Genomic DNA, 131,628 nt, shown 5'->3' with positions numbered 1-131,628 from the left:
AGATAAGGAAACACAGTATGGGGAGATAAGGCAATGCATCACTAGGGACTGTTAGATTACCACCAGTCCATGCAGAGAAAAATAGAATTGCCTTCACTCACTTGCAGTATCTCAGTATCAACCAAACTTAAAACTCAAAGCTGACAAAGAAATATACGATTCATTCAAGGGACCCTGAGTGGTATGTCAGGTTCCCCTAGAAACAGTCTTTGCAACTGTAAGATTTGTGTATAGAGGATTTATTAAGGAGAGATCCTGGGAACAACTATTGTGATGTGTGAAGCAAAGAGAATTAGTCAGAAGGAAAAGATGAACAGCCATGCCTTTGCAACAGGCTCCAACAGTAACTATGGGGTGCACCTGAATGGCCTCTCAGCATTTTTCTGCCTTGATGCAAAGGGGATGGACTTGCCCTCCCATGCACCAGTCACTGAATATAGGTTATCTCCAGGGAGGAGGTACACTGTTGGGTGAGGTGCCTTTCTTCAGCTAAGGGCAATTCCTAGAGAGAGACTCAGTAGTGTGTCATCAGTCATCAATATTCAAGGTAGCTGGGAGAATGAGTGTGTCCTCTGGGGGGAATCTGGGTGGCACCCTACAGCATCCACCCAAGGCCTGGGAATTAAAGAGAGTGAGATCAATCTGGTCAAAAATGATAAACACTCAGTGAAAGAGAACTGCTAGAGGAACTAGACGTCACCTTAAGTGATAGAGTTATAACCATAAATGTAAGAGAGGTTAAAATAATTGTAAGAGGATACTAAATGTAACTATGGCAACATATTTGAGAAGTCAGAAGTGGATAATATCCTGGCAAAGTAAGCATTACCAAAATTGACTTAAGAAAGAGGGAAAATTTGAATAGGCCAAAGAACAGAGATGAGAAAAGTGAGGAAATTTCAACCATTGGAAAGTTATTACATGCAGCTCAGAGAATTTCATCTTTAAAATTTTTTTAAAGATTTATTTATTTATTTATTGGAGGGGGAAGGGGCAAAGGGAGAGAGAAAACCTTAAGCAGACTTTCCACTGGGAGTGGAGGGAGCCGGGGGGCTCAATGTGGGTCTTGATCCCAGGACCCTGAGTTCATGACCTTAGAGCATCAAGAGCTGCACATTCAACCAAGTGAGCCACCCAGATGCTGCAACAGCTCAGAGAATTTTAATGTTAATGTTCATAGGAAACCACTGAGGATCTAGTTAGTGTCAAATGTGGTTACTAATAAAGTAGATACAATGTTATGCCTGCTACTATAAATTTCCAACAAGCTTCCTGTGATAATAATACCACTGGTCCATAGCCCACTCTTTGAGTAGCAAGGATTTAAATTGATGAAGTCATAGCAAATGGTGGAAGTTTATTTGGTTCATATGACAATGATAATATAAAAAGAAGGAAGGAAAGAAGGGAGAGAGGGAAAAATACAAGGAAGGAAGGAGAAATAAAGCTATAAAACAATGTCACTTAATTGAAAATAAGCTCCAGCAACATATCTAAACATATCTAAATAACCAAGGGATGAGTGTGGTTTAAGATTAGGAAATCTAGCAACCTAATCCATTAAAATAACAAATTAGAGTGAGAAAAAAAATTAGAGGGAAAAATTTGTATGATTATAACAACTTGTAATAAAAATGCATTTGATAAAATTCAGTCATTATATTTAATAAAACCTCAAAGTAAAATTTTAATACAAGGAAACTACTTAAATGTAATAAAAATTATATCCAAAACTAAATTCAATTATTATCTTAAACGATCTTAAAATTGTCTTATTAAAATCTTATTATCCTACATGGTTAAAAGCCTTAAAATCATTTTATTAAAATTGTTTAGGTGGGGCACCTGGTAGCTCAGTGGTTTAAGCCTCTGCCTTCAGCTCAGGTCATGATCTCAGGGTCCTGGAATCGAGCCCCACATCGGGTTCTCTGCTCAACGGGAAGCCTGCTTTCCCCACCCCCTCTATACATGCCTCTTTGCCTACTTGCAATCTCTGTCTGTCAAATAAATAAATAAAATCTGTTTAAAAATTTGTTTTGGTAGTTTTCATGAAATCAAGATAAGGAAATAAACAAAAGTTAGATAACTAACATAGACATCAGAAGAAATAAGCTAGCGGTTTAATAATATTCCTAAAAACACCTAAGACTGGCTAAAACAAAAACAATATTCTGGAATTAATAAGGTAATTTACCAAGATGGCCAAATGGAAGAAAATACACAAAAATCAATACCTTATTACCTATATTACCTACATAAGTACCTACACAGGATGTAGAAAAAGATATTCTATTCACAATAGGAGCAATAACCATAAAATAGAAAATGTGTAGGAATAGATGTAATAAGAGAAGAACAGAAAGAAAACAAATTATTGGGGAAAAAATGCCATGTTCTTAGATGGGGAGATTCGATAACATAAACATAATGTCACAAAATTAACATAGTGTTTTAATACAATTCCAGTTAGAATCCCAGTAGTGGATTGAGGGTAAGGGGTGGTGACTAAAATATCTTTAGAGGAATGAATGCCTGAAAAGAGCCAAGAAAATTATGAAAAAGGATAATAAGGAAACACTCGTTTATTAAATACCAGAACACACCATAAATCTTCTGTAAATGGAACAGAAAGTTAAATTTGACTACTTCTGTGTCTGAAAGATTTAAAACGATAGGTTCTAAACCTATTTATGTAGGACAGCATAAGAGATCATTGAACAGGTTTTACAACCCATTGTCCACCTGTCTTCTTGCAAGAGGAGGTGAAGAAATTGATCAAGATGCAGGTAGCAAAGATTTTGTTTTAAACAAATTCCAACATGCTGTGTATTTATCATCCCTTTCCTCTCTAAGGGGAAGGTATTTTCTCCATCCCCCGTATGTGAGTAAAAACCCTGGGATTTCAGAGGACTCCTGATTTAACATGGATCTCCTGGAATTTAAGGTATGTAAAGATTACCTCTTTATACCTGAAAAAAATGTAAAAGAGAATAGTTGGCTGATATCAGGCTTAATGGCAGGGCAAAGAAAGGGGAAGAGTTCAGTTGAGGTGAGCTGCAATTCTGCAATAGCTTGGCAAAGGTTACTGTTTCTCAGAGCATGATGTGGTCCTCACAAAAAGGAGCTATATATAATAAGAAATCCACCCAAGAAATCTATCTGGAGGGATGAAAGTCTACATGCAGAGTGTACCACCAGAATCCGCCAACTGGGAAGTTACAAGTGACAGTCAGAGGAGTGATACATCAGGGACCTATAAGGGGATGATATTTAGTGATGTGTGTGTCAGGGGTGGTCATGAAAGATCCCTGCAAGAGAGTTAGCCTTTGGACAACTACCAAGACTGAGTCTATTTGACAGCCAAGAGAGAACTAAAGATGGCACGAATGACATAAGCCCTTCTGTATCCCTGAAGATTCTGATGCTTTTATTCTGCCACCCAAGAGAAACAGGAAGTAGGAAGTGAAAGGGAAACAACTGCACGATCCAGAGGAATGATAATAAAGACTGACCCTGCCGCTCCCTACCTTCTCAGTTCCAGGCCCAAGTGAGGCATAGGCTTGGGATAAGCAGAGGTTTTATATTAGATGAATGGTTGAAGCTTTAATATTTATTAATATTTGAATGAAAGTGGCAAAATAATCTGGTCTTACTGTATCTGACTGAGACATCATGGAGGTGGAGCTGAGTGGCATGAAAATCTTTTGACAAAAGAAAACAGGTTTAAAAGTACAGAGATGAGGCGAGTCTGGGTGGCTCCGTTGGTTCAGTGGCTGACTCTTGATTTCAATCAAGTCATGATCTCAGGATCATGAGATCAAGCCCTGCACCGGGCTCTGCTCCCTTAGCACCGAGTCTGCTTGAAATTCTCTCCCTCTGCTCTCTCTGTCCCTTCCCCTGCTTGTGCTCTCTCTCATTCTCTCCAAAATAAATAAATAAAATATCTTAAAAATTTTTTAAAAAATGCAGAGATGAGAATAAAGTTGTTCATTCAGTTAACCTCTTGCATGATTGTATCAATACAGTATGAGGATAGGAATAAAAGAGCAATGAACAAAAGTGAGAGTAAAAAATTAGATCCACGGTAAAATGAGGGATCAATTAGTAAGTTTTGCTGGAGTGTAATCTAGGACGTTACAAGGACAGGCTTGGAGTTGGAGTTGGAGAGCTCTCCACCCCTAGCCTTGAAACTCAGAAACAAAAAGCATATTTGATTTTAAAAATAAAAGATGTTTGTAGGACAAAATTACCCCAAGAGGTAAAAACGAATTTGGAAATACTATTGACAGAGGCTTAGTGACCTGTATGTAATCTACAAAGAGGTCTTACAAATTTATATTTTTAAGGCAAAAAAAAATCCTTCTCTCTAAAAAAATCTGGAAAAAGATAAGATAACCATTTACAAGTCAGAAAAACAAATCCAAAAGATGAATAAGTATATGAAAAGATATTCAAATTCACTAATGGTCAGGAAATTTAGAGTTACTGTGACAACAAATATCATTTTATACTTATCAAGCTGTCAAAAAAATAACAAGAGATAACTGCTGAGAATATTGACTACTTATTCTTTAGACACGACTCTATATGATTCATGTGAAATGGCTCATATAATCCAAAGTACAACCCTTTGATGAAGGTACTAGTATTATCCTTATGAATAAGACAATCTAAGCACAGAAAATTGAAGAAAGTTGACATTGCTTACCCAGGTAGTAAATAGCAAAGATTCACACTCTAGCAGTTACCCGCAGTATGAACCCTGCTTCCCACTATACTAGTTATCTTCCTCAAGTGTGGGAAAGGGCACCCCTCACATTACTGATGATATGATGACAGCCTTTTTGGAAAACCATTTGACCACATCTGTTGAAAACATGTAAATACGTATATAGCCCTTGAATCCATAGTTCCATACCTGGGAATCTAACCCATATAAATAAAACAACCAGCACATAAAGATAAATGTATAATGATGTTTATGAGGTATAATGGATTAGGTGATATATCCAGATAATGGAATACTATGACCACAACAAAAAAGAATGAATCAGAGCTGCAACAATTGACTGAAATTTTCTTTAAAGTATTACTGAATGAGAAAAGCAAGATGAAAATAATTATATATAATATAATCCTCAGAGCTGCAACAATTGACTGAAAATTTCTTTAAAGTATTACTGAATGAGAAAAGCAAGATGAAAATAATTATATATAATATAATCCCATACTTACAAAATTGACCAACAAATCTTCATATGTGGGCGCCTGGGTGGCTCAGTGGGTTAAGCCGCTGCCTTCGGCTCAGGTCATGATGTCAGGGTCCTGGGATCGAGTCCCACATCGGGCTCTCTGCTCAGCAGGGAGCCTGCTTCCTCCTCTCTCTCTCCTGCCTCTCTGCCTACTTGTGATCTCTCTCTGTCAAATAAATAAATAAAATCTTAAAAAAAAAAATCTTCATATGTATGTGTGTATATGATACAATCATAGAGGCCTGAAGAAAAATACAGAGCCAAAAAAAGCCATAAACCATCATTATAAAATAATAGTTAGGAGCTTCAGTTTAGAGTCAAATTTTATAGGTTCAAACATGAGATGTACCACTAAGCTGACTGTTAACTTTAGTTACTTATCCTCTTTGTTCTTAGTTTCTTTATCTATGAAATGGACTTGATTCCATAAGAAAAAACATGGAGGACATGGGGAGATGGAGAGGAGAAGGGAGTTGGGGGAATTTGAAGGGAGGAGATGAATCATGAGAGACTATGGACTCTGAAAAACAATCTGAGGGTTTTGAAGGGGCAGGGGGTGGGAGGTTGGGTGAGCCCGGTGGTGGGTATTACGGAGGACACATATTGCATGGAGCACTGGGTGTGGTGCATAAACAATGAATTCTGGTATACTGAAAAGAAATTTTAAAAAATATAAAATTATAAATAAAAAAAATGGACGTGATTCCAGTATAGACATCATGCAGTTTTTTAGGATGATTAAGTGAGTTAATGGACATACCTGGAAAAAATATTTTATGAATAAAATTATGTCCACATATGTATACATATTTTAATAGACTTTGTTTTTTAGAGAAGTTTTAGGTTTATAGCAAAACCTATAAGATACAGAGATACAAAGACTTTCATGTACCTCCACCCTCACTCCTGCATAGCCTCATCTATTATCAACAATCTCACCAGAATGTTCCATTTTTATATTTGATGAACCTGCATTGACACATCATAATCAACCAAAGCTCTTAGTTTACATTAGGGTTCACTCTTGGTGTTGTACATACTCCTGGTTTGGACAAATGTATAATGATGTATTCATTATAGTTTCATAGAGTAATTTTATTTCCCTAAAGATCCTCTGTGCTTTACATATTCATCCATCGCTCACCCTGTCAACCACTGATATTATTACTATCTCATAGCTTTTGCCTTTCCAGGATGTTATATAGTTGGACTCACACAGTATGTAGTCTTTCCTGATTGATTTCTTTCCCCTAATAATATGCATTTTAGGTTTCTGTCGTGTCTTTTTATGGCTTCATGACTCATTTCCTTTTAGTACTGAATAACACTGCATTATCAAGATGTATCAAAGCTTATCGATTCACACTTACTGAGGGACATCATGGTTGCTTCCAGGTTTTGGTATTATTACTAAAGCTGCTATAAACACTCATGTACAGATTTTTATGTGGACATAAGATTACAACTCCTTTGGATAAATACCAAGGGGAGTAATTGCAGTATTGTATGGTAAGACTATATTTGTTTTTGTAAGAAATCGCAAACTGTCTTCCAAAGTGAATGTGCCATTTTACATTCCCACAAGCAATGTACTTGTGATTTCTCTCTGTCAAATAAATAAATAAATAAAATCTTAAAAAAAAATTGCTCCAAATTCTTATCAGCATTTGGTGTTGTCAATGTTCTGGATTTTGGCCATTATATAGTGGTATCTCATTGTTGTTTTAGTTTGCATTTTCCTAGTAACATATGGTATGCTTATTTTCCATCTGTATATCTCCTTTGGTGAAATGTTTGTTGAGGTCTTTGACCTATTTCTTAATTAGGTTATTTGTTTTCTTGTTTTGAGTTTTAAGAGTTCTTTGTATATTTTAGGGGCACCTGGGTCGCTGAGTCAGTTAAGCATCCACCGTAGGCTCAGGTCATGATCCCAGCATGCTGAAATCAAGCCTCATATTGGTCTCCCTGCTCAGCGGGGAATCTGCTTCCCCCTCTTTCTCTACTCCTCCCTCTGTTCATGCTCTCTCATTCTCAAATCAATCAATCAATCAACATTTGGGGGAAAAAGGTTCTTTGTATATTTTGGATAATAGTCCTTCATCAGATGTGACTTTTGCAAATATTTTCTCTCAGTCTGTGGCTTGTCTTCTCATTGACATTGTCCTTCACAGAAGAAAAGTTTTGAATTTCTGTAAAACCTATTTTATCACTTTTTTTTTCATAGATCATGCCTTTAGTGTAGTATATAAAAGTCATTGCCATGCCCAACATCATCTAAATTTTCTCTTATGTTTTCATCTAGGAGTTTTAAGTTTTTGTGTTTTATGTTTAGGTTTATGATTTATTTTGAGTTAGTTTTTGTAAAGAGTGTAAGATCTATACCTAGACTCATTTTTTTTTTTTTGACATGTGGATATTGGGTTGCTTCAGCACTATTTGTTGAAAAGATTGTCTTTGCTCCATTGCATTGTCTTTGCTCTTTTGTCAAAGGTCAGTTGGCTACATTGATGAGGGTCTATTTATGGGCTTTCTATTCTCTTCCATTTGATCTATTTGTTTATTATTTTGTCAGTACCACACTGTCTTGATTATTGGACCATTGTAATAAGTCTTGAGGTTGGCAGTGTCAGACCTCCTACTTTGCTCTTCTCCTTTCATGATATGTTATATATTCCGGGTCTTTTCCCTCTCTATGAACAATTCATCCATATCCACAAAATAACTTGCTGAAGGTTACTTAGATTGGGACTGTATTAAATCTATAGATCAAATTGAAAGGAATCTATATCTTAACAACATTGAGTCTTTCTATCCATTAACATGGAATATATCTCCATTTATCTCATTCATCTTTGATATCTTTCATCAGAGTTTTACAGTTTTCCTTATATAGATCTTTCACATAATTTGTTAAATTTTACCTAAGTATTTCATTTTGGGGAATATAAGATAGTATTTTCAACTTAATGTGATTTCAATTAGCATAATTTCAATTTAATGTAAAATTTTCAATTTAAAATTTCATTTGTTCATTACTGGTATGTAAGAAAGTCATTAACGTTTATATGTGAACATACATTTTAATAATTTGATGATTTTTTTCTAGGACCATGTCATCCTTATATCTATTTCTTAAAAATTTCTTTATCAAATTAAAAAAATTAGAGTATATCAAACTTTGAGTTTCATGTAAATTCCAAATGTCCATCAATTTCAAGTCTAAAGAAAAAGTCACAGTAGAGGTGGACTGCAGTTAGAAGGCAAGTTCATTTAAAATAATTAGGATGCCTGGGTGGTGGTTCCGTGACTGACTCCTGGTTTTGGCTCAAGTGGTGATCTCAGAGTCCTGGAATCGAGCCCCACACTGAGCTCCACAACAGGCTCAGAGCTCTGCATGGAGTCTGCTTGGGATTCTCTTTCTTTCTCCCTCCTCCCCTCCCTCTAGTAGTTTCTCTCTCTGTCTCTGTCTCCATAATAAAAAATAAATAAATAAATAAATAAATAAATAAATAAATAAATAAATAGTTCGATTTTTCATCCTTGCTATCTCTGGTCCATGAACCTCAATGGGGGAAAAAAAAAAAAAGGATAAGTTTCTCTTTCTTGAAACTTGCTAGCATGAAAACAAATGGGGAATTTCATATTTTCAATGGAATAATTTAGCCCATTGCAGAACATATTGTTCTTGCTAAATCAATGAGTTGAAATGAGTAGTTAATTCATTAAAAAAAAAAAAAAACTGTGTGTTATCAACCTGGAAAAAGATGGTGCTGGTATTCTACTGAAATAGATATAGTTTTTAAAAATAATGACAACAATAATAATAGTTTTTAAAGCCTATCCACTTGTATAGTATTTTCAATTTCTAAAAATATTCTCTTACACAATGTTATATAATCCTAACACTTATCTTTTTAAAAAGATTTTATTTATTTATTTGACAGAGAGAGATGACAAGTAGGCAGAGAGGCAGGCAGAGTGAGAGGGAGTAAGTCCACTCGTTGCTGAGCAGGGAGCTCAATGTGGGGCTCGATCCCAGGACTCTGGGATCATGACCTGAGCCAAAGGTAGAGGCTTTAACCCACTGAGCCACCTAGGCGCCCCAATCCCAACACTTATCTTTTGAGGTTGGTATTATCATGATCCCATTATATAGATGGGATAGCTAAAATTCAGAGTGTTTATAAAACCTGCTTGAATTTATACAACCAATATGTAAATAGACGTGCCTACACTCAAGCTTGGGTTTTCTCATTCTAAATTCTAATGTTTACCCAAACCTGATTACCTACTACCTGTAAAGATATATACCACATCATCTTTTTCTGTTCATCAGTGAATGGGCTCTTGAGCTATTTGCATTATTTGGCTAATACAGATAAGGTTCCTATATATACCAGATTTATCTATAAAAATTATAGAAAAATAAAAAGGCTGAAAAAGAAAAACATTCTAACCTGATATATAGTTGGAAAGTTGATATTTCCATCTTTTTTCTACCTTAGATGAAAACACCAGAAGAGAACGAATGGGAGGAAGGAGCACATGAGCAATGACTTAAAATATGTCTATAAATTTTATACCCTTGTCCTCAAGAGTTAGCACCTAATTCTCATGTCCTTGAGTGTGGGCTAGATTTAATAACTCTCCTCTAATGAATAGAATGATGTGGTATAACTTCAGAAACTAAGTCAGAAGAGTATTAAGTCTTCCTACATGCACTTCCTCTTGGATCTGCCACACTGGCAGAAACAAGCTACCACATTATGAGAATACTTTGGAATTCCAGGTAGAAGTCCACATGGTAAGGGACTTAAGTCCACAACCAATAACTAATACCAATTTTCCAGCATCTTGGAAAGAGATCCTCCAGCCCGGTCAAGCCTTCAGATGACTGCAGCCCTAGCCAACATCTGACGACTATGACATGAAAAACCTTGACCCAGAATGTCTTGGCTAAGCTGCTCCTCAATTCCTCACCCACTTAGTTTAAACCCCTAAGTTCAGGGACAGTTGATTACACAACAATATATAACTAATATAAGAACTTTGGCATAAAAAATATATAAGTGTAAACCAGGAGACCGAAGAATATTTAGAAAATCAGAGGGACCAGGTTAGAGTCTAGAGACTGTGTGTTATACTCATCCCTTAGTGTTTATCTCCTACTTGTTTGTACTAGAAGTTAGTAGGGAATTACAAATATTGAAAATCACATGTGAGTCAATTTCATTGGTCACTGGAATTGCTGTTCACCTCATTCCTTTTGAGGTATATATTGCGTGATTGCCCAACAGAAGGTGACCTCTCTTCACTCTGGAATTGAGCTACAGAGCAATACTTACCTTTTACTTTCTCATTTTCTCCAGTCAGTCATCAGTAGTTGGCATAAGACCTTTGACCTGTTTCCATCTTATTCGAAAGTGTACTAGAAATAAAGGGCCACACTTTCAAAAAAGTGTCAGATCGTTGGACTAAACTGAAGGAATGGCAAGACTTCCAGAGGTCCTTTGAAGTTATCTAGCCTAATTCATCAGGGGATTAGAATATAAAAAGGAATGATTGCTAATGGGTACAGGGTTTCTTTTTGGGGTGATGAAATATTCTAAAATTGATTTTGCTAATGGTAGCACATTTTTGTAAATATACTAAAAACATTGAATTGTACACTTCAGATGTGTGAACTGTATGGTATTTAAATTATATCTCAATAAAGGTGTTATTTTAAAAAGAAGGGTGGGAAAAAAATAAAAAGAAGGATGGGACAGAGTTAAGAAGATACAACCTTGACTTCCAAGTGATCAAAACCCAACTCTGTCTTCACAGTAACATCAGTGTTGATCCTTCTTCAGTTATTAGGAGTCATGGTTTTGAAAATATAACCTTAATTACTACAAAATAATGATCCAGAAAAATTAATTTATAACTCTTAGAAACAAATGCTTAGATATCTGAATCTTTATGCACTGTTTGAGCAAAGAAAGAAATTAACATTCATTCAGTGTCTGCTACTTGTCAGGCACTTTGACATATATTATTCATTTAATTTTTGTACAATTCTGTAAGATGGGTAATACTATTCTTGCTTTAAAACTAACAAAGCAAGTGATAGAGTCTAGATTTAAACTGAAGTTGTCCTTGGCGCACCTGGGTGGCTCAGTAGTTAAGTGTCTGTCTTTGGCTCAGGTCTTGATCCTGGGGTCCTGGGATCAAGCCCTGCATTGGGCTCCCTGCTCAGTGGGGAGCTTGCTTCTCCCTCTCCCTCTGCTCCTTCTGCTTATGTTCTCTCACTTTCTCTGTCAAATAAATAAATAAAGTCTTAAAAAAAAACAACCTAAGCTGTCCAATTAAAGGTTTAATGTCCCTTCCATACTATCACAAAGGTACCGTACAAATTGTTTATCTGTCATATTTGGGTACCTTAAACAATCTTGTTAATTGTCTTTTTACTGTATATATTATCTCTCCTTCAGTGATTTTAGGCATCTTATTGGCAGAAATCGTTTTTTTTTAAACAACTTTCATATCACTTTTTATTCCAAACAACTGGTCTGGTGCTAAGATCATGTAAATGCTTATGAGGATCAAAATGCTAAACCTGGGATGATAAGAGTAATTTGGAGGTGATAATTAATTCAAGATATTTGGGTTGATACTATAAACTTACATATCATATATTCCACGACAACCCTTACAATCTGCAATGTTATGCAATAAAAATAACAGCATTGGATTGAGGAAGACCACTCAAAATCTATGCAATTCTATGGCCAAAATGCTATCAAGAAAATAATTGGTACTTCAGAAGAAACTTTGGACAGCCTAGTCAGGCAGCTCAATATGTCTAGAAGCTACTTTAGGAAATAGTAAATATGCCAAAAAGCAGTAGAATAAAAATACTGGTGTGACGACAGCGTGAGTGAAGAATTGCTTTGAACTAATAGGGTTGCTCTTTCTCCAAGATGGAGAAAGATCCCCTGAAGAGGAAACTTTGAAGGGCATATCAGTGGCTTTAAAAATGACCCTTACCTTCAGTTGATCATTAGTATCAGAATTAGGGGTGGCAGTTGGCTATCCACTGAGTCAAAACTAGAATTTATTCCATAAGGTGTTGTCTTTGTTTACCAAATATTATCTAAGTTTGCAATAACTTCACCACATTCCTCCTTCCTCCCAGCACTGACAAACTCTTTCCCCTCAAAAACCTACTAGTTGAGGTCACATGACTTGGGTTGTTGATGAATTGATTCTTGGTCAGGATATGGAATTTCATTGTTAGCTCAAGGGAACTCAAACTAATACTTGATTATTAGGCTGATGTCTTTTTTTTGGGGGGGGGGGCTGATGTCCTTTTTAAATAAAAGTTCCATGTGTCACCTTAATGGAACTTACACATACACATCTTTCATGCCCATTTTAGTTTTTTGCAAAATAGGGTTTTTTTTCAAATATTAAAATAATTAACGTTTACTGAGTAATTGTGTTCAAGGCACTGTTCTAAGTATTTCACATATATTCACTCTTTAATCTTCATCATGACCACTGAGATGGAAACTATTATAACTCTAATTTTATAGATAAGGAAATTGAGGCATGGAAAGATCAAATAACTTGCCTAAAGTAACTTACCTTGAGCCAAAGCAGACTGGCTCCTGGGTTCCTATTTATAACCAGTAAATCACCTACTATCTGAGACGATGCCATGTGATCATCTGGATCTGATCTGATACAAATATTGACTACTTTGTAAGTCATTAGAATCTTATTTATAATTCACTGAACAGGGTCATCTAAGGTACTTCTAAAGGGTTTATCTATCAAAAAATGAAGGATCAACTTTTTAGTTAATTCTTACATTTAGGATAGTTAATTATTTTATTATTATGGAACACTTTGTTGAATCCTCTTTAAAGTGCTTATTATATATGACCACTGGTGGCAATCAATTGCTGGATGCACCTTCTGCTTGGCTATCCTCTCTTAACAAAGGGATTGATTAGCCCATTCAGTTCTGGCTCAGTACCTATTTTTTTTCTGGAAGCATTTGGCTCACTTAGAGTTCTCTCTATATATATCTTGCTTATACAGATAGAAAAAAAAAGTACCGGTCTATATATTACAGACACATTCTTATGGAATTAACAAAATGCACCAGTGTATTAATGTCCCCAATTTATATTGACATCACTAAAACTTATATATCTATTATAGTCATTCTTTCATATTAAAAATACTGTTTGCACATAGTATGTTAACCTTTCTTTTCTCAATATCATTACCAAGTTCATGGGCTTTTTATTCTCAACTTGTTTTAGTTAGCAAAATCATAATAATAAAGATTCTGATGCTCAAATTGTTACAACTTGGTGGCTGGAAATCCCTTTACAGTGGCTCTTTGTCTTTAAATACTGCTCCTGGAATTCTTAAAATTATTTTTATTGTCTAATAATAATAGATAAATAAAAATAGATTTTAAAACATTTTTAAAATATTCTCTACAGAACCTTACTGTTTTTTTCCTAGAATAACTTTAGGGACAAAAATCTGGGCTGCTAGGATTGCACATGACTTTGGGTGGTAGGCAAAAGTGCTGCTGCTACTATTGGCGTTTGATCACTTTTAGCACAGAGATGGAGAATTATATTTCTTTATAAGTTTATGAGTTCATATTGATTTTTTTCCAACTCAAAATTATATGGCTTTGCATAGGACTTTTCTGATTTTATAAAGTTTCAACAACCACTGAGGCTTTCAACTATGCCTTCATGATCTGTAAACCTCAGCTACCTTGTTCGTAAAATTGGTGTAAATTCAAAGGATTGTTGGAATGAAACAACACATGTGAAGTGCCTAAAATGTTTGGTACACATCCATTGTTGGCTGTAGCTACAGATACAAAATTCGGGACAATTTTCTCTTTCTTGGTAACATCCCTTCCTTCCCCTGATCCACAGGGTGTACTGCAAGCCACCATATCAGTAGAGCTCAGCCTTAATCCTGAACTACAGTTGTTTGATCTGGGACTGGTATTCTGAGGAACTCTAGATGAAATTCCTGTTTATAAGCCTTAATTATTATTTTCTTTTCTCCTGGAAAATAATTGGAATTAGTAGATTATGAATATTCTTTTTTCATCAAAGTCAGTCATTTTAAGATATGTGTGCGCCCTCTCCTAAGGATAACAGATGCATGTATCTGCCTTGGCTTTTACGAGGTATCGTTATCTAGTTCAATCAGTCATGACAGAGCGTTGAGACAGAAACTTGGAGGATTAAAAACTACCTTTTTTGTGAATTGGGGAAGCAAAGACAATTTTTTGAAGAGAAGGGTCATTGTGTGACAGCAGGCAACCCCAAAGTGTGTAATGCTAACTTACAAAAGGAATTTCAAAAGTCTCTGAGAGAAATTACTGATATTCTAGAGCAGTATAGTCTAGTAAAACTTTCTGTGAGGGTACAACTTCCTTTTATCTGTACTGTTCGATATAGTAGCCTCTAGCCATAAATTGCTTTTCAGTACTTGGAATGTCACTAGTGCAACTGAAGAAACAGAGGAAGTAAAGTTAATTTTATATAATTATAACATACAATATATATAATATATGTAGCTAGTGCATATTATATTGGACAACAGAATTTTAGAAATGTCAGTGAAACCATGTATCATACTTATTTAAAGCTTCAGAATTTGGAATCAATCCTGGGTACAAATTTGGTCTGTGCTATTGATCATCTGAGTGAATTTAAGAACATTATTTTACTTATCTAAGCCTCAGCTTGTTTTCAAAAGAAAAGTAGATATAATAACCCCTATTTTATATAGAATAGTGCTACTCAAAAAGTGTGGCCTGCATATTGGTGCCAATCAGTGAACTATTTGTTACAGGTCAGAAGTGAAGAGTGAGCCATGGAAACTTCTATAAAAAATTGACAGTAATTTTATGTCTTTTGGCTCTAATAAAATTTCATATGACACATCAGACTTTCATTTTTCTAGGTATTTGTTTTTGTTGTATTTTACAAAAGTATCAGGGTGCAACAGATTACAAATAAAAGAAAGATGACCCTTTACCACAGATAATTTGAGAAGTACTATCAGAGATTCACTGGAAAGACGAAGCTAAAAGGTATAGAATGATGTCTGTTTTGTTACATGTAATTGATGAATGGCTATTATGACTGTTGGTCTTATAATTTCTCAGTCTCTAAGGTAATAGAAACAATTCCTCCTTTGGACTGCTCAGAATATAATGCATAAGGCACAATAAATTAGAGGCAGTACGAGTTAATAGCAATATACTTCACTCAAATGACTATACTTTTGACTAAAGAATGTGTTGTTAGTAACGTATGTAGGCAATGAGGTTTGTTAGTCCAAGTGAATAATGAACAGTATGTATTTTAGTAAGAAAAATAGATTATTATAAGTAAAGTAGAGCAGAGAGGATTTTTAAGGCAATGAAAACAAATTGTCTGATACTATAATGATGGTTGAATGTCATAGATTTGTCTAAACCCATAAAATGTACAATACTAAGAATGAGCCCTAATGTAAACTATGGATTTGGGGTGAGTATAATGTATTAATGCAGCTTCATTAATTGTAATAAATGTACCACTCTGGTGGAGGATGTTGACAATGGGGGAGGCTGTACATGTGTGAGGCAGGAGGTATATGGGAAGTCTCTGTATCTTCCTCTTAATTTTGTGGTGAACCTAAAACTTTTCTAAAAAAAAATATATATATATATAAAAAGAAAAATAAATGATAGAAAATTTCTGCCTTAATGTAGAAAACGAAGATTGTTAGCCTTTGCTGCATTTGGGACCTATACGGTTATTTGGTGATATGGTTTAAGAAAAAAGTATATATTACATAAGAATATAATTTGTACTCTAAGAAAATAAGACAGGATTTATTACTGGGAACTCCAAAGACCAATCATCATTAATTTTTTTACAGGGTTTTATTAAATAAATGTATGCAGCTATTTTATGTTGAAAAGACTTTGAATATTAAATATCACAGCAAATAATCAATATGTATTTTTTAAAGTTTTTATTTAAATCCAGTTAGTTAATATAGAGTGTAGTATTAGTTTCAGGTATACAATATAGTGAATCATCACTTTCTTACAACATCTGGAGTTCATCAAAAGTGCCCTCCTTGTTGCCTATCACCTATTAACCCATCCACCCATCCACCTCCCTTCTAGTAACAGTTTGTTCTCTATAGTTAAGAATATGTTTATTGGTTTGCCTCTTTCTCTCACTTTATTTTTCTGCTTGCTCATTTGTTTTGCTTCTTACATTCCACATGCAATTGAAATTATATGGCATTTGTCTTTCTCTGATGCATTTTGCTTAGCATAATACTCTCTAGCTCTATCCAAATCCTTGTAAATGGCAAGATTCCATTCTTTTTCATGGCTGAGTAATGTTCCATTATGGGTATGAATATAAATGTTTCATTACATGTATATATGTGTACATCCTACCTCTTCTTTATCCATTCCTCAGTTGATGAGCATTTGGGGTCATTTCATAATTTGGCTATTGTTGGTAATGCTGCTGTAAACATCAGGGTGCATGTACTCCTTTGAATCAGTGTTTTTGTATCCTTTGGGTAAATACCTAGTGGTTCAGTTGCTGGATCCTAGGGTAGTTCTATTTTTAACTGTCTGAGGAAACTCAATGCAGTTTCCAGAGTGGCTCCACCAGTTTGCTTCCTACCGAAAATGCAAGAGTGTTCCTTTTCCTCCACATCCTCGCCAATACCTGTTGTTTTTTTCCTGTGTTGTTAATTTTAGCCATTCTGACTGATGTGAGGTGATATCTCACTGTAGTTTTGACTTGTATCTCCCCGATGATGAGTGATGTTGAACAACTTTTCATGTGTCCATAAGCCATCTGGATGCCTTCTTTGAGAAAATGTCTATTCGTGCCTTCTGCCCATTTTTAAACTGGATTATTTGGTTTTTGGGTATAGAGTTTTATATGTTCTTTCTATATTTTGGATGCCAACCCTTTATCAGATATATCATTTGCAAATATATTCTTCCAGTCCATATGTTGCCTTTTAGTTCTGTTGATGATTTCCTTTGCTGTGCAGAAGCTTTTTATTTTGATGAAGTCAGCAGTTAATTTTTACTTTTGTTTTCCTTGCCTCAGGAGACATCTAGAAAAAAGTTTCCAGCTGATGTCAAAGAGGTTGTTATCTACATAGGATTTTGTTGGTTTCAGGTCTCACAGTTAGGTCTTTCATCCACTTTGAATTTTTTTTTGTATATGGAGGAAGAGGGTGGTCCACTTTCATTCTTTTGCATATTGATGTCCAGTTTTCCCAACACCATTTGCTGAAGAGACTGTTTTTTTTCATTGGATATTCTTTCCTGCTTTGTTGAAGATTAGTTGACCAGATAGTTGTGGGTCCATTTCTGGGTTTTGGATTCTGTTCCATTGATCTATGTGTCTGTTTTTGTGCCAGTACCATACTGTTTTGATCACTGCAGCTTGGTAATACAACTTGAGATCTGGAATTGTGAAGCCTTCAGCTTCGCTATTCTTTCTCAGTGTTGTTTTGACTATTTGGGGCCTTTTGTGGTTCCATACAGATTTTAGGATCGTTTGTTCTAGCTCTGTGAAAAATGCTGTTGGTATTTTGATAGGCATTGCATTAAATGTGTAGATGGCTTTGGGTGGTATAGAGATTTTAACAATATATGTTCTTCCCATCCATGAAGATGGAATGTCTTTCTGTTTCTTTGTGTCATCTTCAATTTCTTTCCTCAGTATATTATAGTTTTTAGAGTAGAGGTTTTTTACCTCTTTGGTTGGGTTTATTCCTAGCTGTCTTGTGGCTTTCAATGCAATTGTAAATGGGATTGATTGGTTCCTTGATTTCTCTTTCTGCTGCTTCATTATTGGTGTATAGAAATGCAGCAGTTTTCTGCATTGAGTTTGTATCCTGAGACTTTACTTAAAGCCTGTATCAGTTCTAGCAGTTTTTGGGTGGAGTCTTTTGAGTTTTCTATGTAGAGTATCAGTCTTCTGCCAATACGGAAAATTTGACTTCTTCCTTGCTGATTTTGGATGCCTTTTATTCCTTTTTGTGGTCTGATTGCTGAGGTGAAGGCTTCCAGTACTATGTTAAATAACTGGTGAAATTGGACATCCCTGACTTGTTCTTGACGGTGGAGGGAAAGCTCTCAGTTTTCCCCCATTAAAAATATTAACTATGGTTTTTTTATATATGATCTTTATAGTTTTTATTAATATGGATTTGTTATCTCTAAACCCACTTTATTGAGGGTTTTTATCATGAATGGATGTTATATTTTGTCGAATGATTTTTCTGCATCTATTGAGAGGATCATATGGTTCTTATCCTTTCTTTATTAATCTGGTGTATCACATTGATTGAATCATTGTTGCAACCCAGGAGTAAATCCCACTTGATCATAGTGAATGATGTTTTTAATGTATTTTTGGATTCAGGTTGCTAGTATTGTACTGAGAATTTTTGCATCCATGTTCATCAGGGGTATTGACCTGTAGTTCTCTTTTTTTAGTGAAGTCTTTATCTAGTTTTGGCATCAGAGTAATGCTAGCTGCATTGAATGAATTTAGAATTTTTCCCTCCATTTCTATTTCTTGGAGTAATTTGAAAAGAATAGGTATATATTTAATTTATTGCCCACATTCGGATGCTGTGCATATGGAATATTAATTTTTAATAAGCAAATGTGTTATGATACCAATAAAAAGATTATTGTAATTATGTGACAAAATGAAGCTGTGAATATATCATAATATGTTTTGATAAAAATTAATCTGAATGTGTTTCTTCTTTCCTTCTGCTTCTCATTCTCCTCTCCCTCCCCTTCCTTTTTAAATTATCCATGGTTATTTAAGAACTAATTAGAAAGGCTTTAAGAACTAAGAGAATTGTTCTGTATTTTACATGCATGTATGCACATGGGCACCCATGCTCATGCAAAAAGGTTATTTAAAAAGTTTAACAAACATTTTTAAAAAGATGTTATCTATCTATCTATCTATCTATGTATGAAGGCAAAGGGGAAGAATGATTTTCAGGTAGACTCTGCACTGAGCTTGGAGCCCAACAGGGGGTTTGATCTTATGACCCTGAGATCATGACCTGAGCTGAAATCCAATCATCCAGATGATTGACCAACTGAACCACCAAGATGACCCTAACAAATATTTCAATTGGTAAATCACATTTGTTAGTAATTTTCCTAATTTCCTACTTCCTGAGATGAAATATTAAAACTATTTTGCTTTTTATTTACATGTTATCAGTATATACATGCAACAGTGAAAAGTCTCCCCAAAACATAAAAATAAGGGAAATAGTTATTTGAATTAAAATTAGAAATGATCACAGCATAATGTATAGACTTGTTGAATCACTTTGTTTTATACTGAAACTAGTGTAACATTGTGTGTCATCTGTATTTTAATAAAAATAAGCAAATAAATAATATGTTATTAAAAGATATAATGAAATATAATTATATAAAGTTAGAAAACATTGAAAAATTCACATAACATATATGAGTAGAGGTGTGCAAAGTCATCTAAAGAAATACAGTGGCTTCCTGAATCAGACTTGTTAGTAATCACAGGGAATATTTGTTTGTTTGTGTGTATGTTTCTCTATTGAAGTATAGTTGACACACAATGTTATATTAGTTTCAGGTGTACAATATAGTGATTTGACAGCTCTAAACTTTATGCTATGCTACAGATGTAGCTGCCCTCTATTACTGTACAAGGCTATTACAATACCGTTGACTCTATTCCCTGCTATACCTTTCATCCTGGTGATTTATTCATCCCATAATTAGAAGCCTGTGTCTCCCTCTCCCCTTCACACATTTTGCATATACTCTTTTCCCATCCCTTCTCACAACCACTAGTTTGTTCTCTGGTATTAGTGGGTCTGTTTCTGTCTTTTTGTTTGCTCATTTGTTTTGTTTTTTTTTTAGGTTCCGCATATAAATGAAATCATACAGTATTTGTCTTTATCTTATTGCACTTAATACCCTCTCAGTTCATTCATGTTGTTGCAAATGGCAAGATCTCACTCTTTTATGGCTGAATAATATCCGTGTGTGTGTGTGTGTGTGTGTGTGTGTGTGACATCTTTATCCATTCATTTATTGATGGGCACATGTTACTTCTATATCTTAACTATTACAAACAATACTGTAATAAATGTAGGGGTACACATATATTTTTGAATTAATGTTTTTAAATAAAGAGTAGTAGAATCACTGGATTGTAGATATTTCCTTTTTTAATTTTTTGAAGGATCTCCATCCTATTTTCTACATGGCTACACCTATTTACATTCCCACCAATATAACACATGGATTTCTTTTTTTCCACATCCTCACCAAAGCTTGTTATTTCTTATCTTTTTGATACTAGCCATCCTGACAGTGTAAGATAGTATCTCATTAGGGCTTTGATTTACATTTTCCTGATGATTAGTTATGTTTAGCATGTTTTCATGTCCCTGTTGGCCATCTGTATATCTTCTTTGGAAATATGTCTAATTTGGTTCTCTGCCCAATTTTTAAATCAGATTTTTTGCTTGTTTTGAGTTGTATAAATTCTTATATGTTTTGGACATTAACACCTTATTGGCTATGTCATTTGCAAATATCTTCTCCCATTCAGTAGGCTGCCTTTTGTTTTGTCAATGTTTTCCTTCACTGTACAAAAGCTCTTTATTTTGGTGTAGCCCCAATAGTTTAATTTTGTTTTTACTTTCCTTGCCTTAGGAGATATATCTAGAAATATGTTGCTAAGGCCATGTCAAAGATATTACTCCCTGCATTTTCTTCTAAAAGTTTTATGGTTTGAGCTCCCATGGAATCTTTTAATATATCTGCAGCTTTTTTTTTTTTTTTTTTTTTTTAAGCAACAAGTAGATGCACATGAGATTGGGGGATGAAAGTGTTAGTCATTCAGGAATGCAAAGAAAAATGAGTCACAGAAGCACAAGTTGGCCCTGACCATCCAAGCGTGGTGTGCTGGTGAGGAATGGATTATTATTCCTCTGGTCTTGTGAGTCTCCATCTGCCTCACAGACAGAATTTCGTTCTTGTGGAAGAACGCACATCAGGCTATCAAAATGCAATGCCATTAAACATTAGAATCAAATACTTGACTCCTCTTATTCTGATTCCATGCTCACCAAGCAACCTTCTGCCTATTTGGCTTTGTATGCAGTTTGTCTACAGGGGGGTGTGCTGATGGATACTTCTAGTACACTCAATCATTAATTTTAGATTGAAATGCTATGTTAGTCTTTTATTCTTGGCTATTTCAAGCCCATCCCTGGAAAATGGACTCTCTCTCAGGGAGCTGACAAAATTAGATTTCTTTACTTGCCACACTAACGACAAGCTTACAGACTACGGTGAAACCATCATCATAAGTGCCGCTAAAGAAAGCTCTTGACTGTCAGCCAACATTCTACACACAATAGTTCTTTGCATTCCCTGGGGCAAATGTTCCTAATAGTCAAGGAATGATAGTTGGCTTAGATTTTAGCAATAGGGGTCCTCAATAATTATATGATTGCCTGACTTATTTTTATACTCTTGAAACGTGGTGTCTAGAGTCAGTACATAGAAGTACCTAACCCAGATATAGGTTTTTGGAAGCTGCAAAGATAGAATGTGAGGATAAGAGTTCCCTGAGTGCTGGAATTAGAAAGTTTGAGAAATGGAAATAGAGAGGGTACAGTTGAAGTAAAGATGGTATCCGTATGATACCATACTTACAATACCAATTTCACATACTGTTTTACTCTGATCAACATGTTTTAAACTCAACTCTTCACACCGGTATCTCTCTTTCCTTCTGTTGATGAGGAGGAGGACATGCTAAGGAGGAAAGCTTCTAAGAAGCATCTTAAAATCAGGCAAATTTCCTTCTGTTCCTTGGAGGAAGAGTGTTGTAAAATTAATAATGGTACCTAGAATACTGATAAACAGGAGAGGAAAAGTTCAAGGACGCAAACCCAAGGAAGTAAAAGGAAGTTTTATTCTTTTATTAAGGTAGAAATGTATTGATGTTTACATACAGGATTTGGAGCTGTTAGTAAATCACAGTCTTTAGTTAGGAGCGCATGGACTTTAAGGAAAATGAAGGAAAAGAACAGACTGAGAAGAAAATACAGGTAACAATGAAATTTTAATTAGATTCCATAAATGCAAGTGTTAAGTATCAATGCATCATACCTACCATATAATGTAATAATGCTATATTTATTAAGTTTGAATTTATAGATATACAAAGCAACTTTTAGAAACTTAACATGTAAAGCTAAGTGTCGTTTGTACAAGCCAAGGAATACTTGCTATGTGTTTATTCTAAACAACAAAAGCAAGACCCAGTTTAAGTGACAGGTGATGTTGAAACCAAACTTTGCAATAGGAATGACAGAAAAGAACTTCATTCCAGGTAATGATTTCTAATGTACACACTATGAGGTGGTAAGATTTATGATTTCAGCTAGATACTGATTATAAAATAGGGTTCATGTTAGAAGTAAAATTATTAAATACCTCAAGAATGTTAAATAAACCAGCTCATCATTCATTAGCTAATCAATTCCTATAGCAAATATTTATTGAGGAACCATTGGTGCCAGGCACTGGGTGAGGGCTGGAGTTGTTATTATGAATACAACATAGTCTCTATACTTTTAGATTTGTATTCTAATGGGAGATGCAGACAAGTCAGTCAGCAGTTACACTTGGTAAAGATAAATGTAAGTAATAGTAAAAGTGTTGAATTTCCTGACAGTACATAGGAAAACTATATAACCCAGATATAGATAAGGTGCCAGTGAAGTACTGACAACTAATTTGAGGTTTAAGGACAAGAGGGAAGAGTATGGGCAATCTTTTGAGGAAAAATTTTCAGGACAGACTGTTGTGTACAACCTGGAAGTGCCAAGGTTAGAGAGGTAAACAGAATAAATGAACCCATGATGGTGCTTATAACCCATGTTCAATTCTTTGGACTTTATCTAGAGGGCTATTAAAGATTTTAAAAATATTTATTATAAATATTTGATGCACACACAAAACGAAGTAATATAAAAAACCTGTATAAACACCAATGAGCTTAAGAAATGAAAGATAAAAAGGAGGAAAAAACCTAAAAGCAAAAATTCAAAATGTGTGCTTAATACAAAAATAGCTATAACAGAATTCTCTTATGGATACTTAACTGAAGGCACTTTTTTACTTCATGCTTCAAAGAAGCCACTATACCAAATTTGGTGTTATTATTCTGATTCTTTTGGATTTGTACTTTATTACATAATTAACTCTAAATAACACAAACAAATGAGCGGTAAGTTTGCCAGATAAAATACAAGACAACCAGTTAAATTTGAGTTTCAGATAAAAATAATCTTTTAGTATAAGTATGTTTCACATATTGAAATTTGCAATATCTGTAATATTGTCCCACACAATATTTTGGACATACTTATAACAAATATTGTTTAACTGAAATTCAAATTTAACTGGATGTCCTGTAATTTTAATTATAAATCTGGCAATCCATGGATTGAATGGATGCGGGTTTCTGCATATGCAGTCATGAGTGGGAAATGAGAGCCAGAAACACAGGAGTTTGGAGGCAATTTTAAGTGATGGTGGCCTAACTAGGATGGTGACTGTAAAATTGAGAGAAATTGTTCAGTTTTAGAGCTATTAGAAGGGTCAAGATTTAGTAACTGGTTGAACGTGGGGCTGAGGGAGAGGGAGGAATTAAGTGTAATAGAATTGATATACAGGTTTGGCCAGTGGAACTGCTGATGGAAATAAGCTCTATATTGGACATGTTGAGTTGGATGTTCTCTTGAGGAATATTTAGGCTAATTGATACAGTATGTAGTTGGCTGTATTCTAGGCAGTAAAATAGAACCAGGAAGCCATGGACACAAATACTGATCCATAACCATCTATTGCATTTAATCGCTTTACATATTTATTTACTTTATGTTAACCTCTTTCACTGAAAAACCCACTCCTATCCCTGTTCTGTCTCTTGTTCCAAGCCTTTGTTGGTGATCTAAAAATAATTTCACTTATAAATGTTGCAATATATCTTTTCATCTTCATCTCATTATGAGTTGTTTTCTCATTCTGCTCTTGGCATCTTTCCTCCTTCTCCCCTGCAATAGTCTGTGTGTTTAATCTGTCTCAGAGGAATTCCTTCCTCCCTTCTGGAACTTCACAGCTATTGGCTCTGGTTTCCTTGGCAACCTCTGCATCTCTGATTTTTTTTCTGATTATTTAAGGGAAATCTGACAAAATCACTAATAGTTGCTGATCAGAAAGAGTAGGAAAAAAAGAAAAGTTCCCAACATTGCCTCGGAGAAAGGAAGTGGGAAGATTTAGAGGAAACAGGAAAATATTGAGACCTAGGGAGATGGATGTAAAATGTGTGAAGAAGATATTGCTCTACATGGCTTGTTATTTTCATTTTCAGTGCACTGTTAGGAATGTTGTAGGGGGATGCTCAAGATGATGACCTCATTAGCCAGGCAGCTGTATCATCTATCCAACCAAAATTCTCCTGGACCTAGCTCAACCAATATGGAGTGTAAGAAATCATATTTTAGATTATCGTGAAAATATGAAATACAAGCCTTCAAAGAAGGAGAGGAAAAAAAAAGATGTAGACCAAACTTGCTTCAATGTTTACATTAGAAATATATTGGTATACAAAGTAGGGAGGACTGAGTAAGATTAGTGAACTACCAATCTTAGTTGTAGGTCTGCTGATGCATTTATAAAATATAACCAGTGAGATTTTATTATTGCGTACAGGGCTTCTGTATTTCATACTTTGATGTGATTGCTTTTATTAAATGAAGACACCATGATGGGGATTAGGTGCCCTTTGTCTAAAGCTAACAGAGATACATAGATACATATATTTCTGCTAAAATTCAGAAATATTCATTCTGGGAATCAGGCTTAATCCTCTAGACATTGTTGGGTGTCAGTGAATCGACCACTATTTGGATTCTTAGCCACACCAGGAGGGAAATGAAAAAGAGGTAGTCTGTAAGACCAGAGTATTATCTAGTAAACTGGATAGTTGAGTTACAAATTCAAATTGTTGAGATTGAATTCTATCTTGGAACATTTGAATAAAAAATAAATTTGTTGTTGAAGTTATTCACTCATTACCTGTTGATATTATTGATCACCACAATGTATTTCATCGTATTTAGTCCAAGACACTGTGACAAGAATCAAGTTGTTTTTTTGTTTTTCCTCCAAGTAAAAACCTCCCATTAAGTTTGAATATAGTACTTTTGCTGATTGCTCACCTTTGTCTCCTTATCATCTTTCCCACCTATTTCCCATTATGAAATAGTTTCTGCAGTTTGGGAGTGTTTATCCCCAACTTGCTGGATTCAGAGATGAGTGCTGATTGGGCAAAACTAATCAAGGTTTAGGGATTTGTTTAGGGAACCCAGGCCTGAGCCAATCATCATTTTCCTGGATACTTGGATAGGATTCTTTTATGAATGTCAAGGGCCAGACATGTGTGGTTGTGGGCCCTCCCTCCAGACCTGAAGGAGGGAGTACATGGCTCCTGTGACTGTGGGCAGGCATCTTGTTCTTTGAGAGAGGCTGGCCTTTGGAGGACAATCCAAACAGGAAGAGACACACTGGAAACTGAAACTGACAGGTGGTTTAGACCAGACCACTCTTGAAACTGTCACCTAGAAACTGACAGGTGGTTTAGACCAGGCCACGCTTGAAGACATATCTCTGCCCCTTTCTGTTATGTAAGTCAATAAATGCATTTAATTTAAGCCAGTTTCAATTGAATTTACTGTTATTTGTAAATGGAAAAAAAAAAAACCACACAACCCCAAATGAAATATTTACTCTTGGGTTTCATGTAAGAATCCAAGAGAATAGTAGTCAACTTCAGTGTTGTCAGGTTGGGATTATTTATTTATTTAGCAGCTCATCACTTAGTGTACAATTGTCTTGGTACATTGTAGATACTTTGGGGTTTTATATTCTAATGGATTGATTAATTCAACAGCTGTTTATTATTAATATTAAACATTCACTATTTAATGATCTGAAAGGTACTGTGCATACAACCGTTTTAGTACTCGAGTTTTAGTACTTAGACAGCTCAGAGGACTGGCTGAGGAAGCAAACCAGATATACCAGAGAGGCATGCAAAAATTAAAATGGAAAATCAGAAAGAAGGCAAAGGAGGGACTCCTCATCCAGAATATTGGGGTGTTGTAAGGAAAGAAGGAGGGGGAAGGTGTCATTAAAGACTCCTAAGAAGGATTTACTTAAAAAAAATTTTTTTTTATGATTGAAGTGTAGATAATGTGCAATGTTATGTTAACTTCAGGTGTACAGCCTAGTGATTCAATAGTTCTATACATTACTGAGTGCTCACCATAATAAGTGTAGTAACCCTTTGTCATATGTTATTGTAAATGTTTTTGACTATATTCCCATTCTGTACTTTCCATCTCTGAAAGTACTTATATATTTTGTAACTAGAAGTTTGTACTAACTTTTCTTTTCATGCTGTGGACCTCTTTGTCAGTATGGTGAAGCGTAGGTGTAAATGATATTTTGAGATGTTGGTAGCAATTGTAATGTGACACAGAAATATCTGTGCTTTCTTGTGATTGCAAAGGCACAAATACTGCTAATATTTTCATGGTTTGTGACCTACATTCATAATAGAAAGACATGCTAAATTTTATTTTGAACTAAAGTTCGATGTAATTTTCTGGACCCCTGGATTCTATGCCAAGTTTAAAATACAACAACGACGACAACAAAAATCCCTGTGCTAAGGAGAATTTTGAAAAGCTTTTGAAAGGCTGAAGGAGGTATCTAGATGAATGAAATCACAATGGGTTTGGGACATATGGAACATTGTGTGCACAGGCATGGAAACATGAGAGAGGATGAGGGACTGTCAGCAGATTGTTTTGGTTAGAATGAGGAATGAGTTTGGCAACGTGGTAGGAGGCAAAGCTGGAAAGTTTGGCAGTCTCCTATCTTTGGAATGTGGGTTGATTATACATTATGGTGATTAAATGTGATCCTGTCTTTACTGTGTTTGAAATCCTTTACAGATTCTCCACTGCCCAGCATATATAGTCATATAGTCCGAATGTCTTATAGTTGCTCTTTGTAATCCAGCCCCAGGTTTCCTTTCTAGTCTTATTTGCCACCACTTTTCCTGTCACATACTATGCTCCAGTGTTTGTCAAATATAATGCTGTGTTTATACATACTATTCTCTTTTTTGAAGATTTTATTTATTTATTTGACAGAAAGAGATCACAAGTAGGTAGAGAGAGAGAGAGGAGGAAGCAGGCTCCCTGCTGAACAGAGAACCCCATGTGGGACTCCATCCCGGGACCCTGAGATCATGACATGAGCCGAAGGCAGAGGCTTAACCCACTGAGCCACCCAGGTGCCCCGTACATACTATTCTTTTTACCTCCACTCATAGCTGGACGATCACTTCCTAGTGCCTCTGTTGCCTCATCTGTAAAATGGGGACAGTAAGTACCCCATAGAGTTGTTGTGAGAAATGTGCTTGAAACAATGCCTAACACATCATAAGCTCTGAGTAAATGATAGTTTTATTATTATTGTAATTATTATTACTACCTTTTCCCCACTGTGTCCAATCAGCCAACTTCAAACATTCTTTCAATTCAGACAATTACTGCCTTCAGAAAGATTTCCTGATCAACTGACTTTATTTCCTCCAGAGAAAATTAATAATTTCCTCTTTTGTATCATGTCAGGATCTTATATAATTTTAATTCTTGTATTTTTCACAATGTATTGTAATCTTATATTTCTATATCATGTTTTACTGATTATACTGTTAAACTCTTAAAAATAAGAGTCAAATAACATTGACGTCTGTAATGTTTGATTTTACAGGGAAACACTTAGGAGTTTTCCATCTATCCGTAGTTGGCAACCACTAATGAGGTACTTTTAAATTCTGGATGCAGTGATAAGATACTTCTCAGATATAATGGTTGACTATTTGGTGCAGGTTTTAATACTAACGGTACTGAACACCAGTCTTTTTATACATATCCTTTATATGTTAGTGCTTTATTCTAGGCTGGACATGAATTTCTCACACTGCACATTCTTTCTTGGGAAACTCAAAGACTTCTGTGGTATCAATTACTGTGTAATGATAACTCCTAAATTTTAATTCTGATCCCTGCCTCCTAGGGTCATTTCAAAATATTCAAAATGTATACCATCTAACTTCTTCTGGGTGAACAACAAGAAACTTCAATTCAATATGCCAAAATTGAACTAGTTTTTTTTTAAGTCTTACCTCCTCTAACATCACTCTTATTAACTTGGTTCATGTTCTCCTAATTTTTCATCATCTGAATTACTGCATACTTCTTTAAAAATTAATTTTTTTCTGATTCGTAAAAACAAATATTCAAGGAATGTAAGAAATATGTGATTTAGCAATCTCATCTTCCAAAGATAACTAGTGTTCACTCTGTGCAATGTATATATTCTGTCAGACTTTTACATGCATATACTAACACACTTATTTTTTTTATTTATGCAGTAGTCTGTCTCTAAAAGAGCACCTAGGTACTTTATTCTTGACATATACTTTTTTTTTTTTTTAAAGATTTTATTCATTTATTTGACAGACAGAGATCACAAGTAGGCAGAGAGGCAGGCAGAGAGAGAGAGAGAGGAGGAAGCAGGCTCCCTGCTGAGCAGAGAGCCGATGTGGGGCTCAATCCCAGGACCCTGTGGTCATGACCTGAGCGGAAGGCAGAAGCTTTAACCTACTGAGCCACCCAGGAACCCCCATATACTTTTCTAAAGTATGGGAGAGTGAGTGACTTTTCCAAAAGATGAATCTCATCATGCTATTTCCTTATTCAACATCCCCCATTTCTTGTGGGATAAAGTCTAAACTTTTAACATGATCTGGCCCTTTCCTATCTCTCTAGCTCTAGAATAATAAGGCTGGATTGTGCTACATTCCAGCTTTGAAGCATTAGGGTGGTTTTTCAACTGTCAAGTGAAGATTAAAAATAATATCACCTGCAGATAACAGCATATAAAATGCCAAGCATACTACTTGCCTAAATATTGGCTATGGTGGAACAAAATAATGTTTTTGTATGCATGTGTTCAGTCTCTTGGTTTCTGAGTAGGATTCTTTGAGGTTCTGGTTATGCAATGCTTGATCATAATTGGAACAACCTTCACTCCCCACAAAAGGAGAAGGAAAAGAAGGAGAAGGAAGAGGAGGAAGAGGAGAGGGAGGAGGGGGAGGAGGGGGAGAAGGGGGAGGAGGAGAGAGAGGAGGGGGAGGAGGAGGAGAAGGAGAAGGAGGAGGAGGAGGAGAAGGAGGAGGAGAAGGAGAGAAGGAGAAGAAGAAGAAGAAGAAAGGGCGGAAACAGTTCGATTTGAATAGATTTGAAAAAGATGGGAAATGAAAACCTGAGTGGTGAGGAAGGATGAAGAGAGGACAGTTCCCACAAGTTATTTGTTTATTTGCAGGGGAATGGAGTTGACAATAAAGTTTAAGAAGCGATTTGAGAGAAGCTACTGTTAGTGTAAATGGGACTTTGGAGAGATAAGTGGGTGAAGGCAGACCTCTAGGATGCTTCGCTAACCCTCCTCCCTTCTAGCTCCCCACAGCTTTAGTTATTTGGTCGAAATTTTAGGGATTTTAGATTTAGGCTTCTTAAGAATTTGACAATGGGTGGAATTTGGCCAGGAACTAGCCCAGTGACATCCCAGTCACACAGTTATTATATGCCATTCTTTAGCGTCCATTCCCTTACCTGAAACTCTGACACCCGCTTGAAATTCATTTCTCTAAAATTTGAGTGACCTCCCGTCTTTCCGTTTGCTGAATAGCCTGTTTTCCAAGGTTAGCTCCTAATCTACGGATCTACGGTGACTTTTAGGACTAAAATTTGTCTTTTTTTTTTTTTTTTTTTTTTTTGGTGCAATCCAGTTCCCCATATATTCGTCGCGCGGTGAACTACTGTACCCAACTGTTTTGTCTTTCCTCCTCTGCTGAGCTCTTTGGAGCCAGGAGTGGCGTTTTAAAAATTTTACTAGCTCGGTATACGGCACAAAGTAGATGCTTAGTAAATGTTTACTGAACGAGTGTCTTGTGCATGATCTCACTGACATCATATCCTGTGTGCCGTGGCGTCAGTTTGCATTACTCTTCGGGAGGCCCAGATGTCCGAGGGTTTAAGTCATCGTTTATAACGTGCATCGAATATCTCAAACACAGGTTAAAGGTCTCAGACTGCACCGAAGAAGCGCGGCCCCCGCGGGCTGTCGGATTCTCAGCTTGGGGCGGAAACACGCTGCCTGGGAGGCGCCAGCGCAGGGCTCTTCTCCGCGAGGGGAAGGTGCAAGGGAGGGAGCAGGTACCTCACTTATCGCGGTGTTTCCGCCCTCCTCCCGAGGGAGCTCTCGCGAGAGAAGTCAGGGTAAGATGGCCGTGCCCTGTTTTTCGGTGTGAGGCAGGCGGCTGCGGCAGCAGGGACAGGGATCCTGGTGTCGTGGGCACCTGAGCTCTAGCTCCCCCCAGCGAGCGCGCGTCCCTTAGTGCCTAGGCGAGAGCCGGCTCTTCCGCCAGGAGATGCGTTTGTCCCAGGCTCGGGGGAGCGCTGAGAGTACATGCTGCGCTGGAGGCGCCTGGCCACCGCTCTAATAGCCTTGCGCCGCCGCAGCGCTACCTCTGTCGCGGGCGGTGAGCCTCCCGGATACCCTCCCTGCCCCTGGCGGCGATGACCGGGGAGAAGATCCGCTCACTGCGGAGAGATCACAAGCCCAGCAAAGAAGAGGGGGACCTGCTGGAGCCCGGGGATGAGGAAGCGGCGGCTACCCTCGGCGGCACCTTCACGGGAGGCAGGCTTGGGACAGGCGGCAGGGGCAAGGGCAGCAAAGCCTGTCATAAGATCTTCAGTAACCATCACCACCGGCTGCAGCTGAAGACAGCTCCGGCCTCCTCCAATCCCCCTGGCGTCCCGGCCCTGCCGCTGCACAGTTCCTCCGTGACTGCCACCACCCAGTCCCCGGCTCTTCTAGCGGGCACCAACCCCATTGCTGTCGTCGCAGATGGAGGCAGTTGCCCCGCACACTACCCGGTACACGAGTGCGTCTTCAAGGGGGATGTGAGGAGACTGTCGTCTCTCATCCGCACGCACAATATCGGACAGAAAGATAATCACGGTGAGGAGTGCTCGTCCCTCTCCACCTTTCCCTTCCCGAACCCAGGGTGTGCCTCCCCAGGCCAATGGAATTCTAGGCTTCTCTCCAACGATCTTTCTTTCCTCTCCTTTGCCCATCACCCGGGCCAAATGCCTGTAAATCATGACCGTTTCAGTAATAGCATGCCAGTGGTCAGGGGATTGGTTCTTGGGGGTGCAAAGGAATGTTTCCTCTTTGCCCACTTCAGAGTTTCCTTTCAGAAGCTGTTTTATCTTTGAGTCAGGCCTTCAATGTATTGGTTTTTGACAAATTTTAAATAGTCTCTTATCCAACCTGCCCTTCTTCCTTTGTTTGTGCAACTGTTTCTTTTCTTTCTCTCCTCGTCTCCCACCTTGGGATTTCGAATTTTGAACGTGTAAATGGCCCACCTCCCTTCATTACTCAGGTACAGATCCAACTTGACTGCAACTGGTTGTTGTGATTTCTACCTGCCATCAGGTTCTGTGTTTCTGTTTCTCTGCTTTCATGAAACTTAGTTTGATACAAAGTGTCTACACTTTGCATTTAAGATAGAATGTAGAATGCCTTGGTTTCTGAAAGCCCCACAGTAGAAATTTGTTGGCATTTGATACCTAGAGCAAGTAAAAAGTGACTAGAGCAGCCAAAATTTTGTTGGAGTAGAGTTTTGAGAGTTTTGTTTGTTTTATGTAATTGCTAACAATAATGTTTTATCTTGACTGTGACTAAAAATAGTACTATGATTTTTCATAGTAACTTCATCATAGCCTATATGACAAAATAGAGTATCATTTATTATTCAAGGACTGTATTTCTACTTTCTACCTTAACTCATTAGCTGATTTTTTGGTTTCTTTTGTTTTAAAAACATTATATGATTGAGTTGATTTATAAGCAACAGTACATTTATTAATGAAAATGAAACACTGATATTTTCAACATTTAATAAGTTATTTTAAATTGGGTAGTTGACAAATATTGTTGCTAGCTCTGCTTTTAACTGAACATGACTGTTGTATACATTCAATTAAAACACACTCAACTCTGCTCAAAATAATATAACACATTAATGAAATGCTTGCCTGAGGAATAAACTCCCTTAATTTCATTGGACTCCAGGCTTCTTATCTAAAATTAGGGCAAAAATGGAGATTAAAAAAAAAGAATAAGATTTTTCTTAGTGGTTTTATAATTTTCTAACAACTGCACTTGTATCTGAATTTAAAATATTGTAATATTACTGTCATTTATCATAATTCAAATCCACAAAAAAGTACCTAAAAGCTGCACCCAGTTTTTCATTCCTACACTTATTTAATCATTTTACTGTTGTTACAACAAGCGTAATCATTGTTTGTTGATGAAAATTATATTCTGACACTTTGGGAAATATATTGTATTAGAAGGTGTGTTGTAGTTTCAGGCTATTCATCATTTATTAGGGAGTTTGAAGAATTGACCTTCATAGTAGGTGTATATTTATGTGTGTGTGTGTGTATATATATATATATTTTTTCCATGGGCCCTTGAAATATTTGTGAAAATAGATGAAAGTTTCTTTTTGAGAGTTAATTTCCTTTGAAAGAAGAGCTAGTTGTATATGATTGACAAGTACGATAGGATAGTATTTTACAATTGATCCTCCTGGTTAATCACAGAAGGTACTGAATTACAGGATTATTGAGCTTCCATATTCTGTAATTCAACGTTAAGTAGTTGGTCTGTTAAAATACAAATTCTGTTCATAGTAACTAGAATCCTAAATCTCTTAAACTCTTGTCCTTCATCCCCTCAACTTCACTTTTTAAATTGCCTTGATATACCAAATATTTGTATGGTACTTGTATTTTTGGTGTTTCTGATGATTGTAACCAGTGGTTCACATACTTCTGGAAAGTGTAATTGTTTTTTCCCCTGATATATATATTTTCATCTCTTGCTGTGAAGTCTCCTAGGAAGAGTAGCTTATATTTAATATGCTACTTCTTTAGTCCCTTTTCTTGGTAGCTGCATAATTTCCCCATTACATTACTTTTATTCCTGGTATTTTAACTAACCTGGATACTTTATTTAGGTTTTAAGGATATTTTTTCCTTCACATTACAGAAGATAAATGTCTTTAAAAGATAAATTTTAAGTCACCAAACAAATATAAGCTATATATTTTATTTGGATTGTTACGTGATCAGTGCATAGCATATTCATACACTCATATAGGTACATAGCAAAACCATACAGTCATACTGCATCATACCACAAGGTTAGTTTTATATTCACCAAAGAGATTCCTTCTATAATGTGTTGATGATGATTATCATCATCATAAACACAATTTACTGAGAATGTCAGCACTATGTGGAATGTTATCTACATTATCACATTTTATTCTTACAATAGCCTTGCAAAGCAAATTGTTTTATCCTTATTTTAAAGGTGAGAAAAGTGAAACCTAGAGATGCAGGGAAACTTTGTTAAAGTTGCGTATTTGGTATAAATTGCAAAGCTGGGAACTGAACTAATAGCTGGAACTCAAGTACGTGGTCAACCTCTGCAAATATGTCTATTAATTAGGACACACTGTCCTGCACAGAAGTAAATTCTAATGTGTAATATGGTAATTTACAACAAAGTTCTGTAATATATATTTTCTCATTTAGTCTTTATAGTATCCTTTTTTTTTTAAGATTGAATTTTTTTATTTACAAGCAGGGGGAGCCGCAGACAGAGAGAGGATGGAGCAGGGAGCCTGATGTGGGGCTCTATCCCAGGACACTGGAATCATGTCCTGAACCAAAGGCAGACTTTTAACAGACTAAGCCACCCAGGTGCCCCTTTATAATAGCCTTATGGAGGGACGCCTAGGTGGCTTAGTCATTGGACATCTGCCTCGGCTCAGGTCATGATCCCAGGGTTCTGGGATCGAGCCCCACGTCTGGCACTGTTCAGCAGGACCTGCTTCTCCCTCTCCCTGCCGCTCTCCCTGCTTGTACTCTCTCTCTCTCTGTGTCAAATAAATAAAATATTTTTTTTAAAAAAATAGCCTTATGGAGAGTGTTTTGCCATTGGACAACTTTCAGAGTTTTTCTGTAGAGCCCAAATCTCACACTTCTTTGTTTTGTTTCTTTTTTATGTAATGGCACAAATAAATGGGCTCCCTCATCCACATGATAGCCCTTTAGATATCTGACAAAAGTTGTCTTTTTTTTTTTTTTTAAAGATTTTATTTATTTGTCAGAGAGAGAACACAAGCAGGCAAAGTGGCAGGTAGAAGCAGAGAGAGAAGCAGGCTCCCCTCTGAGCCAGGAGCCCGATGTCAGATGCAATCCCAGGACTCTGGGATCAAGACCTGAGCCGAAGGCAGCGGCTTAACCGAATGAGCCACCCAGGCATCCCAGCTATCACATTCTTACCTTTTGGTTAAACATTCCTGACTTCTCTGTCCATTCCTATTAACAGCATGGTTTTTAAAGTCCTTACATGGTCCCTGAAATAGTGAATACTATATAATCATGTTAAGTAAGTAAATGAAAATCCTATTCATCTTCTTTTTAACAAAACTCAGTTTATCAGTTCTTCCCTTTGAGGATTGTGCTCTAGACTAACCTTACAAGTAAAGACAAAAAAGTAGACCCTATTGCTCTAAGCAATATATGTTTAGTAATGTGTACTACTAAAAAGCACACATTAAATAATACAGTGCAAGAGTATGTTAATTTTTTAATACTGCGTTTTCTCAAGTGATTATCTATCTCTCCATTCTATCTCTTCTTGAAGGTTTTTTTTTTTTAGCCTAAAACAGGTCTTTATGTTTATTAAATTTTATCTTGTTAGTTTTGATCCTTTATTCTCTCTAGCTGGAAAACTTATTGAACCTTAATTTGGTCACTTTTTAGCTCACTATTCATTAGCTCTTTGAGTTTCCAGTGATCTCTGATTTGATAAACGTTTTTTGGAGTGCGTATATAATGTGTACTTACAAATTACTGACTTGAATAGGAGCAAGGATCCAGCTTTTTCTTTTGTGGTAAAATGTTGGTTGAGTATGAATTGCCTTTTCTGAATCATCAGTTATTTTGAGGAATATTGTATTTGGATCCAAACATATCTTTGAAATATAAGTTAAATACAGTAATAGGTGTAACATCATGAATATACTGTTTTCAGATATGCCAAGTGATTATGACTCATTGTATATTTCGTAAAAGCATTTTTGGGGTGGGAGAAAAGATATATTACATTAAATGTACACAAATTTGTTAAATTTTATATTTTTAGTGTATTTGAGTTAATATACATTTTTCTTTAGTATAGACTTAAAGTTTAAGTCTAAGCCCTTTTTCACATTGTAAAAATTTTTCTGAATCACTTCTTGCCATTAGTAGTAAAAGTATCATGATGATACGCTTTTTTAAAAAATAAATAATGGTAATGAGTTTTACTTCTTTAGCACCTTTAGAATTGAGAATGCTTATGAAGCATACAGAACACTTTCTTGATTTTTGACTGTACTTCCTTTTTATTAAACTTAAAAATTTTTTTTTCCCTTGAGTTAAATATTCTTTGGGCATTTGTCAGAAAGTTTTAGGTACCAGAGTGATAAAAGTCCTTGATATGTGAATTGCTTAAACCAGCCTTTCCTAGATGTGAGAAATTTGTGATGTGAGATGTATTCTGACAGATTTGGCTGTTTCTACTGCCTTTAATGATATTGCATGGGATGTGACAAGCCATCTTCTCCATACAGTTAATTTTCATTTTTACTGAGAATTTGTGTAGCTATTTCACACAGTAATTAGAAATTTCAATTGTGAGTTTAATTTCAATTGAGGATATTGCTGCCAATGTTGGTAACTCAAGGGAATGATAATGAAATGGTTAATATGTGTAGTCTCTCTGCCTGGTGGTGGTAGATTTCTTCAGAGAGGGATTTTAAAACATCTTAATTTCAGAATGATTAAAAAGGTATGTTTGAGAGTTGAGGCAATAGGATAATCTGTTTGGTGCCTATGTGGTAGGTTTATTTTGGTTTATTCTATATACATTTTTAAATTTACTTCTGATATTTTATTCTTTGTGTTTTGACCCTAAAATCTTTATGATGGGTGATTTAAGAAAATAATGCACCTTACGTCTGTTTGAGAAGTGACTATGAAGTTACAGTTTGCATGCCCCCAAAAAAATCTTGAATTAAGCCTTAGGTGAACAGTTTTAGCTAAGAAAGTTAAAATAATGGTACATCTTTAAAAGAACAGTTATAGTTTTATATTTTTTCCCTCATGTTATGTGGTCTTCTCTGGACTTTGTTTTTGAAAGGTAGACCTCAGTTTGTCTTAGAAAAAAAGTGAAGTAGTTTTTGGGGTGTAAGATAATCCATTAAAGTGTCCTGCACTCTCACTTGGAATGAGGGTGGTTTGGCAGTGAAATCTGTCACTTTATTGATCTATCAGGGTTGATTCAGTTAATCTCTATGACAACGTGAATATGACCTTCCTCTCACCTCTTCTTCCATGTGCATCTCCTAGCATGTGCATGTACTTGGGTTAAGTGGACATGTTTCTTTCTTTCTTTTTTTTTTTTTTTAAATATTTTATTTATTTATTTGACAGAGAGAAATCACAAGTAGGCAGAGAGGCAGGCAGAGAGAGAGAGACAGAGGAAAGCAGGCTCTCTGCTCAGCAGAGAGCCCCATGCGGGACTCGATCCCAGGACCCTGGGATCATGACCTGAGCCGAAGGCAGCGGCTTAATCCACTGAGCCACCCAGGCGCCCCAGTGGACATGTTTCTTGATGGCATCATATAAGTATTAGAATGTGACTTCACACTTAGAATTGGGATGTGAACACATCTGCAGAGCTACCTCTTAAGAAGGTGGGGGGAATCCTCTTTCCTGCACTGGGGAATCTCTCCTTTCCTTTACTGAGCTGTAATAGAAGCAGTAATTCTGACCTTTCAACTTTGGCAAAAAAAGAAAGCCGACGTGAGCAGTTATTGATCATGTTGTGTTCTTTGCAGCCTCAATAAGGCAGGAGAATTCTGGAGGACTCCTGGAAAAACAGAATTCTAGGCAGTCTTTCCCTAGTTAAGGTCATTCTTGAGTCATAGAAATCTAATGCAGAGTATAGTGTAATAGGTTGCTTTGGGTTCTAGAAAATGAGCATAGTTCCTTAAAAATTGACCGGGAGCTGGGCAGACAAATATGTTCCTGTTCACGTTCTATTTATTTCACTGGGGGATAGATGGAAGATCAGTTTTAGAGTACTACTGAGGCGTGTAAAATGGGGTAGGAAAAAGAGAAAAGGTCTTTTTCCTGTCTGAAAATTATGAATGGTGTTTGTTACCAGGATATATGAGGTTTAACTTTGTGGCTTAGTTGAACTTCATCTGTTTTTGTGCCTGTTACTCTTGTTGAAATCCCAGAGATAATCTGCAAAACTGAAAAGCTGTCTCTGTATTTGGAATTAGATCTAGCTTTGAGACTATGCTTCTCTACGAACTAGTTTTTATGAAATTATACTATTTACTTAAGCACTGAAGTAGGTAGATATAATAATATCTTCCTTGTGGGGCATTATAGTCTCAAGTGGGAGACTGCACTTAAAACTATTTTCAAAGACTAATATGATAGTAATATCCATTGATACCAATAATTTACTCTCACTTGTGGTGTTAAGTGCTTTTTGGCAGAAGACATTTTTGTTCTGGAGGTTTAGATAGTACTTTAGGTAAAGTTTTATCTGGTACTTGAATGTATACTGCCTATCAGAGTACTGAAGAATTAGGTTTATTTGACTCTCTTACAAGTCATCTTTAATCTGCTGGTATAACTTGGTTTAGTATATTTGGATTCTTGGCTGTAGATATTTATCAGGCATGTTAACACACGTGTTCTCTTACTCAGTACTGTACTGAATTCTATAAAACCACCTATGCTGTGTTGAATATCCTCTTAAGCGTATATATCCTTTGGTTGACTTTCATAAAGAATCATGTGGAGACCTGCATTGTTCTGGGATGGAATGCTTTTTGGAGAGCAAAAACAGATTTTAACACTACTCTAATGGTTCTTTATATATTTTTTTCTTTTCCTTTTTCACCCATTCCTTCATTTAACAGATACATACTGAACTCCTAATATGTGACAGTGTTTTAGGTGTTGGGATTATAGCAGTGAACAAAGTGGCCAAAGTCCCTGCTCTCATGGAGCTTGCATTCTAATGGGGGAAGATAAATAATAAGCTAATAAGTATTTGATATGACTGATAATGATAAATATCTTGGAGTGAAATAAAGCAGGGTAAGGAGAGAGGGAGTGCTGGTGTACAGGGGAGGGGAAGTGCTAAGTATTTCAGTGAGTCAGGGTCAGGGAAGACATCAGGAATAGGAGAAGTTTAGTTACTTAAAGAAAATTAAGGAGCAGATACTGGCAGAACAGAGTTTCAGACAGGGAAAAACAAATGTAAATGTACCATGTTCAAGGGTCAGAGGGAAGGTCATGTTTGGTTCAAGGGGAAGAGTGGTAGGAGATAGGAGATTTGAGAGGTAGCTGTAGGTATAAGCATGTCTAACTTTTGTAGACCATTTTTAAGGATTTTGGCTTTTACTCTGAGGAAAATAGAAAGCGAGGATTTTGAGCAGAGGAGTAATATGATCTGATTTTAGAAGACTCAATCTGGCTACTGTATGAAGCAGAAACTTGGATGGGCAAATGTCAGTTTAACATGCTGTAAAAGTGGGGGTAGCTTTGAAAATAATGAGAAGGTAGAGCTGGTTAGGAGTTTATGATGGATATAATATGTGTTTATGTGGGTTTTAATAGTATAATACTGTTTATGAGAGAAAATACAAAAATTCTCCTTTTTTACCGCTTGGATGGGACTTGAAGGTGTCTGTAGAAGCTGGAGCTATGTTGGTTCTAGTACTTAGAATGTCCTGTTTTCTCCCTAGCTAAGGGGTAGGTGAAATCAAAACTATTTTTGTGATAATATAAAGTCATTGCTTGCCTTTTTCACTATGCTGACATTTTTGCTGGTGGTACAAAACCAGTGGTGAGTAAAATTGTTGCAACCTGAGTACAAGTCTCCCAAACGACTAGTATTACTTGCTTATTTACTGCCACATACTTGTAGTAAAAGGAAAAAGCCAGTTTCACATAATGTCTTTGATGAAATTGTAGAAATGATTAATTTTATTAAGTCTTAATCTCAATTACTTACCTTTTTGATATTCTTTATGACATAATGTATATTTTGCATGATCTTCTTTTGCCTACTAAAGGGAAACAAGGGAAAACATTTGTATAGTTGTTTGAGTTGTAAGCCACAGTAGCAGCTTTTGTCATGGAACACCATTTTTACTTGAAAGAACAGCTTACAGGCAAACTATGGTTATTCCAATTTGGATACTTGGCAGGAATTTTCTGGAAAAAGAATGAAGAAGCCTGTGACTTCACAGAAAATAATTGGTAGTATTTATTACCAATTAAAAAATTCAAGCTTTGAATCAAAAATTAACATTTGGGAAATTTGTCGTTGTCACACTAATGTTGACAGCTTCTCTTACTAAGTTTGACAGCTTCCCAATATTTAAAGACTTCTCTGGTCAGATTGGTGATATTACCAAATGTGTGGTTTTTGTTTTTTTGGTATAGTGAAATGGGTTGACATTTGGAAGATCGGTATAACTCAGTCAGCTTATATTTTTCAAATGATCAGTACATGGTATTTTAAAATCATGCATCAGTAAAAGATCCATTTAAAGTTCAAGAGAAACCAGTACATTTCAGTGTAACTCAATAGAAAAAGTTTATTGATAGGATTTTAGATTTCACATTGCTGCTAACCTTTAAGAAATCACCACTTACTGGGGTTCCTGGATGGCTCAGTGGGTTAAAGCCTCTGCCTTTGGCTTGGGTCATGATCTGCGGGTCCTGGGATGGACGTAGGGCTTTCTGCTCAGCGGGGAGCCTGCTTCCCCACCCGCACCCTCCCACCCCTCTGCCTACTTGTGATCTGTCAAATAAATAAATAAAATCTTAAAAAAAAAATCACCACTTACTGAGTTCTGGTGTAGTAGCAAAGAATATAATTATTTAAGAAGTCTATTAAAATACTCTCTTTCTTTTCTTTTTTTTTAAGATTTTATCTATTTATTTGACAGAGTTCACAAGTAGGCAGAGGCAGGCAGAGAGGAGTTTGGTGGGTGGGTGGGGGAGCAGGCTTCCTGCTGAGCAGAGAGCCAGATGGAGGGCTTGATCCCAGGACTCTGGAACCAGGACTCTGGAACCAGGACCTGAACTGAAGGCAGAGGCTTTAACCCACTGAGCCACCCAGGCACCCCACTCTTCTTTTTTTCAACTGCGTCTCTTCTGTATCTAGATTTTCTTCATATACTTCAAACCAAAGCAAAATTCCCACAATTCAGTGCAGAAATAATTATAAAAATCTGGCTATTTATTTATTTTAATTTTTATTTATTTTAGTTTTTTAAGAGTTTAAAATAGCATACTCGTCATTTATTTTCATTTTAGAAAACAATTATTTTTTCATAAATTTATATTGATATGTAATGGAGTGATTGTAAATGTAAATTTAAAGTTTTATAACATTTAATTTTAATTACTAATATAAATATCAATAGATTTGTCCATATAAATAATCCATATAAAAGTTGTTTAATAATTATTAAGAGTATAAAACGGGTCTTGAGACCAAAATGTTTGAAAACAATTGGTCTGGTAAAAAGCATATAGATTTTAGAGTCATGACTCACACATTTCTAGATATATAGTTTTAGGAAATTACCTAACTAGTGTTAACTTTATTTTTCTTACCCGTGAAGTAGGAGTAATATTTGTCTCACTGTATTGGGCTAAGATAAGGTTTATAAAGTATATTGCATAGTGCTGGGCACATATAATGGATGCCCTTTTAATGGCTAGCCTTTTGTTTGGCAATTTGCATACTTTAGCACTGCAGTGCTCTTAATGTTACTGGAATGTTTTTTATTCATTTGGCAGAACAGAATTCAGTTTATTTACCAAATTAGAACCAAGGCATCTGATTTCAGATTTAACAGCTACATTGTGGAAAGTTGGCAGAAGGTTATTTTAAGTTTTTAGTATCTTTTATGTAACAAGTTAGCTGAAGCAGCAGGTTAAGGAAAGCTTTAGAAAGCTGAGGTTTAACTGGGACATTTGAGCCCTTAGTTTCATGGTATATTTGGCTAGTGAAGTAACTCCAGTGTTGGCTAGAGGAGGAAGAGGATGAGGATGAAGAAAATGATGATTTGCATTTAAAATATTGAAATCAAAGCATGATTTTTGGTATCCTTAATTATATGTGTATTTCTGATTATGTATTTACCTGTAAAGTGAGAGGGATTGGATGATTGAGTACAAAGTCATTTCTAGTTCATAAATCTTTTGAAAATGTGATTAATTTTGACGTGTTACAGTAATTTTAGTTTGTTACTTCAGTGGGTACTGATGATTTACCCCCCCCCCCCTTTTTTTTCTTTCCAAATTTTAGTTTTTAGAAGGGGGTAGCGACAGAGGGAGAGGGAGAGAGAGAGAATCTAAAGCAGACTCCACACTGAGCACAGAGCCTAACTTGGGGCTCGATCTTACAACCCTGAGATAATGACATGAGCTGAAATCAAGAGGCAGACCCTTAACTGACTGAACCACCCAGGCACCCCACCCTTTCATCTATATATTCCTTGATGGTTTAAGAAAACAGTAATAATTTAGGTATATAAAGGCCCACTTTATACTTAGTTAACCTAGATACTGTATCTAGACTTTGGTGGATTCTCCTTAATTTGTGTAATTTTTTCAAAAGTTACTACATTTAAATGCTACAAAATTATAAAAAGACATAAACAATACATTATAAAAATAGTTTCCTTCCTGGTGCTCCTGGGTGGCTCATTGGTTAAGCTTCCAACTGTTGATCTTAGCTCAGATCTTATCTTAGGATCCTGAGTTCTGGTCCCCCTTTAAAAAAAGTTTACTCTCACTCATCTTTACCCACTCAGTTATCCTTCTTGACAGCAACTGATGTTACCAGTTCCTTGTTTTCTTGTCACCATTGTGACCATTTAGAACATGGTCTTTTTTCCTTTTCTCCTGGAAGATAGAGAAATGAAGAAGGGTAACTATTACTACCTTTTCTAGTATTAAGGGAAAAAATGGGTATTCACAAATTTATATGTTTGGTTTTAAATGTCAGATTTATATCTCAATCTGGACTTCTCCCTGGAGTTCCCAGATTTTATAATCATCTCCACTTGGGAATCTCAGATATTTCAAAATTTGCTTGTTTAAAATGTTGTTATTTTCTACCTTATCCTCTCCCATCTGGCCACCTAGTCATTTATTAAATCATATCATTAATTATCTGTTTGCTCAAGCCTCAGTCATTGGGATCATTTGTCTTACCTCCTTCTCCTAACCATACATATCTAACTAACAGGTTATTTTGAACACCCTACTTTCTGTCTCCACTGATTGGTCTCCACCGCCGCTTTGAGACCAGTTTTTATTATCTTTTCCCTGGAATACTGCACCAACTCATATCTAATTTCTGTGTGCCCCTCCATTCCATTCTGTATATGGTGATAAGGGTGATCTTGAAATGTAATTTGTATGATGTCATGTCCCTGTTTAGATGCTTTCTCCACTTAACAGTAAGCTCATATTTCTTTATTTTTTATTTTTTTAAGATTTTATTTACTTATCAGAGAGAGAGGGGGGAGAGAGCAAGCACAGGCAGACAGAATGGCAGGCAGAGGCAGAGGGAGAAGCAGGCTCCCTGCCGATCAAGGAGCCCGATATGGGACTCGATCCCAGGACGCCGGGATCATGACCTGAGCCGAAGGCAGCTGCTTAACCAACTGAGCCACCCAGGCGTCCCATATTTCTTTATTTTTAAAATATTTTATTTATATGACAGAGAGAGTATGTACAAGCAGGGAGGCCTGTAGGCAGAGGGAGAAGCAGACTTCCCGCTGAGCAAGAATTCCCAGGACCCTGGGACCATGACCTAAGCCAAAGACAGATACTTAACTGAGCCACCCAGGTGTCCCTAAGTTCATATTGCTTACCATAATTATGGAGACCTGCATGATCTGACCCTTGCCTGATTCTCTGATATAATCTTATACAAATCTTTTTTTTCTATGTTCTGGTCATACTTGTTTTCTTTCAGTTCCTTGAATCTGTCAAGTTATTTCTGTTCTCTGTGATGCCTTTCTTCTCATTCTTTGATTTCTTAGTTCTTATTCCTCTTTGAGAGCTCATTTTAAAAATTACCTCATAGAGGGATTTTCCTGCCTGAAGAATTAGGTTATGTCTTTCATTATTATTTTTGGTCTTAGCTTTTTGTTATTTTTCTGAATACCTGTCAGTCTATTTTGTTGCATTTTGTTTTTTTCTCTTTTGTGACTATAAGCTCTGTGAGAACAAGAATTATTTCTAGCTTCTTAATGGTTGAATCTTTAATATCTAGCACTATGCCTAGAACATAGAATGCTCAGTAAATATTTATTAAGTGAGAGTGAATGGGTTTTACCTCCAGGTAAAATTTTGGAAAAATAACAGAACGTTTGAACTTCTTTTTCAATTTTATATTAAAACACAATAATAACTCTAGAATCAAGTAAACTAGATTATGAGAGAAGATTTTAATAACAGTAATATGTGGTTAAATATAGAAATTATATTGACTGACAGGTGTTCTCTCCTGGAAGCAATGCAGTATGACATGAAACCCTTACTGATTACAGCATGGGTCTATGAACACAATAAAAGAGCAAGATAGTTACAGTTATTGAATCACTATGTTATGCACCTGAAGCTAATGTAACATTGTGTGTCAATTATACTTCAATAAAATTTTTGTTTTTAAAAAAGGGCAAGATAGTAAGTATAGGCTAAGCTTGCAGGTTGTACCATCTGTTGCATGAAAGCAGCCATCAGCCATGGATAAAAAATCAGCAAGTGGTTACATTTTGTTAAACCTTATTTATGTCACATCCCTGAATTGGAGGATGAGAATGTGCCTAATATGGGAAACAGAAGGGTGCCTGGGTGGTTCAGTGTTTGGGTGTCAGACTCTTAGTTTCAGCTTGGGTCATGATCTCAGGGTGATGGGTTCAAGCCTCACATCAGGCTCTGTACTGGGCATGGAACCTGCTTGGGATTCTCTCTCCCTCTGGCCTCCCCATCCCTTTCACCCTCTCTCTCTCTCTAAAAGATATATGGGAAACAGATGGTAGGAGCAAGTTTGTGCCCTGCAGCAAGCCTACCCCTTCCTTTTGCCTTTGTTTATTGTTGTCCTTAGGATTATAGCAGTAGGGAAAAAAATTACGCTATTTCTAGTACTTTATTGAATAGAAAAATTCATACCAAACAAGCAAGTGGGCAAGAAAGCCTTTTTAGTACACAGCTAGACTAACCTGGGTGATGATTTTTTAAAATTAAAAAAAATTTTTTTAGTAATCTCTGTACCCAGTGTGAGGCTTGAACTCACATCTTTGTGATCAAGAGTCAGATGCTCTTCTGATTGAGAGACCCAGATGCCACTACCTGGGTGATGATTATTAAGGCAAAATAAGATGTCCGGTACAAAGGCTTTTTTTAAGGAAGAAATCATTAGGAACATGAATAAATATTTGCAATTCTAGCAACTTTACTTATCCCCCACTTATCTTCCATTTATTTATTTTAAATGACTTTATTGTGTATAATTCACATACCATACATTTGATTCTTTTAAACTGTACAGTTAAATGACTTTTGGTGTATTCAAAGTTGTGTAACCATCACCACAATTTAAACAGAAATCCTGTACCCTTTACCTTTCACTTCCAACCCCTCCCACCATTTCCCTTAGCCCTAGATAGCCACTAATCTACTTTCTCTATAGATCTGATTATTCTAGACATTTCATGTAAGTGAGATAAAACAATATGTGGTCTTTATGCCTGGCTTCTTTCACTTAGCACATTGTTTTCAAGGTTCATCCCTGTTGTAACATATATCAAAATTTCACTCCTTTCTATTGCCAAATAATATTCCATTGCATGAAAGTACCACATTTTATTTATATATTCACCAATTAATGGACATTTGAGTTGTTTCTACTTTTTGGTATTATGAATAATGCTGTTATGAACATTTGTATGTAAGTTTTTGTGTGGACATGTTTTATTTTGGGGGGTATATACCTTCTGTTGGATTGTGTGGCAACTCTGTGTTTACCATTTTGAGGAACTGCCACACTCTTTTCCAAAGTGGCTACAGTATTTTACTTTATATGAGGTTATTTCCCTTCTCTTCTTTGCCAACACTTGTGTTCTTTTTTATTATAGCTATCCTAGTGAATATGAAGTGGTATCTAATTGTGGTTTTGACTTGTATTTCCTAATGGCTAATGATTTTGAGCATCTTTTCATGTACTTATTGGCCATTTGTTTATCTTTTTTAGAGAAGAAGCTATTCAGATCCTTTCCTATTTTAAAATTGGGACTTTTAATATTATTTTGTTGTGAGAGCTCTTTATATATTCTGGATATTATTACACATATAATTTGCAAAATATTTTCCCCTCTGAGTTGTCTTTTCACTTTCCTTAAATGCAGCACATTTTAATTTTGATGAAGGTCAGTTTATTTTTGCTTTCATGCTTCTGTGCTGTGTTTTTGGTGTATCTGAGAAATTGTTACCTAATCTGAGGTCACAAAGATTTCCTCATTTTTCCCCCCCCAAGAGTTTTATAGTTTTAGCTCAGACATTTAGGTCCATGGTTTATATTGAATTAATTTTTGTGTGTAAAATGATTGATCCATTAATATATAGATCTGTCTTTATAGAAGACAGATCTGTCTTTATAAAGATCTGTCTCTATACTGTGTTGATTACTATGGTTTTGGACTAAGTTTTGAAATTGGGTGGTGTAAATCTTTCCACTCTGATGTTCTCTTTCAATTTAGATTGGGTACTTTGAATTTTTATATGAATTTTAGGCTCAACTTGTTATTGTCTTCAAAAAAGCCAGGTGGGATTTTTTGAAGGAGACCATTTTGAAATTATAGAGCATTAGGTCATCTTACCAATGTTGAATCCATGAACTCAGATGTCTTTCTGTTTATTCAGGTATTATTTAATTTCTTTCAATGCTGTTTTGTAGTTTTAGGAGTATGTCTTGCACCATTTTCCTTCTCTTTGATTTCCATGCAGCAGCTGTCTCTCAACTCTTTGATTCGCTTTGTTTTATCTAGGGTATTAGAATAGAGTCTCAGAGGAAAATGCTTAAATATCAGCTTATTCTTTCAGCTTCAGAGTTTAGAAGGGGTTTCTGCTGTTCATTTTTTGAACAAATTGAGAGGAAAGTGGGGGCTGATTGTCCTTTCCCATACTAGAGTTGAATAAATCTTCATTTCAGGATGGATGAGCAGAAAAAAAGTCATTTGATGGTCTTTGAAAAATAATTCATTATAAAAGATGTATCATTATAAATATCCTGAAGATACTGTTAAATAAAGTCTTGACAATATAGAAAATTGGATGAAAGATATAAAAATCAATTTGAAAGCAAAGATTAGAGGAAAAGGAGAAAAATGTAAAGAATGAGGGATAAATAGTAGATTTCACGTTATGAGTAGTATGTATTTCCAGAGAATAAAATAGAATAAATAAATCAGAAGCAGTACTCAAAGCTGTAAGTAGGGAAGAAAACATTTTTGATCTAAAATTGGTTCAGACTCCAAAGTCAGAGCTCATACTGTGTTCCAGGGAGAGTCAATGAAAAGAGATTCTTCATATTTTGGTGATATTTTGAAATTTAATGTAGAATTCTACACATATACAAGTAAAGAGCATAGATTGCTATTGAACAAATGAATATTAATTTGCCTCAGACCTCTCCAATATTAGAACATGCTTGCTATTAATATCTTCCAACTGTAGAATTCTTTCTAGGCAGGTATTCATTTGTGGAAACAACAATGTTCTAGAAAATAGAGTAACTACCATGCTGTCATTCCTGAAAAGTATTATTCAAAGAAGTATCCCAGCTCATAAGAGATGAATTTACATGATTAATACAATAAAAGAGAAGTTATATCAGAAAAGGGTTGATAATGAACATTGAAACCAGTTAAATATACCATACATGAAATCTAATAATCATAGCAAATATGATTACAATCTTGAGAGTTAATTTCCAAAAAAAATCTTTCGATTCAAAATTTAGAAGACATGTACATATTCTATAAAGGGTAAGAAAAAGGTTTATAACTACTCATTAAATTAATGAAACAAAAATGGAGATGAGAAATAAAAGTGTGGACTTTCTCATTTTTTGTTAAAGGGAATTGGGGTGCCTGGGTGGCTCAGTTGGTTAAGCATCTGACTCATGATTTCAGCTCAAACCGTGATCTCAGGGTCATTAGATCGAGCCCCACATTGGGTTCCATGCTCAGAGTGGAGTCTGCTGGAGATTTTCTTTCTCTTGCTCTCCCTCTACCCCTCCCCCCGCTCATGTGCTCTTTCTCAAATAAAATCTTATTCTTTTCTTTTCTTTTTTTTTTTTTTAAGATTTCATTCACTCATTTTACAGACAGAGAAGCAGGCAGTGAGAAGGGAGGAAGTAGGCTCCCTGCTGAGCAGAGAGCCCGATGATGCGGGGCTCGATTCCAGGACCCTGGGATCAGGACCTGAGCTGAACGCAGAGGCTTTAACCACTGAGCCACCCAGGCACCTGTCAAATAAAATCTTAAAAAAAAAAAAAAAAGAAAGAAAGAAAAAGGAAATCAAATGTGTGGTTTATTTCTTTACTTTGTTAGATAAATGTAAGTTTAAAAACATTTTTTTAAAAAGATATTAATTTTGCTACAAATAGAATTTAAAATATATGTCTATATTCTGTGTTACTGCAGAAGATAAGTTACATTTTAAAATTCTAAATAAATAAGAATAGATAAGAAAAACAAAAGCACTTACAAAATAGGAGTCTCCCAAAGTCTGTTTATGATAAATAAGACTTTCTCTTTCTGTATCACATTAGTAATGTTCTTGCCATTGTAAGTGAAACTCATTGCAAACTAGCTTATGCCCAAAGGTATTTATTGATTCATATAACTGAAAATGGTAGGGTAGGAGCTAGTATTGGACATGTATGTATCTACAGTTCTTGCAGGTCAGGACTCTTTTTTGGTTGTTGCTTTGTTTTTTAAATAATCTCTTAGCTTTGCTGTTAGAGCTTCCTCCTTTTCTCTTGCAACTGAGCTTTATTTATTTCAGCTTTCAACCTCTGTACTTAACATTTTGTGCTGGAGAATTCTTTGTGGGAGGAAACTGTCCTATGCATTTTAAGGTATTTAGCAGTATCCTTGGCCTCTACTCTCTAGCTGGCATTAGCACCCCCACTCCTCAGTTTTTATAACCAAAAATGTGCTAGGCATTGCTAGCTGTTCTCTTGGTGTAAAATTGTCCTTGATTGAGAACCACTAAACTATGTTGTAGAGAATATTTGGTCCCATACTCATCTTAAAGCACTGTAGTTCTAGCGGTAAAAGACGGTCTTCCCTATGAGTTCTAAGAAAAAAGGAAAGAAAGAAAAGAAAAAACTTTTGGAAAAGAACCTTGACCCAGGTGGTTGTTGTGCCATTTCCTGAAACATTTTCTAGTTGGATATCAAACTGGTTAGGTTTGAGTCATGTGTTCTCCCTGGTTCATGTACTTAGTGTATAAGGTTTGTCATTGAGGGGAAGGAGTAGGGAAAAAATTTCCAAAAATAGTAACCGTGACATCTGTTAGAAGAAAAGGACTTTTAGGAGACACATCTAAAGGAGATGGGAAAAAATGGAAAATTTATTCTTGAGTTAATGATAAAAAAATATGAATGGCAAGATTAATTACTGATAAAATTGAACTTCAGGTAAAAATGACTTAAAAGCACCGAGAAAGTAATTGTGATAGAAGTTATAATCATTAGTGCTAATAAAATTATCTCATCTTTATGCATTAACAGTACCAAAGAATGGAAGGCACAGAATTACAGATTCGGAGAAAAGTTAGCAAGTAAAATAGAAGTAGAATTTCTGCCTATAGTAATAATAGACTAGATGATTAGGACTAGTCTTCCTTTGAAGCAAATAAGAATAAAATATTCAATTTAAGGGTATTGGAGATCTAATGAGGTAGAAGAGAATTACTGGGTCAAGATCTGGCAGAAGATGGAAATCCAAAGATTTGAGCCTTACATTTTAGGTTATTTTGCCTCAGTAGTTTTTGCAAAGCCAAAAGAAGTAGTTAAGAGGCTGAGCAGCACTTTTTATAGCCTCTCTGGGCTAAGAGGACAAAAGATAGAGGTCAGGGCCTACCAAATGTGGGGTATCTCTTAAACACTGCTGTTTGGGCTGTTAACTGAGGAATACGAATGACCAAAAGGTAAATCAGTTCTGATGGAGGCTAGAGCACAGCTTTGAGTCATTTGTGAGGGCCAGAAAAAAAATGTCAGTCCGTGGGTTAATGAAGTGTAGTACCCCCAGCCAACATGCCAAAAGCAAGTGGAAGTATCTGGAGGATTTGTTGCTTAGGCTTCCAAGTTTTTATATAGAGAGCTCATTAAATGCTATATCCAGTATATAATTAAAGATGACCAGCACTTTAAGGAAACTGAACAACATGAGTGAGAACTGGTGGGGAGGGTACCCATCAGAGCTTCATTTTTTGTAATTATTATTAGAGGATTTAAATATAATAGTATTTTTTATATTCTTGGGAGATAAGAGACAAGTTGAATATTATTTAGTTTGAATATTTTATTTTTCAATAAAAATTGAAATCATGTATTTGAAAATGAACTAAATAGAAATTCTCAAATGGAAAATACAAGCTGAAATTCAAAGCTAAATAAATAGGCTTACTAACAGGTTTAGATCCTGAAGAAGACAGAATTCATGATCTTGGAAATAGGTTTGAAGAACATATCTATAATGAAAATGGAAAGGGAAAGAAATTTAAAAAACATAGAAAAGGTGACAAGTTCTACTATAATTGAACCCCCAAAGAGAAGAGAAGAAATGGAACTAAGGCAGTATTTGGAGAGATACTTGCTGAGAGTTTTACAGAACTGTTGAAAGACACTGACTTGGAGATTCAAGAAGTCTGACCCAAGCAGAATTAAAAAAGGACTCCACATTGAAGTGAAATGGCTGATGATATATAGCCAGGAATGTCAACATTAATTTTAGAGGAGGGGTAGAAAGTTCTATGGCTAGGTTTTCATCAAAAAAGGAGACCATAAGACCAATATAGTGCAGGGGAAAAATAACAGCCAGTCAATAATTAGATACTCGGTACAGTGTTCTTCAAGATTAGAAGTTGAACACACATTTACAAATAAGAACCTGAGGGAGATCACTTATCAAACCTCCACAAAGGGTAATCTTGAAGGATATGTTTTGGATAGACGAAAAATGATTGTGATGGAAGGTTAGAATTAAAGGAAGTAATTAATGTAGAGCACAAAAATGGTAAGTAAATCTAAATGAATGTTGACTCTTTAAGAGAAAAATACAAACTTGTAGAACTAGATAACGGTCTGAAGGAAGATACCTAGCTCCCTAAAAAAGTCTGAGCTATTTGGAAAATTGAAGTTTGTCTTTTTGGAAAATGGTCTTATACCGATAGCTTGGTACCTAATGAAGTTTACTTAAGTAGTATTGTGAGCAAAACCTCTTTTCTGGGGACATGCTTCAATGTATGATTATTAACAAAGTTTGCATATCTCAACTGGAATTCGTTTTGAGATGTGAAAACTGCCTAGAAGCTAAGGGAAATTTTATTTTGGAAAATCATAATGTGAATTATGTCCCCAAATCTTCTTATTGTTTTTGTTGTTCTAATATTAAGATGAAGAAATTGATTGTAGCTCAGGTTTTTGTTTTGTGAAATTATTTACAGAGAAAATATAAGTTTAATGAATTTATTAAACTCCTAAATTTTGCACAAAAATTGTATTTACAGCCAACAATTCATATTCCATTGTGCTTGTATTGAGCAAAAGATTTTGTGTGTGTGTGTTTACCATTTTGGTAGTTTTGTCAAGCTAAGAGATTGGTGTAGATCATATATAAGGTTTTTAAATCATAGTCATATCTTGTTTTATCCTGTATTTGATTTTTTGGTAAGTGTGCAGCTTTTATTGACAAAAATTGTTCATGTGGTACCTTCTGTAAAAATGCTAATATCTGAAAATTAGTATACATAAATTTATTCAGTAACTTTATTTTAAAATACTACTGTTGGGGCGCCTGTGTGGCTCAATGGGTTAAGCCTCTGCCTTTGGCTCAGGTCATGATCCTGGGTCCTGGGATCGAGCCCCACATTGGGCTCTCTGCTCAGCATAGAGCCTGCTTCTCCCTCTCCTGCCTGCTGCTTCACCTACTTGTACTCTCTATCTCTGTGTCAAATAAATAAAACCTTTAAAAAAATTATCTTCTGTTATTTAAAAAAAATTACTGTAGGTTTGCTTTCTTTTATAATCAAGATGTTTTTAGGCTAATGAGGTGGCTTAGGATGTCATTTTGAAATTAAATTAATCATTATATAGCAACTAATAGGCTATAGTCCAAACTTCATAGCATAGCTTCTAATCATCATTATCTTTTGCTCATCTTTCCAATTTCATTATTTACTATTCTCTTTACTGCCACTAGTATAAAATAAAAATTTGCTTCCTAAATATAAACTATTATTGCATTTGAATTTAATTTGGGGGTATTGTTTTTGACATGGAATACTAGTCATTGTTGCTTTGTTTGCCTTTAAATTTCTAATCCATTTTTCAAGACTCATTCCAATCTATCCCTCTTCAATAGTTAATTGTATTTGTACAGGCAAAATTAGGAGCTATATTTTGTGTTCCATTATCATGCTATACTCTCTTCTGATAAATAAGAATAGCAGTTATTTATTTTCATATAAGACTTCTGAACAAATTGAGGACTGCGATTAGGTCTTTTTTGGTATCTGTCCCCAAAGATGAGTATATAGTAGGTATTTAAATTGCTGAATGAACAAAGAATGATATGATAAAGAAATTAGAAACAAAGGAGTCTATGAAATCTATTGGGAGAAGAAACCTCAAAAGCAAACTGAGTATCCTTTTTAGGTGAGCGTTGAAGAGCGAGGAATAAAATACGTTGTGGTTAGAAACCATGGCATGTTCTCTTTCTTTGAATTTGCCTATAAGGAAGATCATTTTGCAGTCACATTATTTTTGTTTCAAATCTGTCAGTGAAATTTCTGAAGGAAATAAAACCACCTTTAAATAAAATTTCCAATGTTTTTATACTAATATAATTTTTCTTTAATTTTAGGAAACACTCCTTTACATCTTGCTGTGATGTTAGGAAATAAAGGTTAGTAAATATTTCCTTTCTTATGTTTAACTTCACTCATGTAATTTCAGATTTAGTTAAAATTTTTAAATTTTGTTTTTTGAGTTTTTCAAAATCTACCTGATTATTTTATTGGCTAATTGAGTTAGGACTCAGTATATTAAAATTAATATTTTCTCATTTTCCGTAGTTTAACTTAAGAGTTAGTGGAAATCCTGTACTAATTTTATGCTTTTTGAAACTATGTTTTTTTCTTATTTTATTATTTTATCAAGTAAGTATTTATAATTTCCAACTATTAAGATTTATTAACTATTGTAATCCTTTTAATATTCAAAGAGTTTATAAGATTTTTAATAAGGATTATTTTATATATCTAAACTCAGAAGACTAACCTTTTTTATGTAAGATGGAACTTGTATATTCTTTAATTTAAAAAAACCTTCATCGACAGATGATTTAGAAGATTTACTTAAAAAGAAAAGATTTTATTTATTTATTTGAGAGAGAGAGAGGGAGAGCATGAGTGGTGAGGGGGCAGAGGCAAAGGGAGAGGGAGAAGTAGACCCACTGAGCCGGGAGCCCAGATGCAAGCCTGATCCCAGGATCCTGAGATCATGACCTGAGCATAAGGCAGGTGGCTAACTTACTGAACCACCAAGGTGCCCCTAAAAGATTTACTTTTTATGGCTATCCCTAGAAGTAATAAAATCTTCCCAGTGATCCTGGAAAGGGAGGATTTCAGGTAGTGGATCGGCAACATTTTGATGCTGGATTTTTAAATTTTAGATGTGTTTGATAAAAATTTTTAAAAACATATAGTCTTAAATTTTTAAAAAGGGTATTGAAGTTTTGTTAACACTTTTCTTTCTGTTGATCTAGAAGTATCATTATGGAACATCTGTTATTGTTACATGGTATAACACTTTTGGTGTAAACATTTGACCTGAATGTATGCAGATCCCAGGAGTGTAACCAGAACTTGCTTTGTTGAGAAACAAAATTCTTTTGTTAGTTTTTTTTTTTTCCATTAGTTTGGTTTTTAAGTTTATATGCTTAAGCATGTGATCTACAGACTGATTTAATTTTGATTTTAATTCTATATAAATTGGTGACTCAAATTTTTTTAGTTCTTTTTTAAAATTTAGTTATACTTTTTTTTTTAATTTTTAATTTTTTATAAACATGTATTTTTATCCCCAGGGGTACAAGTCTGTGAATCAGCACTCACCAAAGCACATACCCTCCCCAGTGTCCATAACCCCACCCCCCCTTCTTTCAACCCCCCTCCCCCTAGCAACCCTCAGTTTGTTTTGTAAGATTAAGAGTCACTTATGGTTTGTCTAGTTATACTTTTTTTTATACCTTCTTGCAAGGAACACTCACTGAGTAACTTCTAAGTAAACAGAGATTTATTAAGTGGCTACATATTATAGAAACTCAAGAAATGAGGACTGATTATATCTCAGGAAGAGAAATGACCAGGACTATATGAGAAATCAGGCTTCCCGCCCCTGCCACATCTCTCTCTATGTACCTGCTTACCTACTATATGTCTATCTCCTATGGTGTGTCTGCTTTTTTTTATATATGTGTAAATTACATTTATTATATATAATGCTAAGAGGAAGACAAAGCAAATGTGATAAAATGTTAACAACTGTTGAAACTCAGTATGGAGTATTTGAGTGTTTATTGTGATCATCTTTCTATTTTTCTTTTTATTTGAAATTTTTTATAATAGAGTATTGAAAGAAAAACAGAAATGGCATTGTTGGGGCGCCTGGGTGGTTTAGTGAGTTAAGCCTCTGCTTTTGGCTTGGGTCATGATTTCAGGGTCCTGGGATCGAGCCCCGCATTGGGCTTTCTGCTCAGCAGGAAGCCTGCTTCCCCCCCTCTCTCTGCCTGCCTCTCTGCCTACTTGTGATCTCTGTCAAATAAATAAATAAAACCTTAAAAAAAAAAAGAAATGGCATTGTTATGTTTTATCATAGGTTTACTTTAGCCTGTCTAAATCATATTTCATAGAACATTAGTTTTATGGCATACTGATAAATATTTAGAGGAAAATAGTAATTTCAGGTCAAATCAATTTGGAAAATAGTGGGTTAATATGTATTAAGCAGTTTTTTTATTGTGGACTTTCTTAGAACTTTAATATGCTAATATGCATTGTGACCTTCTAAGATGGGACAGGTGGTGGATACATAGTCGTTGTTCCCCAAAGTTATTTGATTTTTTTTTTCCACATGTATCTTGAGAGACTAGAATTCTGTGGAATGTATTTTTGCAGAACACTTAGTTAGATGATTCAGGGTCTGAAAATAATATTCACTTTTTCTGAGTCCTTTTCATCTAGAGTAGGTACTATAGATAATATGCTGATCCATTTACATTTTCTTTAGTTGCATATACTCTTTTGTTTTTTTCTTTATGGCGTTTAATATTTTTGAGATTTGCTTAAACAGGAGCAATACTGAAATGTGCAGTGGAAGATAAAACATCTACTTTATTAATTCTATAAATTAATTTTGCATTGTACCACTCTTCAGTCTATGGCAATCCATTCTCTTTTATCTTCTTCCTTAGAGATAAATATGCTATACCTTTACTGATATCATTGTTGAAGAAAAACTTGCTATTTGTATGCTTGTTTGTAAACACAGGAAAAGGACAAATAGTATTTGTTGATTGACTTAAAGAGGGATATCCTACGACTTTTGCAGTATTACCTATTTTTTCAACATTAAAGTCTGATTTTTTTCCTGAAATTCTGGGTCTGTTGACCATGTTGGCCTTCTAGTCTGGGAAGTTGTTGAATTATGGATTTGAATTGAAGTGGAAAGAGAATTATACCTAAAGAAGATTTCAGGAATCTTTAGAAGATGAAATAGAAAAGTAATCTTTATTTCTTTATTTCTTACCCTTTTGGTTGGACATCAAAGAAAGGTTCATCAAACCAGTTGCTGCACCTTTTAGTATTTGTGCTGCCGAAGCGAGCACAGTGCTGCACCTTTTAATTCATTCTTCTGGATCTGCAGTTTTTAACTTTTTTTCCCTAAGATAACTCTAGAGTTAATATGATTTCTTACTCTCATTAGAGTCTTTCTCTGGATGTTCTTCTTTCTTTGCATTGTCCTATTTATCCTATTCTCTCTCTTTATATTTTATTATCTTTATAGCTCTTGCTTCTTTGTATGTGATTTCTGTTCTTCATAACTTCATTTTATTCAGTTTCCTCAGGTCCTAACTTCTTTGTGGCTCATTTATGCATTTTTTAAGCCTTAGTGCCTTGTTGTTAACTATCTTGTTTTTTTATTACTCACTGTTAAAATTACTGGGCAAGGGATTTGATTGATCCTGCCTTTTCTTTTTTTAATGTATCAGAATATGTCATAGGTGACTGGAATATTTATGATTATCTGACTTTTTTAAGTTACTCATTTCTACATTGGTTGAATTGTGATGGGTAGCCATTCAGGCTTTATGGCGTATTAGAAAACATAGCTGACATGTCTAGCATATGTATAAGTCATACCTTATGCCTTAGTTTATATAACTGGAATATTGCTTTAAATTGTCCATCTTTTTAATAATTTTAAATTAAAAATTTTAAATGATTTTAGGCTATTAATATATACATACCAAAACAATAGAAATAAAACAGCACAAAGATATAGAAAAGTATCATCTCTTCTACTTTTTTCCCTGATGTAATTAACATTAATAGCCTAGTGGTATCCTTGTACCCCTTTCTCCTTACTTATATCACATAGGGGCTTAGTTTGTTTTTACTGAAGTTGAATCACCATACACAGTACTTTGCGATATTTTTTTTTCATGCAGAAGTTTATCATGAAATAGTTCTGTAAGTCTGTAGATACCTATCCACGTTTATGTTGCCCTAACTTCGTTATATGTACACACATCTATAGCTACTCACATAAAACCCCGTGATCCTAGGTTTCTTGGAGAATCCATTTTATTTATTTAAAAATATTCTTTTTAGCTGGGCTGTCATCCTTTTTCCTTGTTAACCTCCTTTTTCTTTTTCAAAAATTCCAATTAGTTAACATACAGTGTAATACTAGCTTTAGTTGTAGAATTTAGCGATATGATCACTTACATACAATACCCAGTACTCATTGCAAGTGTCCTCCTTAATACCCACCACCATTTAAACCATCCCATTGCCCACTTCCCTTCCAGTAACCATCAGTTTGTTCTCTGTAGTTGAGAGTCTATTACCTGCTTTGCCTCACTGTCCCACCCCACCCCCCAAGTTCATCTGTTTCCTTCTTAAATTCCACATAAGTGAAGTCATATGGTACTTGTCTTTCTCTGACTTATTTCACTGAGCATAATATGCTCTAGCTCCATCTACATCATTGCAAAATGGCAAGATTTCATTCTTTCTGATGACTGAGTAATATTCCTCTGTGTGTGTGTCTGTGTGTGTGTAGCACACCTCTACTTTATCCATTTATTGCCCAGTGCGCGTTTGGGGTCTTTCCATAATTTGGCGCATGTACTCCTTCAGGGTGCATATACTCCTTCAAATTAGTGTTTTTGTTTCCTTTGGGTAAATACCTAATGGTTCAATTACTGGATCATAGGGTAATACTGTTTTTAACTGTCTGAGGAAACTCCATACAGTTTCCTATTGTTTTTTTCCTGTGTTGTTAATTTTAGCCACTCTGACAGGTCCGAGATGACATCTTATTATAGTTTTGAGTTGTATCTCCCTGATGTTGAGTGATATTGAGCATCTTTTCCTCTGTCTGTTGGCCATCTGGATGTCTTCTTTGAGAAAATGTCCATTCATGTCTTCTGCCATTTTTTAACTGTATTATTTTTTTGGTTGTCAAAGTTTTATATGTTTTTTATATACTTTGGATACCAACCCTTTATCAGAAACGTCATTTGCAAATATATTCTCCCAGTCCATATAGGTTATCTTTTAGTTCTGTTGGTGGTTTCCTTTGCTTTGCAGAAGCTTTTCATTTTGATCAAGTTAGCAGTTCATTTTTACTTTTGTTTTCCTTGCCTCAGGAGACATATCTAGAAAGAAGTCACCAGCTGATGTCCAGCGGATTGCTACCTGTGTAGGATTTTGTTGGTTTCAGGTCTCACAGTTAGGTCTTTCATGCATTTTGAATTTTCTTTTTTTTTAATATGGTGGAAGAAGTTGGTCCAATTTCATTGTATATTGCTGTCCAGTTTTCCCAACGCCATTTGTTGAAGAGACTTTTTTCATTGGATATTCTTTACTGCTTTGTTGAAGATTAGTTGACCATATAGTTGTGGTTCTATTTCTGGGTTTTGGATTCTGTTTCATTGATCTATGTGTCTGTTTTTGTGCCAGTACCATACTGTTTTGATCACTGCAGCTTGGTAATATAACTTGAGGTCTGGAATTGTGAAGCCTTCAGCTTCGCTATTCTTTCTCAGTGTTGTTTTGACTATTTGGGGCCCTTTGTGGTTCCATACAGATTTTAGGATCGTTTGTTCTAGCTCTGTGAAAAATGCTGTTGGTATTTTGATAGGCATTGCATTAAATGTGTAGATGGCTTTGGGTGGTATAGACATTTTAACAATATATGTTCTTCCTATCCATGAAGATGGAATGTTTTTCTGTTTCTTTGTGTCATCTTCAATTTCTTTCCTCAGTGTATTATAGTTTTTAAAGTAGAGGTCTTTGACCTCTTTGGTTGGATTTATTCCTAGCTGTTTTTCAGTGCAATTGTAAATGGGATTGATTGGTTCCTTGATTTCTCTTTCTGCTGCTTCATTATTGGTGTATAGAAATGCAGCAGTTTTCTGTACATTGAGTTTGTATCCTGAGACTACTTAAAGCCTGTATGAGTTCTAGCAATTTTTGGGTGGAGTCTTTTGAGTTTTCTATGTAGAGTATCATGTCTGCTGCCAATATGGAAAGTTTGACTTCTTTCTTGCTGATTTTGGATGCCTTTTATTCTTTTTTGTGGTCTGATTGCTGAGGTGAAGGCTTCCAGTACTATGTTAAATAACTGGTGAAATTGGACATCCCTGACTTGTTCTTGACGGTGGAGGGAAAGCTCTCAGTTTTTTCCCATTGAGAATATTAACTATGGTTTTTTCATATATGATCTTTATAGTTTTTATTATTATGGACTTGTTATCTCTAAACCCACTTTATTGAGGGTTTTTATCATGAATGGATGTTATACTTTGTCGAATGATTTTTCTGCATCTATTGAGAGGATCATATGGTTCTTATCCTTTCTTTATTAATCTGCTGTATCACATTGATTGAGTCATTGTTGCAAACCATGAGTAAATCCCACTTAATTATGGTGAATGATTTTTTTAATGTATTTTTGAATTCAGTTTGCTAGTATTATACTGAGAATTTTTGCATCCATGTTCATCAGGGATATTGACCTGTAGTTCTCTTTTTTAAATGAAGTCTTTATCTGGTTTTAGAATTGGGATTATGCTGGACTCATAGAATAAGTTTGAAAGTTTTCCTTCTGTTTCTATTTTTTGGAATAGATTGAGAAGAATTGGTATTAACTCTTCTTCGAATGTTCAGTAGAACTCCCCTGGGAAGCCATCTGGTCCTGGACTTTGTTGGGAGACTTTTGATTACTGATTCAATTTCTTCACTGGTTAATGGTCCATTCAAATTTTCTGTTTCTTATTGCTTGAATTTTAGTAGTTCATATGTTTCTAGGAATTTATTTCTTCCAGAATGATTTTTTTGACATATAATTTTTCATAGTATTCTGTTATAATTGCTTGTATTTCTGTGGCATTGGTTGTTATTTCTCACTTCTTATTTTCTTATTTCTTATTGCTTATAAATTTATTTATTTGGGTCCTTTCTCTTTTCTTTTTAATATGGCTGGCTAGGTGTTTATCAATTTTATTAATTTTTTCAGAGAACCAGGTCCTGGATTCATTGATCTGGTCTACTTTTTTTTGTTTGTTTGTTTTTAGTTTCTGTATCATTTTCCCACTCAAATCTTTATTATTTCCCTTCCTCTGCTGGCTCTAGGCTTTGCTTTGTTTGTTGTTCTTTTTCTAGCTCTCTGAGGTCTAAAGTTAGGTTGTTTATTTGAGATTTTTCTTGCCTCTTGAGTTAGGCCTGTATTGCTATATACTTTCCTCTTATGGCTGCTTTTGCTTTTACCCAAATGTTTTGGATCATTGTGCTTTCATTTTTATTTGTTCCCTTGTATTTTTTTTTTTAATTTCTCCTTTAATTTTCTGGTTGACCCATTCAGTCTGTAGTAGCACTTTCCATGTATTTGTGGACTTCCCAAGTTTTTACTTGTGGTTGACTTGAAGTTTGATAGTGTTTTGGCCAGAAAAGATGCATAGTATGATCTCAACCTTTTCTTTTTTCTTTTTTTTATTTTTAATAATTTAAAAAATTTTTAATAAACATATAATGTATTATTAGCCCCAGGGGTACAGGTCTGTGCATCGCCAGGTTACAGCACTCACCATAGCACATACCCTCCCCAATGTCCATAACCTCACCACCCTCTCCCTACACTCCTCCCTCTGGCCACAGTTTGTTTTGGGACATTAAGAGTCTCTTATGGTTTGTCTACCTCCCGAACCCATCTTGTTTCATTTATTCTTTTCCTACCCCCAACAAACCCCCCATGTTGCATCTCCACTTCCTTATATCAGGGAGATCATATGATAGTTGCCTTTCTCCAATTGACTTATTTTGCTAAGCATAATACCCTCTAGTTTCATCCACGTTGTCACAAATGGCAAGATTTCATTTTTTGATGGCTGCATAGTATTCCATTGTATATATACACCACATCTTCTTTATCCATTCAAAGAGTCCCCTTTAGTATTTTTTGCAGGGCAAAAAAGTCCTTTAGCTTTTCACAAAGTCCTCTAGCTTTTATTCATCTGGAGAACTCTTCATTTCTCCTATTCTGAATGGCTGTGACCTTTTCTTGTTTTTTCTTTTGGGATGAATTCCTCCATCTTGGCATTTTGTATAGGTCTCTGTCTTCTCTGTGTTAGAAAATCCTGTTATGCTTCCTGTTCCTGTGAGTAATGGCTTTATGAAGAAGAGGTCATATAATGTCCAGGGTCTGGCACTTGAGGAAGTGCCTCTGGTGTGTGCTGCCTGTACTCTGCTGCTTGTTTTCACTGCCCTTTCCCTCAGGTCAGTCCTCTACAGAGGCTCTCTTTGCCTCCAGTGGACAGTGTCTAGACTTTGGCCAGAGTGGGATGAGTTTTAACTAGGTGTGCTCTGGTCTGATTGTTAAATAAGACCTGATGCTATTTCCACTAGAGTTGAAGCTTTGCAGAACTCTATGGTCAATAAATGTGGTGTGTGTGGGAGTTTGTGCTGGTCTTCCTGGGAGAGGGGTCTGCTCGCTGGTCATTGGGCACACTTGCTTGAGAAAAGCAGCACCAGCAGAGCAGATGGGGCAGGAGCTGGTGTAAACATATTAGGTAGGCAGTGTTGGTGCTGTGCTGTTTTCTGAAGTTGGTTTCTGCTGAGGGACCTGGGAGGGAAATGGCTCCAGCCAACTCCTTTGTCCCGGGAGAGGGGAGTCCATGCCTGCTGCTCTCAGGTAATCTTCCCAGAAACGCAAAATATTTCCGCTCATATTTCCTAGCCATTTTTGCGATCCCTGTTTTCATATTACCTGTGTCCAGTTTGCTTGTCTGCCTAGAGCAGCACTATTCAGTTTGGGCTCTATCACAGTCAAGCCTGCTTACTTTTAAGATTTTAAGAGAGCATGCTGACATGAGTGGGGAGAGGGGCAGAAGGGGAGGGAGAGGTAGAGAATCTCAAGCCAAGTTCTCACTGAGTGCAAACCTGATTTAGGCTCAATCCCAGGATCTGGAGATCATAACCTGAGTTGAAGCCAGGAGTTGGATGAGCCATCCAGGTGCTCCCAGGTCTGCTTACTTTTAAAACTTAAGACTTTAGGGACCTTGTTGCTGCCCTGGGCCCGACGCAGATTTGACCCAGAAGGGCGGTGGTGCCAGTGTTAGAGGTGTGGTATTTGGAGCAAAGCATGCTAAACAGCTAGTTTCCAGTGTCTGGATTAGCCTCTGCACTTACACTGAGGGACAGGGGAATGAAATAGTGCCCATGGGCTCTTGTCCACAGAGAGACACTGCCATCACAGATGCACTCCAGGAAGAGTAAACGGTCTCCCTCCATGTATCGTAGGTGATCCTCAGATTGTGCTATCTTCCCAGGGGTGGCATGCCTGCCTTCTCTCCAGCAGTAGGGCAGTACCCTCAGGTCTTTATGCCAGCGAAGGCCAGGACTTCTAAAACTCCAGTCTTTGAGTCCTGCTGGTTGCAAAACCTCATGAGAATCAGCCCCTCTCATTTTCCCAGCCAATGGCTTTGGGGAAGTGTTCTTCTTGTGCTTATCCCTGTGTGCTCCACTCTCTCACATTTCTCCATAACCAGGGCTATTTCCCCTCCCCAGCACCCACAATCCTTTTCTCTCTCAAACCACTTCTCTGCACTTCCCACCTTCCTTTAGCGCTCAAAGCGAGAATCATCCCAGTAGACCAACGAGCCGCCCCACTTCCCACCTTCCTTGTTGTGGCCTTTTCTCTCCATTTAGTTGTGCAGTTTGTTCTATCAATCCTCAGGTCGAGTTCTTGGGTATTCAGAATGATTTCATGATCACAATGAACATTCTAATACTCTACCTAGGTTCAGTAGTTATTAACATTTTATCATATTTGCTTTGTTTTTCTCTTAGTGTTACATATATTATTTTCACTGTATCATTTGAAAGTTAGATGTAGACATCATGACATTTTACCACCAAGTACCTTAGCATGCATCTCTAAGAATAAGGACATTCTCTTTCATAACCACAGTATCATTATCATACTTTAAAAAAAAAAAGATTTTACTTATTTATTTGACAGAGAGAGCACAAGCAGGGGGAGAGGAAGGCAGAGGGAGAGGGAGAAACAGGCTTGGTGCTAAGCAGGAGCCCAACATGGGCTCCATCTAGGACCCTGGACCCTGACCTGAACTGAAGGCAGATGCTTAGCCACCTGAGCTATCCAGGCACCTCTATCATTATCACACTTACGAAAATTAATAATATTGTTATAATCCCTAATATTGAATCCATATTTTAATTTTTCCAGTTGTTCCAAAAATTTCTTTTATATGTACTTTATATTGAATCAATATACTCATTTGCATTTGGTTGTTATGTCACTTTATTTTAATCTAGAAAAGTTTACCTGCTTTTTCTTTTTCCTTTGTACTTCACTTTTTGAATAGAATTTATAGAATATTTCCCATCTCAGATTTGCCTAATTATTTTCTCATAATGTAATTTAACTTGTTCCTTATCTTGTATCTTTTCTGCAAATTCAAAATTAGTAAGACTTGATTTGATTCAAGTTAAATATTTCTGGAAAGAGTACTGCGTAGGTGATATTAGGAACTTGATATTATGTCACATTAGAAGCACATAATGTCAAGTTATGCCACCATTAATGCCGTTATGTTTGGTCACTTATTTAAGCTGATGATCTCCAGATGTCTTCACTGGAAAGGAACATTTTTCTCTTTGTAATTAATAGGTGATCTTGGGATAATATTTTGATATCATGTGAATATCCTCTTTTCCGGCACCATAGCATTTTACATAATGGCTTTAGCATTCATTGGGGACATTTGCCAAAGTCAGTTATTACTTTGGTGATATAATATACTAATTTTCAAATTCTGCCATTTCTTCTACATTTATTAGCTGGCATTTTTCTGAAATTGATTGTCTTTAGTTTAATGTGTTATAACTAATCATTACTCTTTTTGATGCTCTGTTTCCCAAATTTGGCCAGTAGCTGACTATTTGGCCTTGTTCCTTTGTCCTTTTTTTTTTTTTTTTTTAAATATTTTATTTATTTATTTGTCAGAGAGAGAGGGAGAGAGAGCGAGCACAGGCGGACAGAAGGGCAGACAGAGGCAGAGGGAGAAGCAGGCTCCCTGCCAAGCAAGGAGCCCGATGTGGGACTCGATCCCAGGACGCTGGGATCATGACCTGAGCCGAAGGCAGCGGCTTAACCCACTGAGCCACCCAGGCGTCCCCCTTTGTCCTTTTGATATGACACTATTCTTTTTTTTTTTTTTTTTAGATTTTTATTTATTTGTTTATTTGACACAGAGAGAGAGAGATCACAAGTAGGCAGAGAGGCAGGCAGAGAGAGAGGTGGAAGTAGACTCCGTGCTGAGCAGAGAGCCCGATGTGGGGCTCGATCCCAGGACCCTGGGATCATGACCTGAGCCAAAGGCAGAGGCTTTAACCAAACACCGAGCTACCCAGGCTCCCCAATATGACACTATTCTTAAAAAATGGCTGTATATTACTCCATTGGTATAGATGCATCCTGTTAGTCAGTCATTCCCCCATGGTGGATATTCATTTAGTTTCCCATATATTTGCGATTATAAACTGCTACAATATATATTTTTGTACATATATTCTCTCCTCTTTTTGGAGGGAGGGAGAGGGAGTAAAGGGAGGGGGAGGGGCAGAGGTAGAGGGAATCTTAAACAGACAACACCAGCACAGAGCCTGATTATGGGGCTTAATCTCGGGAAATCAAGAGTCAGACGATTACTGACAGAGCCACCCAGGAACCTCTCTTATACCTATATTCTTATATACTGCTGTAGACTTTCTTAAGCACATTTGTGAAATTTCTATGTTTATATTACTTTGTTCTAATAAAACTTAGTATAGTTCTTCCTAGTTCTGTGTGCTGGTATAGTTAGTTACTAACTAACTATAGTTAGTTACTAACTAACTTAGTTAGAACTAAGAATCACATTCTTCTTCCACCTGTGTTCAACTACATGATACTGTCATAAGACCCTTATTTCCTTCAAAACACTTATCATTATCTGACTTTTTTTTTTTAACTTACTAGTTTGCTTATTTTCTTCTAACAAAGGATGTAAGCTCTCTGATAGCAAGACCTTATCTTCTCACTGCTTATATGGAGGACTTTAAATGGCATGAAATAGGCACTTGGTAAATATTTGCTGAATGATTAATTGAATGAATGAACGAACCATTCCTTTAGGAAATTTGGAATGGATAGCCATCCTAAATTTCCCATGAGTCTCGGTTTTGAACGTTTTGCTTATTAATATACTTTTTATTTCTAATTTTTAAGAAGGGTATCCGCACCCTATAGGAGGGTCTATACCTTAGACTTCTTTTGGTTACTAGACTGTCCAGGTTTGTCCTTGGAATCATAAACAGATTTTTTCCTCTTTTGGGTGTTTTCCTGAAGTAAAAGAATTGTAACATTTGAAAATTAAGGGTTTATGGAGGCATTACCTTTTTGAAAGCACTTTTTTTCTTTTTCAATTTTTTCTTTTTAAAGATTTTATTTATTTATTTGACAGAGAGAGACACAGCGAGAGAGGGAATGCAAGCAGAGGGAGTGGGAGAGGGAGAAGTAGGCTTTTTGCCGAGCAGGGAGCCGGATGTGGGGCTCCATCCCAGGACCCTGGGATCATGACCTGAGCCAAAGGCAGATGCTTAACTACGGAGCCACCCAGGCTCCCCACTTTTTTTTTTTTCTGAAATAAATTAGGAACTTTCCACTTAACATTACATATATACAAATCCTCTTTTGAGTTTTATTAGTAGAATTTTGATGTAAATTACTCTTGGGGATCCTGGGTTATCTTTTAGACTATGGAAATATTCTCAAAATAGTACTTCTTTGGAGAGATACAATCTATTTTTAAGTAATGGAATGGATACTTCTTGAATCTGAAGATCTGAAATAACCTTGTTTAGATATATAGGACTTTTAAAAATTATTTTATTATTTTTATCTCTATACTATAGATCTATTTGTATTACATTGGTTTCTTAAATTTCTAAATGATTTTTGTATTTAGGGATTCTAAAAATAACACGATGTTTGATATTATTACCACTTCATGTTTCAGAATGTGCCCATTTACTTTTGGCTCACAATGCTCCAGTAAAGGTGAAAAATGCTCAGGGATGGAGCCCTCTGGCGGAAGCCATCAGCTATGGAGATAGACAGATGAGTAAGCAATACAAATTACTTGTTTTTGCTATAAAAATATATTTTGCTATCTAAAAATATGAAGTGATGCATTTGATATAATTTTCATTTAGTGTAACTTTCCATAGTATGAAATGTTTGTAGTTATTTATAAACTTATATGTGAATTATTCATGATTTAGGAACTTGGATATTAGATAGTACATACATAAAAAGAATTGAGGAGTCATGTTTGAAAGTATATTATTTATAAATTTTTTCTTTTACACTATTCTACTCACTGATAGGCTTCCACTGTTTTATTTATTCAATATGAAGTATTTTTAAAAGCACTGAACTCTGATTGTCCTTTCTGGCAGCTAATTATATGCAACATTAATTGGAACTGAAAATAATCAGTGTGTTATAACAGTTATCTTTTTACTTTAATTGGTGGGAATAGGCTTGGCTGAAAGTGAGAAGAAAGTCTCTTTGTTTTGGTCTTTGAGAATTTAAAAAAAAGTCACATGTTTTTTCACAGTATACAAAGTGTTCAGTTACTCTACCTTCCCTCCTCCTATTCCATATTTTTTTTTTCAACTTCATATACAGGTTTTATTTTTGTTAAGCACATCTCAAATAGTTTTTTATAAAAATGAATTTATTTTCATAAAAATAAATCTGGATGAATAAGAATATTATATTTCTGGAAATATCTTTTTATACTTTGAGGTTGAAAATAATGAAATCTCGACTTGTGGAAGGAACAATAAAATTTTGGGCAGTTTTGTTAAATAAGTGCATTAAGATTGAACGTTCTTAGGATGTTATGTGGATTTAGTTCTATTTGATACTTCATTTTGGGCTCTTATGTCTTAACTTCATATGTAATCCACATACTACATCTTTGTGGGGCTTCTTTGGCAGCTTTTAATGGTGACATTACATTTGGGCTTAGGATTTAACGAGATAAAATTGTGATGATTTAACAATTATATGAATATATATATATATGTATATATATATATTTGTTGTTATTCATTGACAGTTGTCCTTTTTGGACAAAATCAAGAGACTCTTTTGAGAGTAAGAAACCATAGTAATCCTAGAATTATGTCAGGGAAAGGACAAAAACATGTACAGATAAAACAAACTGAGAATAAACTAGAAGTTACAGCAACCAGTCTGAAGGAACTTTCTTTGATATTTCTAACCCATTAGTAGAATGGAGAGGAAACCAGATGGACTCCTGGGTTTCTGACTTAAATTGAGACTTATGTGGCTTTCACATAACTTTTATTTAGAGTCAGTGAATATTTTTTGAATTCTTAATACAAAGCATGTATATATAGTAAGATGTAGAAAATGAAGACATGGTCTCTGCTCTTTAGGAGCTTAATCTATTGGGAAGGTCAAGAAACTGTTTTCTTGAAAAATCAGTTACTAGATTTTAATATAAAATATTGAGGCCCATAGTAGTTAAGATCTGCTTTTAAAGTGATTTTTTTTTACTATAGAGTGATGTCTTAGATATATATTCTGAATAGTATTCCTTTGCCAGTCACTGTATCATTATATATCCATAATTAGTCAGTGCTTTTTAAGTTATATCCCATCATATGAAATGGAAATATTTAACAGCTAACTTAAAGAATAGGAAATTTAACAATTTTTAAGCTACATATTTAGAAATATATGGATGTATTTATAATGGTATTAAATGGGTCTATACTTTGAAATTGTTTTAAAAATTATGTCTTAAATTTTTGATTATTTAGCTTGTGTTACATTAAAATTTTCTAGGCATAGAAAATTACATTATTTTTTAAAAATTAGAGATAATCTTAATATAATTTTTACTGAATTATTATCTAATTAGCAAAATATAATCTGATACTGTAAATTATTAGCAAGCACTGTGACCTATTTCTTTTTTGGTCTGATTTCTGCTGATGTTTTTGTGCTGTAGAATGAAATCATACTGTATTTTTTGGAGACTATTTAAAATTATTTCACTTAGGGAGGACACCTGGTTGGCTTAATCAGAAACACAGGTAACTCTTGATCTCAGGGTCGTGAGTTTGATTGCCCCAAGTTGTCTGTAGAGCTTACTAAAAAATGAACTTTAAAAAAATAGAATTATTTCACTTTAGAGTTAATAAAATTTCAAAATTATGTTGCTTTTCTGCCTTATGATGCGTGGTGAACAGTAATCAGCATAGATCAGTATTGGAGAGCTATCAGTCTTGGATTTAATTAATTTGATGTTAGATTTGTTGAGTTTGAGTTATCTATGATATGTCCACAGAATTGTCTAAATAAGAAGTGGGAAACAATTATTCTGGAGCATAGAAGGAAGTGGAGAGCAGAAAATACAGATTTAAGTAATTTTTGGAGCAGGAGGGCATAGTTCCAAAGGTTTTAGGCACACCCAACTGAGTATTTTAAAAGTACTTTGTGTGGGAAAAGAAAGAGAAAGTTAATTAAGTTGTGGTTTATTGGAGTTCTTTATTTGAGTCTTTGTATGAATTCTAATACCATCCAAATCCTCTAAAGCTAATTTTATCTTTATTATCAGTCATCGTCAATGTGATTCTTACAATATGGAAGTACAAATCCTGATCCCACAAAAACATACTGCTAATTTTGTATAATTGCATTCTGAATGTTTGTTTCCATTTTCATGAGAAGGTTTGAGTTGACGTTATTTTTTAATGTAATGTAAATCTCTTTATCACTATCTTTTTAATAATGTTTGGCCATTTTAATGTAACTTATTTACTACATGTGTTCAGTCAGTTTCAATATATTTACCTGGTGAAAAATATCTAACTTCTGCTTTTTATTAAGATTTCTTTTCTATATAGGAGTTGAATTCTTTCTTTTCCTTACATTCACAGAGGTTTGTTTGAATTTGAAGGCAAATTGCCTTCCTTAAAGGCAAGGAAGATTTATTAAAATACTTGAGTTTATTATAAAATTTTAATTAATTATAAAATTTTAATTAATCATAAAAAGAATTCTACTACATTTGGCTAATAAAGCTTTTATATTAAATTTAAATCAAACAAATATGAGGTTAACCAGATTCATATAAATTTATATCTGGAAGGAACTTTAATGATTATCCTGGTCATTGGTTCTCGGACTATTTGGATTTCACAGGCCAGAAAAAAATTGTATTTGAGGATTGAAGTGGAGTAGGTAACACTTCATTTTAGGGTGTAAAAATTTTTAAAAAAATTTGCTTTCTTGCTGTGATCACCATTTCATTAAAAAAAGACATTTTGAAACCAAAAATAGCAGAAAGAATAATCCTTAAATTGAAAAAAATATTCATTTTAGTGCATATCACTGGGAACTTGAACAGTTGGGCACTGAAATGTAGACTTGTATTTGGAAGCCATTGACCTACATCACAAGGCTAGCTGTAGGACTATATGATGAGATGAGGTCGCGCACCTTGGTTTCTAGGGCTCGTCTCAGCCTCTTCTGTTGTTCCAAAAGACCATGAGTAATTTAAATTTGTCGTTTGATTTTTGACTCTTTAAAATACAGTGGGGTTATGGGTAGAAGTGTGGTTCAAGGTAAGAATAGATTGCACCGTTTTTCAGATTTTTCTCTAGTATTTTTCCTATTTTGGCCATTGTAAACAAAACAAATCTGGTTCAAGCTTTCAGTACTGTCTTCTTCGTTTTTCTTTTTTTTTTTTACCTTTTGCTTCTGTATTCCACATAAGGCTTTAAGTAGTTTATAAGAATGAATATTGTAAAATAGTAAAAATAATAGTATTTTTAAATGTATATGAATATATATATTCAGATATATAGATATATGTGAAAAATATGTCAGGACTAAGAGGAAGTCAGCATGTAGTGATGTACATATTTTCCCCCTGTGCTTATTTTCTATCTTCTTATCTTTTGTTAGGCTTACTTGATTTAAGTCTAATATTTTCCCTTATTTCAGTAAATGTTAGGGACTGATTGATATTTGCTAGTCAATTTTAGACCTTTATTCTAATAGGTAAAAATTATATTTACTTAATTGCAGGCACAGTAGTAAGCAACTTATATTGAGCCTTTACAGAAATTCTGTGTAGATTTCACTTTATTTTTTACTTGGCAAATGAAAGAAAGAAACTGAAATTTAGGGAAATTTAACTTGTCCATTTACATATAGCTAATAATTAGTAAAGCTGGAGTTTGCAGTTAGGCAGTGTGTTTAAATCTCGTCTGAACCATTGAGAAAAGACTATGGAGGGCTTCAGATTTTAAGAGATTCATAAGTTTTTTTCACGGATAAAATAGGATTCGTTTTTGTATTTTTTCTACTATGTGGTGGTCTTTGAGAGTACAACCTCTAGGGAGAAAAGAACAGATACACCCAGTAATAATTACAAATAACTACATTTTTATAAAAGTAATATCCAGTGGGATTTTTGAGATCTGTCTTAGAGATCTTTTAGATCAGTGTTACAACAGGACATTGCATCATCTGACTTAGATTGATATCTTGGCTCACTTAGGTAAATCCTCACTGATAATTAAAAACTAGGAATACTAGTGTGAATATAAGTTCATGTTAAGGTATCTCTTTTCAATTTTCTTGGAGGTTCGTAACAGTTTTATTAAACTTATCGACTTATTTATAATGTCTATATTTATGTCTTTGCATAGTAAGCTAGTGGTGTTTTCTAACATGATAAAAAAGTTTTTTGTATAAATTTTTTTAATTGAGCTGTAATTGACAATCTAGCATGGTGAAATTTATTTTGAATTAAAAAAATTTAATTTGAACTTCAGTTACAGCTCTTTTAAGGAAGCTTAAGCAGCAATCCAGGGAAAGTGTTGAAGAAAAACGACCTCGATTATTAAAAGCCCTAAAAGAGGTAAGTTATATCTCTTTGCCAATCTTGTGCTAAAGAGCAAATTATAAGTGTATTTTTAAGCATTTTTAAAATGCAGTCTAATTTCTGGATTATTACAAGTCAAGAAATGGTAAAAGTCCTGTTTGAACTGAGCAATAATGATAAAACAAAATATCCTGATTATAATGGATAAATTTAATCCTATGGAAGCACCATTTACTTTTAACGAGGAAAGGAGATAAAGAATTACTGTTTTCAATGAATTAGATAAGAGGTCTAAGAAAAAAGGAGGTAGTTCATAAGTAATGGCAATAATTTTCCTTTGTCCTTTGGATTGGATGATCCCCTAAGAACTGAAGCCACTATCTGCTCCAGGAACAGCATTTTCTTTATATAACAAAACTCTTTTTGTCTATCCTACATTCTGATCTTAAGAGCTGGATGTGCTGGCACAGAAAGGAAGAGAGCTTTGTTTTCTCTTATTTTTGTCTACTGTATGTTTGATGTCTGAAAGAACTGTGAGAGTTAGACCTATCGTGTTAACTGTTTCTCCTCTGAAGCATGCTTTTTTGGTTTTATATCTCAAGAGATAAATTTTTTTTTAGAATATTTGACACAGTAGTTTCCTTAACAGTTATAGGCTTTGCTGTCTAGCTTCTAATTTGTGAAATACAAACTTAACATCTCATATGATGTAATTTCATATTTCAGATTTAGTAAATTTGTATTACCACTTTATAGAAAAAGTTTCTATTTCAGAGTGTCATTTGCTTAGTCCATTATGAGAGTGCACAAATAGTCATTTTGGAAGCTTATTTTATAAAACATCTAAAAGTTTGGCTATTTTTATAGTTATAGTTATTATTGTTTTGGTTATGCTGATAAATGGACTATTTATTGATACAAATTTTTTATTAATTATTTTTATTAACATATAATGTATTATTTGCCTCAGGGGTACAGGTCTGTGAATCATCAGTCCTGCACACTTCACAGTACTCACCATATCATATATCCTCCCCAATGTCCTTTACCCGACCACCCTCTCCACACTTAACCTCCCCCCAGCATCCCTCAGTTTGTACTGTAAGATTAAGAGTCTTTTATGGTTTGTCTTTCTCCCAATCCCATCTTGTTTCATTTTTTCCTTCCCTACTCCCCAAAGCCCCCACTCTGCCTTTCAAATTCTTCGTATCAGGGAGATAATATGATAATTGTCTTTCTCTGATTGACTTATTTTGCTCAGCAATTGACTTGTTTCTTTGCATATTTCAAGATTTCATTTCTTTTTTCATTTCTTTTGATGGCTGCAAAGTATTCCATTGTGTGTGTGTGTGTGTGTGTGTGTGTGTGTGTATATCTCAATCACATCTTTATCCATTCATCTGTTGATGGACATCTAGGTTCTTTCCATAGTTTGGCTGTTGTGGACATTGCTGCTATAAACATTCAGGTGCATGTGCCCCTACGGATCACTATGATTGTATCTTTAGGGTAAATACCCAGTAGTGCAATTGCTGGGTCATAGGGTAGCTCTATTTTCAACTTTTTGAGGAAACTCCATGTTATTTTCCAGAGCGGCTGCAGCAGCTTGCATTCCCACCAACAGTGTAGGAGGGTTCCCCTTTCTCCGCATCCTCGCCAGCATCTGTCATTTCCTGACTTGTTAATTTTAGCCATTCTGACTGGTGTGAGGTGTTTTCTCATTGTGGTTTTAGTTTGGATTTTCCTGATGCCGAGTGATGTGGAGCATTTTTTCATGCGTCTGTTGGCCATTTGGATGTCTTCTTTGCAGAAATGTCTGTTCATATCCTCTGCCCATTTCTTGATTAGATTATCTGTTCTTTGGGTGTTGAGTTTGCTAAGCTCTTTATAGATTTTGGATACTAGCCCTTTATCTGATATGTCATTTGTAAATATCTTCTCCCATTCTGTCAGTTGTCTTTTGGTTTTGTTGACTGTTTCCTTTGCTGTACAAAAGCTTTCGATCTTGATGAAATCGCAATTGTTCATTTTGCCCTTGCTTCCCTTGCCTTTGGCGATGTTCCTAGGAAGAAGTTGCTGTGGCTGAGGTTGAAGAGGTTGCTGCCTGTGTTCTTCTCAAGGATTTTGATGGATTCCTGTCTCACATTGAGGTCTTTCATCCATGTGGAGTTATGTTTGTGTGTGCTGTAAGGAAATAGCCCAATTTCATTCTTCTGCATGTGGCTGTCCAATTCTCCCAACACCATTTGTTGAAGAGACTGTCTTTTTTCCATTGGACATTCTTTCCTGCTTTGTCGAAGATTAGTTGACCATAGAGTTGAGGGTCTCTTTCTGGGATCTCTATTCTGTTTCGTTGATCTGAGTGTGTGTTTTTGTGCCAATACCATACTGTCTTGATGATAACAGCTTTGAAATAGAGCTTGAAGTCTGGAATTGTGATGCCACCAGCTTTGGCTTTCTTTTTCAATATTCCTTTGGCTATTTGAGGTCTTTTCTGTTTCCAAATTTTAGGATTATTTGTTCCATTTCTTTGAAAAAAAATGGATGGGATTTTGATAGGAATTGCATTAAATGTGTAGATTGCTTTAGGTAGCATAGACATTTTCACAATATTTGTTCTTCCAATCCATAAGCATGGAACATTTCCCCATTTCTTTGTGTCTTCTTTAGTTTCTTTCATGAGTACTCTAGTTTTTTGAGTTCAGGTTCTTTGCCTCTTTGTTTAGGTTTATTCCTAGGTATCTTATGGTTTTGGGTGCAATTGTAAATGGGATTGACTCCTTAATTTCTCTTTCTTCTATCTTGCTGTTGGAGTAAACAAATGCAACTGATTTCTGTGCATTGATTTTATATCCTGACACTTTACTGAATTCCTGTACAAGTTCTAGCAGATTTAGAGTGGAGTCTTTTGGGTTTTCCACATGAAGTATCATATCATCTGCAAAGAGTGAGAGTTTGACTTCTTTGCTGATTTGGATGCCTTTAATTTCTTTTTGTTGTCTGATTGCTGAGGCTAGGACTTCTAGAACTATGTTGAATAGTGGTGGTGATAATGGACACCCCTGCCGTGTTCCTGACCTTAGCGGAAAAGCTCTCAGTTTTTCTCCATTGAGAACGATATTTGTGGTGGGTTTTTCATAGATGGCTTTGATGATATTGAGGTATGTGCCCTCTATCCCTACACTTTGAAGAGTTTCGATCAGGAAGGGATTCTTTACTTTGTCAAATGCTTTTTCAGCATCTATTGAGAGTATCATATGGTTCTTATTCTTTCTTTTATTAATGTATTGTATCACATTGATTGATTTGCTTATGTTGAGCCAACCTTGCAGCCCTGGAATAAATCCCACTTGGTCGTGGTGAATAATGCTTTTAATGTACTATTGGATCTTACTGGCTAGTATTTTGGTGAGAATTTTCACATCTGTGTTCATCAAGGATATTGGTCTGTAATTCTTCTTTTTGGTGGGGTCTTTTTCTGGTTTTGGGATCAAGGTAATGCTGGCCTCATAAAATGAGTTTGGAAGTTTTCCTTCCATTTCTATTTTTTGGAACAGTTTCAGGAAACAGTTTCTTCTTTAAATGTTTGGTAGAATTCCCCTGGAAAGCCGTCTGGCCCTGGGTTCTTTTTTTGGCAGATTTTTGATGACTGCTTCAATCTCCTTACTGGTTGTGGTTCTGTTCAGGGTTTCCATTTCTTGCTGGTTCAGTTTTGATAATTTACATGTCTCTAGGAGTGCATCCATTTCTTCCAGATTGTCAACTTTGCTGGCATACAGTTGCTCTAATATGTTCTTATAATTGTTTGTATTTCTTTGGTGTTGGTTGTGATCTCTCCTCTTCCATTCATGATTTTATTAATTTGGGTCCTTTCTCTTTTCTTTTTGATAAGTCTGGCCAGGGGTTTATCGGTCTTACTAATTCTTTCAAAGAACCAACTCCTAGTCTCGTTAATCTGTTCTATTGTTTTTCTGGTCTCTGTTTTATTGATTTCTGTTCTGATCTTTATTATTTCTTTTCTCCTGCTGGGCTTAGGCTTTCTTCGCTGTTCTTTTCCAGCCCCTTTAGTTGTAGGGTTAGGTTTTGTACTTGAGACCTTTCTTGTTTCTGAGAAAGGGTTGTATCGCTATATACTTTCCTCTCAAGACCACCTTTGCTGTGCCCCACAGATTTTGAACAGTTGTGTTTTCATTTTCGTTTGTTTCCATGAATTTTGTCAATTTTTCTTTAATTTCCTGGTTGACCCATTCATTCCTTAGTAGGATGCTCTTTAACTTCCATGTATTTGAGTTCATTCCCACTTTTCTCTTGTGATTGAGTTCTAGTTTCAAAGCATTGTGGTCTGAAAGTATGCAGGGAATGATCCCAATCTTTTGGTACCAGTGGAGACCTGATTTGTGACCCAGGATGTAATCTATTCTGGAGAATGTTCCATGTGCACCTGAGAAGAATGTGTATTCTGTTGCTTTGGGATGGAATGTTCTAAATATATCTGTGATATCCATCTGGTCCAGTGTGTCATTTAAAGACTATTCCCTTGTTGATCTTTTGCTTAGAACATCTGTCCATTTCAGTGAGGGAGTGTCAAAGTCCCCTACTATTAATTGTATTACTGTTGATGTGTTTTTTTGATTTTGTTATTAATTGGTTTATATAGTTGACTGCTCCCATGTTTGGGGCATAGATATTTAAAATTGTTAGATCTTCTTGTTGGGTAGATCCTTTAAGTATGATGTAGTGTCCTTCCTCATCTCTTATTATAGTCTTTGGTTTAAAATCTAGTTTATCTGATATTAGGATTGCCACCCTAGCTTTCTTTTGATGTCCATTAGCATGGTAAATTGTTTTTCACCTCCTCACTTTAAATTTGGAGGTTTCTTTGGGTCTCAAATGAGTTTCTTGTAGACAGCATATTGATGTGTTTTTTGTTGTTTTTGTTTTTTATCCATTCTGATACCCTGTGTCTTTTGACAGGCAGGCAGAGAAACAGGCAGGGAGAGAGGGAGAGAGAGAGAGAGAGAGAGAGAGAGAGAGGAAACAGGCTCCCTGCTGAGCAGAGAGCTCGATGCGGGACTCGATCCCAGGACCCTGGGATCATGACCTGAGCTGAAGGCAGAGGCTTTAACCCACTGAGCCACCCAGGCACCCTGTCCTGGAAGCTTTTTATCTCTCCTTCTATTTTCATTGATAGTCTAGCTGGATATAGTATTCTTGGCTGCATATTTTTCTCATTTAGTGCTCTGAATATATCATGCTAGTTCTTTCTGGCCTGCCAGGTCTCTGTGGATAAGTCTGCTGTCAGTCTAATAAACCTACCATCGTATGTTACAGACTTCTTGTCTTGAGCTGCTTTTATGATTTTCTCTTTGTCACTAAGACTTGTATGTTTCACTATTAGATGATGGGGTGTAGACCTATTTTATTGATTTTGAGTAAGGTTTTCTTTGCCTCCTGGATTTTGATGCTTGTTCCCTTTGCTATATTGGGGAAATTCTCTACTATAATTCGCTCCAGTATACCTTTTGCCCTCCTCTCTCTTTCCTCTTCTTCTGGAATCCCAATTATTCTTTTTTTTTTTTTTTTTTTTTTTTTTTTAAAGATTTTATTTATTTATTTGACAGAGAGAAATTACAAGTACACTGAGAGGCAGGCAGAGAGAGAGAGAGAGAGAAGGAAGCAGGCTCCCTGCTGAGCAGAAAGCCCGATGCGGGACTCGATCCCAGGACCCTGAGATCATGACCTGGGCCGAAGGCAGCGGCCCAACCCACTGAGCCACCCAGGCGCCCCTGGAATCCCAATTATTCTAATGTTGTTTCATCTTAACATATCAATTCTCTCTCAGTTTCTCCCCTCATGGTCCAGTAGTTGCTTGTCTCTCTTTTGCTCAGCTTCTTTATTCTCCATTATGTGTTCTTCTATATCACTAATTCTCTGTTCTGCCTCATTTATCCTAGCAGTAAGAGCCTCCATTTTTGATTGCACCTCATTAATAGCTTTTTAAATTTCAATTTGGCTAGATTTTAGTTCTTTTTCTCCAGAAAGGGTTTCTCTGATATCTTCCATAGCTTTTTTGAGCCCAGCTAGCATCTTGAGAAATGTAGTTCTGAACTCTTGTTCTGACCTATTCCCAAGGTCCGTGTTGATTAGGTCCTTAGCCATTGATACTTCCTCTTGTTCTCTTCTTTGTGGTGAGTTTTTCCACTTTGTCATTTTATCCAGATAAGGATATATGAATGAGTTTATAAAATGCCAAAAGGGTGGCAAAGACCACAGAAAAATGTATGCTAACCAAACCAGAAGAGAGTCAAAACTGGGGGGAGAAGAAGGGGGGAAAAAAAGAAATAAAAATTTTAAAAATAAATAATAAAATATTTTATACACACACACACACACACACACATATTATATGTGTGTGTATATATATATTTTAGACTGGTGAATAGAACAGAGCCACTCACTTGATTTTGGGTGTATATTGGTCTCTTAGAAGAACCTATCTCCCAAAATTTTAAAGAAAGAAAAATTTATGTATATATAGACAAAAATAAGGGTAAACATGATGAAAGGGTGGAGTGTGACTGTAAAGATAAAAATTTTAAAAAAGATTCTAAAAAAGGAATTGATAAATTGGTTGGAAAAAAAAAAAAAAAGAGGAGGGAATGTGCATAGTCTGGAGACTAGAACAAAGCCATGTGCTAGATTAGGGTATATTTTGATCTATTTGAAGAAACTGTATACCAAAATTTTTTAGGAACAAAAACCCTGTATTATACAAAAGAAGGTTAAATACAATGAAGGGATAAAATATGACTATAACAATGGAAGTTTAAAAAGATTTTTGTTTTTTTAGAAAGGTATTGTTATGATAAACTTTAAAATAGTTAAAAGAGGAAAGAGGAGGGGCGCCTGGGTAGCTCAGTGTGTTAAGGCCTCTGCCTTCAGCTCGATCGTGGTTCCGGGGTCCTGGGATCGAGCCCTATGTCGACCTCTCTGCTCCGCGGAAAGCCGGCTTTCTCTCCTCTCTCTCTCTGCCTGCCTCTCTGCCTACTTGTGATCTCTGTCTGTCAAATAAATAAATAAAATCTTTAAAAAAAAAAAAAGAGGAAAGAGGAAAAGTTAAAAAAAACAGAATAAGAAAAAATAAAATTAAAAAAATTTAACTTTGCAAGACTAAAGTATCATGGGGAAAAAGCCATGAATTGTATCCATTGCTTTCCCCCAGCTCTGGAGTTCTACTCTTCTCTTTGATTGGTGAGCTTGGTCTTAGCTGGCTGTTTTTGCTGATCTTTTGTGGGAAGGGCCTCTTGCAGTGATTTTCAAATGTCTTTGCCCTAGGCAGAATTGCACCACCCTTGCCAGGGACTAGGCTAAGTAATCTTGGGTTCGCTCTTGGAGCTTTTGTTTCCTGAATGCTTCCCGTACTTGTTTGGAGGATGGGAATGAAAATGGCAGTCTCCCAGTTTCCTGCCCCATAGGAGCTGAGAGCTGGGGGCCTCACTCCACAGCAAGCCCTCAAAGATAAGCAGTCAGTCACTCCTGACTCCCTGGTTTCTGGCTGCTCTCCGAGCTCATCCGGCCTGTGACCAAGTGTTTCTATCTGTTTGGAGATAGAAACTGTCTCCAAACTCTAGCTGGAGACCCCGTTTGGAGTCTCCAAACCTAGCAGATTACTGCTGCACTGCTCTTCCTGGAGGAGGAAGGTGAGTCTCCCCGGATCTGCCGTTTATGGGGTACCTGCTGGAAGAGCAGTGGTCTGACTGTGCCTTGGACCCCGGTTTAAGATAACTCTGATCTGAACGCTCATTCTTCGGCTCTGTCTCTGTAGTAGGCTTCCCCAACCCGATACCCTACAGCTCTGCCACACTTAGACACCCCCAATCTTTCTGTGACCCCACGGGACCTGAGACCACACTGTCCCCGTGAGGGCTTCACCCCTACTTCACCTCTGGAGCGATGTCCCTCAGTGGAGCAGACTTCTGAAAGTTCTAATTTTGTGCACTGCTTTGCCACTTGCCAGGAGCCAGCCCCTCCCTCTGCGGTCTGTTTTCCCGTTGCTTTGGATTCACTTCTTCGCACATCCTGCCTTTCAGAAAGTGGTGGGTTTTCTGTTCCTAGAGTTGCTGCTCTTCTTTTCTTCTATCTCCTGTTAAGTTTGTAGGTATTCAAAATGGTTTGATACCTACCTAGCTTAACTCCTGGGATCTGATGTCATTTCAGTCTGCTTCTTCTCTGCCATCTTGCCTTTCCCAACACTGTTGATACCAATTTAAATGCCTGTGAGTTTCAGATATGTTTCAGTGTGATTAAAATATTCTTGTAAAATGTACAGTTGGTGCATATTTTCCTTTGGAGATAAGTATCATAATGTGTACTGTTGTAATATTTTATTTTGTGATTTAACCATATTTTTTCTTCCAATTCAGAAATTGAAACTACTTTCTGTTCCTGTATAGATCTTTTATGATTATAGATTGAAAAAAATAACAAAATATTCAGTAGATATAAGAGCTGTTAAACTAAGATGCATTCAGTAATTATTTGTATTTTGTTTCTCAGCTAGGTGACTTTTATCTGGAACTTCACTGGGATTTTCAAAGCTGGGGTAAGAGTGCGCTTGTTTCACTGTAAAATATGTGCACATGCAGAAATGCAAGTGCAAAAATAGCTATTCTATAGAAATGTTAGCAGATTTGCCACTTGCCTTAAGGAAAAATAAGTATCTTTCATTACATTCAATGTAATGGTAGTAAAGCCCTATAGTAATACTTAATTATCCCAACCTAAATAATAACTTACAAAAATCTTGGGTATGGTGCATAAACAATGAGTTTTGGAACTCTGAAAGAAAATAAAATTAACTTAAAAAAACTTTCAAAAATCTTATTTTTAATAAGATTGAAAATTGTCTTTTCTTTTAAATAAAATGATGGTTTAAATATTGTAATAAATATAAGGAATTCTCAAAGGGAAGAGAATAATTATAGGATTATTAAATTACTGAATTTAAGGAAATTGAAATATAGTACTTAGATCCCTGAATGAGAAGAATTCAGTTAACATTGCGATTCTGTATATTTTGTCATCTTTCAGTCATTTTTGCCACTTTTATTGTATACTTTATAGCTACTTGTTTAACATACTGTTTGGTTGCTCACTGTTTCAATTATTTATAAGATCTTAATCCCTAGATATTTTGCAGTCATTTAATGATTTATCTTGGCAAGGTAAGTTTCCCTCATCCCCATTTTAAACCTCAGTCCATTTAGGGAGAAAACCTTCATATCTAAATAGGAATTTGATGCTAGTGATCTTTACTAGTTAAGCAACTACTAAATTTGGAGTGTTTTTTGAAGATTTAAAAGCAATGTAATTTGTATGTAGGCTTGGATATAATGATCTTACATATTTTTTTTTTTAAAGATTTTATTTATTTATTTGACAGAGAGAGAGATCACAAGTAGGCAGAGAGGCAGGCAGAGAGAGAGAGAGAGGAGGAAGCAGGCTCCCTGCTGAGCAGAGAGCCCGATGCGGGACTCGATCCCAGGACCCTGAGATTATGACCCGAGCCAAAGGCAGCGGCTTAACCCACCGAGCCACCCAGGCGCCCTTACATATTTTTTTAAAGCATCTCAATTAATTTCTATGATACAAAGGTATTTGAATGCTTAGTGATATTTATCCCCCAAATCATCATCAAACTAATCAGATATTGACAACCATAAAAATCAGTTACCGTTCACGTGAATGCTTTCAAACCTTTTTCAAAATTAATACAGGTGTATGTGTACATGTATATATACACACACAAATGAATACATATTTGTGTATTTATCCTCAGAATTATTTTTTAATGGGATCATTGCCATTATATTGTTATGCCATTTGTCATTTTTACATAATGTATCATAGACATATTTCCACATTGGTTCATGAGGAAGTACTTTATTTTAACAAATACATAATAATGTATAGCATGAATGATTAAAATTTTTATAGTGTGTTTTATCTCTAAATGTAAAGTTTTGATTTCTAACATAATCATTTTTTTCCAACATTGTTACAACTCTAGGTTATTAGGTTAGTTTTGGCTCCATCAAAATCACACATGATTTTTTTACACTATAAATCTACCTTGCCTTTATGCTTTCTATAACATTCAGAGTCCTGGTGTTTTAGAACACTGAGAGAAAAAGGGATTTGTAGTAGCTTTGTAAAATAAAAGAACTTCAAGTCAGATTGGTGTAAAACCTGAATACTATTGTTTTTACCCATTTTTTTTTCCATCTGTAAAAACCCCAGGCCTGCTTGACAATCTTTTCTTTTTTCTTTTTTTAAAATTTTATTTATTTATTTGACAGAAGGAGATCACAAGTAGGCAGAGAAGCAGGCAGAGAGATGAGGAAGCAGGCTCCCTGCTGAGCAGAGAGCCCGATGTGGGGCTCAATCCCTGAACCCTGGGATCATGACCCGGGCTGAAGGCAGAGGCTTTAACCCACTGAGTCACCCAGGCACCCCTGCTTGGCAATCTTCTATTGAAGTAGTTCCTTGAGTATATTGGCTCTTTAACTGATTCTCAAGAAATTGTTAGTAGTTTAAATTCTAAAATAGTTTATCTAAGAAGTTTATCTTTTAAAATGTTTTAAAAATTTTAAAAGTAACATTTCAGTTATGTGAAGAAACAGAAATGGATGTAAGCGCTGCTGAAATTATACATGTATCTGTAGTTATAAACTTTATAAATATTGCATAATCAAATTTATGACATAACAACTGCGGTATTGAAAGTATGGCTTCTTTGGGAACTTGACTTTGATGCAAAAAAGTCAGCACATCTGTTTTATTGTTGATAAAGAATTTTACTGATTTCTGTCAAAACTACTAGAATCTAAGGGCTGGATATCATGTGTAACTCTAAAAACTAAGCTCACTGGCTATATTTAATTTAGAAACTTTGGATTTAAAAAATGCAGGATAATCCCTATTTTTAGCTTTGATTAATCAGCTTTTTTGTAGAATTTAGGCGTGTTTCTTTGCATTGTCAAAACCGCTAATATTGGGGTACCTGGCTGGCTTAGTTGGTAGAACATATAGCTCTTGATCTCAGGGTTGTGAGTTTAAGCCCCATGTTTTGGTCATGGAGCCTACTTAAAAAAAAAAAAAAGAAGAAGAAGAATTTATAAATTCCCTTTGCAAACATAAAATGCTACTTAAATATGACACTTTAAAAAAAACTCTGATATTAAAAAAATAAAAGAGCAACTCAGAAATAAGGGAAAGTTAGGAAATACTGAGATCCAGGATTAGGTTTAATTACAGGTAGTGGAGCATGCCCACCCTTTTTCATACTGTTATATCTAGTGTTTGACTGAAAATTGCTTCAGACTTGATTAATAGCAAGTAAACTAAACTATTCCAGCTTAGGATTTTAGGTATAGAAAAGCTTTAAATCAGACTCAGAAGTGCTGGCTGCTATCTGATGTGGCAAATCACGTAACTATCCCAAGTGTCTTCATTTTTAAATGAGGTTAATAACTACCACAGATACTGCAAACTTTTATTTTGGTGTGGAAGAAATGAAACTATGTTTTTGAAGGAAGCCCTTTTTATACCTACTGCAAAACATTAAATAATTAATAGCATTGTAATAATCATGACTTCAAATTTAGGTCTGTGTATATAGCACAGTTAAAAAGAAAAACTAATGTTTTAGAAGTTTCTTTATTTCATAATCTACAGAGTATCCTTTCTGTATTTGAGACTATTATTTGTATGTTGTAGATATTGTAGATGGAAAATACTAGGTTTAGAAACTATTCTTAAGATCAAGGTATAAATGACAGGAAAACCTTTTTTTTTTTTTTTTAATGTTATGTTAGTCACCATACAGTACCTCATTAGTTTTTGATGTCGTGTTCCATGATTCATTGCGTATAACACCTGGTTCTCCATGCAGTCTTTGCTCTCGTTAATACTCATCGGCACAGCAATCAGACAGCAGAAAGAAATAAAAGGTATTCAGATTGGCAAAGAAGAAGTTAAACTCTTTATTTTCACAGATGATATGATACTTTATGTGGAAAACCCAAACGATTCCATCCCCAAATTACTAGAACTCATAGGGCAATTCAGTAATGTGGCAGGATACAAAATCAATGCGTAGAAATCAATTGCTTTCCTATACACTAACAATGTAACTGTAGAAAGAGAAATTAGAAAATCGATTCCGTATACAGTAGCACCAATAGCACCAAAACCCATAAGGTATCTTGGAATAAACCTAACCAAAGAGTACAAGGATCTAGGAACTACAAAACACTCATGAAGGAAATAGAAGAAGATACAGAAAGATGGAAAAACATTCCATGCTCATGGATTGTAAGAATAGACATTGTTAAAATATCTGTGCCTCCCAGAGCAATCTATACTTTCATTGTCATCCCGATTAAAATACCAAGAGCATTTTTCAAAGTGCTGGAACAAACAATCCTAAAATTTGTATGGAACCAGAAAAGACCCTGAATCAAAAGGAAGTGTTGAAAAGGAAAAACAAATCCAAAATTAAAATGTAGAGACTCTTCTTTTTTCAGTTCAGTGAATTATGCTACCTTTGGAGTGCTATGTTAAACTCTCAGATTATGCTGAGATAGCTTAAGATAAAGAGACCTCAATTGTTCAGTTTATTTGAGGGAGGAGAAAAGTCATCACAGAATTGGGAAAATGCAAATTGCTCCATTTTTGGAATGTATTAAAAGCTAGCAGGAATCTTTTTTTTTTTTTTTTGTCTATGATGTTCCTTTTTCCCTTTTTATTAGCTTTTGCTTCTCAATTCCTCAATTTATTTTGTCTCTGTATTTGTCTGTTCCTGTGTTTCTGATTTTTGATAAATAAGTATTGATACATAATTCTAAATTTTGTTTTGTTACCATAGGTTACCATACTACTTCAAAAGATGCAATAAATTAAGTTAAATTCACAAATTAGGATACTATCTTTAATTATCTTTTTCACGCTTTACTAAACACTTAAGGACAGAAAAACTGGATCTTGATTAAGGAGCATTAAAGAAGAGCTTTGATCATTTATATAAGATAAATGCTATTATTGCTATTCTCAACTTTGTTGTTTCATATGAGGAAATATTTTTATCATAATGGTTACTGAGTCATCAAAAAGAAGGAAACCTTGGCATTTGCAATGACATGAATGGAACTGCTAGAGGGTATTGTGCTAAGCGAAACTAGTCAGTTAGAGAAAGACACATACCATATGATTTCACTCATATATGGAATTTAAGAAACAAAACATAGGGGAAGGGAAGGAAAAATAAGATAATAATTGAGAGGGAGGCAAATCTTAAGAGACACTGAACTCAAGGAAATAAATTGAGGGTTGCTAGAAGGGAGTTGGGTATGGGGAAGGGATAATTGGGTGATGGGTATTAAGGAGGGCACTTGATGTAATAAATGCTAGGTGTTATATGCAACTGATAAATGACTAAATTCTACCTCTGATGGGGCGCCTGGGTGGCTCAGTGGGTTAAGCCGCTGCCTTTGGCTCAGGTCATGATCCCAGGGTCCTGGGATCGAGCCCCGCATCGGGCTCTCTGCTCTGCAGGGAGCCTGCTTCCTCCTCTCTCTCTGCCTGCCTCTCTGCCTGCTTGTCATCTCTCTCTGTCAAATAAATAAATAAATAATCTTAAAAAAAAAATTATACCTCTTAAACTAAAAAAAAAGAAAAGAAAAGAAAAGAAAATGACTTATATTCTCTGACTAGGGTAACTCTTAGTTGATACTCCCTTTGGGCAGTAACTTATTTTTGTATAATGAAATGTCTAGAAAATTATCTTTAATGCTGAAAATCATGAATTATATGACCTCTAAGAATTTAAAAAAGACATTGATATATGTTTTATGTTAATTAGAAAATAATGATGCTTTTTAAAAAGTTAACTAAAAAATTAACCTTTAATTTCTCTGAAAATTTTGTTTCTTTTTAACTGAGGTTGATTTATCATTCATTTTTAAAATGCTGAATTTTGTAAAATATGCATGTAGTATATCTTGTACACACACATTCTTATATACATATGTATATGTGATGTGATCTTGATTTCAAGTATTTTGAACTTCACATTTTGGTTTTTTCTTCTTTTGTATGTGGTAGCTTAGTATAGCCTGTATATAGATTTATTCATCCAAAGAATAACTATTTCCCAAAACGTAGCAGTTAATAAATAATAAAAATATCAGAATATGCTTGTGATATGAATATGAACAATACTGGATGTAGAAATCTGTAGGTAAATGTATGATTCTGTTTTACAGATTTTGAAACTAAGGTGCAGTAAGCTTAAGTAACCAAGATCACATATTTGTAATTCAACCTCAAATTAGACTATTTAGCTCTAAAAATGTCTGTGTTTTAAAATACGCATTGCTTTTCTACTATTTAATGAGGTTGTATTTAAAGGATTAGGAAGGATCCAGGTTCATCAGGTTACCCATTCAGGATGGTTTGGTTGTCACAGGGCACTGTTTCCTCATCTGTAATAATGTCCTTCAATATGAACCCAAGAGTGACACTGTGTTGACTCTGCTATTTGCGTGTTTGTGGGTGGGTAGGTGGGCAGAGTGGTGAACTATATAACAATTCCAATTAAATAGTAGATTTTTGAAGTTGCTCAGAATTGCTTTATATATTATTTTTAAGTGGAAAATACTATTTTAAAGGAAATTATTACAATTTTAGTGAACTAATAAAATGTTTAAGTTACTCTTTTTCTAATTAAGAAATTTGTAATGTCTCAAAACTAGGTAGTTATCTTTTATCTTTTCTTTTTAAAAATACAGTGCCTTTACTTTCCCGTATTCTGCCTTCTGATGCATGTAAAATATACAAACAAGGTATCAATATCAGGTAAGGTGATTTGATATTTTTCTGAGTAACAGAAAATTGAGATTTAGAGAAAGGTTTTCTTTCTATATTAATAGGTTACATTTGGATGTAGTATTTAATAACTTAAACATGCTGTAATATATTCACAGTATATTATCTTATTTGAGACATCATACAGAGAAGAAACCAAAGATAAAATCTTGACTAAATCAACTATTCCTATTCAACTGCAGACTATCTAGGAGGCAAATAGAGTGAGGATCATGAATATCTTAAAATGGGAAGATCTAAGGTGGTTATCTCTCTGATCCTGACTTTATAAGGAATAGGGACACACATAAGGAGCACCCAACTCTTGTTCTTTTTTCACAGTCCCTCTCATACCCCTCCCTCCTCTGCCTATCCATGCACTATTTGATCATCTATCCTTCTAGGGAACACTTTAAGGCTAATTTTAATTTTCTTCTTCTTCTTTTTAAAGTTAAGATTGATTTTTGGTCTGATGGTATTTATTTTACTCTTATCATTACTTGTATCTTAAACTTTATATTAATATAGGTATATTTAGGGGCGCTTGGATGGTTCAGTAGTTAAGCATCTGCCTTTGGCTTGGGTCATGATCCCAGGGTCCTGGGATTGAGCCCCACGTTGGGCTCCCTGCTCAGCAGGAAGCCTGCTTTTCCCTTTACCCCTCCCCTTGCTTGTGTTCCCTCTTTCACTGTGTCTCTGTCAAATAATGAAATAAAATCTTTTAAAAAAATACAGGTCTCTTTATAAATTACATATGTAAGATGTATATAATACTAATGAATATGCCAACTTATATATATATGTGTGTGTATTTATAATAAATATATATATATGTCAGTAATTTTGTAAATCTGTGTCTCTCCATGTCTCCAGAATATTAATTTGGACATGTAAAGGTCTAGAACTGGAAATATCTCGAGACTATCTCATAAAAACTCTTTGTTTTAGTATTATTATTTTTAAGGATTTTATTTATTTATCTGACAGAGAGAGACACAGCAAGAGAGGAAACACAAGCTGGGGGAGTGGGAGAGAGAGAAGGAGTGGAAGGCAGAGCTTAATGCCTGAGTCACCCACGTGCCCCCAAAACTTTTCGTTTTATAGATGAGAAAATTTAGAGAGGTGAAGTGATTTTTATAAGAGCATATTGTGAATTAATGGCTGGGTCAGGACCTTTGACTTCCTATTCGTTATCACCATGTCACAAGGTAGAAATTTTAGAAGGTCAGCTCTGAGATTTATTAAGAGTTATGTTAAATTACAGTGAAGAGATAATCTTTAGTTGAAAGTAAGTTCTACGGTAATTGTCCTCAAGCAGTAGAATTTGATTCAGGTGGATATTTCTGGTTTTTGTTTTTAAAAACAACCTCTTCAGATGTTTCTAATTATGGAAGTACTTAGGTACGTTAAATTCATAGTCCGTATAGAAATCTTGCAAAATACAGAAAAATAGAAGAAAAACTAGGAAAGGATTTGATAATGATGTAGATTTATTTCACAGCCTATTAACATTATATTATGATTTTTATCAAAAATTATTCATCATTTTAACAATGTTTAGGTGCTTGCCAAAGGTAGTAGATAATTTGGGAGAACATTATTATTTTCCATATGCTACTTTTAAAAAGGTTAGTTTTAGTTCTGAGTCTTAAATGTAGGATAAAAGGAGCTTCTTTTAAAAAATTATTTCACATTTATATATGAATTTTATAAGTAAATGATATGCATATTACATAATAAATAAAGACAATGAAATAATAGTGCCAGAGAATATAGAGTAATAAAGATTAAGAGGAAGCTACTATAATTTATCAAGATACTCAGTCCTGGGGCTTACAACCAACTGAGGATGAAGGAGATAAGTGATAGGTTCTAAAGCTCTCATTACCAAGTTTATCAAATTAATGGAGAGGCTGGGTTTTAGCATGTATGACAAAGGGTTTTTTTTGCATAGATGAGAGGAACCTAATAAAAAAAAACCATTAAGATTAAATAACTTTCAAATGTAAACATCATGAGATAGTTTTTTTTTTTTTTAACATCACTTCAAATGAAACTGAATTTTAAACTGTGTTCAAAGAAATCTTTAAAGTTTACTTGTGTTTCATGACAACCATGTGATCATTTAAAATATCTTCTCTGGTGTCAAGGAGAAATGAATACTTTAGTGGAAATAGGAATGTATGAGTAACTTTATTTTTGAGAATATTAGTAAACATTTTCACTGTTAATAATTATGAGGCATTCTGTAACCACTGACTGAAATGATCAGGCCAAACTTTGCCTCTTCTCACGCTTTTCCTGTCTCAAGAGAAGGCTCTATATTCTTTTTCATTGTTACTTGGCATTTTTCAAGCTTTTATCTCAAAAAGAATGTTTTCTGGTTTTTTTTTTTTAACATTTTCTATTCAGATTTTTGCAGTTATATAATTTTTTTTTCATGGCTAATCACATGGCAAAAATTAAAAATATTTAGACTCAAATTTTTAAAGCAAGGAATAGTTAATACATTAAAATGCCATCATGGTAATTATATCCTTATGAGGCATGTGTAATACAGTAGGCCATCTAGTATGTCAGGGATATTCCAGAAAATGTACTGGGCAGTCTCCTTGTAATTGCAAATGATAAAAACACAAATAAAAATTGGCTATGAGTGATTTTAGGTATGGCTAGATCTAAGGTTTCAAATGTCACCATGTCTGTCTGTCTTTGTCTTCCTGTTCCTCTCTGTGCATCTCTTCCTTCACTGTTCTTATCTCTACCCCTTCCTTGTATCTCCATTCCTTCCAACCCACTACTGCTTTCATCCAGTTTAGGCAAGAAGGAAATGGAGGCAGGAGATTGTTCTGTTTCATTCCCTCTTTTATGTGGGGTCTGGAGTTCCCTGGTAGAAGTTTGAAGTCCAAATAGACCACTTATATAAAATGATCTTTTTTTTTTTTTTTTTAAGATTTTATTTATTTATTTGACAGACAGAGATCACAAGTAGGCAGAGAGGCAGGCGGTGGAGGGGGAAGAAGCAGACTTCCCGCTGAGCAGAGAGCCCTATGCGGGCCTCAATCCCAGAACCCTGGGATTATGACCTGACCTGAAGGCAGAGGCTTAACCCACTGAGCCACCCCAGTGCCCCTGATCTTTTCCTTTTTGATATTATCAGTAGCTTACATCTTACAGAGGTAGGGGATGAGCCTCTTTTGCTGTCATTATTTTTTCTTATGCCACATATACAGGTAGTAACAGGGTATATTTAGTAGTACAGGCACTGGTAGTACAATAGCAGGCCCCTGGAGGTGGACCAGGAGCTAGAATTCAGCAATAAAGCAGCAGGCAGGATTCACCCCTTTAGAAGTTTGTGACTTGCTTTTTTTTTTTTAGGGTTTCTTGATTTTATTCTGTGGGGGTGTATACATTTTATATGGTTTAGAAAGGAGAGCCTTGTATATAAGGTAACCATACTTCCCTCTTTGCTTTTGGTTCCTCCCTGTTACCCTATCAAAATTACTATATCATCTTCACTTTTAAAAGGTAGTAGTTTTGTTGATAAACTTATATGTAACCGCAGTTACTCTTTTGAAGCAGCATCTAAGATATTTTCCAGTTCTCAGATTTTTCTGTGTAGGGAAAACAAGAATGCTTATTCCCTTTGCCTGGAATGAGAATTGAATAACTTAAATGAAGTAATGAATTCTTAGAAACTCAGTAGCTACAGTATAATCAGCACCTCTTAACAGCTGTGTCAACCCATTTTTTAGATTAAGTACTGTATTTTAAGTACCCATTTTTTCGATTAAATACTGTGTTTTAGCCGGTAAGAGAGATCCTAATGTGATCTACAAAGCCTAGTGAAAGATTGAAGCACTTTGGGGGACTTGTGAACTTTTCCATTCTAGTATATTCTGGAATTTCAACATACCGTGGTTTGTGGGATTTATGTGAGACCAATCCGTTGGGCCTAGACCATGCCAGGTCTTAGTTACCAAGGAGTGTGATAAATACACAAGTTTGTGAGTCCATGAATCTTCGGCACATAAATGATCCATAAGGTTTTTAGGCTATGGAATGATGGGAAAGAGACTGCTAATCTGAACCTGGGAAGTGAAACAGAAAGGACAAGAATTTGGAATAAGTTAAATGATTTATCTAGTTGAAGAATGAAGCCAGGTTTGGTATTAGATGGCTAGGCCTAAGGCATAGATGTAGATCAAAAGAGCAAGACTGGACACATGGTCCTTAATCTGAGAATGTGGTCCATCTATTGCTGAATGTACCCTTCCTATATACTCTCATGAACTAGCAACATGGTTTTGTTGGGATCAAAGAATGTTAGACAAGTCAGCTTTCCATTAATGCCCTTCACAGTTGAAGTAACTTTTATGGAGTAGCTGCAGCAAGAGCAATGGTAGGGAACAAGGTATAGTTATGGAAATATTTGACCAATGTAGAAACAATCTTTTTCTTGTTTAAGTAATAAAGTATATACTCAGGAAATTAAACATAGGAAAAATTTAATTTATGCATTTACAGATTTATACATTTAAATATTCTTTCTATAGAAATATTCTTTCTATAAAATTTATACATTTAAATATTCTTTCAGTGTTTTTAAATAAAATACTTTAACTTTTTACTATAAGTGTGACTTTGAAATATGGTGTTAGCATCAATTAAACAAGCAACAAAGCTTGTTTAATTATCATAGAGTTTTATCAAAATTTTATTTGTCGGGTTTCTCATCTATCCGTCTTTCACAGGCTTGACACTACTCTCATAGACTTTACTGACATGAAGTGCCAACGAGGGGATTTAAGCTTCATTTTCAATGGGGATGCGGCACCCTCTGAATCTTTTGTAGTATTAGACAATGAACAAAAAGTTTATCAGCGAATACACCATGAGGTGAGCATGTCATCTTGTCAGTATTTCTCTAAATGGTTTTTTAAAAATATGTATGTATGCAACCAAACGTCAATGTAATTGTTTTAAAAGTCATAAAGTATAGGTGAGATGGTTCATTCCCAGTGCTTTCATTTCTTTACTAATATCTTTAAGGTTTTTTTGTTTGTTTGTTTTTTAATATTCAGATCTTCATCCTGACCTTCCATTGAGACCATTTGCTCATAATTCACTGATGATCTTCTAGTTAAATGAACTCCAACTTCTTTTAGTTCTCATTTGTAGCTCTGATTTGTTGCACCTGTGCCAGCCCTTTTACCATTTATTATCTTGCTACCTTAGCTTCTTTTAATCTTCCTGACCATCTCCATCCCCTTAGTAGCAACATCTCTTTTGGCTGTCCGTCTGTACTCTTTTTTTACTCTTTTACTGTCCTTAACTTTTTGGCTGCTTTATCTTCTCCCTCTTAAAATACAAAAATATCTTCCTTCTGTTATGTCGTATCTCCCCATTTGTATTGCCTGTATAGCAGGCAAAATCATATACACGTTTATCTTCATCCTTTTTTCCCTGAATGCCCTGCTATAAACCAAAGAAAAAGTTTTTCCTGTATCTATACATCATAGATAACCTTAAAAATGTTTTTAAATCAACATTTTATTTTACCACTGTTGCTGTTCTTTTCTATTCTTTCTTCTCCTCTCTTCTCTTCTCTTTCCTGGTACCTAACATGGGGCTTGAACTCATGACCCTGAGATTGAGACTGAGCTGAGATCAAGAGTCAGATGCTTAACTGACTGAGCCACCCAGGCACCCTGCTTTTCTTTTGGTTTTGTTTTTCAACATTTCATTTCCCTACATAGTCATTCACCACATCCTGTGGCTTCTTCCTTAATATCTCTTATTTTAGACCCTCCTCCTACTACCATGCCTATTGATGAGACTTTAATTACATTGTATGTATACTACTAAATACTTTCCTGTCAGTGAGCAATGAAGATTTAGATTGGAAGAGGAGAAGAAAAAGATGGTATTCCTTGTGGAGGAAACAGGATGAATAAAGTCAGGGAAGTGGGAATGAGAATGGTATGTTTGACAAACAGAAAAGAGGTCTGACTGTGGTGAAGGTTTCTGTTACTGAGAGTGGGCATGTGGTTTGTGGAAGGCTTTAAAAGCCAGATAAGATAAAAGAATCTGCTGTAGTTGGCAATAGAGAATTATGGCTCCTCAAGTAATTTAAGTGCTTTACAGATTTTTTCATTAAATCTTTAATCTATCAGAGCAAATAATATTATTATCTTCATTTTACAGATTAGAAAATTGAGGCTTATAGATGTTAAATGACATCTTCAAGTTCACACAACTAGTATGTAAGATGGGTTGGGAAAATAGGGAGATTAGAGGTAGGGAATTTATGGAAGTTTTTATTTTTTTACAGTTCTACAGTTGAGAAGTGATAAGGCTCTTGACTAGGATTATACAGTGAACACCTAAAAAAACTAGAATGAAAGATTGTGATTTGGTACTAGTTTGAATGTAGTAAATTAAGAATTAGAAAGATTTAAGGGTAAGTATATTGCTTCTGCCTTGAAGAGTGGAATGATGGTGGTGCCAGAGATAGAACTGGAAGATCTGGAATGTATATGTTTGAGGTTTTAGATGATGTTAGTTTTGAGTCATTTGCTAAAATCAATGTACTTACTTCAATCCTGTCTTTATCAGACTTCTTGGTCTATTATTGGAAACTTAGTTCTTAAAATTATAATTTCCTTACGATTTGACTTTGGTCAAGCGATCTTTTCCCTTCTCTTCTTATTCTTTGTTGCCTGTTCCTTTTTCTCTGCCACCTCTTGAAAATTGGTGTACCCTCAATGTGGTTCTCATTTTGATAAACCGTCAGAATAATCTCGTCTATTCCTACATCTTGAGCCACCTACCACGGGTTGATGATAGATCTCTCAGTGGAGATCTATCTACGTAAGTTCCTAATGGATATCAGGTACCTCAAAATTCAGCTCATCTAAAACTTAATTCTCTTTTTTCCCCTCTAAACTCCAAACCTGCCCTCTCTCCCATTGTCCTTCGTTTGATGAATGACATCATTCTCTATTCAGTCAGGAGACTGTGAGTTATTTTTGAAATATTTCTTGTATTCCATGTTTCCTAGAACAAGTGTGGTCCTTTCTGTCTCCCTAATGTCTTATAATTACCTCTTTTTAATCATACCATTACTGCCACAATTCAGATATTCATTATCTCTCAACCGGACCGTTACAAAATGGTCATCAAAAACATGACTATTGGGCACCTGGGTGGCTCAGTGGGTTAAGCCACTACCTTCGGCTCGGGTCATGATCTCAGGGTCCTGGGATCAAGTCCCGCACTGGGCTCTCTGCTCAGCAGGAAGCCTGCTTCCCCTTCTCTCTCTGCCTGCCTCTCTGTCTACTTGTGATCTCTCTCTGTCAAATAAATAAATAAAATCTTAAAAAAAAGAGTTATAAAAAACCAAACCAAACCAAAACAAAACATGACTATCCTGGTCCCCTTCTTGTCTGCTTCTAAATCATCCCATATATTGGAGATAGATTGAACATTGAAAGCAACTTCATGAAACCTGCCTTCTTTAATGATACTTTAAAAGATCCTGTTTCCTAAAGAATGAAATCCAAATTCCTTCACATGACCTGGAACCCTCTGTGACCTGACTTTTGCTTATTTTTCCAGCCTGTTTTTATTTTACTATCTTAGATACCCTCATACTGAGCTCTTTGCAGTTTTTCAGATGTGCTATGCCATTTAGAGCCTCATTCCTTTGTTCACATTGTTTCCACCTCCTGGAATGCTCTTCTTCTTGTACTTCATACTTTTGGGGCATCTACTTAGTGTTACTTCCTCCTTTGCCAGGTGACCATTATTTTGTTCATGCTCCTACTGAATCTGGTACTATAGTGCTTCTAATGCTATATTCATTTATGTGGCATTCTTCCTCTGCTCCCCATGGTTCCTTTAGTTGTATTCTCTGGTACCTAATACAGTGCATCAATACATTCCAGGCTGGAGTTTGTCAAACACTTTCTGTAAAGGGAGAAAGAGTAAATATGTTAGATATTTATATATATTTTTTGGGCCAGATGGTCTCTGTCACAACTACTCAACTCTGCTTTTAGTAACCTAAAAATAGGTATAGAGAGTATTTCAATGAATGAGTGTGGCTATACTCCAATTTATTTATAAACACAGGTAGTACACTGGATTTTGCCTACTGGCCATAGTTCACCAGCCTTTATTCTAGACTCTTGGATAATTTATTAAATAATTTGACCTCTTGCATATTAAAGACAATAGGTTAGCTACTAGGCAACAAGTGAGCTAGAAGCATGGCATTGAAATAGAAGCCAGAGAGTAAGGCTACTAGTGTAAATATTAGCTAATCTTAAAGTAGCAATGGAATTATGAAAGGATTGGTATTTAGGGTGTATGTGTGTGTGTGTTTTATACCTAAAAAAATATAGAAAAGCTTGATTTTGAGCATCAGTCCTCAAGGCAGGGAATAGTTATTGTTTATTCTAATATACATACGTAAATAATAACTGTTCAATAAATGTTTCTTTAACAAATGTTATTAACGATTGATCTTTTTCAATGATGTGGTTAGGAGATGGCCTGTCTATGATTTTTAGAAGAGTTCTGTTGCAAAAGTTTATTTAAAAAGAGCGTCTTTGAAACTTAAGGCAAATTTCTTCATAGACAGTGTTGTATATAGTATTGTTCCGAAGCTAATACATGAAATTCTAATTGATTTAGAGTATATTTGAAACAGAATGCCTGACAGTTCTATACCTATGCCAGCTAAAGTTTTTCTTTAGAAAACTGTGTTCAGAGTTAGTTTGGTTATTGGAGCTACATTTTCACCTCTTACAGCTTTAGCATTAATATCAGGATTTTTCATTCTTCACTTGTAAGGGTGAAGGAAATGGCCCTGTTCCAGTCCCAGGGTATTGCTGTGGTTTTGTTTTTGTTTTTTTTTCTATTGACTTATAAGTTCAGAAATAGATTATATCTGGGTGAAGTTTGGTGGTTAAGAATAGAAAATGGGCCTCTTGGGAAGCTAGAAATCTAGAGATAGGGGAAATAGAGCCTCTAGTCATATCTTATTCCCTAGTCACTTCTCTAGTTTATGGCTTTTTTCTCCTTCTTTCCCCTTAGGACACTGTAGTCCTAAGTATCAGAGATTCTCTTCTTGGCCTATTAGAGAATAGAACCTCATTTTATACCTACTCATTTACCCTTCTGTACCTGATCATTTAGTCTTCTATCTCTGAAGCAAGCACAAACCTTTTTTTCTCACTTAAAAAAATAATTATTAATCAGTTATTATATATCCGCACTGGGAAATATTTAGAGGATAAACCAGAAACAAGACTAATTATTATGTTTTGAAACTATGGTTTTTTATTTTTGGGTTCCCTTTCTTGCTATAAGGAATATAGAGATGATCGCTTTTCTTCTTTCCTTCTCTCCTCTCTTTTTCTTCCTTTCTCCTTCCATTCCTTCCACTTACAGTTATTGGGAAAGGAAGGCTCAAATGATAGTGGTGGGTCTTTGGAGGAAAAAGAGTTAAAGTAAGATTGATCTATATTTGAAGAAAATCTTGATAAGGGAATTTTGTCTCAGACCTCTCAACTTAATCTTTTAAAATTGCTCTACATACTCTATATTTCTGTAATCAGTAACCCAGTATTGTTTCCATGACCTATCTTTAATAATATAAGAGTACTGTATTTTATGTGCCCCATATTTACAGATTTATAATTAGCCATAATTCTAGTTCATTTAGAGATACAGAGTTAAAACTTCTATAATTGGTTTTTAGATTAAGACTTAACATTTTTTAGAATCTGTCCTTTTTGGTTTTAAAATCTGTAACATTTAATTGTTGATATTTTCATATGTAGTACTAATAACCTTTGGAAACCTAGATTCTTATATTTAACTTATACCCCCACTACAGGAATCAGAGATGGAAACAGAAGAAGAGGTTGACATTTTAATGAGTAGTGATATTTACTCTGCAACTTTATCAACCAAATCAATTTCTTTCACGCGTGCCCAAACAGGATGGCTTTTTCGGGAAGATAAAACAGTATGTGTAAATCTTGATTTTTCAACTTTAAAAATTGCTCAGTATTTCATGTTACCAAAATGACGTGGTGGAAATGTGGAAGAAGTAGCTTACTGAATTGTCTCCCAATGGTTTATTCCCTCCTCCTTAATCCAGATAGGGAATTATAATGGTTGTTTACAGAGTTAGAAGATATTCTTATAGAATCAAGGAGAGAAAGTTTAGCTCATTTGACTTTTGTTGAGAAACATTCTTGCTGTCAGCTGCCTTGTTATTCACAGGGAAACATGGTTCCATTACCTTTCTAATGATTTTATTCCTTAAGACCACAAAGAGGGATACACTTTTGAATTTGTTTCCCTGAACCTTTCTTTTTTCTACTTTTAGACTTTTACATATTTAAAACTATTTACTCACTCAGTATCCGTTTCTCAGTATTCCATTCGTATGACTGGAATTAAATAAGCTTATGTTTCTAAAAAAATAAATAAGCTTTCATTTCTATAACAGTCATTAAATTAAATTTCCATGGAGGTTCCCTCATTTGTGAATTGTAAATTCTTTCCATAATTCCCATTTCATCTGCCAGCAAGAGGTTATATAAGGCTATTCAAAATATATTTAAAAATTTTTAAATATATCTAAGAGAAGCATTTTATAAAGTTTTAAATACAATTAATAAGTCATCACAGAGGCAACTGGTTAGCTCGGTCAGTGGAGCATGCAACTCTTGATCTTAGGCTTAGGAGTTCAAGTCCCACACTGAATGTAGAGATTACTTAAAAGAAAAATCTTAAAAAAAAAAAAAAAGAAGAAATCACATAGGTGAGGGCAAGATCTACTGCTTTCAACAGTTGGGTTTTAAAAATTATGTTTTATTACATAGAGTAGAAATGAATATATTCTTACTGGAAAAGCAAAATAGGTTTTATTAGGGTTCCCTGAGGAGGAAATTGGTAGGAGATCACTCTCTTTCTATATCTCTATATCTCTACATGTAGATACATATGTACCTACCTATATACAAAGATTTGGATATAGAGAAAGAAGGTGGGAGGGGTTTAATTACACACAAAAAACAAAAAACAAATAATAAAAAAAAACCCACAAAAAAACCCTCCACAGTAAAATCTAGGCAGTGTTAGACCAGACAACTGGGCACCATAGTCTAGTTAAATTTATACAAAATTAATCACCACACAACCTCATACAAAAACATGAAAAGATTCCTTATTACTAACTCAGTCACCAGAGTACTTTGTAGAGAATTATGCATTTGTATATCCTCTAGATCATTTTTTATTCTCTGCATACATAAATATGTATCCATAGTAATATGTATCTTTAGTTGTTGATATTTATTTTTTCTAGTGTTATATTGTGTTCTTCACTCTTTAGTATGTTTAGAAAATTTTTTCTTATCAGTGGTATCACTTCATTCCTTTTGGCAACTGCATAGTATTCCATTGTATGGATATATTGTAGTTTATTTATCTAGTCTCTTATTTATGGACATTGTGATAAATGACACACAATTGTACCCAGTTTTCTGCTATTACAAGTAATATTGCATTTACCATCCATTTATATGGCCTTGCATTGTCTCTTATAGATAGCAAAAAGTGGAATGGTTGGATTATGAAATGTATATACCTAAGATTTTTATTGATATGATGATTTACTTTTAATAAATTCTCTTTCATTATAAGATTTCAAAAACTGAGAATTACCTCCTGAGAATTTCTCAACCACAGATAAATTCTCACTATTAGATGTAGGTTCATGAACTTTATTTTCAAAACATATTTGGCAGCAAATAGTATAGGATTACCAGTTGTAAGCTCCCACACTGCAATCCATTTGTTGGCTTGAAGTCTTATTTGTACTCTGTTCTTCTGGACAGCATTAGAAGGATCACCTCAAGAGAAGATAAAAATTGAAGCTGCTATTCATCTAGTGCTACTGCTAAGCAGCTCAAAGCTCTTGAACAGCGTCTAGGTGATCTTCTTAAATCTTTGACAGGTAAGGAGGGAGTCAGTAATACTTACGGTTCCCATTTTATAGGTAGAAACAGGTGCAGAATGCTTTATTTTTTGATGATTGGTAAGAAGGCCACCAAGAACAAGATGGACATGAAAACAGCCCTAAACATGTAATTTTGGAATGCCAGAAAACATCAGTAAGATGGAGACCAAGTGATTTTCATGTAGTTAGAAATGGGAAGCTTGTTTTCAGTAAGCTTTTGATCATGGTTTTTGTAGCAAGGTGTTTGAAACTGACCTCCCATGGGTTTGAAAAAGGTTGAAGGTTAATGTTGAAGGAGGTCTTCATTGAAAGGAAATAACAGCTGTTTCCTTGATACCATTTATATCACTTGCATTTCCTTATCCTAATCCATAACGTAAACACTTAATTGTAATTGTATTGGTGAACAAGACTATTCTGTCATTCTCTCTTCTTTATTGAAAGCAGCTAGCAACCGTAACTTGAAGTTAGATCTTGTTAGAGAATAGAGTATTGGAGCAGGTAATTGTTTCTAGTTGTGCTAGGGATTCCTATGTGAATTAGAGTATTTCTTTTTATTCTACTTTTTTTTCTATCTATAAAATGGGAACAGTAATTATCCCTGACCCCTCCTTGTTACTCATGATTGAATATCAGCTAAAAAAGTTTTCAGATAGCTTCGTGCTACTTGGGAATAGATTCTAAAGGAATACTATGTGGTATTTTTATTTAAATTTAATTTCATTTGCAGATTTACTACCATACATCTTGTGTGTTTAAAATTTTCATTTACAAATGTGAAATGTATAGTTTAAATATTTTTCAATTTAATAGAATATGTAAGATAATTTGATAAGCTCAGTTACCAAAGGGAGTATTTATGTTACATGTTATGGAAAAACGTATATATTACTTTGAAACTTTCTTTTTAATCTAAGATAAACTTAATTCATTTTATTATTTTGAAATATTTGAGTATTTTATTATTTTGATTAATTTCATTTTAGGAGAGAGTAGGAAACTTTTTGGCAGACTTTTATCTGGTGAATGGACTTGTTTTAGAATCAAGAAAAAGAAGAGAACATCTTAGTGAAGAAGATATTCTTCGAAATAAGGCCATTATGGAGAGTTTGAGTAAAGGTGGAAACATAATGGAACAGAATTTTGAGGTATAATGTTTACTTCTAATTTATAATGTTCTAATAAGACTTCATTCCTGGCACTCAGTTAATTTATATAAGTACACTAAGTACACTCACAGTTTTTTTAAAAATTAATTAATTATTATTATTATTATTATTTTTTACTATATGTCACCTTTTATTTTTCTTTAATAGGGTCTTTGGTAATTTTTCGTTAATGTATTATTGGTCTTTGAGTCTTAATTAATAGATATAAATTGTTTTATAAGCATGAAACCAAGTGTTAATTTTTAATCCGTGTCCCTTTGCATATCTTCTTTTTCCTACTTCACCAACTGAAATCTTGTGTTGCTTTGAAGGCCCAGCCAAAGATTTACTCCCCTTATGAAATCATTTCTAATCTATACCTTCCCATAAGTTTTGTGTAGCATGTGTATATTAAGAACATGCTATATGCAAAAAATTGTGTGACAGTAGGGGAAGGGGAGGGGAAGTTAGGAAATACAAAGGTATATGAGACATCGTCACTGGGATATTAAATTTATTTTTTATTTTGAAAATTTTAGATTTTAGATTTACAAAAAAGTACAAAGAATTTCTCATTACTCTTCGAGATTTCCCAGATGTTAACATTTAATTACAATGGTATAGCAGTGTTTTACAAATTAAAGGTGGCATAGGGACCTCTTAATTTAGGGACCCCACTAATTTAGTGGGCTGTGACCACCCTTTTTAAAAGAGAAAAAAAATTAGAACCTCAACGAAGATGTTAGAGTAAAACCAGAACACATGACATGTAGTATGGGTCATTACTTTATGAGATAATATTTTAGGGGTGTGTGTGTTTATAAATACGGATATGTGTGAGTGCTGGTTTGAAGTGTCAAATGTGAGTCACAGTAGTAAAAAGATTAAAGGTTACTATGAGGAGGCTTGAATCCCTTGAATGTTTAGTTTCTTTCCTATGGTATTGTGCCAGATTATGTTTTAGGGATAGATAAACTTTTCAGAACAATATGCCAGGTTCCAGCTAATGCATGGTAATGCCAGGAAAATATTTTAATGTTTTGAAAGTTCATTTTTTTAGTGTAACAGCTGTAGTTTAGTTAAATAAGTGTAGGATATAAAATGTCTAAGAATCCTTATTAAATGTTAAAGTTGTGATTATGCCAGTGTAGTGTGATCCTGTCCCCTCATGCCAGATCCTCTTTGTACGCCTTTTTCTTTTTCCTGGGATAGAGCACTACAGGCCTTCATTTTCAGGAAGACTTCTGGTATTTACTGATCTCTTGATCAGTAAGAGATATAGGACACGATATGCTCAGGAAATAGAAATGCAGATGAACTGAGAGAGGGAATGCTGAGCTTAGTCTTTAACAAAGCTGCTACTCTCTCCCATCATTGACCAGACAAAAGTCCATTTATTTGGACTTGCGTTGTGATTAAAATTTTATTGGACTTGTTTTTTTTAAAAATGGTTTTGTTGTGGTGGTAGTTATTGCTGCCTTTGTTTAAGTTTGGCAATAAACTATTTGGGGATGAATACATAGAAATAAAACTTTATAAAATAGAATTTCATGGGCCATTTGCCATTTGTCTTCAGTTGTCTGATTTATCTACATTTAAACTTAATAGTACGCAACATGATTTCCTTTAGGGCAGAGATTATAACCTGATGCACCTACTTGTTAATAGGGCCTTTAAATGGCATTTTAATCAGCAGTAGTTTTGAACTTTGAACTTAAAACATAGTTTAATTCCAACTGAGTATATAATAGAACAAAATAATATGAAATAAATTTACTCGTTAACCTTTTAATTTCTACGCAGAAATCAAAGGAAACATTTCCTCTGTTAAGCATAGCCTTTTGAACTGTATAGTTCTTCATGAATATTTAAAATCAGCTCATCAGTTTCTACAAAAGATGAAAAACGTGGTAGGATTTTGATTAGGATGATTTTGAATATATAGATCAGTCAGTTTTTACATAAAAAGCTGAATTCAGCTTTTAATTTTGAGATAGTTATAGGTTCACATACATAGTCATAAGAAATAATACAGAGATTCTACATATATACCTCACCCAGATTCCTCAAATGGTAACGTTTTACAAAACAGTAATATAATAGCATAACAGGGTATTTGCATTTATAGTCAAGATATAAAACGTGTCCCTGACCATGAGATTCCTCCTATTCCCCTTGTGTAGGCATACCTTTTGCCTTTTTGTGCCTTTCCTGTCCTTTATCCCTGGTAACCATTAATCTATTTCTCCATTTTAAAAATTTTATCATTTCAAGAGTACTGTGTATAACCCTTTGAGATTGCCCCCCCCCCACCCCACTCAGCTTAATTCCCTGGTAATTTTTCCCAGTTGTAAATCAATAGTTTGTTGGTTTTACTGCTGCATAGTAGTCCATGTTATGATTGTACATAGTTTGGTTAACTATTACCTGTTGAAGGACATTTGGGTTGTTTCCAGTTTTGCTTTTATGAATAAAGCTGCCAAAAATGTTCACATACAGGTTTTTGTGTGAACGTAAGTCTTTATTTCTCTGGGATAAATGCTCTTTGGGAATGCATGAAGCTGGCTGCTTGTGTGTGTGCTTGAGGAGTAAATGGGCAGAGGGACCCTTGGGGAGTAGGCTGTAGTACCCTGTGTGCCTCACTGCCCTAGTGGCTCTAGAAGACAGTTCATGCCAGTTGTCTGATTTGTCTACTCTGCGTACCATTCATACTGTAATTTGGCCCAAGCAAGAGCACTTGTTCTGTGGGGTCCCAAACAAACCAGGTTCAGCTAGCCACTTGCCATTGGCAAGATCCAAAGGCAGATAGACAAGTGGTGGTGAAATAAGAAAAGACTTTATTTTGGTGAGGCCAACACTAGGAAGATAGCTAACTGATGTCTCGAAGACTATGCAAAGTGCTGAAAATACTCCTGGTTTTTGTAAGGAAAATGTGGGACAAAGGTATGTGGGTATATCTGCTGGACAGTAAGGGTCAGGTTGATCATTGCTCTGGAGTCAGTCATGCAGGGTCTTGCTGGTGTTGGGGCAGTTCTTACTGGGTTTCTGTCAAGGTTTCTGTCAAGGTATCCTTTGCCTGTAGGTTTTTTTTTTTGTTGTTTTTTTGTTTCTGTTTTTGTTTTTGTTTTGTCTGAGTTAAGATAACTGGAAAGAAGGAATTAATTAAAAAGTACAGATTGAGGTCAATTGTAGGTGGTTTTGAAGTCCTTTTTCAATACTCATCTCTAGAATGCCCAGATACTGTCTTTGCTCTGTTCCATCCAGAACTTCCTCCATAATGAAGAGTTCACATCCCTCGCTTCCGGGGTTGGGCTTGGGGTTGGGATGATGGGGGTGAAGGGAGGGTTCTGCACTCAGGTTCAAGTACAATTAAGAGTATAGTTGCTGGGTTGTATGTTTAGTTTTGTGAGAAACTGCCAGAATGTTTTATATTTTCCATTCTTGGAAACAGCGTATGAACGATTGTTTCTTTCATCCTTTCCGACACTTGATATTGTCACAATTTTTATTTTACCCATTCTTTTTTTGGTTTTTATTATTTTTTTATTATTTATTTTACTATTTCTGATAGTGTCTTACTTAGCTCTTATATGGATAACAAAATACCAGAAACTGGATGGCTTAAACCATGGGAATATATTTTTCACAGTTCTAGAACCTGGAAAGACCAAGAACATAAGCATGCTGGCCTGTTTGCTTTCCGGATATGGGTTTTCTTACTGACTTACAGATGGCTGACTTCTTGCTGTGTTCTTAGGTGGGGGAGAACACTCTGTTCATTCTGTTCGCTCCTTATCTTAGAAGAACAGAAATACCATCATGTGAGTCTTGCCCTTACGACCTCATCTAAAACTAATTATTTCCCACAAAAATAGACTCAAAATGGATGAAAGACCTAAATGTGAGACAGGAATTCATCAAAATCCTAGAGAACACAGCAACCTCTGTGATCTCTTCCACAGCAACTTCTTGCTAGACACATCTCCAAAGGCAAGGGAAACAAAGGCAAAAATGAACTATTGGGACTTGATCAAGATAAAAACCTTATGCACAGCAAAGGAAACCGTTGATAAAACCAAAAGACAACTGACAGAATAGGAGAAGATATTTGCAAATGTCTTATCAGATAAAGGGCTAGTATCCAAAATCTATGAAGAACTTACCAAACTCAACACCTAAAAAACAAAGAATCCCCTTAAGAAATGGGCAGAAGATATGAATAGACATTTCTCCAAAGAAAAGATACAAATGGCCAACAGACACATGAAAAAAGGCTCCACGTCACTTGGCATCAGGGAAAATACAAATCAAACCACAATGAGATACCACTTTACACTGGTCAGAATGGCTAAAATTAACAAGTCAGGAAATGGCAGATGTTGGCGAGGATGTGGAAAAGGGTGAACCCTCTTAGACTGTTGGTGGAATGTAAGCTGGTGCAGCCACTCTGGAAAATCGAATGGAGGTTCCTCAAAAAGTTGAAAACAGAGCTACCCTGCAACCCAGCAATTGCACTACTCCAAAGATTTTGTGGTTTGGGGTTTACCACAAAGATACAGATGTAGTGATCTGAAGGGGCACCTGCACCCCAATGTTCATAGCAGCAATGTCCACAGTAGCCAAACTATGGAAAGAGCCCAGATATCCATTGACAGATGAATGGATAAGGAAGATGTAGTATGTATATACAATGGAATACTTGTCAGCCATCAAAAAAAAAAAAAAAAGATATCTTGCCATTTGCAATGATATAGATGGTACTAGAGGGTATTATGCTAAGTAAAATAAGTCAGAGAAAAGAGAAAGACAGTTATTATATGATCTCAAGTCATACGTGGAATTTAAGAAACAAAGCAGGATCATAGCAGAAGGGAGGGGAAAATATGAAATTAGAGAGGGAGACAAATCGTAAGAGACTACCATATGAAACAAACTGAGGGTTGCTGGAGGGGAGCGGGGTGGGGGATTGGGGTAACTTGAGTGATAGACATCAAGGAAGACTTGTGATATGATAAGCAATGGGTATTATTTAAGATTAATCACTGAATTCTACCTCTGAAACTAATGATACATTATATATTAGTTAATTGAGTATAAATTTTAAAAAATGTTAACTGGGAGAATAGTTGGAAGATCCTACCAGTGAGAATGTTGGGGATAGCCCTTGGCATGTTGTAGTAGCTGCTTTTGCTTCATCTGTGTTTGTCAGCTCTTTTGAATTCCTTAGGACAGAGAAGATTTTGCCAGGTTTCTTTTGTTTCATTTTGCTTTGCTTTGAAGCCCTGTGCAGCGTAGGTGTTGTGATACTGAGTCACACTTCCCAGCCATCACTATCTTTGTGTTCCCTATCATCTTAGAGATATGTGGCCTAGGAAATTGGATGATACTAGTCCATAAGCATACACTTGGCAGAGGAGGTGGCAGAATAGCTCAGTGGCCCAGAGGAAGCCCTTCTGCAGAGCGTTTTATTCTTTTTACTGCCTTAGATGCTGATAGTCAAAGGAGGGCCTTGATGCTTGTTTATAATTTATGCCTATCTAATTTTCATGAGGTGAGGAGGCCTGTAATGAAGATCACATTTAGAGAGATGTTTGAAAAATAAAAAAGGAAAACCAGAAGCAGTGCTGAGGAGTATGCAGAAAGTGCAGGAGCTGTGGCACCAGGTGAATGTCACAACTGAGCGTTACATTTAGTTCTGAATTTCCTCCTAGCGAGGGGAAGACTGGAAATACAGGGAATAATATAGTGTGCATTCCATGCAAGGAAGAAATATGTGTGTGGTTTTGTGACTGGATGGAGGTTACAGCTAATGATGTGGTGCTAATCATTTTGCAATATATAAATGCATCAAATCAACATGTTGTACACCATAAACTCATACAATGTTATATGTCAGTTATATCTCAATAAAACTAAGGCAAAATATTAAAAAAAAAAATCTAATTACCTCCTTAAGCCCCCACCTCAAACACCATCACATTAGTAGTTAGAGTTTTAGCAGATGAATTTTGGAGGAATATAAACATTCAGTATATAACAGATAGTGAGTAGTGCTATCTCATTGTTTTATTGCATTTCCCTAATAGCCAATGATATTTCAGTGCTCATCTCTTCATGTGCTTATTTGCCGTAAAATATACAGATTTATATCCTCTCTGATAAAAGGTCTCTTCCTGTCTTTTTCCCGTTGTCTAATTGGATTATTTCTTTACTGTTGAGTTTTTAAAATTTTTTATATATTCTAGATACTCATTCTTTGTCAGGTGTGTGTGCAGGTATTTTTTCCCCTCCTCTGTAGCTAATTTTTTTATCCTATTAAACGGGTCTTTTGAAGAGGAAAAGTCTAATTTTGATGAGGTCCAGTTTATTAATAAGTTTTTGTTTTATGACTTCTACCATGTCTGTGCTTAGCTCCAAGTCCCTTAGATTATCTTATGTATGTTTTTGATCGAAGTCTTATATTTCTACATTTTACATTTAAGTTCATGAATTAATTTTGTTTAAGGTGTGATATATGGTCAGGGTTTATTTTTTTGCCTTGAATGTCCAGTTGATTTAGCACCATTAAAAAAAGAAAAGGTTCATCCTTCCTCCATTGAATGACCTGCTGGAATTTTTACTGGAGTAGTGTTGAATTTGTAAATTAAAGTGAGAGTGCTTGATATCTTAAAAATACTGAATTTTCTTTTTCATGAACCTGGTGTATTCTCTACATTTATTTAGATCGTCTATAGTTTATCTCAGAAGTGTTTTATAGTTTTTAGTATATAAGTCTTACTCACATTTTACTAAATTTCTCTCTCAAGCATGTAGTATTTTTTAGTGCTTTCATAAGTGGTAATGTTTTTAGATTTCATTTTCCAGTCATTCCTTGATAGTATATAGAAATACATATGACATATCCATATTGCTAAATTAATATATTATGTAGTTTTTGTAGATTCCTTAGGATTTTCTACAGATGATCATGTCCAGTCATAAAGGTTTACTTTTTCATTTCATTGTTTTTCTTACCTTATTATGCTGGGAAGTAACACCAATATAATGTTGAATAAAAGTGTTGAGACTAGGTGCCATGCTTTTTTCCTGAAGGGATTTTTTTTATATGTGTGAATTTTAGGAAATCATTATACTAATTTTCAGTCTGGCATAAGTAATTTCTTAAGAATTACTAAAAGCCATGGTTATATTGTTATTTGTTAATTCTATAATCCTTGTAAGATTACATTTTGTTATTTTAGAATAAAAAATATGTATCTCATTATATATTATTTGGACTTTTGATAGGGAAGAACTGAAGAATTACATTTGAGAATCTTTTTGGAATTCAATTATAAATTTTAGAAGAATTTAAAGAAAATAGTAATTCTATCAGATACTCATCTATATATATAATTTGATTTGGTTGAATCAGGTAAGGTGTAGGATGAAAGAACATCAAAATAGAATTGATAAATGTAATCATAAAAAAGATACAAATAATATGTGTGGTTTTTTGTTTGTGTGTCTGTGTGTTTCCTCTTAGACACAATTTGCTAATACATGGAAATCAACATGAAACTGATACCAGTTTCATTATATTCAGTAGTGGGTGTTAAAGGAAAAGAGAAATATTTCAATGAATTTTGTAGATAATTTTAGGAATGTAGTTCTTTTAAACTTATGTAAGCTTTTTAGGATATATATATATATATACATACACACATACACACATACACACACATACATACATATATATATAAATTAACACATAAGTTTTAAAAATTGGGGTGAAGAAGAGTAAAGGGGGATCTAATGAATTCAAGAGACATTTAATAATGAACTATGTTTAAAATTTTAACAGAGTTAAAAAAAAAAAAAAACCACATGCCACTATTGAAATTAATGGCTGCCAGGTCACATTTGGTAATACAAAAGCAAATCAGTTGTGGAAATCAATGTATATATGCTTTATTAACTTTCAAGTTAGGGTGGAATATAGATTACTTATTCAAATATATGTATTTTAATTAGTGATCATTAAATACAGAGTGTTACATTATATTGGAGAATAACAAAGGATTTTACAGTGACCTAATTTGAAAGGAGTACCATAAATCTAAAATCAGTTTCTACATTAAAAAACTTAAAAAATTAAAAAAGGTAATCCATATTCACCTCAACAAGTTTTTCTTTCCTATTTATATTGGCTTAAAACATTGGAGTTGTTTTTAGCTGGGATATTGTTTTATTTCATGTGTCATTTCATTTATTATAATGGTCTAATGAGACAAGTATCATTACCCCACTTTATAGAAAGGAAACTGAGGCGTAAAGAAATTAATCTACATGAAGTCATAGAACTAGAAGGAACAAAGGTAGGTTTTGGTTTTAGGGCCCTTACCCAAGCTGCTTTGCTTCTAAGTATATCCCTTTACAGCCAGTTTTTAGTGTAGTTGCTTTTTTCTATATGTTCAGACTTTCAACACGTCTTAATAATCCTTCAACATGTTGGAAAGTTCAAGTTGGAAAAGGAGTCAGGAAACCCTAAGATACAACTCTGGGAAAGAAGCTATTCGTAAATGTAGTTAAAAAAAAATCATAATTGTGATATTTTTAAAGTTACGTGCTTAGACCATGTAGTGGTAAAAAAATATATTTTTGGCTTTGGAGCCTTATTAAAAATTTCAAGAACCTAGAAAATACATATGACTGTTCTGATCATTTAAAAAAAAATGACTTTTATGTTTTGAAGCTACTTTTTTTTTTAGAATTTTTTTTTAAAGATTTTATTTATTTATTTGACAGAGAGAGACCACAAGTAGGCAGAGAGGCAGGCAGAGAGAGAGAGGAGGAAGCAGGCTCCCTGTTGAGCAGAGAGCCCGATGCGGGGCTCCATCCCAGGACCCTGGGATCATGACCTGAGCCGAAGGCAGAGGCTTAACCCACTGAGCCACCCAGGCCCCCAAGCTACTTTTTAATAGAATTTCAGTTCTTAAAAATCAATGTCTAATTGTTTTCAGAATGAATTTGTATTCGTCATTGTAAATGAATAGCTTTGAGTTTCTTTCTCTCTTTCATTCTTTCTTTTTAAAGATTTTATTTATTTATTTGACAGAGGGAGAGATCACAGGCAGGCAGAGAGGCAGGCAGAGGGAGAGAAGAGGAAGCAGGCTCCCCGCTGAGCAGAGAGCCCAATGGCGGGCTCTGTCCCAGCACCTGGAGATCATGACCTGAGCCGAAGGCAGAGGCTTAACCCACTGAGCTATCCAGGCGCCTGACAGTATTTTTTTATAATAAAATTTAAGTGCTCAGAAACTCTTAAGTCACCATACTTGCTCTTATATTTTTGGTGTTTGTTTTCCTCTTTGTTTTAACCAGTTATTGTTGGAGGAGGGAACAGTGTTTCGTTTATACCTTAGGCACAGAGTCATTGATAAAAGCATTTATTTTGCCAACCATATATATAGAATATTGAGTTAAGGTCTATTAATTCTTATGTATTTTTTAAATATATAAAATCTAAATAGGAATACATAGATATAAAATACATGAATGTCTTAAACTTCCGGAAACCTTTGCCATGTAATAGAATAGGAGCAAACCTAGCAATACATTAAAAAAATCTCTGTTTTTTATATGCTTCAAGGAAAACAGCCATTAGAATTTTTGCATTTAATTATTTCAATTAAAATATGATATTTCAATTAAAAAGCCTGTTGACTTGGGAAAATAACATTAGAAAGCCATCTGGTATCCTGTGGCAGCTTCATGTTTTCCTGTTTTATTAGCTGTGGTAGTAGTGTAGCAGGAACACTGATGGATTCAGCTGCAAGTGTCACTATACAACAAAGGGACAATTAGAGTAAAGAAACTTGGGAAGACGTTATTAAGATATAATAATTGATACCTTGATGAGATAAAGTACTTAATAAAAGGTTAAATTATAAATTAGATTCATTACAATCTTTTTTTAAAGATGGGTAACATATAATGTATAGTTTAGAATTCATTCTAAACAGAAACAGAATTGCTTAGAGAAGTTTATTACCTGAAAAAATATACTTAAGTGACATACCACATTATCTAATCATGCCTGGCAAATGAGTCATATATATATACACACACACACATATATGAAAATAATATATATCTATGTAGATATATATGTATGAGTGATAATATGTACATACACATATATACATATGTAAATATATATATAATGTGTAAAACTAGTCATAGTCAAATATATGCAAGTATTAACTAGACTAGAAGCAAGAATAGACAGATTTTAAGCAGTGTTCTGAAAGAGAAATTGATTATGGTCTGCTTAGTTAGAGATTTGGGTGGAGTCGAGATTTGCCTTTGCTGTTGTTCTGGGTTGGAGCTGCAGTCTTAAATTTTTCCAGTCTTCCCCTTAGAATTACACATTTCGTTAGTGTATATCTGTTTACCTTTTACAGTATCATAAGATACTGTTTTACCTAGTATCTTCTTAAAATATTTGTGAGGGTCACGATCTACGTTTTAAGCCTGCTTGTCATTCTACTAAGCCATTGCCATGTGAAATAGTATTATGTGTAATATCCCCTTTATATGTATTAAACTGGTATTGATTACTTTTTTCTCATATAAAAATCTGAATTTGTGTGGTTTCTCTGCTCTGTGGGTTAATCTCAGATCTAGTCTTTTTTATCTTATTTCTCTGCTGTTCTTAGATGTGACTATCATCCACATGGTATAAGATCATTTATTACCTATTTAGTATTCCAGCTAGCAGGAATTGTAATTACTAATAGTAATTTTGAAGAACAGGGCTTGCCTATTTTGTTTGAGAATCCAGTCAGAAGTTGTGCCTATCACTCTGCTCATATCCCATTGGTTAGAACTTAGTAACATGATAATACTTAGCTAGCTGAAAAGATGGCTAGAAAATAAGTCTTTAGTCTAGGAAGTCATATGTCCAGTCAAAAATTTGAATGGGAGGTTTTTTTATTTTTTCCTTTCTTCCTTCCTTCCTTTTTCTTTCTTTTTTTTTTTTTAAACAGTAACAGGAGAATAGATACTGGGTAGACAACTAGTAGTCTCCAATGTCTTATTGGTTAGATACTATCTGATGTTGCTTCTGTTACCATGTAAATACTGGTAACTGTCACCCAAACTATGCTTTCAGTTATGACTTCTAATCCTCAGATTTGTAGTGCTTTCATCTATTCTTCTTGGATAAGCATATGTATCTAAAATTTAGTATGTTTGGGGGCTCCTAGGTGGCTCAGTTGGTTAAGCATCTGATTCTTGATCTTGGCTCGGGTCTTGATCTCAGGGTTGTGAGTTCAAGCCCCACATCGGGCTAAATTCTGGGCTTGGAGCCTACTTAAGTAAATAAAAATAAAATTTAGTATGTTCAAATCTGATCAAACAATTTTGTTCCTCCTCCCTGTATCCTCTATCTTGAGAGGTGACACCATTATCCAGTACCATCACCCAATCCAGCAACCTGAATTTTGTTCTTAGACTTCTTAGCTTTTCTTACTCTGTGTCTGGTCAGAAACAAAATCTTGAAGACTTCTGGAATCTGTTTTTGTCCTTCTATTTTGAAACAGTATACTGTTACTATTTCTCATTTGTATTACTGAGATAAGTTGTAAGGTACACACTGCTGTCCTAGTGATCAGCCTGAAATAGATTGAACTATGTAATGCCTATGCTCAAAAGCTAAAATGTACAGAGTAATGACTGTTTGTCAGGCACCATTTAAAATTAAGTACTTTATATTTAACAAATCACTTTTAGGGGCACCTGGGTGGCTCAGTGGGTTGAGCCGCTGCCTTCGGCTCGGGTCATGATCGCAGGGTCCTGGGATCGAGCCCCGCATCGGGCTCTCTGCTCAGCCGGGAGCCTGCTTCCTTTTCTCTCTCTCTTCCTGCCTCTCTGCCTGCTTGTGATCTCTCTCTGTCAAATAAATAAATAAAATCTTTAAAAAAAAAAAAAACCCAAATCACTTTTATCTTCATAAACCCTGTGAGGTTGTATAGTTGACTACCCTGAGACAAAAGAGGGTGAGTAATTTGTCCAAAGTCAGTAATTGGCAAAGATAGGGTTTGATCAGTTTGGCTCCAAAATTTGTGTTTTAAAAACCACATTATATTGCTTAAAGTATTTGTCCATTGCTTCCCGAGTAAAATACAATCTACTCAGTGCACAGAAACCATCCACACTGCTTTTTCTCATTTCTTTCTTACTTACCCCTGTATCTGATCATTTTCTCTTCATGTATTCTACTCATTAAGTAGATACAGTACACTTGCAGTTTTCCAATACACCACATGACTTTTCTCACCTTTGTGCTTTACTCAGTTTCCTTCAACTGGTTATTTTGTTCTCTTTCTTTTAGACTCCTCTGCTCAGGAACCATGATTGCTGGCACTTATCTTTGGCTACCTCAGTCAGAAACCCCTTCTCTGATTTTATGTCATCCTTTAGATCCCTTAATCATAGCCTCCATCACGCTGGATTTTAACCCAACTTCTGTGTGTCTCTTTGTAAAATTTTCAAGAATGGAATTGTTGTTTTTTCATACTGCCTGATGCTCAAACATTGTTAATTAAGTTCATTTTTTCCCCACATCCTTCTGATGTTATTCAAAGATCTCAATCATTTCTAACAACAACAACAAAAAAGTATGGCCTTTTTTCAGACTTCTTTCTCTTTAAAGTCCTTGTATTGTGATATATAATAGTCTTTTGGCCTCTGTGAAAACTTGATGCTCTAATTTTTTTTGCTTATTGATTAATATCTGGCTCCTTTCTGTCTTTTTTTCTCCCCCTAATGCATGTTGTTTTTAGGACTTAGTCATTAACTCTCTGTTTTCTTACTAATTTTTTTTTTTTTAATCTATTCAAAGAATTCCCGTATCTTTAACTCTGACTTCTTCCCTTTTCTTTTTGTTAACTTCCCTCTGGGAACCTCACGGTATATAATTGTGAATGTTACTGAATACTTTATTCTTTGCCAGACATTATGCTCTTTCTATACATTATTGCCCTGAATTCTTTTTAAAGATTTTATTTATTTATTTGAGAGAGAGAGAGAGAGAGAGGAGGAAGCAGGCTCCCTGCTGAGCAGAGAGCCCTATGCGGGGGCTTGATCCCAGAACCCTGAGACCATGACCTGAGCCGAAAGCAGAGGCTTTAACCCACTGAACCACCCAGGCGACCCTCAAGCCTTGAATTCTTAACTATAAGATAGGTGGTCATATGTTTTACAGGTAAGCTAAATTGACATAAGAGAATGTAATGCCCAAATTTCTACAACTATCAGGTAATGGAGCTGGAATTCCAATCAGTTTATTGTTTTCAGAATCTTGATTTTTAACAACTCTAATATCCTGCTTATTAATATCTTATAATATCCAAAACTGTACTATGAATGGGATCCTCTCCCAGTGTTAACTATTTATCTTATTATTTATATCAGTCTTTCACCTGTTACGCTTTTGCTCCATGAGTTTGTCTTGGTAATTTTTCTTAGCAATTTTTAATATCTACTGCCACTCCCATAGTTCCTTATTTGCCAGTTCATCCTGTGGTGATACAAATTCATATTTAACAAAGACATGTTACCATGTAAGTTTTAAGATCTGACATGACCTTTATCACTATTGTTGATCTCCTTTTTGAACTTTCCAGTTCACATAACTTAGTCTAGTTGTGTTTTTTACCATGAATTTTCCTTGTCTAAAATATTCTCTTTATTTTGTTTTCATTTAAATCTGAGCCTCAATCCCTAGTCTCAATTTATTTTCCATAGACAATTGCTTTTTTTCCCCCCTGAGCTTCTGTACTACTCAGTTTTGTGTAAGTTCATTTGGCTGTTAATTATACAATACTTTGTATTTCTGACTGTTGTCTGTATGGTTTGGTTTTTTTTCTTCTTTACAACTCTGAACTGTAAATTCCTTGAAGCTGGGGTTAGTTTTTATACCTCTCTTTAGTTCTCATGCTCAACATCTGGCATAATGCCAGGAACATTTTAGATGATTAAGCCATTGAATGAATGGATTTTATTGCTTTGATACTGGTCTTATTTGAGATTTAGAAAAAAAAAATGATAATTAATCTTACCAATAGAGCTTAAGTCACCATGGAATTATCTCAGAAGTAAATACTTAAAAGCATTATATTGAAGAGATTTAATTTAAGTAAAATTCGTAATTTACATAGTTTATTGCATGTTTTTATTTTATATCTTTAAAAATATGTCATTTTTCTTTTTTTCTACCTCTCTATCTCCCTCTCTCTCTTTCTTTTTTTCTTTTTTAATTTTTGGCAGCCGGTTCGAAGACAGTCCCTTACCCCTCCTCCTCAGAACACTATTACATGGGAAGAATATATATCTGCTGAAAATGGAAAGTAAGTATTTTTGTTTTATTTTATTTTTGAAATAGGGGCTTTTTTTGGTTTTATTTTGTCCATTGGCTTTTCGAAAGAACAGTTTATAAAAACGTGGATATTTAGGTGTAAGATTATTTTAGCAAGAATTTTTAGTGCCTTCTTCTCTGAAGCAATTCTTTTATCTTGTAAAATATGCAGTAAGCATGATGAGGGAAAGAAGTAACCCCAGTTACATTTGAATAAGTTGTGGAGCCGTCTTTTTACATCCCTGCTGCCATTTTATACAACCCAAAAAAATTACAGCACATTATTCTAAGAAAGTATATAATGTGAGGAATTTCCCACTGCAGCTGCTTATTTGGGTTTTCTCATTATATGTGAACTTTTATATTCTGTTATTAACCTAAGTCTTTAGTATGGTGGGTAAAGCCATTCACTGTTTTTCTACTTTTTGCCTTTTAAAGCACATCCCCTTTCATTACCTGTTTCAGCCTGTGTCAGACCTCTTCTCGCCATCCTTACATAAGACTTTGCTTAATGTTGTATTATAGATCTTTGCTAGAGTACCTCCTACATGGTTTTTATGTAGTAAATATTTATTGAATAAAAGGATGATGAGTGAACAAAAGGTTTATTTTGAATGGATAAATAAAAAGATTTTTTTTCTCGCCAACCCTGTCAAAGAAATATTGTTTGTAGAAATATTTTTTCCTTTTGGTGGAGAATAAAATATTACCTACTTCCATGATTATAAAGAAATTGTCATGACTTTTATTTATTTAATATTTAAGGTTTATTGTACTTTTCTAACTTCTTCTAAATGTTTCCAGCCTATATTATAGTCTATAATTAACATAGAATTCTTTATTCTTCTTACTAGTCAGTGGTAAGAAGTATAGACAGTAAAAGAGATTGAATTGAATAATGATCTTAGAGATATACAGTATTTTTAAAGTTTACTTTTTCTAGCAATTTGCTTTATTCTTAAAAACAGTGGTTATTAAATTTATTCAATTTATATTCAATTTATTCAACAAATGAAATTTGTTAAGATTTTTTCCTGAAGTTTACTTTATGCTAGTTTCTTTTTTTGTTACCCATGTCTCATTTTTTATACATGTCAAGTCCTTTTAGCATAATTTAAATTTATGTCTGTATAGATTAGGAAAAATTAATTTACTAGTGATGTGATTAGAAGAGGACAGATTCTTCATAGGATGATGATAGCATGTAGAAAAGTTTTCCTAATTTTTTATTTTCTTCCCATTTTAGAGCTCCTCATCTGGGTAGAGAACTGGTGTGCAAGGAGAGTAAGAAAACGTTTAAAGCCACGATAGCCATGAGCCAGGAATTTCCCTTGGGAATAGAGTTGTAAGTTTGTTACTAACTATACAAGGCTATGAAAGAAACTATGAAACCTTGAAGGGTGTAATAATATTTGCATCTGAGTGTTGCATTTGGGTCCTTTGAAATGAAAAAGCAGATAGCCATTGCTTTGATAGTTGTGCACTCTTCTAGACAATTTCTGTTTAACAAACTATTAACATTTTTACTATTTTAACCAGATAAGTTTTTGAATAATTTTTAGAATGATAAAAGTAGTAAATGAATCATGCTAATTATAAAAAAATCTAACAGCATGGAAGTTTATAGAATAAAAATTTGTTTACCTCACTAATAGCTAATAGGGGAATAACTGGGGTGTTTTTGTCTAGATTTTTCTGTGTGTTTTGCCATTTTTAAAAATAAGATTGAGGAATAGTTTACATTTTGTTCTGTGACTTTCATTTTTTCTTTTAAAAAATACGTATATCTTGGAGTTCTTGCAATAATTACATTTTTATCTTTTTCTTCTTTCCTTGGTATTTTGTAATATTGATGTACTGTCCTTTTATTTTATCATCCTCCTACTGATAAACATTTTGATTGTAGTTTGTCACCATTATAAGCAATACTGTAGTGAACATCTTGAATATATGCTTTCAAACCTGTACTCATCACCGTTCATTTAGAAAAAGTTCAATTTGTGGAGCACTTGGGTGGCTCAAACTGCTTTTGATTTCAGTTTAGGTCATGATCTCTGGGTCATGAGATTGAGCCTGGTGTTGTGTCCGACTCTGTGCTGGCATGGAGTCTGCTTAAGATTCTGTCCCACCTTTTCCCTCTGGCTCCTTCTCTCAAAAACAAAACAAAACAAAAAACCCAATTTGTAGAGTTTGTAGAGGTGGGTGGAATGGGAGTGGTAGATAGGGATAGCTGACCGACAGAATTACAACTTTAGGCTCCTCTCTAAAGTAGAGAATGAATGGAAGCACCAGGCTATTTTCCTTTTTTAGTTCCTTCCCCTTCTCTGGCCTAGAGTATCGAAAATTAATTATCAGAGAAGAAAGGATGACTCCTATTTTCTACAAAAGATATACATGTCTCATACTCCTCACTAACCAAAATTTGGAAAAATGGGTAGAATGAGCTAGACAGCCATATAGATCAGAGAGGGAGATTGGTAGTTGTGAGAAGATGTGGGAAGGGCATTTAGCCATACCTACAAATTTGCATAATTCATCTTATCTTGGACCCATCTGACTCTAGGATCACCAGTTTTATATTCTAATAAAGAAGAAAAATGTGGCTAATTGTAAGATGCTGTCAATTTTAGGAATTACTCAATTTCACAGTTAATATGTGAAAAAAAAATGGGTACATGACAATTTATAAAATGTGTCCATTGTAACCGTTCCTTCTGAAAACAAAACAAAACAAAACAAGAAACACAGTGTGTAAAGCCAGACAAGATATTCATTCTAGAATAAAACATAAGTCAAAGACAGAAGAAAATTCCTTGTAAGTGGTTTAGAAAAATGTAAAAAGATGTGAAATCAGCAAACCAGGTGATTCTAGATGAGATAAGATAATAGAATTAAATGAAAAGGAGACTTTAAAGCTAAGGAAATAAATTAAGCACTAAATAACACTATTGTAGAACAAATACATTAGAAACAACAATGAACACAAAAGATGTGTCTGAAAAATAAAATGTGATAGCTCATAGTGAATTTAATGAAAAAAAAGATTAAAGGAATTAGAGAAGCAGTATTTATGGAGGACAAAGAGGATTCAACATAAGGATCATTGGTGATCCCCTTACATAGAAAGCCTCCAAAATGTAATCAAAATAGTATTCAAAGTAGGGTAAAAATTTCTCTGTAAGGAAAGACTGAATCTGTAGCATAACATCAGGTTCTAGGAAAAATCAAAGAATCATTGGTAACAATAATTACCGTGATTAAACAATTTGACTTTGATTATTTTTTTAAGATTTTATTTATTTATTTGACAGAGAGCTAGAGAGAGCCAAAAAGTACAAGTTGGGGGGAGGGGGGAATGGCAGAGGGAGAGGGAGAAGCAGTCTCCTTACAGAGCAGGGAGCCCAACTCCCTGGGCTCCCAGGGCTCTATCCCTGGAATGCAGGATCATGACCTGAACCAAAGGCAGATGCTTAACCAGCTGAGCTGCCTAGATGCCCCTGGCCTTTGATTGTTAATAAAGAAATCCAAGGGCATTTAGGCAAAAAAAGAGGTAAAAACCTGACTTTACATTATTTTACATCTTGACATTTCTGAGACAAAATGTGATCAGGTGGTATATCTGGCTAAGATGTCGTTTACATATTAGGGCAATTGAGGAAAACATTGAATTAAAAAATATAGCAGTCATTTGGGTCCATTTTCAAAGAAAAATAATATTTGAAAATGAAATTCATTCAATTAAAAGATGAAAGAAGGTTATAATTAAAGACTAATGTAATACTAGGGACGCCTGGGTGGCTCAGTGGGTTAAAGCCTCTGCCTTCGGCTCAGGTCATGATCCCAGGGTCCTGGGATCGAGTCCCGCATCGGGCTTTCTGCTCAGCAGGGAGCCTGCTTCCTCCTCTCTCTGCTGGCCTCTCTGCCTCCTTATGATTTGTCTATCAAATAAATAAATAAATCTTTAAAAAAAAAAGACTAATGTAATACTAAATTCTGGGAGACATTATGAAATTATAATTCAGAGGGAAAGAAGCATAAACTGAAATTTTATGCCAGCCAAATTTCCCTTTAAATATGTAAAAAGAAACACTCATTTATGAAGTCTACAAGAAATCAAGGAATACGAAGAATATGAGAGCCCTTGACACAAAATTGACCAAGAAATTCAGCCACCCAGGGAGACTAATTAAGAACTCAGGAAAGTGTAGACTTCAGGAAGAACATGGGTGTAAACCTTTTCATTTATATACAGATCTAAAAATCAAACAACTGTGGAAATTATGAATTCACAATCAAATGTAAATGTAAACTTAAACACAGTAAAAGGGTAATAAAACAAAAAATCAGGAGGAAGAAGGAGGTGACATTTCCTCATCCTTAACATCTAGAGGTCAATACTACTATCTGAGTTTGATACATGTAGTTATAAAACAACATAAAGATACAAAGAAATCAATTTGAAGAATGATAACATTTTTTCTCCTTCAAATTTTCAGGTTATTGAATGTTTTGGAAGTAATAGCTCCCTTCAAGCACTTTAACAAGCTTAGAGAATTTGTTCAGATGAAGCTTCCTCCAGGCTTTCCTGTAAAACTAGGTAAGAGAAAATTTACATGTAATATCAGTGTTTGTTAGAAATATGGAGCTATTTACTAACACTTAATAAGAAATGTGTTTTGAAGGAAAGTGATTTCCAAGTTGCTTACCTTTTTATAAAGTTTTTCTCTGATTATATAGATTGAGATTCATGTTTTATCAAATATGTAAAGTGCCCAGAGAATTCTAATTCTATGGGATTTAAGTTAAATGCAAGGGATTTGCAGATATTTCATACAAGAGCATGTGGGTGAACTTTAATAATGTTTTCTAATGTCAAATAAGGATTCTGGATTTTAGCCCCGATTTTTAGCAGATTTTTGAGTTCTTGAACAGTGGGGATGTTTCTAGGATCAACGTCACTATTCATGGGTAAAGTAATACTCATACATTTTATTTTTTAGTCTTAAATGTTTAAACTTAACTTAATCTTAAACAATGATCTTTAAGAAGAGTAAGCTCCCATTTTTGTGCATATTTATCTAACTAAGCATATCAGAAAACTGGGAACAAGAGACTGTTAAGAGATTCTTTAGGAATTTAGGCTTAGATTTAGCATTAATCTTCAGGAGAGCCTACCACCCATACTCTATTTGGATGGTGTTAATATTCCATCAAATATTTAATCAGTGCTTGCTATGTGCCAGGTGCTTTTCTAGGGGTAAAAGTCTCTGGCCTTTTAGGGTATAATTCCAGTGGGAAAGAAAAATAAATATGCAGTAAATATAAATTAATTAAATTAATTAAATATTTATTTAATCCCTCAAATGGATTTTATTTTTTAGTCAATATTAATGAAACCACATTTCAGAATAATTAGGCCAAAATGTTTTTCTCACCAGAACTAATGCGTTCAGAGGGCACTGGGGTGGCTCCATTGGTTGGGAGACCGACTCTTCAGCTCCAGTCTATGATCTCAGGGTTGTGAGTTCAAGGCCCACCGTGGCCTCCATGCTGGGTGTGCAGTACAGCCTACTTAAAAATTAAAAAAATAAATAAATAAGTGAATAAAGGAATAAAAATTAAAAAAAAAATGCTTTCATTGCTAAAAAGTAAACATGACCTTTTCAACTTTACAAACTTGGAAATAAGCATTTTATGGGTAAAAATGGATTTTAAAATGTTTCAAAATATCACTGTAGATTCCCTTTTTGATGAAAAATTATTGGGAAACCAGCGTGTACTTTGAGGACTTATGATAAGATCTTAAGTCAGAAATGATTGGAAAACTAAAGTAATCAAGAGGTGTGTTTGAGTTAGGGATCTGGATCATTATGTGACCATTTCTGCAGAAGCTTAAAATCCCACTGTAATTTTCTATAGCCAGAAAATAGTTGAAGCATGGGACTCTCTTTAAGGTACTATATGTAAAGAGGTATGGTACCAAGCTGAAATAGTGGGCAGGGATTGAATATATGAGAGTTTCAAACTACCCCAGCATTCACATCTATTTAAGTCCAAAATATCTATTTAAGTCCTAAACTCCAGTCAAACCCCACAATAGAATATAGATTTGTATACAGAAGAAGTATTTTGATTATGTGGAAAGGAGGAAAAAAAGTGTACAATACTTCTTTGCAGGCATTTTTCTAATATAGAACCACATTCTTAACAAGGGATTGATAATCTTTGGCTTGCATATTAAAGTTATCAGAAATTTGTTTTCCTTTTTCTCTTCTGTCTTTTTGTCCTTCTTTTGAATTAACCCTTTAAAACTCTAGCCCTGGGTCTGTTTAATCTTCCACCATTTCTGTTTCTGTGTCAGCCTAGAAAATCCAATTGAAGGGAAAATTACAAAAATTTGGAAATTGTTGTTAAGATAATTGTGTTTGCAAAATCAGCCAGATCTTTAAATGCTAATTATGAATGATCTTTTGTCTTTTTGCTTCTTCCATTCTGTTCAAAGGCTCAATTTGAACCTCTTTTACCAGTCCCCAGCTTCTCCCACCACTTCGTTACACGTCCAAGCAGATGATTTTTGCTTCCTTAGTTACAAAAAAAGACCATCAGAAATCAGACCTCCCTGTTACTCCCAGTCCTCCATATAGACTTTCTTGTCCCAAGTCTCATCTTTTTCTTTATATTTCCTATCTCAGTGGAAGTGGTACTTCTCTTCTTAACTTGAATAATCTCTTGATTTGTACTATGGATCTGTTATCCCATCTCTTTTAAAAACCTTGTTCTATCAGTCTCCGCATATTTTTCTTTTATCATCAAACTCCCTTCTCTGCTGCTACTTCTCTCTTAGCTGTTAGGCTTTGTTCAGGTATTTCTCCCTTAAAAATTCAACCAACTAAGTAAAATAACCCCTTTTACTCTTCCCTGTCCAGCACTTGCCTTTAATCTTTGTTTTCATAACCAGGTTACTTGAAAGTGTAGTTTTATATCTATCTCCGTTGTTACTTTCTATTTCCATTTTTTTTTTTTTTTGTAAAGGGTAGAAGGTGAAGGGACATAAAGGGAGACAGTGTTTTTCTACTTCACTTGAACTGCTAAAATGATGGCATTAGATGGCTATAAGTTTTATACACACACACACACACATATATATAGCTAAAGAAGCTATACAAAGAAATATATTCAAAAACACTATAGATAAATGAAATGAAAATGAAATTGTAATAGTCAAGTAACCTATAGAAAAATAAGAAAAGGAAACAAAGAAATGAAAAACAGAGACAACAAATAAAAAAATAAAATGTCAGACTTAAGTCTTAATATGTAAATAATTCCATTAAATGTATGTAGTATAAATAGAGTATTTAAAAGAGATTGACAAAAGAGATTAAAAAACATGAACTAGGGGCGCCTGGGTGGCTCAGGGGGTTAAAGCCTCTGCCTTCGGCTCAGGTCATGATCCCGGGGTCCTGGGATCAAGCCCCACGTCGGGATCTCTGCTCTGCAGGGAACCTGCTTTCTCCCCTCTCTCTCTCTCTGCCTGCCTCTCTGCCTACTTGTGATTTCTCTCTCTCTGTCAAATAAATAAAATCTTTAAAAAAAAACAAAAACAAAAAACAAAAAAACATGAACTATATATGTTCTCTTTAAGGAACTGCCTTCAAATACGATATAGGAAGTTTGAAGCAAAAGGATGGAAGAAAATGTTTCATATTAACATTAATCAAAGGATAACAGGACTACCTTTTTAAAAAATTTTTATTTATTTATGTGACAGAGATCACAAGTAGGCAGAGTAGGAGGCAGATAGAAAGGACGAAGTAGGCTTTGTGCTGAGCAGAGAGCTCGACCCCAGGACCTTGGGATCATGACCTGAGCTGAAGGCAGAGACTTTAACCCACTGAGCTACCCAGGTACCCTAGGACTACGTCTCTTAATGTTAGATAAAGTAGATTGCAGAGCAAAAAAAAAAAAAAAAAAAAATTACCAGAGACAGATAAGGATATAACTGATAAAAGGATTCGTTCATGAGGAATAGTAATTCTAAATGTATGTTCACCAAACAATAGAGCTACAAGATAGGTAAAACAAAAACCCAAAGAAATGAAAAGAAAATAGATCTACAATTATAATTGGAGACTTCATCACCCTTCTTCCCTAAACAGTTGATGTAACAACTAGACAAAATCAGCAAGGATATAGAATATCTCTACAACACCATAAACAAAAGTACTTAATTGGCATTTACCCAACATTAACTAAATACACATTCTTTTCAAGTGCGCATGGAAGATATATGAAGATATGCCATATCCTGGTCCATAAAACAAACCTCAATAATTGTAATAGAGTGAAAAATTAATCATAATAGAATCATACTGGACAATAGTAGAGAGAGAAAGAAGAGCAAAATAAACCTAAAACCAACAGAAAGAAGAAAATAACAGAGTAGAAATCAGGGAAAGGGAAAACAAAACAAAACTAGAACGCCAATGAAGGAAAGAGCTGCTTCTTTGAAAAGATTGATAAAATCAACAGATTTGCAGCAAGACTGATAAAAAAAAAAGGGAGAAAACACAAATTATCAATAAAAGGAATGAAATGGGATAGCACTACAGGTCCTGCAGAAATCAGAAGGATAGGGCGCCTGGGTGTCTCAGTGGGTTAAAGCCTCTGCCTTTGGCTCAGGTCATGATCCCGGGGTTCTGGGATCGAGCTCCACATTGGGCTCTCTGCTCAGCAGGGAGCCTGCTTCCTTCTCTCTCTGCCTGCTTCTCTGTGATCTCCGTCTGTCAAATAAATAAATAAAATCTTAAAAAAAAAATCAAAAGGATAATAAACACAATAAGGAATGAAAGGGGGCAGAAAAAGTCATTCAGAGCAGAAAAAAAGAAAACCTTCTCTGTTTGCAAGAGAGACATGACTCTATAAGTAGAAATCCCAACATTTCTACCAAAAACTAGAATTAATGAGTTCTGCAAGATGGCAGGATACACATTAAATGTATAAGAATCAGTAGTATTTCTGTATACTAATATTGAACACGTAGACACCAAAATTTAAATATTAAGTACCATTTACAATTGCTAAAAAATACTTAGGCATGATTTTACCTAAACATGTATATTATTTGTATGTTGAAAATTATATAACACTAATGAAAGAAATTAAAGGAAGAGCTAAACGAATGGAGAGATACACTGTGCTCATGAATTAGAAAATTCAAAGATGTTAAGATGAAAGATGTTAAATTGCTATACAGGTTTAATACAATTCTTGTCAGAATCCCAATAATATTTTTTTTGTAGATATAGACAAGATTATTTTAAAATTTACATGGGAAGGCAAAGACTCTAGAATATCTGTATTAGTTTTTTGGGCTGCCATAACAGAATACCACAAACTGAGTGGCTTAAACAACAGAATTTTATTTTCTGAGCTTTCTCATAGCCTTCTGGGGCTATCCATGCCTCTCCCCTAGCTGCCTTTTTTTTTTTTTTTTAAGATTTTATTTATTAATATAACGGAGCGAGAGAGAGAGAGAGAGAGAGAGCAGAAACACAGTCAGAGGGAGTGGGGGAGGGAGAAGCAGGCTCATGCCAGAACCTTGGGATCATGACCTGAGCCTAGCCACCCAGGTGCCCCTCCCCTAGCTTCTGGTGATTTTCCTTGGCTTATAGAAGAATCACCCAGTCTTTGTTTTCATCTTCACATGGAGTTTTTGTTGTATGCCTCCAAATTTTCACATTTTGTAAGGACACTGGCCATTGGATTAGGAACGACTATAATGACTTTTAACTTGATTACTTCTGTAAATTACAGACCCTATCTGCAAAAAAAGTCACATTCTGAAGTACTAGAAGTTAGGACTAGAACATATATTTCTTTGGAGGGGAGAGAATTCAACCCACAACAATAGCCAAAACAAATCTGAAAAAGAATAATGGAGCACCTTGGTGGCTCAGTGGGTTAAGCCTCTGCCTTCTGTTCAGGTCATGATCTCAGGGTTCTGGGATCGAGCCCCACATTGGGCTCTCTGCTCAGCAGGGAGCCTCCTTCCCCCTCTCTCTCTGCCTGCCTCTCTGCTTACCTCTGTCTGTCAAATAAGTAAATAAAATCTTAAAAAAAAAAAAAAAAGAAGAAGAAAATGTGAGTAGTCTACTCTGTTTCAGTATTTATTATATGGCTACAGTGTTCAGGACTGTGTGTTATAGGCTGAGGGATGAATGTATAAATCAACATAACAGAACAGAGAATCCAGAGATAGACCCTCATAAATCTGTAGAACTGACTTTTTATAAAGATACATTAACAGTTCAAGGAGGAAAGATAGCCTGTTCAACAAATGATGCTGGCATAATTGGACATCAAAAAGCAAAACAAGGAACCTCTACCTAAGTCCTGCAGTTTATATAGAAATTAAATGAAAATGGATCATAGACTTGAATTTAAATGTAAAATATAAAACTGTAAAACTTTTAGGAAATAAACAGAAAGCATTAGGGGCGGATATAGGTTTAAGCAAAGCGTTCTTAGACTTCACAGGATACACAAGATGTATATAAAAAAAAAAAATCAATGAATTGGACTTCATCAAAAGTGAAGACTGCTCTGTGAAAGACCCAATTAATGAAAACACAAGAACTTTTAAAACTCATCAGTGACAGAATGAACAGGCCCATTAGAAAAGGGCAGAAGACACAGACATTTCACCAAATAGGATATATAAATGGAAAAATAAGCACATGAACACTTTGTTCATGTTCACTTTATTAACCATTAGGGAAATGCAAATTAAAATCACAGTATCAATTTACACACCTAACAGAATGGCCAAAATAAAACATGTGACAACACCAAATGTTTGTTCAGATGTCGAATTCATTTGTAATAGCCCCAAACTAGAAACAGCCCAGCTGCTCCTTGCACATTCCCTTGATCAGTTCCACTCTGTGTTTATTATTGATATTCATATTGTTAACTCTACCGGATACTTTTCTGTTATCGTTCTTAATCTCACCAAGATTTGACTGTTTTCTCTAGAGTCCTTGTCCCAGTGAATGATAGTTTTTCTTCAGATTTCCTCTGACTTCTTCGATAGAGTTCTCTCTCCATTTTCTTTCTGCCTGTCTGCTGCTCCTCTGGAGCAGCCTCCATGGTACCTTACTCTGGGCAGCCTCCGTTATATTCTCATTACAGCTGTGAAAACTTAAGCCAAAGCATGTTACTACTCTGCTCACAGCCTTCCATCAGTTTTCCATTTCATCCAGAGAATAAGTAGCCAGTTACTTTTGGATGTAAGCCCCATTTGATCTGGGTTTCTGTTTCCCCCCTGATGCCCTCCTCCTGTTCGTCTTCCCTTCACTCAGCTGTTAGTCACACTGGTCTCTTAGCTGTGCCCAGTATACGCCAGACACTTTCTTTTTTAGGGCGTTTGTACTTGTTTCTTCTACTTGGGATTTTTTTTTTTTTTTTTTTCTGTAGACAACTGTATGGTTCATACTGTCTTTGCTGAAAGGTCACTTTATCGAGGTTATCTTAAGACCATCCTGTTCAAGAGCTCTGACTCCAGCTCTGAGACTCCTTTCAGCCTACCATGCTTTACTTTTGTTTATCTTTAGTCACAGATACTTTTTACTTACTTACTATGTCTCCCAACCAGAGTATAATCTCCATAAATGCATGATTTTTTTTTCTCCCTTGTTCACTTGTTTTGTTCCCTTGTTTCCAGTGCCTAAAAGGGATCATTAACTTTCTGAAGAGTAGTAAATATTTGAGGCTTTGCGGGCCATATGGTTTCTGTCACAACTACTTAATTCTTGTTGGAAAACTAAAGCTGCCATAGACAATGAGTAAATGAATAGCATCCTGTGTTCTAATAAACTTTATTTAGGGACACTGGATTTTGAACTTCATATAATTTTATTAGCCTGAAATACTGTTTTTTGTGTATTTTTTTTAACCATTAAAAAATGTAAAATCTTTTTTTAGTTCATAGACATGGAAACAGGTCAGGCAGTGGGCCTTACTTTGCTGACCCCTGAGTTAGGACAGCATTTGTAACTACTATACACACATGGATCACCACCACCCACCAGGGAAACTCGGTAATCTTTTTGTAGATTTTTGTTTTTTGTTTTGTTTTGTTTTTGTTTTTTTCAGAAGAATATTATTCTTCAGTAAAATAGTAGCCTTGAAACAATTTACTCTTCGCTGTTATTCTAGACATATACTCACCTTAGCTTCATAGATCATTTCAGGGTTTTTTTTTGTTTGTTTTTTTGGTTTTTTTTTTTTTTAAGATTTTATTTATTTATTTGACTGACAGAGATCACAAGTAGACAGAGAGGCAGGCAGAGAGAGAGGGAGGAAACAGGCTTCCCGCTGAGCAGAGAGCCCGATATAGGGCTCGATCCCAGGACCCTGAGATCATGACCTGAGCCGAAGGCAGAGGCTTTAACCCACTGAGCCACCCAGGCACCCCTCATTTCAGGGTTTTAAAGGAAGCTTTAGAGTTTATTTTGTAGGTGAAATCCCTGAAGACCATGAATTAAATGATTTATAGGAATCAGAACCCTTTCTAAAAGCTCATATTAGGGATAAAACTAAGGAGAGTAATTAATGTACTTGACCATTTTTAATGTTGGATTTCACTGTAATTTCAGTGAGAAATATATTTTATATAAAAAAATGTTAGGCTGTGTTGGTATATTACTCCAATTCTGATGAGACTTTTTATCACATATATTTAAGTGATGGATTGTAATTTCGTATTTCAAAACAAGAGGGATTAATGTGTTTCTTTTGTATTAGGATGAAAATAAATTAGCTCAGATTCAGAACGGTATGTATGCTATAACATGAATAAAAAGGATGCCAGAATGCAAAAAGTACAAATGTATGTGTCTCTGCCCCAAGAAATAGATAAGAAACCCTGATGGAATCTGGCATTATAGTTTTAAGATTGGGAAGCAGTGGGAATTTGTGTTTTTGATGTGATTCTTGATGCCTTGATGTCTTTCTCTCCTCACCAATAAAAAACCCTTCTCCAAAACAGATACACTCACTACTGGGCATATATTAGGATCTGTCAGGTCCTTCAATAATACTTTTTTACATTTTAAGGAATATGGCTTTCTCTAATAGTATTTATAATCTGTAAATAGATAAGCATTTTATTTTACAGTATTATTATTGATTTTCATCTCTAGATATTCCTGTGTTTCCTACGATCACAGCCACTGTGACTTTTCAGGAGTTTCGATATGATGAATTTGATGGCTCCATCTTTACTATACCTGATGACTATAAGGAAGACCCAAGCCGTTTTCCTGATCTTTAACTGACATGGAAAGTGATGTCATCTAACCAAGGAAAGAAAGAGAATACAGAGACCCCAGAAGTGAATCCAAACAGAAGGGACAAATGTTCTGAGAAGAAAAGGGAATTACATTGAATCAACACATCAGTAATATGATATTATGAAACGGGCCTTTAAAAAGAATTTCAGCAAGTTTCCTGATGTGCCATTTTCAGTCTTTTTAAAAATATACATATTATAAGTGTAATAGTTTGACACCTTAATGACCCTGCGTACTTCTTATGTAAAACAGCTATAAGTGCTGTGATTTGTTTTTAAAAATTTTTACACTTCTTGTTGAAATATATATGCATATAAATATATCTATATCTATATCTATATCTAAAACACTCCTGGACCATTAACATAAATTAAATGTCTTAAGAGATGTGAAGCCCTTTTAAACTTGTCATCTTATATTCAAGGTGACATTTACAAATATTCCTTCCAGCTTTGTTTTCATAAAATGTAAACTATGTAACATTATGTATAGTTCAGTAATTTGAATGTTTGTTCAATATAATGAACTAGAAGGAATGCAGTTTTCTGTAGATGAATGAACCAAATGGTAACCATTATACAGTTGCATTTATATGTTGCAATACATTTCAGAAGGAGCGTTCACTCTGCAGGGAATAAGGTACCTCCTTTAGCACCTTAGTGCAATTCATTGTGGTGCTATTTGTTTTTACCTGAATTCTTTCTTCACTGGAAAATGTTTGTTACTAATCTTCCTTTCATAGGACCTCTATTTTTTTTTTCTAAACTTGAGTTTAAAAGCCCTTTTTGTGTTCACGATAAAGTATGGCTAGCATGCTTAAAGATATTCCTCTTCCAAATCTTAGCACTTTAAAAAATAACTCCAAATTTTTAAACTTGCTTCCTAATAAGTGCAAATCATTCTGATTATTTTGTTTGATTTTAATGGAATATGGATGCATTCATGTCAGTTTTAAAAAAACAACCCACATATTTTGGACATCCCTACATATTTAATGCTTTCAAAATAAGGTAAAAACATTTTATATGCTAACAGAATATATTTGTTACAAGCTAAATTCCAGAAATATACACAGGATTGACAATTCCTACTGTTTATTTTTTTAAGTCATAAGAAAATATTTATTGATTTTAATCTCCAAAGTGAAATCATGCATTACTCATTTTTGCATTTAAAATTTTTCATATTTATTCCAAGATGGTTTGAAGGTCCAAGACTGAAAATAAATTAGGAAGAGTAATGTATAACAGTCACAAAATGTTATGTTGTATTTAAAGAGCTTAGCTAAAGAAATGTTTTTTAAATGTATTCTGATAAATGTGTCAGAATGCATCTGTCAAATTTTGTAGAGTGACCAATAGTTTAATCTTTTTCCAGGATTTTAAATAATTTGAATGAATTTAGAGACTTTTAATGAAGAGAGGATTTATTTAAAAATCCAAAGCATCAACCGTAAGAAAATTTTATAATAAACATCTTTAAAGCTGCATCTTCCATGCTGAAACATACTACATTGCATATGTTGACATTTTATTAAATACATTTTATAATGAAGTAATCATAGTTACAAATTCAAAGACCAATTACTACCGTATGTGGGTCTGTTGAATTTTGTGGAAAGAGTTGGTAAACCCAGATTAGGTTTATTGAATAGAAGTTGATCCCTATTATTTTGGGAATGCTTGTTGATAAGTGACTTGGAGATTGAATTATCCTGTCTATGATTATTTGAAGTGTGAGACACTGAAGGGTAGTAATCACTGTTGCTTGTAGGCTCCCTGACTTTGTGGGAATATGGTATACTTCAGGAATATACCGCAGATTTTTTTCACACGTACAGACAACTTAGTGGAGAAGAAACATGGTAAATTGCAGCTTGTGATTTATCAATTTCGTAAAAACTGTGAATATTTTGCTGGGGTACACTGGAGGTAGGAAGACTACTGAAAACTTTTGCACTGGGTTTTCTTTTTAACTCTTATCTTTTTCTTTCATAAAGAATAGTAGATTATCCATTCCAAAATGTCTTTTATCTGATCACAAAGAAAAGCAAATGTATCTCTTACGATGGTGAAAACAAGGTGTTAATTAATGCAAATAAACTTTTCACAATATTAGACTTTTCAAAATGTGCCTTTTAATCCAATTGATAAAGCTCTATGTATGCCATATTTCATGTAAGTATATCAAAACAATGTATTTTGATAATTGCACATGAAAATTTAGATTTTGTAGAAGTCCAAAAAATTCTTTATCTTCCATTTGTGAGTGAAGAAACTATTCAAACTTGGGAGACTATAAAATGGTCACCTTCAGTCGTCCTTCTTGCCACTAGTACTTATCTTTGAGAAAATTTTTCCCTAGAGACAATTTGCCTCTGTCTGTAGTATTCATATACAGTGAATTGTCAGATTTTGTAAAAGGGGCACATAAAGCAGATGCTGTGATGACTTTGAGTACAGGTACATATGATTGTCTGGAAATTAACACATTTCAGAGAAGCTGACATCCAACAGAAGCTGAAAAGCCATGTATAGTTGACCCTTGAACAACACAGGGGCTAGAGGTGCGATGCACAGTCAGGAATCCATGTAACTTTTGATTTCCCCCAGACTTAACTACTAATAGCCTACTATTGACTGGAAGCCTTATTGATAAAATTATTCAACACATTTTGTGCATTATATGTATTATATATTTTTACAATAGAGAAAAATGTTAAGAGAATCATAAAGGAAAACACATTTACAGTATTGTATGTAGTGTATCAGAAAAATCTGCATGTCAGCGGAGCTGCACAGTTCAAACCCATGTTGTTCAAGTGTCAGCTATTGTTTCTTTCTCCTGCTTAGGACTGGTGTTGAGCCCCACTGACATAAAGATGGTTTTTCCTGGTGATAATGTAAATTGTTTATTCACACCTGAGGGGATGATGATAAATGGTTGTTTAGTGAGCCTTCTCCCCAGTTCTCAGTAATTCTAGGGTGAAGATCCTGTTTCGAGTCTACAAAAGGGAAGTAATTATTTTCAGGATATACTGAATTAAGGAATGCTTCCTGCTGCTTTCTTTTTAATTGGCAAATAACATGGTTCAGAAAAATTTCTAGTAGAAAACTAGGTGGATTTGAAGTCCTGCTACTAGTATTCTAGTCTTTAAAATTGAGAGAGAATTATTGAATAGCATGGAGCACAGTATTTCTCTGCTGTTAACTCTAGCAAAAAGTACCTTAACCATGTTTTGCAAAATTAACAAAATGCATCCTTACCAAAGTTGCTTTATTTCAAACTATGGGGAGTTTCAAAGATGAAACTCACCCCAGAGGTAATATCATAGAGAGTTAAATCACTTGTAAAGACAGCAAAATTAAACTTGCTAAAAGCCCATCATTTGTATACTATCAGTTAGCAAAAATAATCCTTGCAAAGCATTTTGTTGTCAGAAATCTGGGGCAATAGGTGTCCTAGGCCACCATCTCAAGTATTAATATATTTTTCAGATCATATGACCATCCTTATAGTAGCCAGTGATGAAATTTTGAAACTTTTATAGCTCAGTTTACAATAGTACTTTAAGCCACAGTGGCACCTATGGTATGCAGAATTACAATTTCACATTTGTCATAGGACCTATAAATACTGAAGCAAAATCTCCTAAGTGTTTTAAAGGAAGGCACTCGACAATCATTACTGCATTTGTGTTTTGCTGGTGTAAATGACTAGCCTGGAGTTAAAACTGTGTAATATAAAAACAAAATAATAAACCCACCACTTATATTATCTGTACATCCCAGAGAGTTCTCGGTCATAATGGGATCCAACGACAACTGGCTGAGGTGTTTTAAATAATGAGTGTGGGTAGCACTGGAATTCTGTAGGGCAGAAGGGAAGCAGAAATTTTGTAGTTTATACACACTGTGGCTTCTCTGCTGACCCCTGTGGGATGATGAAGTGGTAGCAGGGCTTACAACTGCCTCACCTTCCCCTAGATCCTCCCTCAGCTTCTCAGACTAATGTGCCAGTGGGTGTTTACCTTCACGAGGAAGGGTCCTGGCTTCCTTAGGACACCCCTGCCACTGAGGTCAGAAGAAAACAAGACCTGACTCAAGTTTCAGCCCATCCTTGCGGGCTCTGGTTCTTGTTTGTGGTTCCATCTATTCTTACTCCTCCAACTATCCATCTTCTTTTGTAGACTGCCTGCGGGCTTTAATCTCCAGCATCAGATACAAAGATGACAACTTTGAGACTAAGCAGCCCCCACAGTTACGGCCAAATCTCTGTAATAAAGGTTATTTCTAGTGATTCTGCTCCTTTGAACACTTGTAAGAAAAACATTTTTAACCTACATGGTGCTTGTCTTCCAAAACTTATTTAAGTAAGCAAATTTTAACTGTTTCACAGTGAATGCAAAAAGGCAGTTTTTACATTTGGTAATGAAAAGGCAGTTTTTACATTTGGTTTATCAATAAAATTGTATCTTGAGATAACTGGAAAGTGATATTAACCATTATTTGGAACATTCCAGATGTGACCCTGGACTTTTAATTTCTATGCACAAATCATACATCATCTAAATAGCTTTCTTTAAAAAAAAAACAAAAAGACATGAAACATATTAGTGACAGTGCACTGGGGAGAAAAAAAAAACCTTACACGGTGATAACTTTTGAAAAGAATGGGAACATGTCACTTCCCTGATTTGTCTAAGGACATCATTATAAACAAATTAGTTCGGTCAGATCTTTTCTCTGTGAATTCTTTACCAGTTACATGTACTATACACTTTGTATATTCTTACAAAATTCCCACTGGTAAATTAGCATGGTTTACACCTGAGTTATTTTGAAGAATGTCTGAATGCA

At 35.0% G+C, this 131,628-nt stretch overlaps 1 protein-coding gene across 2 annotated transcripts; it reads left to right on the top strand.

Moving 5' to 3' along the window:
* The first annotated feature begins 30,548 nt into the window (after positions 1 to 30,548).
* ANKRD13C (ankyrin repeat domain 13C) lies at positions 30,549 to 128,898 on the top strand. 2 transcript variants are annotated; one of them, XM_082686462.1, is made up of 13 exons: positions 30,549 to 31,593; positions 52,979 to 53,020; positions 65,984 to 66,088; positions 70,851 to 70,936; positions 79,457 to 79,502; positions 85,750 to 85,816; positions 90,580 to 90,724; positions 95,733 to 95,864; positions 98,855 to 99,016; positions 113,327 to 113,406; positions 114,661 to 114,759; positions 117,911 to 118,011; positions 126,620 to 128,898. In XM_082686462.1, the coding sequence occupies exons 1-13, from the start codon at positions 31,149 to 31,151 to the stop codon at positions 126,748 to 126,750; spliced, it is 1,641 nt and encodes a 546-aa protein (XP_082542588.1). In that variant the 5' UTR covers positions 30,549 to 31,148; the 3' UTR covers positions 126,751 to 128,898. The 2 variants fall into 2 exon arrangements, with proteins under 2 accessions (XP_082542588.1, XP_082542589.1); XM_082686463.1 differs by having other exon boundaries at positions 30,645 to 31,593; positions 126,664 to 128,898.
* The last annotated feature ends 2,730 nt before the right edge of the window (positions 128,899 to 131,628 follow it).

Source organism: Mustela nivalis (assembly GCF_964662115.1).
Source record: "Mustela nivalis genome assembly, chromosome: 10".
In the NCBI taxonomy this organism is placed as follows: Eukaryota; Metazoa; Chordata; class Mammalia; order Carnivora; family Mustelidae; genus Mustela; species Mustela nivalis.
Note: the sequence above shows the minus strand (reverse complement) of the source record. Positions and strands in the feature narration are given on the sequence as shown.

Excerpts from the sequence above, each read along its gene's own strand:
- ANKRD13C (XM_082686462.1), top strand. The coding sequence starts at position 31,149 with ATGACCGGGGAGAAGATCCGCTCACTGCGGAGAGATCACAAGCCCAGC. Across the intron at positions 113,407-114,660 it reads ATATCTGCTGAAAATGGAAA|AGCTCCTCATCTGGGTAGAG; the intron begins GTAAGTATTTTT and ends TTCCCATTTTAG. Across the intron at positions 118,012-126,619 it reads AGGCTTTCCTGTAAAACTAG|ATATTCCTGTGTTTCCTACG; the intron begins GTAAGAGAAAAT and ends TTTCATCTCTAG.